This window comes from Phoenix dactylifera, chromosome 2, assembly GCF_051530095.1.
Source record: "Phoenix dactylifera cultivar Ajwa chromosome 2, Ajwa_hap1_PhDact_Kaust_v1.1, whole genome shotgun sequence".
Lineage (NCBI taxonomy): Eukaryota > Viridiplantae > Streptophyta > Magnoliopsida > Arecales > Arecaceae > Phoenix > Phoenix dactylifera.
Window position 1 is genome coordinate 51,604,721 of NC_143191.1, and position 105,026 is coordinate 51,709,746.

The window sequence follows — 105,026 nt, forward strand, 5'->3', positions numbered from 1 at the left end:
TTGGGAAGGGTCGTATCGGATTACCCGAGTTCAACGATCCGGAGCTTACAAGCTGGACTCCCTAGACAGGACTCTTATTCTCCAAAGCTGGAACTCCGAGAACCTCATGATGTATTATCAGTGAAACCTCTCTTCCTTTTTCAGAGATCTCCTCTTCAGATGCTTAACGATTCAACTAATAAAACTCCCCCCGAGGACCTTCTTTGACCACCAGAGTTTTCTCTACTACCCATCTCCTTGTGAATTGCAGGCCCCTGTCACAACAAGAAGTGTTCTCACGACATTACGAAACGCTCCGCCCATTCGATGATCCCCCGACCAAACTTGGGATGCCCCGCTAAGTTGACCGCGAGCCAAGTCTCCCTCGGCCTCGGGAAGCATCGCAGAGTCGACCGCGAGCTCAAGCTCCCTCGACCTCGCGTATGATCCTCCGACCAAGCTCGGGATGCCCCGCTGAGTCGACCATGAAACAAGTCTCCCTCGGCCTCGAGAAGCATCGCAAAGTCGACTGCAAGCTCAGGCTCCCTCAACCTCGTGCATGATCCGCCGACTAAGCTCGGAATGCCCCGCTGAGTCGACCGCAAGCCAAGTCTCCCTCGACCATGGGAAGCATCGCTGAGTCGACCGCAAGCCAAGTCTCCCTCGACCATGGGAAGCATCGCAGAGTCGACCGCGAGCTCAGGCTTCCTCGACCTCGCGAATGATCCTCCAACTAAGCTCAGGATGCCTCGCTGAGTTGACCGCGAGCCAAGTCTCACTCGACCTCGAGAAGCATCGCAGAGTCGACCACAAGCTCAGGCTCCCTCGACCTCGTGCATGATCCCCCGACCAAGCTCGGAATGCCCCGCTGAGTCGACCGCAAGCCAAGTCTTCCTCGACCTCGGAAAGCATCGCAAAGTCGACCGCAAGCTCAAGCTCCCTCGACCTCGCGCATGATCCCTCGACCAAGCTCGGGATGCTCCGTTGAGTCGACCGCGAGCCAAGTCTACCTCGGCCTCGGGAAGCATCGCAGAGTTGACCGCGAGCTTAGGCTTCCTCGACCTTGCGCATGATCCTCTGGTCAAGCTTGGGATGCCCCGCTGAGTCGATCGCGAGCCCAGTCTCCCTCGGCCTCAGGAAGCATCGCAGAGTCGACCGCGAGCTCAGGCTCCCTCGACCTCGCGCATGATCCCCCCGACCAAGCTCCGGATGCCCCGTTGAGTCGACCGCGAGCTAAATCTTCCTCGACTTTGAGAAGCATCGCAGAGTCGACCATGAGCTCAAGCTCTCTCGACCTCGTGCATGATCCTCCGACCAAGCTCGGGATGCTCCGCTGAGTCGACCGTGAGCCAAGTCTCCCTCAGCCTCGGAAAGCATCGCAGAGTCGACCGCAAGCTCAAGCTCCCTCGACCTCGTGCATGATCCCCCGACCAAGCTCAGGATGCGCCGTTGAGTCGACCACGAAACAAGTCTTCCTCGGCCTCGGGAAGCATCGCAGAGTCGACCGCGAGCTCAGGCTCCCTCGACCTTGCGCATGATCCACCGACCAAGCTCGGGATGCCCCATTGAGTCAACCGCGAGCCAAATCTCTCTCGGCCTCAGGAAGCATCGCAGAGTCGACCGCAAGCTCAGGCTTCCTCGACCTCGCCCATGATCCTCCGACCAAGCTCGGGATGCCCCGCTGAGTTGACCGCGAGCCAAGTCTCCCTCGGCCTCGAAAAGCATCGCAAAGTCGATCGCGAGCTCAGGCTCCCTCACCTCGTGCATGATCCTCCGACCAAGCTTGGGATGCCCCGCTGAGTCGACCGCGAGCCAAGTCTCCCTCAGCCTCGGGAAGCATCCCAGAGTCAACCACGAACTCAGGCTTGCTCGACCTCGCGCATGATCTCCTGACCAAGCTCGGGATGCCCCGCTGAGTCGACCGCGAGCCAAGTCTCCCTCGGCCTCGGAAAGCATCGGAAAGTCGACCACGAGCTCAGGATCCCTCGACCTCACGCATGATCCCTCGACCTCGCACATGATCCCTCGACCTAGGGAAGCCCCGTCTGGTCGACCGCAAGTTCAGACTCCCTGGATCCCGAGCACTGCCCAAAACACTTGAAGATGGGGATCACAGCTTGAAGCATAACGCAAGTCTGCGACAAACCACCACTTTGAAAGCCAAGTTCCGAGTCTAAAGACTTTGGAAAATTCTACGAGAAGCTTCGAGCCCAAGGACTTAGAAAAATTCTACAAAAAGCGTCAATATCTGGTTCACGATGTGCTGACGCGCAAAGTCCTGCCCAGATGATCGATAACAAAGGTCATAACATCGAACAACCAAACAAAGGCGAGTTCAGAAGCATCACAAAATTCATAACAGATGAGAAAAAGATGTTTCTCATTGACATAAAGCCCTAAGGCCAGGTACAAAGACATCGACTCGGAGGCCGATATTGACTCTGAGGCCGACATACTCGACCTCTTTTACAAAAGGGGGGGGGGGGTGAAGGCAGCAACACCCTAGGTTGCCTCTGAAGTAATGGCGGCATCGGTGTCAACCTCGGGACCGCCCGCTGGAACAGCATCGGGAGCCTCGCAAGGAACTTCCCCCAAACCCGCCTCAAGAGGGGTCTCATGAACAGTTTCAGCAGTCGTCTCGACCATGGCCTCAACTTCGGCCTCGGTCTCGGCTTCAGCTTCAGCGGCCATCTCGACCACGGCCTCGACTTTGACCTCGGTCTCGGCTTCAGTTTCGGCTTCGTCTGTTAGATGTATGCCCTAGAAGCCAATTTGGCTGACACATTATTAATTCTGGGACATAATTTGTACTTGAATTTATTATTATTGAATAAATGAAGGGCATCTTTTTCATTCATATTGTTTATGTGTCTATGAATCGTCCAAGGAATTAATAAGATGATGGTGCATATTCTCAATAGTTGAGAATTTGAGCCATGTATCATTGGTGATTGATTTCTAAATGCTCCTGATCGATGGATCATCACGAGAACGGTGATCGATCCGATCAGTGCACACATTACTTTCCTTGAGGATGGACGAGACTCGACTCCACGGTGTGGCGACACTGAAGTAATAGTGCAGGTGCTTGTTAAAGAACAAGGGTACTGAGCGTTACCAAGACAAGAAGTCACTTAAATGTCTATCCACTCGTCGGTGACTTGCTTGATGTTGCAGTAGTGTGACTGGTCCTTTGACCTGCGGTGCTTCGGCTACTCATAGTGAGGTTATTGTAGTTTGACTACACATATACATGGTCTCTAAACATACGGATCCATGCAGTGTAGATTGGCTGCAATAGGTTCACTGTAGGAGTAGGATATGATGGAATCTATCGACCTTGGTAGATAAGGAGAGTTCCTATGTGATTTATAAGACTGAGTTCGTAAGACCTCGGCCGGGGTAGTACAAATAGTGGAGAAAGAATTTTCTACTCTCGAACTTAAGTCGAATAAATCTTGACATATGACAGACGATGGGGTTTGACGAGTTGTCCATGACCTCCGTCCTATAGGGATCCACGATAATAGAACTATATCACACAATAACTGCACCTAGAGGTTTATTATTCCATTCTGCTGGGTAGCCACTACATGCTGCTAGGTGTCACTGGTGGATGGTGAGACTCACAGAAAATATCTTGATGGTCGATAAACCCTAATGAGTTGAGTTGGAATCTTTCCAACCCATTGAAAGGAGTTTTCAATGATATTGTGATAGAGATCGCAATATATCTCACTACCAGTCAGAATAGAACCTATGGAGTCACACACATTAGAGGCATTGACCGATCCGATGGTTGAATTATGATTATGAATCACAAGTAATCAATTCGATTGATGATCAGTTGAAGAAGGAACAATGAAAATTAATTAATTGGACTTAAAACATGAATCCTACTTGGAGTAGGATTTCGGAAGTCCTAATTGGATTAGGACTGAAAATCCTACTTGGACTAGGACTGGGAGTCCTACTTGGAGTAGGATTCCTACAATCCTAATTAGATTAGAATTTTAAATTCAATATGGATTCCTACTTAAAATAGGATTCCTAGAAGTTCTAATTAGATTAGGACTTCGGATTCAAATAAGAGTCTTAATTGAATTAGGACTAAAATTGAATAAGTCCTAATTGGATTAGGATTTCTTAAGTCCTACTTAATTATTAATCTAATGAATTAACATGACTCCTAATTGGATTAGGATTGAAGAGTTCAACGGAGTCATAATTCATTTGAGTTCTAATTGGATTAGGACTAGCATTGATTAAACCCAAAATTGGTTCACCCTTGGTCTAAGCCTAATTAGATTAGGACTTAACCACATTAGGGCCTCCAAATCCCCCTTAGAGGAGGATTAGGTTAACCAAGAAGGAGGGGCGCACGCCCCTCCTCCTTTTCCTCCTTGGTGCGGCAGCACAAGGGGGGTCGGCGCCCCTTTTGGAAATTTGTCAAGGAGCTCCTAAAAGTTAGGAGCTCCACATCCTATTTAAAGGGAAGAGAGGGCAGCACCTAGGGCATTCAAGCCCTCTTGTTTTCAGCCGTGAGCCCCTCTCCCTTTCCCTTGGATAAGCCGCAAGCAAGGAGGAAGAACAAGGTGGTGTTGGCGGCCTCATCCTCTTCCCTTCCTTCATCCAACGCAAGGGGAAGAAAAAAGCTGCAAGGTGCTTTGATTCTTCTTCAAGTTTCATCCTTCTTCTTCCTCCTCCCAAGCACAATCAAGGGTTGATCAAAAGGGAGGAGATCAGCCATCAAAACCAATCTCTGCAAGGGAGCTAGCACCCCGGGGAGATTGAAGCGTTTGGATCGATTTTTACTTCGTGTGGATACCCGTAGAGGCCGGACACGTGTGCGGCTTCAAGCGAGCCTTCTTCCAAAATCACGATCATCAGTTTACGGTGATCATCTACCCGCACAAGGTGAAGATCTGATCTTCCAAATAATTTTAAAATTTTTAATCCTAATCTATCTACGAACGGTTTTCGTATAACGTTCATGAGATGAACGTTGATCCCGCGTATGCCAATTCCGCTGCATCTGAAATTTTTTTAATTTTCTGTGGCATGGGCGGGTTCCCAACATCGTCCTCATCCTCGACGACCGCAGGGGAGGAACTCTCGGGCGCGCCATCTTTGGCGACCATGAGAAAACGGGGCCGAAGATCGTTAAAATCGAGCTTGGGACATAGTCTTCTCACATGAGCTCAAAAATCTTCGAAGCTGCGAATAAGTCCATCGACGGCCTTCTCCTCCATGTCCTCTCGATACTCGGTCGACTCGCGGAAGATCTGCACCGCATTTCGAGCTTGCTCCATCGTCTTCTTCTCCCGGGCCTCCAACTGCTCGACCTTCAGTCGGAGGGTTCCCACCTCATATTTTTGCCCAGCGAGCTCGGACTGAGCCTCGTCCAGGCGGGCCTCGGAGGTGCGAAGCGTCGACTTGGTGAGGGTGTGGGAGGCCTCCTCCTCCTCCGGGAGCTCAGTCTTAGACCTGAGCTCAGACTCAGCAGCTTCCGCCCTCGCAGCGAACTCCTTGCACTTGGCCTCGACCTTAGCAAGCTCCTGGGCCCTTTGGCTCATCGCGGCCTGGTTCTGAAAGGTGGCCGAGGCGGTGACCAACATGTCAATTTCATGAAGGTGCTGCAAGGAGGGAAAGAAAAAGGTTAGGTGAGACTGAGCAGAGATCAAAGATCGGGAAGGGTATGGAAGCGCAGAGAAACCTACCCGAATGGTTGAGTAATAGGTCTGGTCAATAAAGTCACAGATGTTACCGGCTACGAGCTTGGCTCAGTCAGCGGGAAGCAGCGCGCACCAGACTACCTCTCGTGCGACTTCACTACTGTGGAGGGCTGAGTCGCCCTCGAAAACCGTCCACTTGAAGAGGTACCGCCTCCTTCTTGGACGCTCAGCGACCTCCGAAGAGCTCGGGAGGTCGGGTCTTGACGAGCTTGGCAGAGGAGCCAAAAAAGAACTCGGGACACCAAGACCACTGGCTGGCTTGAGGCCCGAACGCCGGAGGCGAACGACCGTGCGAGCCCTCTGGGGACCCGAGGACGAGCCAACCTGAGCCGCCGGATCTTCGACGGCCTCAGCGGCAGTAGCGCGCTTGGAGGGGGGGCCTCCTCCGACCTGGGCTCCCCAGCCCTCTTCTTGCCGATCTTGTGGGCGAGGCCGGAGGTCTCGGCCTCGATGCCCCCGACCTCCGTGGAAGTCGAAATCGAGATCGGCCTAGGGCCCCTCCTCAGGACTGGACGAGCTCTGCCAGCTTCTTCCACTCTCTTGTTGTACCGAGCGAGGAGAGCGCTATTGCTGGACACCATCCTCAAGACTTCTGGAATAAAGAAAAGAGTTAAAGCCAAGCAAAGTTCCAAACCAACTGAGGAAATAAAGAGGAAAAGAAATATTAAGGCGATGGAATAGAGGAGGAACAGTACGACCACCCTTACCCATAGGGCGCACCGAGCTCAGGCCAACGTTCACCAGAGCCTCCTCGCTCAGGAGGTCATTCAGAAGAATATTCCCCTCAAGGCTGCGAAGAGCGTCGAGAATCTTCTGCTCGCTCACCGAAAGCTTAGGGGGCTTGTTGATGGCCTTGAGCTGGGGCAGCCCCCATGATGGGTCAAACTCCCACGTGCGCTCGGAGGATAGGAAGAAATAATTCTCCTTCCACCCACGAATGGGGGAAGGAGCACCTCGAAAAAAATGGCCTACCACCCCGAGGGGCAAGGTACAGTAATTCTCCATCCGTGGAGTTGGATTTCAACATGAAACACCAACGAAAAATGTTTACCGAGGTCGGTATCTCGTGCGCGAGGCAAAGTGATAAAAAGCCGATGATGGTCCTCCACGAGTTCGGAGCAAGCTGCGCTGGGACGAGCTGGTACGCCGCGAGGAGCTCGTTCACAAACCCGTACAGAGAGAATCGCAGGCCGGCCCAGAGTGTTTCCACGTACACTCCGATCCGACCTGGAGGAGGTCTCGTAACCCGGTCTTCCGACCTCGCCGGCTCAAGGCGGAACCCACGCTGAGGGAAAAACCGAGCTCGGATCAAGTCCAATTCCTCCTCGGCCAAGTTTGACCCGATTCCGTCTGGGCCATGGCCCATCTCCGGTACGACCTCCTTCCTACGAGAAAGGTCCCTACCGAAAGATGAAGTACCACCCGACATTGCCGTGCTCACCAAGTAGTAAAAGATAAAGAATAAGGAATGAGAAGAAGAAAAAGAAAAGCAACAGTCCTTCGAGCAAACGTGGGTAAGAGACCTACTGTGGTTTTCACCGAAAACATCGATGACCGGAAGCGAGAGATTAAAGCGATCACTGGAAAATGCCCCGAAGCGCCTTTAGGAGAGACTCAACCGCTATCAAGGGGAAGAGCAAGAAAAATTGAATGAAGGGAAGCAACAGCGGCCAAATGAGGTTTCCCAAAGCTAGTCAGGGGTTTATATAGACATCCCCAATGGATCAGATCATCAGGAACCAGCCTTACCCCTCGCCCGAATCACGCCACGTGCCTGCCTCGGAAACCAGCCCGGCGTATCAATCCGAATCGACACCATAAAAGCGGAAGATTGACAACCACCGCTTCAGATACCGGAGCCCAATTATGTGCCACACAAAACCGCCTCAAAAAGAGGGATATTACCGCCAGTGCCTTTTTCAAAAAACAGCCAAGAAAACGTCTTTTCCATTCTCTTGACTACTTCCTTCGCTCAAGCTCGAATACAGCTTGAACTCAAAAGTCGGGGGGTAGATGATGGGGGGAAAAGTAGGCCCACTAATGCACGTGACTGAGGAACCCAAATCCGACGACGCACATGATCTTGGTAGACATGGTCTCGGCAGCCATGGGTTTGGCGAACACGAGCTCGACAAACGTGACCTCGGCAGAACCGACCTCAGAAAGCCTGATTTCAGCATACATGGCCTCGGCAACCATGAGCCCAACAAACGCGAGCCCGGCAAGCGCGCCCTGATCGAGCAGAGCCCGCTTGACCTCGAGGCTAGAGAGGACCTAGTCAAAATCCACAGCCGACTCCACCGAAAATCAAGCTGATCTCCGAATTGAAACGGCAACCACATTCTCCATATCCGGAATCGACCCCCGCAATCTACGCCACGACAGCTATCGAATTCAAATCCTTCCATTCTCCGCCAAGGACCAGCTAATTCAAATTCCCAGGCCAATTGAGGTAACGTATTTTCAGTCCGAAATCTCCGCCATAATGCTTGATAGCGTGTAACTGTCACACCACCTCCTATAAAGAGAAAAAACTCCAAGAAGAGGGGGACTCTTCCTCCTCCACGCTTGGGCTTCTCTGCTAAAAAATTATCTCCAAATCTCTCTCCGACTTAAACATCGGAGGGCCTTTGTCGGAACCCCCGGCCCAGACTTTTTGCGGGTTCCCCGGGAGTAGCCGTCAGCCGCCACCATGCCTTCTACAACCGTCCGCGGCGGAAGCTCCTCCCTTTGGTCCGCGATCACCCCCAGGTCCCATTTCCAGCAAGTTTGTGTTTTCCTTTCCTATATGTACATACGTACGTACATATGTTTGCATGTAAATTATTAATTTTTAAAGGGAAAACTTACAATGATTTGTAGTTTTTGAACTCCTATAAGTGCTGATGGATTATTTGTAAGTCATTCTCAGAATCTTAGGTTTGCGTTTTCCTTCCTCTATGTATGTATGTATGTATGTGTGTATGTATGGATGTATGTGTGTATTCTTCATGCATCTTTGTCCATGTCAACTTTAGTTATAGATAACAATAAGATAAAATAGCTAGGTGACTGCAAGTTCGGATCGCGGCATCACAGACTGTTAGTGGTGGGGGATTTTAGCTGACGTTGTATTGATGTGGACGAATGGGTGGCGGCCCCATCCTGTCCCTCCACAAGAGCTGGCTTTCTTGTAGGGAAATGACCACCCCAACCCAATTGAATAAGAGAAAGGAAAAAAGGCATGGTTGGTTGGAGCATAACCCATATGCTAAGCCTTCCAAGTGAAAAGTCTCCTTGGGGCCAATATTTCAAAGTTCCTCAAAACAATGGTCTTGGAATCAAACTCTCCCTTTGTTTACAGGATGATGATTCGATCGACACGTACGTGATACCCGATGCCGTGGATCATGGCATGGATAGCCGTACAAATAAACATGGCATGTGCTCCGTTCTTGTCGGCCTGCAATAGGATATAGGCCCCCATGAAGAGATCATAATTATAATCATCGACAGCAACCGTGTGTCATGCGAATATCAAATGTTATTATTGTGTAACATAAATATATACAAAAATACAGAAATTTATATATAAAGGATGGGTCTTTAATTCGATAGAAGAAAAGAAAGATTTTTCTCAATTCGCTTAACTCAAATATCTCAAAAAAAAATAGAAGAAGATAGGAGAATGGTGAAATTAAAGCTAGAGAGAAAATTTTCTCGGATCAAGCTAGAAAGAAAAATACCAAGAGAAAAGAATAGGAAGAGAGAGAAACTAGAGTATAAAATCTCGTTGGGCTTCTTTCTGTCCGGATGATTGTAGCCCCATATAAAACAAGGGCTGAATATGAAATAGATTCATATAGAAAGATATACAAGGCCAACTAGATAACAATGCTCAATTGTTTGAACCAGTCAGCACAACTTAACTCAATCCATCTGATTAAGAAATATATATCAAATCAATAGAATAGATTAGGGGTTATCAATTATGGGTCCAATAGTGGATGACAATAGTTGGGTTTAGGATGGACAAGGTCGACTAGGTAGCAGCGTCCGATGATCTAGGTCGGTCCGCTCTGGCCAGTCCAACCAGTCAAATTATGAAACAAGAATCAGACCACGGTATAGATAACACAATAGAGATTTATGATGATAGAGTCCAATGGTACTCAGCAATGGTCAAAATAAGACCAGCGCGATGGATGGCCGCAGCGATAATAGATTAGGACCCCCTACTGGGGTCAACCAGATAGTAACATCCGGGTACTCGGATTGATTGGATCCAGTTAGTCTAACAAGTCAACTCAAGAGTCAGGCTATCGTATAGATAGCTCAATAAAGATTGATGATGATGAAATTCAAACGTGCTCAATAAGTGTCGTAGTGGAGTCTAGCATGCTGTCCGACAACTATGGACCGAGGCCCTTTACCAAAGTCGATCAAGTCATGGAGAGACGCCCTTACCTGGTCCAACAATTCTAGAGAGAGATGATCCAGGTAGAGAGAGAAACAAGAAGAAAAAATCAAGAGAGAGGAGAGAGAAAGAGAGAGAGAAGCGAGGAGAGAGACAGAAGAGAGGGCTCTCTTCTTTTTTCTCCAAAATAGGGGAGAGTCGTCTCTCCCTTTCCTCTTTGGATCAAAGGGGGGGGGGCAGCCATGGTGACCAACCCACGATGATGGCCACAAGCAGCCCTTTGGCGGTTGCCTCGCTGGCGATGGTGGCCGGCTGGCACAATGAAGAAGGAAGAAAAATCAAAAAGAGCATAGAGTGATCAGCTCGACATGGATCATGGTCGATTTTTGAGACCGATAGCTATGCAACCTCGACGATCCCCTAGGAAGTGGCAAATTCCGGCTCGAACTGGTGGCCGATGGTGGTGAACCCAGGAGAAAGAGACGCTGAAACAAGGTACCCCAATTTCAGATGAATCTCGGTGTCTTTTCGGCTAAATTCAAAGAAAAACACGGCTAGATGACCGGAATAAGAAGAGAGGAGGAGTGGCTTGGGTCTTACCTTAGTCCAACAAAGATCGAGCGAGGAATCAAGGAGGTGACTCGGAGATAAATCATTAAGATCGGCGGTAACTCTTGGAGAAACCGGTGATGGCTTTCAACAGAGGAGGAGTAAGACTTACATAGGCAAACTCCTAGAGTTCTACTCGAACTCAGATTGTCCGGTATCTCCGATTTTCATCGAGGATTCGCTTCAATTGGGCCTGGCCTCTTTAGGCTAGCCCACTAGCCCAGTTCGAAAATGGGCTGGGCTATTACACTTAGATATTATGAATTTAGAATAGAAAAACAACCACTCTATATGCGGGATAAGGCTGTATGCATCTGACTCTCTTCAAAGCCCTGTGGTGTTAAAAAACTTGTGCATCATAAGCGTTGTTTAGTACATATATTCACACATATAAGAATGCACATGAGAAGGGTTGCATGCAACTTAAGACTTTGTAGTGGACTTAAACTCATGCAACTTATATTCTATCAATCAAGTGCAACAAAATGATGCTAAAATATATATTCTATATCCTTGGGAGTCAGCCTAAAACTCAGAGGAATAAAAGAAATGCTTTTTTTTTCTGGTAATCGAGGAGCCAAGGAATGGTATTCTCAAGGGTCGTACATGGTTTTTTTCATCGTGTCCTCAGCATGGCCAACAATATCTTTACATCAGTCCACCCATGACCCATCTCATGATGCCAAGTCGCACCATTTGATTTTTTTCTAGATGGGCAATCCCACGTCACAATATCACTAGATACTTCTTCAGTTTTTGCAGCCACGTACTCAAAAATTGAAAGGTGATGTCAAGACTTGGCATCTCGTGCTGATTCTGACATTATAGAGGGGATTCAAACCTTATCATAATGCAAGGAGAATTTTGGTATAGAAAGTTGACAGTGGATCGATTTGCCCTCATTGCCTTCACTATATTCTTGAAGCATTTTTATTTGTACCTAAACGCATTTTATCCAGCCTTAGGTGGACGATGGAAGTCAGAAACCCTAAAAGAATGAGGAGGCGCACAGGTCAGAACTTTAACCCTCAGAGTTCGGCCAAATTATAACTAAATTTGTATTTTTTTTATCTACTGACCTGGTAAGCCGATAATTAAGCGTCACTATAAAATATAATTTGAATGGCCAGAAATCTTTTGGAATATTTTACTAAGTTTATCTGGTAAAAAAATTTTAGGTACTGAATCAGTTCTCATTCTTAAATCCATATGGAAAGCTGAAAAAGAAACTTCGACATTACCCAATTCCCTGGACCTACTTGCTTTGAGCTAAGGTGTGGCAATGAAGTGACACCACAGTTGCTTTCCTAAGAATGACAGAAGGGGAATTTTGGCGCACATCAAAATACCTAGGGTCATCTACTTTTCCCATTCCATTCCTTGCAAAATTTCAAACCAACACTTTTAGGCCTATATAAACTTGTCATCCATGAGCTCCAAGTCCACAGCCATTCCTCAAGCATTTGGCTCTAGTCCTAATCTTCACATTCTCCAGTCTCCATCCCGCATTCCCAAGCTCCCACTAGTCACAACTTGGAAAGCCAGCCACATCTTGTGCTGATTATTTGGCATCTGAGCTCCATATTTACCAAAATTTTTCAAGTTTTGGCGATGGATATGGTGATGAAGTTGGCCTCCCAGAGAGCTGTGGTGATCTTTAGCATGAGCTCTTGCTGTATGTGCCACACCATCAAACGGCTCTTTTTGGAGCTTGGTGTCAACCCTGCTGTCATTGAGCTTGATGAGGACCGCCGAGGGAGAGAAATGGAGACAGCGCTTGTCCAACTTCTAGGTCGCAGGCCGCCGGTGCCGGCCGTGTTCATCGGTGGCAAACTCATCGGGTCCACTGATAGGATCATGTCTCTTCACCTTGGTGGTAAACTAGTTCCATTGCTCCGAGATGCAGGTGCAATATGGCTACACATGTCTTTAAAATAATAAACTAGCTCCAATACCATATGAAAAATGTAGTAATATATTAGGATGAGTTCCAAGTAGTAAGGCAGTTCTTTTTGCTTTTGTTGTGAGGGAGATATCAAAATAAATTGTTGAGTTTTTGACCATGTTAAGTGGTTACCAAGTTATGTTGAAGTTGTGTCCCTCGTTATTTGCCAAAAAAACAAAAGGAAAAAGAAATTGTCTCATTTTCTAGTAAAATATGCCTATAAAGATAATGCATGTCCAATGTTGAATTGCACCTCTTTGTTATTTGGAAGATGAAGAGCAGTTTTGATTTAATAATATGAGACTAAGATCGGACTTGCATGACATGCGAGGCATTACGCTTTCGCATAGAGGAATTTATGCGTCATGACGTGGTAATAGAATGAGACACATAAAATTATGCACCTTCTAAAAGTGGGACCTAGTCCAAGCAGCAGAATGAAGCTTTGAATCTCATTCCATTCTCCCTTGTCCAAATAGTTTAAAAGGAATAATTGTTTGCACAACGATCAAAATGCTTGACCCTATCAAATAGATTAAGTTGGATTGAGGCATGCTTGACCCTAACCTACCTTGATCTTACCTTTGGATCTTGATATTGGACTTGGACCTAATCCAATTGCTGATCCAGTTGAGCCAGATTAGATCCATGAATAATATTTTAGACCTAGCAGGCCGTTCGAGTCAAGTCAGGATTATGTACCACCTAAACCCAATCTGAAATACTGAGGTTTGGGTCGGGAACGATTTAGGTCCATAATTCAAATCTATCAACGTATTCAGACAATCTTTTGTATGAAAGGGGGGAAAAATTTAAGCATGGAACAAAATCACAAGTAGCCGAATATATATGTCACTTTCTTGCATAGTTACCACCACCAAAATGATTATAACATCATCAACTAACAAACATTGTACTGATGAATCCACTGAAGCCATAAAAAGTTCAGACAAATTATGTATGCCTTTTCCTTAAAGAAAAAAAAATGCAAGTTTCCTGTTTGGTCTTCCCTATTTCAGTTAGTTTGTGGCGTCAAATAAGCAAAGGGAATTATCTTCTTGCAAAGGGAATGGGAGAGGAAAAGGCAGTGCCTTCTGAGCGTTTTTTTTTTTTAGTTTCAAGATACCCACATATTATCTAATTTTTTGAAATCTTTATTGGATATCTCTTTCTTGGTCCCAGGGGTTGGTCATCTTGGTGTAGAGAGATATCTTCATTTTGGTTACTATTGGATGCATGTTATTCTTAGGGTCCCACCTTAACTCCTCAAGTGCCCAAAGGTCAGTAACCCCTGGAATAACCTGATGACAAGGGAAGAGCCTCATGGCAGCGGGAAGGGCCCCTTGACATGCACATGCCCAAGAGCTCACTGAGGTGATACTATAAGTATCGCTAATACAGCAATAAGTTTAATGTGAAAATTTGAAACTAAAAAGTATGATAATAGTTGATTCAAAATGATCATCAGACTCAGTATGAATCACTTTAGCTACTAAAAAAAGACTAGAGTCATCACATCAGAAAACCGAATCGCATACTAATCGCACGTTTGAGATGACTTTTTTTAAGCAAGTAAATTCTCAAATTCTATGACATAACGCCATCCTTGAAAAGATGTGGCGCACTGAACGATCCGAACCAACTTTTATTATTTGGGCATCGAAATGGATCGATCAAATCAAAACTTTTTTTCAGAAAATTTTTTAACTAGACATATCTTTCAATCCATAAAGAATTAGATGAAGTGTTTGAAGATAAAGTTGATATAGAAATTGAAATCTACCTCCTATAAGATTTTAGCTTTTTATTGCCTATTTTCATTTGTTATATCTATTTTAAGAAAGATATATTGTTTGAACTAAAAAAGGAATTTGAGCCAATTATACAAGAGTAGACCTCATTAGTATTAATAAAAATGATGTATCTCAGTTTGTTATCATCAACAAAAGAAAAGAAGGCTTGAACCATATTTTCAAAAAAAAAACTATTTTTTAAAATTTTGTTTGAGAGATTCAAATTTAGCATATTAAGGAAATTACTTTTTTCTTTGTGATCGGATCAGTAATAAATAAAAATGGTAACTAAAATTGCATTGTATGATGCATGTAATACTAATTATATAAAGGAATTAATGTAGCACATTGATTCCTTATAATAAAACTTATACAAATATATACTCATAAATATAAAAGTCTTCAACTGTCAACTATTAAAAAAACTTAACCCAAACTGTTCGCCAATTATTCTATTAAAAGACTTAGCTGTCTATAGCTTAACCAAAACCAATAACCTACCTGATTGAACTATCCTGGATGAGGTTATCCTTGAGTTCGATAAGGCCAAGAATAGATGCACTAAGTGTATTTATGGTCTATTTCATAACAAATTAAACTTAAACACAAATTTGTTAAACTCTTACTCATGTTCTCAGGCCTAAATTGCTGCTGCCAATAAAATTTAAGTCCGATGCTAGCTCTTTGAAGAGATTTAATGAGGTTCAAATACACTAAGTACGATAATGCTTAACCATTTAATCCGTTTAACTTAATGCATCTTTTTATAAATTAGATTAGTTTACCTGCTTAATAAAATGATAATCAGGTCTGGATCTAAATTTTTGGTCTGTTTAATAAATAAATTGATTTCGGATTGACAAATTTTTGATCTATTTTATATCCAATCTTATCTATATCCGGTCCGACCCGATCTAATTGCCAACTCTATTATGCATTTTTTTCCCATGTCACAATAGAGAATGTCAAACTTCAATTCTACTCTTAGATAAAATGATGCAAAGCTGGAGAAAATAGAAGGTCAGAGAGCGGCATCGCAGATTAGATTATAAGTGGGGCGGTACTGCGGATGAGGCCGTACAAATATGGACAGGTGGTGGATCTTATTCCTTCTTCCCTGTGAGCTGACGGCCAATTTACTTTTTCCACTTCCTTTTTGGGATTCTCCAAGCGAGGATAAGGGAAAAGGAAATGCTTTGGAAGCCAAAATGGAGCGTAGCCTCCAAGTGAGAATTGCCATTGGGGTCAATTTACAAGGTTCCTCAAATCCAAATCCTCCATTTGGAACCAAATCTCTTTTTATTTGTCTTATTACTTTGTTGAATGAAGATGATTCGAACGTAGCATCATCGTACGGTTTGTTGCTTTGACACATAGTTGTGGCCCATGCATACGCTCCTCCTACCTACAATTAGATAATAGTGCATGAGTTGACCTAAAAGTCGGCGTAGATAAGAATAATAGGGTAACGTTGTAAGGCTTCCATTATAGCATCCATGAACATTTCTCTTGCTATGTGGTAAGAGAGGATTGGTATGATTCGTGAAATTTGTTGCCAAACATGAAGGATAGTTGATTATGCAGTCGATATGTCAGCAAATTATCGATCCATTAATAAATTTTTCATATGAACGCATGATATCATCATAAAGCATTTTTTTTAAGAAAAAATAAGCTCAAGTAATGAAACTATTAAGACCAAGGGAGAAATCCCAGCTAGGTCATTAATATCCAATATCCAATGAAGCTAAGCCGCATGCCCCCTCTTCAATACTAAATGCTTGAGTCTATGTAAAATGCAAACTCGCTCCAGCTCTACTTGCAGAGAATTTTTGCAATTGTGATACAAGTGCATTAATTTTTTATTATTATTATTTGGAATCAATAAGTGCAAAGTGCTTTAAGTACTTCGTTTGAGGAAATAAAGAGATTATAGAAAAGCAAGAAGAAGGTAAGGAAAATAAGAAAGAGAAACAACTATGACTGATCTCTAAGATCATCAGCGTCACACCACCTAATTTTCTTTAGATATTTATTCACCTCTATCCTCTTCTTAACTGGTACCAAAGTCAGCCATGAGTATCCTAGCCTTTTCACTCGTTTGACCATCTCTATCTTGGTTATGTATAGTTGAGCTTCTGAAAATTCTCTGATTTCTTTCGAGCCAAACCTGCCATGCATGAATGTTTATAGAGAAAGACTTCACTGTTGTAAGTTCAAATTTTAATCTCTTTTCTTCGATAACTGAGTTAAAAATTTTCAAAAAAAAAACATTGACAAAATTCATCTACATGCTTCATTAAAATAAAAGATATGCCTCAAAAATGGACGAAGACCCTCATAGGTAAGAATCGAGATCATTAAACAGAAAGTTCTAATACCTACAATCATGGCAATTATTAACAAGAACTACTTTGTCCATTAGTAGTACCTATGGTACTGTGTAGTTCATAATTTTGTACGCCTCAGATTTCTTATGGTGTGCTCATTTTATACCAAGTCACACCTTTGTTTTCTTTCTGATCAAGCTATCCATTCTTATTGTCACTTGAAATTTCTTTCAATCTTCACATTTTCATTCCAAGATCTGAAGATGATAAAAAGTTTCCACACCTGCTGATTCTAATAATAAAGAGGAGATTCTAACCTTATCAAATGAGGAACATTTTTCCATCAGAAGTTAGCAATGGTGCTTGCCTCCTAGATATTCCCAAAACACATGGCCCTATCTGTGTCCATAGGTGAAAAAGAAGCTTAGACACTATCCAACTACTTGCTCAACTTGATAGTGAGCCCCTAACAATATCCACCAAGAACCTTAAGATGGATGGTCGCTCTCAAAGCAATGATAAGAAGGGCATTTTGGAGATGAAACAATGTATCTGGAGAGCCATCCTTTCCACTTCCATCCCTTCAAGAAACTACGGGCAGTAACAACAATCTGTGCCTATATAAACAAGTCAGTCATGAGCTTAGAGTCCACCACAACCCAAGCCTTTCCTCAGCAAGATTAATTCTTCCATCATTTTACCTTGCTCTTCTGCTGAACATCCACTGCTTCCTATCCAAATTCCCGGAGCCTTCGCTTGTCCAATTTCCAAAAGCAGGCGCATCGATAATTGGAGATGGATCGGGTGAGGAGTTTAGCCTCGCAACGAGCTGTGGTGATCTTCAGCAAGAGCTCGTGCTGCATGTCCCACGCTGTCAAGAGGCTCTTTTGTGAGCTTGGCGTCAACCCTGCCGTCTATGAGCTCGACGAGGTACGTGGTGGGAAAGAGATGGAGAGGGCGCTCGTCCAGCTTCTCGGACGCAGTCCACCGGTGCCTGCCGTTTTTATCGGTGGCAATCTTGTTGGATCCACAGACAGTATCATGTCCCTTCACCTTGGTGGTAACTTGGTCTCGTTGCTCCGAGATGCAGGTGCTCTTTGGCTCTAGACATGAGGAGCTACTTCTGATAAATAACGAGAGAGAGAGAGAGAGAGAGAGAGAGAGAGAGAGAAACAAGTATTGGCATGCATGTATTAGAGAGTGAGGTTAAGAGAGTACTGACGTTTCTTCTTCTTGTTGTTCTTCTTCTTCTCTTGATGGAAAAATAGGCCATATCATGCTTTGGTGTCTCCTCTTTTTGTCACTACATATATATATATATATATATATATATATATATATATATATATATATATATATATATATATATATGAAAGCTGATGTTTGTATGCCCATCTATACATGCGGATAACCGCATCGTTGTGCTTGCAGGTGCAGTGTATTTTAGTTTCAAGTTAATGGTTAAGACCTAATTAATTTAGGGAAAAAAAGAGTCGAGACATTTGTAAGATACATGGAGATACGTTTGCATGCATACCAAGCAAATATTAACCTTCTAAACAAAATTTATGATCATTTATTCTTGTCTCCAAAACCATGGTTTCATTTGATGGCACAACTATGGCCAGAAATATAAATTTAGGAGGCTCAAATAAAATAGGACTTCAAGCAGGAATGAAGAAGCACTATAACCACAAAAATAAATTTGGGATCGCTTAAGTGGTAGATCGATCTTGATAAGATCTTGCTGCGAGTAGCTCCGTCAATCAGATATGGACCATCTGACTTCCCAATTGCACTTTTATATGTAGGTCATCCTGGGTATTTCCCTGTTCATATAGAAGAAAAAGGAGATAAATATATGATATATCTTTAGGGCAAGATATTTATCTTATTGTCATTTTATAGTGCCTAGTGATCAGTTTGTTATAGAAAAGATTGCACATTATCTCTATTGGGGTTTGCCTAAGACTTTGATGCAACTTCTACTGGTTGATACTTAAAAATTTGATATCTAGAAACTTGGAAAATATCCACAAATGAATTAAAGAATGATCATCCGGTTGCATGAAGTTAACTAGCTAGTTATTGCAGCATCTCTCACCACAAGGGAATATATAAAAAATATTGCTATTATTTTAAACCCCAGAATCTTAAAATTGCATGGACCAATATATTCATTTATGTTCTATCGATTATTTAATTGTAATGTTCTATTATCTTAGTCTGCAATCAAAAGTATAGTCCCAGTTCTATTGCTGTCAACACCGCTAGAACTCACAAGAAATGCAAGCGATGAACAAAGAACAAGGAAAAAGCAAAGAGGCAGAGAAAATGCGATATGCAGCTGGAAGGAATAAGATGATGAGGGGAAGCGCGGTGAAGAAGATGACCTCTGTTCTGCGGCTGAATCCACAACCAAACAGAGGGGAAAACAGGGAGAAGTTGGGCTCAAACAGAGCTTTGTGTTTTTCTTTCAATTCCTGGAAAACAATGAAGAAGAAGGAGGCGGCGCTCCTTCACGACCTTTTATACATAACCACCCCCTAAATCCCTAATCACAATCCTAATCAAACAGACTCCTAATACAACTTAACTCAAACCCTAAACAAGCTTAATTGGAAATTAACTTGATTAAACAAGGACTCAGTTAGACTCAACCTTAACCAGAAATTAAAAAAACAAATCACCTAATCAAAGCTCCATGTTGGGTTTCATAATGGTCCTGCATCAGTCCCCTCCACTTGAACACAACTCGTCCTCGAGTTCGTATCAGGATATAACTGCTCTTCAGGATTATGGTATTCATAGATATCAGCGACATTAAAAGTCTTTGAAATTCCCATATCATCTGGTAGGTCCACAACGTAAGCATTGTTATTGATCTTTTTCAAAATTCTGTATGGGCCATACTTTCTTGGCTTCCATTTGCTGTAAGTTCCCACGGGAAATCTTTCTTTGCGCAGGAAAACCATCACCATGTTGCCTTCTTGAAATTCTTTGTGCCTTCGATGCTTATCTGTCGTTGATTTGTATCTAGCATTTGTGTCCTCGAGGCGCTTCTTCACCTCCAACTGTATAGCTTGAACCTCCTCTGCCAAATGTTCTGCAGCCACGCTCTTTCCCAAAATTTTCGGTAGGCGCGCCAGATCCAATGCGTGCTTTGGTGCCTTTGAATAGACAATGGAGAAAGGCGACCTTCCGGTTCCACTATGGACAGCATTGTTGTAGGCAAACTCTGCTTGGGCCAAGGCATAATCCCAATGTTTCAGGGTGCTCCCACAAATACAACGAATCAAATTACCCAATGTCCTGTTAACCACTTCCGTCTGTCCATCAGTCTGAGGATGCGCAGTGCTGCTGAAATTTAATGAAGTGTCAAACATCCTCCATAGAGTAAGCCAGAAGTGACTCAAAAATTTGGAATCCCGATCTGACGTTATAGATTGTGGTACCCCATGCAAACGAACAATCTCCCGAAAGAACAACCTTGCAATGTGGGATGCATCTGATGTCTTCTTGCAAGGGATGAAATGCGCCATCTTGGAGAACCTGTCCACCACCACGAAGACTGAATCTACACCCCTTTGTGTTCGGGGAAGTCCCAACACAAAATCCATCGACAGATCCTCCCAAATAGCATTTGGCACAGGTAGAGGCATATATAATCCAGTGTTTTGCGACTGTCCCTTCGCTGTTTGGCAAGTATAGCACCTTTGAATAAATTTTCCAACATCTCTTCTCAGCTGCGGCCAATGATACCTTTCCGTGAGACTGGCAATGGTCTTGTCCCGACCCATATGCCCACTAAGACCGCCACCATGAAGGTCTCTAATCAGCTTCTCTCGCAATGAGGATCTGGGAATACATAAGGAATTGCCGCAAAATAGATAGCCATCCTGAATGTTGAAGTCTCCAGTTGCTTGATGATTTGTACACTTTGCCCATACATCTTTGAAATCCTCATCTTCTGCATACAACTCTTTCAAATTTTCAAACCCCACGATCTCTGCCTGCATGGTAGTCAATAAAGCATGGCGACGACTCAAAGCATCTGCCACCCGATTCTGTTGCCCGGACCGATGCTTCAACACAAAGAAAAATTTCTGCAAGAAGCTTACCCATCGAACATGCATTCGGTTCAAATTGTTCTGATTATTGATGTACTTCAAGGCTTGATGGTCGCTGTACAGGACAAATTCTTTTTGAATAAGATAATGCTCCCAATGCTTCAACGCCCGGATGATGGCATAGAACTCTAGCTCGTAGGTTGTCCATTTTTGCCGTGCTTCACTAAGTTTTTCACTGAAGTACTCCACAGGCCGTCCTTCTTGGGTCAAAACAGCCCCTATACCAACCACAGAAGCATCACACTCCACTTCAAATAGCTTCTCAAAACTCGGTAATGCTAATACTGGTGCAGAAGTGAGCTTTTCTTTTATCAGTCCAAAACTTGCTTGTTGCTGCTCTTTCCATTGAAATTGGCCCTTCTTCATGCATTCGGTGATGGGAGCGACGATGGTACTGAAGTTTCGAATAAAACGCCGATAGAATGTCGCTAACCCATGAAAGCTGCGAACTTGGCTAACATTTGTAGGAATCGGCCACTCCCGTATTGCCTTTACCTTCTCTTCATCAACCTGTATGCCATCAGCCCCAACAACAAATCCCAGGAACACCAAGCGTTTTGTAACAAAATGACACTTCTTAAAATTAACAAACAACTGATTCTTCCGTAAAGCAAGCAAAACTGCTCTCAAGTGCTCCTTATGCTCAATTTCATTGCGACTATAGATCAAAATATCATCAAAGTAGACGACGACGAACTTTCCAATAAATGATTTTAGTACCTGATTCATTGTTCTCATGAAGGTGCTCGGTGCATTGGATAGGCCAAAAGGCATGACTATCCACTCATATAACCCATCCTTCGTCTTGAACGCCGTCTTCCACTCATCACCAGGGCGAATCCGGATTTGATGGTAGCCGCTTCGTAAGTCAATTTTGGAGAAGACCTTGGCTCCTTCTAACATGTCGAGCATATCATTCAAACGGGGTATGGGAAACCGGTATTTTACTGTTATCCTGTTGATCGCACGGCTGTCCACACACATACGCCAACTCCCATCCTTCTTCGGCGTCAAAAGTGCAGGCACCGCGCACGGACTCATGCTCTCCCGGATCAGCCCCTTCTTGATCAAATCTTCAACTTGTTGCTGCAGAATTTTGCTCTCCTTGGGACTCATGCGGTAATGAGGCAGATTGGGAAGACTTGCACCAGGCACCAAATCAATATGGTGCTGAATATCTCGCATGGGAGGCAGTCCATTTGGTAACTCTGCAGGAGTGATATCTTTGAACTCTGTCAACAATTCTTTGAACTCCTCGGGCACCTGCTGCAGGATAGGCATCTCTGTCCCCTTAACAATCAACACCATAACCTCTTCAGCCCCCTTGAGCTCCGCCATGAACTGCGCACCAGAAACTGCAAGGAAAGACTTCCCCTCCACTTGAGAAGTTTTGGGGGTAGGCTTCTCTTTCATGGGCACCAACAGAATTTTCCTACCCTGCCATCTGAACAAGTATGTGTTGTCTCGGCCCCTGAATGTAACATCTGTGTCATGCTGCCATGGACGCCCGAGTAGAACATGACATGCATCCATATCCACCACATCGCATACCACTTCATCCTTGTAGTACCTCCCGATGGACAAGGGCACCCTGCATACATTTTCTACCCTCGTTTCAGCTCCTTTCTTAATCCATCCAATCTTATAAGGAGACGGGTGCTTTTCTGTCTTCAATCCCATTGCACGAACCAACGCGGAGGAGACAATGTTTTCGCTACTGCCGCTGTCAATAATCACGTTGCACACAGTTTTGTTGATAGTGCAGCAAGTCTTGAAGATGCTGTGGCGTTGCGATTCTTCTTCACTCTTCGGGGCAAATAAAATTCGCTGAACTACAAAGGAGGCCGGAACTCCCTGATCCGGCGCCGTCACCTCGACGTCTTCATCGTCGGTCTGCCCCTCTTCATGATCCTCCTCCTCATGCGGCATTTCTTCTTCATCCTCAGCTTCAACTACATGGACTGGCCGTCGCCTCGGACACTCGTTAGACCGATGCCCCACCTCCTGACATCTGTAACATTTTATAGGCATGGGTCTCTCGTAGGGGTTGCCACTACCTTTTGGGGCCGCCTGCTGCCTGCTGAAGTTTCCGGCTCCTCTTGACGCGGACGTCGGTGGAGGTTGACTTGTGGTGGCCGCCCCTTCAACAGACTTCTGCTTTGCTATGGTGGGGCGCGAGGACGATGCACGATTCATGGGCTGAGATTGGTGTGCCTTCCGTGCCGCCTGGGCCTCAAGTTTTAAGGCTAAACTTGTAGCTTCCGTCAGACTCCACACCGGATATAAATCTACCTGATCTCGGATGGCCGGCTTCAACCCACCAATGTACCTTGCCACTTGCTGATTTTCTGTTTCTGACAAGTTGTTGCGGGCGTTGAGGCGGTTGAATTCATCAGTGTATTCGGTCACCGTCCGAGGGCCCTGTCGGCAGTTCTGGTACTGATGGTAGAGTGCCTGCTCGTAGTCAGGCGGGAGAAAACGGCCACGCAAATGTTGTTTCATCTTGCGCCAGGTGGTGATCTGCATCTTTCCTTGCCGTAGACGGTTATGTTGCAGTTGATCCCACCATGCAGATGCTCCTCCCTTCAGTTTATACGCGACCAGCTTCACCTTCTTCTGATCTGGGATTTCCATATAATCGAAAAAATTTTCTATCTCGGCCAACCAATCCAAAAATCCCTCAATGTGAAGATTACCGTTAAATGCAGGGAGATCCACCTTCAATCTGAAATCAGGGGAGCCCCTATCACGAACGCCCCAAGGGGGCCTGTTCCTCACGGGTTCCGCATTCCTACCTCCTGCAGGGAACCTGTTCACCCGTGGACGCGGCTCCTGTGCTTCGTAGAATACTCCATCGTCATCAGGTGGCCAGCCGTCAAAGGCCATATCCCCAGGGGGTCTTCGGTCGAGTCCACGGAGCCCGTGGCCCGCACGGTCTTGATTCCTCCATGGACGCCGCCCACCAAGCTCTTCCTCCGGCGGCCCCTCATCCGGACAGCGGTGGTAGAAGGGCCTTCGGTCCCGTTCGCCCCCGATGAAGCCGTACTCGCCTGGGTGCAGATGCGGTCCACCGACCGTCCCATAGACCGCGGCTCCCTCCTCTTCATCGGAAGACTCCGGAGGAACTCGCTGGCGCCGCTGATGGGGTGGATCTCGCACCGGTGCCGGTGGACCGTGAGGGAGATCCTCGCGAGTCTGCACACGCTCCCGGTTAGGATCCACAGCGCTTTCGATCCGCATGGCTTGGAGGTTTTGCTGGATTTCACGCACGGCTCCCTCCAACCCGCGGATCGCTGCCCAAAGGGCTCGTTCCCCGTGATCGCCGTCGACGGGGCGGACACCTACGCCGTTGTCATCCGCCATCGAAGCAGGAGGCGCCTGCTCTGATACCAACTGATGAGGGGAAGCGCGGTGAAGAAGATGACCTCTGTTCTGCGGCTGAATCCACAACCAAACAGAGGGGAAAACAGGGAGAAGTTGGGCTCAAACAGAGCTTTGTGTTTTTCTTTCAATTCCTGGAAAACAATGAAGAAGAAGGAGGCGGCGCTCCTTCACGACCTTTTATACATAACCACCCCCTAAATCCCTAATCACAATCCTAATCAAACAGACTCCTAATACAACTTAACTCAAACCCTAAACAAGCTTAATTGGAAATTAACTTGATTAAACAAGGACTCAGTTAGACTCAACCTTAACCAGAAATTAAAAAAACAAATCACCTAATCAAAGCTCCATGTTGGGTTTCATAATGGTCCTGCATCATAAGAAAATACTTCATTCAATTCACTATTGCTCTTACATCCATGTGTATATATATACAGTTGAGAAAAGAAAATATTCTAACTCACTCTGTGCTGTATGTACAAAAGAATCACATGGGGTAATGCGTGTGTGCCTCCTATTGCAATTATGCAAAAAAAACTAACTTCTAAAAGTAGTATACACCAGCCATGTGTTCTTACAAGTGTGTGACCATTTTAATTCTTCTAAAATTCGCCCTCAAGATGAATATATATTGATCATATTCATCTTGCGCAACAAATTATGAAACTATGATTTTCTAAGGGCCTTCGTGAGAATGTCTGCTATCTGCTGACCTGACGAAATGTGAATTGGCTTGATGACTCCTGCTTATAGCTTTTTCCTCATAACATGACAGTCAATCTCTATGCGTTTAGTACATTCATGGAATACTAAATTCTATGCATTGTGTAAAGCTGATTGATTGTCGCAGAAGAGCAAAGCTGGTTGAGAATGACCAATTTTCAAGTCAACAAGCAAGTATGTTAACCACAAAATCTCACAGGTTGCTGAAGCAAGAGATACTTTGCTTCAGCTACAGATCTGGAAACCATAAACTATTTCTTTAACTTACAAGATACCAAACTTTGACCCAACAATATACAGTACCCTGTTATTGACTTTCTGGTGTCCTTACAGCCTCCCCAATTTGAATCACAAAAACCTTTGATGTGCAATTCTGAATTGACAGAAAAATACAACCCTTTGTCCTGGATTTTGCTTGATACACCTTAGCACTCTGTAAGCAGCACTCATGTGCGCTTTTGTTGGCTTATCCTTGAACTAACTAAGATTTGCAACATAATAAGAAATGTCAGGCCATGTTGTAGTTAAATATAGAAGTTTTCTAATCAATCTTCTATAGCTTATAGGGTTAGTGAGCATATCTTCATCAGTATTCTGCAACTTTAGGCTTGTCTCCATGGAAAAATCAACTGGTTTACACCCCAAATAACTAGCTTCTTTTAAGATTTTGAGAGCATACTTCCTTTGTGACAAAGGAAATGCCGCTTTTACACCGTGGTACTTCAATTCTCAGGAAATACTTCAATTCTTCCAAATCTTTGATTTTGAACTGCTCATTTTAAGAACTCTTTCAGTCGAGTAATCTCATTCATATCATCACCGGCCAATATGATATCATCAACATAAACTAAAAGTACTAAGAAGATAGAATCAGACTTGTATATAAATAGAGCGATCTGACTTGGATTGCTCAAAGCTATAGTTAAGTAAAGCTTGTGATAGTTTTGAGTACCACTGTCTTGAAGCTTGCTTCATGCCATATAATGACTTATTTAGTCTATACACCTTACTAGAAAATTCTTCCTTACTGCCAGCATATCCAGGAGGTAACTCCATGTAAACCTCTTCAAGCAAATCACCATGAAGGAACATATTGTTGACATTAAGTTGCTGCAAAAAATATCCACGAACAGAAGCAACTGCTAAGAGTAATCTAACTGTGGTCATTTTAACCACAGGAGAAAAAGTCTCCAAGTAATCAATCCCAGCTTATTAAGTGTAGCCTTTTGCTACTAACCAAGCTTTGCGTCTCTCTATAGTCCCATATGACTTGTACTTAATCTTATACGCATACTTACACCCTACTGGTTGCTTACCAGGAAGCAAGTCAGTGGTAGTCCAAGTTCTATTTTCCTCGAGAGCAGTGAGTTCAGCTTCCATAGCTTGACACCATTCAGGACACTCAACAGCTTGAGAGTAGGTTTGAGGTACAAAATGAGAAGAAATGAAAAGAGTAAAGGCTTGATGTGTAGATGACAACTTTGCGTAAGACAAAATAGATGAAAGAGAACAAGATGACACTTGAGTACTTGAAGATGGATCAGGTCTTGCTGTCATGGAAGATGATGGACTGCCAGATGGATGAGTTGACCAGTTGTAGTGATAATCTCTAAGATAAGAGAGAGGATGTCTCACTCTGGTAAGTCGAGGACTGCTAGGTGCAGGGTCTATAGGAACATGAGAAAAAGTCTAGACTTGGGAGTCAGAAAGGAAGTGACATTTGGAGGACTATCTTGGCAAGAACTCTGAGTTTGAGAGCCAGGAGTGGAGGTGACATGGTGAGGAATATCATCAGTGATTGGCACAGGTAAAATTACAGGGGATGTGCCTAATACGGAGGAAGTGGAGGTTACATGCTACTTTTGAAAGGGAAAAAGTTTTTCATGAAAAACAACATCACGAGATACGAAAACTGAGTAGGCACTCAAGTCATAAAGTTTGTATCCGTTCATGCCAAAAGGGTAACCAATAAAGATGCATGCAGTGGCTCAAGCATCCAACTTCGATCTGTTTCTAGAGAGAGTTGAAGCATAACACAATGAACCAAAAATTCGCAAGTAAGTGTAGCAAGGTGGTTTACAGAAAAATAGCTCATATGGTGACTTGTTGGACAGAACAGGAGTTGGAATGCGATTGATTAAATAAGTAGCAGTCAAAATGCAATCCCCCAAACTTTCAATGGATGATGAGCTGGGAATCGAAGGGCTCTTGCAACTTGTAACAAGTGCTAGTGTTTTCTTTCAATCACACTGTTTTGTTGAGGGGTTTCAACACATGATTTTTTATGTAAAACACCTTTGGCTTTGTGATGCAGCACCAGTGCGGGGAAAGAGGAGAAGAAGGAAGAACAAGAGAAAGAGAAGGAAGAAGAGGTTGTAGAGACGCAGGAAGAATAGAGGAGGAGAGGAGAAAAAGAGAAGAAAGAACGTAGGGGGAAAGAAATTCCAAATCACTTCATTAAACCCTAATCATGAAAATAGTTCCCTATATATAGGGCCCAAATACACAATTTGCATAAACCCCCTTACACAGAAATAAATCCTAATAAACCCACAAATAACACAAATAAACCACAAATAAGCCCTAAAATGCAAATAAGCCCAGAAATAAAATAAACCACAAATAAACCCTAGAATGCAAATAAGCCCAGAAATAAAATAATAAAATAAATATGCAAATAAATAGGTCTGACTCAATCCGAGGGCTCAGGATCATCTGGATGAAGGGCTCTAATGTCCCCATCAACTCCTCCCGAGTGAGAAAAACTCGACCCCGTCGAGTACAGGTCTGGCCGGCTGTCGTACTGCTCCAGAAGATCGGGGTCAAGGCGCTGCAACTGTGCTTTGGAAATCCATGTCACATCAGACTTTGGTCGACCTTTCCACCGAACAAGGTAACGTTGGTAATCACCGTTCCTGGTTGAAATAACCTGCTCATCCAATATATGTTCTATTTGTTCTCAGCGTGCATGACCTTTGGGAAGTGGTGGCTCAACAGCAGGTAATAGGTCAGGGTGTCCAACATGGGCAGGTACATCAATAAAGGGGTCAGAAGGCATGAATATTATCTTTTTGTATGGGACCAAATTTTCAATATTAAATGTCGCACTAATCCTATAGTCATCAAGAAGATCCACAACATATGCATTCGAACTGATTTTCTTTAAGATTTTGAACGGTTCTGCACTACAAGTTTGCAATTTCTTAAACATATCTGAAGAAAATCGTTCAAGCCTAATTCTTATCATGATGTAATCTTTTTTACTTAACTCTTTATAACGTCTATGTAAATCAGCAAGGAATTTATATTTTAAGTTATTAAAGTGACTACAATTGCCGATTTCTTGATGCAATGAATGTGGATGTGATGCAATTGATTGTGCAGACTCAAAGACTCTATACTGATGATACATGAAAAACAGATCTATGGATTGCTTTGGTTTGTAATCATGCACCAATTCGAATGGACTCATACCTATGGACTTGTTAACCGAACTATTACATGCAAACTCAACTGTGTAACATTAAATTCCAGGTCCTAGCATATGCATTCGGTCTGAGCCTATGATGTGGAAGGTTGGACAGAGATGCTCCGGAAACTAGATCGATTGCGCGTTGGATATCACGCATTGGAGAAAGTGCATCCGAAAGATCATCAGGGAGTGCATCATGAAACTCCTCTAGAAGAGAAACTACTACTGGGGAATGTTCAAGGTTGGACTCCGCATGGGTATCTTTAGCTACAAGTGCCAATTCAGGTGACTTGCTCTCAATATCTGTCACTACCTCTTCCACAGTAGTGATGTGGAGTGGCTTGGTTGTACTTAGATCAATAGTCTTCCTTTGGAAATCATTTTGGACAAGGTCTAATTCTGTAGGTTCGTCTTCAAAGTCTTCTTCATAGTCTTCTATATTTGGTTCATAGACTTCTTCGACATATTCGGCCTCTTGGTTCCTAACTTCTGGTTCAGTAATCGGGTAGGTCTTAGTGGAACATTGGGGCGCTATATGGCCGAATTGTTGACACCTAGAGTATTGGGTTTGGTGCCTAGGAGAGTGGGGAAGGACTACAGGTGGTGCGACCAAACCAATTTTAGGTTGGGCTGTAACAGGGGTTGGCGATTTAGGGATTCTAGAATTTTGCACGAGCTCACGGATCTCTTGTTTGAATTCCTTGTATCCAGCCCGCATGGCAACGATCTGTTCTAAGAGAGACCTCAAAATGTCGGAATTCATGGCAGCTACAGGGGTTTTAGGTTGATTGAGATAATACTCCATATCACTATAGGTTGGCATGCAATGATGACACTGGGTGATGATGTGAAATGCAGTGTCACTAATGAGACCCTAATAAATATGATGCAAGATCAAATTTGATGCAGGACAACCTACTAATGCAATCTATTATGATTACAGAGATCAGCAAGTTTTCACAAGAATAACTTAAAGTTTAAATGTTGCTGATTTTTTACTTCGGTTATTCAGAATTAAGGATTAAGATTATTCAATTTAAGAAATTAGATTGCAATCAAGTAGTACAGTTATTCTGATCCTAAAGTAATCTGATCGAATAATGTTGAGAAACGTTCTGTTACTAGGGTGTGCTAATTTAATGTTAAGATTTAAAGGGTAATAGGACGGGTTCGGAAGTGAAAGGTTTAATGTTCTGAATTTTGACAATAATATAAATTTTCAAGAATATGGCTATCATGCAAGAGAACTAGAACATAATTAAATGAACAAGCCAGAAAAAGTAGAAACCTATCACCTGTCGTGAAGTAGTCGACCAAAATCGTGTGCTGGTGGACTGGGGCGACGATCAAGGGCACGAATGCAGCTGGTAGGCTCTTCAATTGGCGGACCGAATTTGACTTCAGCAATTTGCAGACTTGAATAATTCTAACTAGTAGGCCTATACTCAGCGGCTCTGAAAAGGAGTGGCGTGCCTGGCGATAGTGGCCCGATTGCGAAAAAAAGGGTGGTTTTCAGGCTGGGTCTGATGGGGAGGAATGGGCCGAATACTTTTTTGTGATGGCCTGATGAAGGGAGGGTGGGGTGGATTATGCTTACGGTGGTGGCGCGGACCTGACACTTGTTCGCCCGAAGGTTGAGGAAGGGGCGGGCGAGTGTGTGGGTGTGGGGCCTGATGAAACCCCCGTGGAGTCGGCCCGTGGGAGTTTGAAGGGAAGAGGGGTTTTGATTGGAGAAGAAGGGAGGGGAAAGGGGAACGGGGCGGGGGCGGCGGAAGTGGGGGAGGAGAGGGACAAAGGGAGCCGGACGCGGGTTGGGGCGAGAGCGGAAGCGGCGAGAAGCGGCGAGGCAGCGGAGCAGAGGTAGGGGGATGGATCTCGGCGCCGAGAAAGAAGCACAGAGGTGGGGCGGCTCGGTGGTTCGATGGCGGCGTGCTCGGAGGGCACGAAGAAGCGCTGCGGGCGGTCTGCTTGGGGAAGGCGGCGTTCGGAGGGAAAGCTCGGCGGAGGGCCCGGTGGAGGCGGCGCTAAAGCGGTGGAGCGGCACTGCGGTCGGCCACGGAGAAGGAGGCGCACGGCTTGGCGGCGCTGCGGCGACAGAGGGGCAGCGGGGATGACTGGCTGGTGCGGCGACGCTGCTCGTCGGGTGGGTGGCGATTGGGCAGCTGCGGCATGGTGATGATGCGACTCGGCAACGACGGCGGCGCGGTTCACAGCGTGGGCGGAGGTTGAAGATGAACAGTTACAGAGGTAATTTTTTTTTCCTTTTTTTTCTTTTTTTTCTTTTTTTTTTAGACACGTGAGATCACGTGTGTTGTTAAAACCTTGGATCCGGTCGGATTCAGGTTGTCGGGCGTGAACCGCTCCGATAACCCGTTAGTTCCTCACGTACAAGGCACGTGTATTTTTTTTTTTTGGAATGGATCCGGGCTAGCAGAGAAACGGGTAACGGGTTTGGATCTTACCCGTTAGGTTCGTTTTCTTAAACCTCCCGATGGTTTCGGGAGAAGGCTCTGATCTTCACGGCGATGGCGGTGGCCGGGGCTCTGGGACCTATGGCGGCGGGCGGGGCCGGTCACGGGCTCCGACTGGCGGCGCTTCAAGTGACGCGTCGGCAGTCACGGCTGCGGCTCCGTGACCTGCAGCGGGGGATGGCTGGCGTTCCCGGGTTTGCCACGGGTCGGCTGTGGGCGGCGCGGGCGAGCTGGTGGCGCTGCTGGCGTTGTGCGCGGGGTGAAGGCGGCCGTGGGAGCGACGGGTGGTGGGATATGGCTCCTCCGACGATGGGCTCGGGCCTTCACTGGGCAGCGGCAGCGGCGAGAATGTCCGACGGTGGCTCGGCGCTGCTGGCGGCGACTGGCGGCGGCGGTGGGCACGGGTGTGACGACGGGTGGGGTGGACCTGGCGAAGGGATTTTCCCCCTGTTCCTTGTGTGAGAACTGAGAGAGGGAAGAAAGGATTTTTTTTTTTTTGGGGGGGGGGGGGGGAGGCCTGATGAAGGAGGCGTGTGGTAGCGGGCAGCGGGAAATCAAAAGGATAAAGACGGAGGTGGAGGTGGTGGGGTGAGGTTGTGCAGCGGGCGTGGGTGACGATTCAAGTGGCAGCAACGGAGAAAGATGCTGTGTAGGGATCCGAGGCTTTGGCACAGGGGCAAAGCCGAGGCTCTGATACCAAGTTGATGCAGCACCAGTGCGGGAAAAGAGGAGAGAAGGAAGAACAAGAGAAAGAGAAGGAAGAAGAGGTTGTAGAGACGCAGGAAGAATAGAGGAGGAGAGGAGAAAAAGAGAAGAAAGAACGTAGGGGGAAAGAAATTCCAAATCACTTCATTAAACCCTAATCATGAAAATAGTTCCTTATATATAGGGCCCAAATATACAATTTGCATAAACCCCCTTACACAGAAATAAATCCTAATAAACCCACAAATAACATAAATAAACCACAAATAAGCCCTAAAATGCAAATAAGCCCGGACATAAAATAAACCACAAATAAACCCTAGAATGCAAATAAGCCCAGAAATAAAATAATAAAATAAATATGCAAATAAACGGGTCTGACTCAATCCGGGGGCTCAGGATCATCTGGATGAAGGGCTCTGATGTCCCCATCACTTTGTAAAGATCAAGCATGTAAAATTTAGGTCCATTATCACTGCAAATTTTCTTAATTTGTACACCAAGCTGTGTAGCAGCAAGATTAAAAAAGGAATGTAGCAGCTGTTGGGTTTCTCCTTTTGTTTTCATAGGATATACCCAAGTAGCTCAAGAATAATCATCTACCATACCCAAGTAGCAACTGTATAAGGTCCCCAAATGTCACGGTGTATAAGATCAAATAGAATGAGTAACAGTAGTACTTGATTGAAAAGAAAGGTGTTTCCATTTTGCCAAAGGGCAGACAGTATAATGCTGATAATGAGAGAAATTTACTCCTGAAGAAGATCTCCCTATGCTATCAAGGTGATTATTAGATAACAGCCTAACCTATAATACCAAAGATCGAAATCATTACAAAAAAGACAATATGTGATTCAACACCATGTGCTTTACAGTGAGATGGAATAGCAACTGAAAGATTGTGATTTTGTGTGAAAGACTGTTTTTGAGGTTTGAAATGCAGTTTGTAAGGTAAAATCAAGTAGAAGAGGCCATCACGTTCCCTAGCCAGTCCAATCATCATCCATGTAGGCATGGCCTGAATAAAACAAAGTCCAATAAGAATGATTAGACAATAATTCTTGTCTCAGTGAGTTTACTGGCAGAGATTAAATTGAAAGTGAAAGAGGGAACACCAAGAACATTAGTGAGGATTAGGCGTTTTGGGATATGGATGGTGCCTCTATGTGTGACAAAAACAGATTCACCATTTGGGAGTTGCACAATAGAGTTCACTTGATAAGAAATGGAAGTTAATAGGGTGACACTACAGACCATGTGATCGATCTGTAGCACCCGAATCAATTATCCAAGGTGATTGTGAAGGATGATGAGCTGTATGTAATAAGAGAGAAAGATACTGTGGTTCATGGAAGACACTAAAAACTGAATGAATTGAAAAATAGGGCAGAGGGATACCTAACATTGGTGGGGGACCTAAGAAACTACTTGCTTGGTGTAAAGTTTGGTTATCTGATGGTGGTTGTAAGATATCTGAATTGAAAATCAAGGAGAGAAGCTTCCGACACTACTTAGGAGTGAATGGGAGTTGTGGAATGTCACCAGCTGCATCCCCTTGATCAATCACAGCTCCTTGTGCTTGATTGGCAGAAGTGGTATTCCTTTTACTAGAATGTGTAGATTTATTTTGATTGATCCTCTAGCCTGGTGGATATCCATGCTTTTCAAAGTATTTGTCCTCTATATGTCCTTCCTTCCCACACCAATTGCAAATGGGACGTTTCTTGTTATTGGTGCTAGATTGAGGCTTCCTTTGATCTTGTTGCTGGGGCTTAGCTTGACTTGCAAGAGCAGCAAACTCTACAGAAATGTTATGACCAAAGCTAGCTCGATTGGATTTCTGCTTCTCAGCTTGAAACACAGTGGAGAAGACTTTATTAATGGAAGGCAAAGGTTCCATCAACAATATGTGGTCCTTGACAGAAACAAAACTGTTATTTAAATCATTAAGAAACTTCACAACATAATCCTTATGTTAAAAAGAGGAAATGGTGGTGAGAGCACCACAGCTACAAGTAGGAGTATATTGGCAAGAAGGAAGAGCTCTAAACTGCATTAATTCATTCCAAAAAGCTTTCAATTGAGTGAAATAGATCGAGACAGAATTGGAGCTTTGTGAAAGAGCACCAATCTGTGACTGCAGCTCATAAATCCTAGCCTTATTGTCTTGAAAATATCATTCTTCTAGATCTAACAATAGCTCTTTAACATATTCAATATATTGAACACTAGAAATAATACCTGGTAAAATTGAATTCATCAACCAGGAATGCAGCAAACTGTTACACGCTAACCAAGAGGAATAGGTTGCATCAGTGGGGTTAGGTTCAGGGAGTGTACCATCTATGAAGCCCAACTTATGCTGGGCTCGTAAACCATGAATGACTACACGACGCCAGAAATTGTAGTTCTCGGTGGTAAAAAGTTAAGCCACCAAGACTTGACCAGGATGATCATCATAAGGGAGATAGAAGGGGCTCAAAGGATTCTCAGTAGGTGTGAAATGAGGAGAATCAGGGAAACAAGAAGCATGAGAGAGAGCTATTGAGAAAAAGATACAAATAGAGGATGGGTAAGAAGAAGAAGTAAGCGGAAGCAAGAAGAAAAGCTCAGAGCTCTGATACCATATCAAAAATATAGTCCCAGCTCTATTGCTGTCAACACCACTTGAACTCACAAGAAATGCAAGCGATGAACAAAGAACAAGGAAAGAGCAAGCAGAGCAAATGCGATACGTAGCTCGAAGGAATGAGAAAAATTTCATTCAATTCACTATTGCTCTTACAATCTGTATATATATATATATATATATATATATAGATATATATATATATATATATATATATAATTAAAAAAATATTCTAATTAACTCTGTGATGTATATACAAAGAATCACATGGAGTAATGTATGTGTGCCTTTTATTACAACTGTGCAAAAAAAAAAACAAAAAAAAAACTAACTTCTAAAAGTAGTATACACCAGTCACATGTCTTTGCAAGTGTATGACTATTTTAATTTTTCTAAAATTTGCTAATGTATTTTTAACAGGTCTAAAACAAAATGTTATTTTCATCCTAAGCAGCACTAGTTGCTAATTAAATTAAATTTTAATTACCAGCGCATAGTTAAATGTAACATGACCATTGTAACAGCCGTTACCTTAAATCATGATTCAAACTTACACAAAAGCTGTCCCCAGCTCTGATGGGAAAATTTGTCCTTTTCTCCATCCGAAGCTAGGCTCCATATTTTACACCGAAAGCAGTGAAAGCGGCGCGTTGGATGCCAGGAGGATCGCCGCGCCTCACCGGCTCCGAGAAACCAACTCCCTCAGTCACAAACACATCCATGTATGTCCCACCCAGGGACCGTGTCATACGTTACATGATCACCCGGAAGAACGTTCGATCTTCTTTCGCGATATAGACCGTCGGATCGCAAGGCGCACGGACCTCAAAGCAATCCGGACTCCTTCATTCGTCCGTCTGAACGGATCTCCAAGCGACCGTTGCGCGATCCGACGGTGAATTCGCTCGAAGGAAGGGGAATCAGTCTTTCGCGCCAAAGATACAACCCCCGTCCGTTTAGCGCTGTTTCTTTGTTCATGCGTTTGACTCCCTGACCATGACATGGTCACAAGCATGGAGATAGCTGCCATCCTGGTACCAGTCACTGAACTGACGTTACGTGCATTAATTATGTGTCGGATAAGGCATCAGGATGCCGGAAAAGGCGTTTCCCAAATGGAAACGATATTTTTCTTTTATTTTCTTAAAAAAAAGATAAGAGTAATTACACTGCAAGAAAATTGGCTTGTGATGGCAACTATGATTAAACGACAGTTTTGATTTTTATGAGTGGTAAAGGCCCTTTTAGTTACATGATTGATGTGCATGACAATGTTTTTTTTTTTTTTTTGCAGTTAAATTTTGGAAAACATTTTCCCAATAACAAAATATGAGGGCCTTTAGGTTACCACTAGTAGCATTATATATTAAGTAGTGAAAATATTAAATGATCACCATCATGACAAAATATAATGGTTAGATAAGGGTGCTTGGATAAATTCTCATTGTATACATAGAGCCCTTTGAGACCATCATGCCAATCTTTATCCTATTATTTCATCTTGATAATTATATGCATACAAACATACATTATGTATATATATATTTTCTGTGCTGTTATCTTCTTTGGCTAACATTTACTCTTTCAAAATGTGAATTATATATTTATACTTTCTATTTAAGCACAGATATTAGTTAAAAAAATATCAGTTCTCTGTTTATTCTACTTTATGCTCATGCAAGAGCAGTGTAAGCAGCCGATGTACCAATATATATATATATATAAGAAAAAATGGTTTTGACAGGTAACACCATATATTGCTGCTATTGCTTGTTATGTATTACGATTCAATATTGTAGATACAATATTTGTTATTTTTTTATGATTGCAAATCTAAAATTGGATTATGAAATGGTGGCAACATGGAATAACTCTTTTCCAGATATTCTTGCCCTCTCAAACCTTAATAAAAATGGGATGTCTCTAAAAGATCTAACATCAAATTAAACTAGCAGTTTTTAGATATACTATAGCTAGAGTTAAACATATGTTTTGCCTTGAAATGAATGATCGTTACAAGGCTAATTTAAATATTTAAAAAATATAATTTTGAAAGTATGAAATATGAAGTTGAACTCAAAGTGTTGACATTTCTTTCTTTTATTATGCCAATCTTATATCTATTCTACCATATAACATGAGCTCTCGTAATAAGTTCATACATGGGCATATTTAATTTTTATCTTGTCTTTTCCCATCCCACATTTCTTTACATTTCTCCCATTTGATTAAACCCGAATATTTAGTTGTTAATCACAAAGTTGAAGATTTAACTTATTCATTCATCATTGTCTTTTATTTAAATAATCTAACTTTTAATCACTTAAAAAAATAAAAATCACAAGCATGGCACATGCCATTACTTTATTATATATATATATCTTTATATCAATAGATCTTCCAAATTTATATAGAAACTAGGATAATAGATAAAGCTTCGACACTATATTAAGTAACTAATAGACTCTAAAAGTTTACATTAACAAATAAAAAAGTCAACAATATATACCTGATTATATCAAGCCAAGCAATCAATTGAATCCAAAAATTTAAATAAATAAATAAAAAGCCATCAATATATATCAAACTTAAGACACCAATCGTATGTAATTCTAATTATGCATGCAAGAGAATAACCGAGTTAAGATATATAAGAATCACAGTAATATATAAATAAAAAAATAATTAGGTCAATAATTGATCCGGTGGAATTCGAGCTTGTGATCTCAAGCAAATTAAATCTCTGACACCATCTTGAATAATTAATTAATTTCTAAAATTTAAGCTAACAGGAAAGGTTGAATAACATATACCAGACTTCTTCACCGAAAAAAAAAAAAAAAAAAAAAAAACCCAAATGCCAGACTTAACCTGGAGAAGAGGTGAAAGCGGGAATGAAGGTACTACTACTGTTGTTAAATTAACACGCCATTTTTGAGCGTACTATCTAGTTTTAATTTTATATATTACCGTTTCCCACCACCAAAACGTGGTACGGCAATTGGATCCGGGGAGGGAGAGAACGAGAGAGAGAGAGAGAGAGATGGCCTCTTCTACTTCCGGAAACCAGATTGGAAGAGAGAGAGAGATGGGCTCCCTCCAATTCCGGAAACCAGACTGGAAGTAGAAGGTAACTGGAGTTGGTTCGAACCCTCTGGGCTTGTTCTCCCACCGACAACCTCCTCTCCTTTATTCTTCTCTTCCCTCATCCCTTCTTCCTTCCGTTTCCTCTTCTCCAGCTGCTCTCCTCCTCTTTCTAGGGTTTCTCTCGCACTACGATCCCGCCTTCTTGCTATGCTTGCTGCCCTAACCCCTCCAGCGCAGTCCTTCTTCGATTTTGGTGCCCATCATGCCCAAGATGTTTGGCTTTTCTCGCCGCCGAATGAAGCTGGGAAGGTAACCGCCAGCCCATTTGCCCGTTTCCTTTGTGCTCGTTGACCCTTTCCCCTTTCTTTATTAGATTTCTTGATTAAAACTGAATCTTGGGAAGATGAGTTGAAAAAAAAGATGGTTTTTTAAAAGGACTTCTGTTTGCAAATTTATGGTGTTTGCTGTAATAGGTTGAAGCTCCATTTACCTATGTCTTTGATTTATGACCTTTGTTGAGAAAATTTTAATCTGGGAAAGCTTGAGGAGGGAGAAAAAAAGATGGATTCTTTAAAGCATTTCTTCTGAAAAGATAACAAATTTATGGTTTGGGATGGTGTAGGTTGAAGGTTCATCTAGGGGATCCTTCGCAGGGGACCAGAAGTCCCATTCGGCACACTAAGCGAGCCAGCCAGTCGAATGTAAGGATCCTCTGACGACCCATGTAAGGCTCTAGTTGTTGGTTTTGGTTGCGCTGAGGTATTGAAGTTGGTGCAGGGAGAGAATGTGGTGTCAGCTTCAGTGAATGGTCGGTCCGATGACATCAATTGCCGGTGCCCGTTGGGTGCATTTGATCTCAGTAAGTGCGGTTTGGGGAGTTCTGAGAATTGGACGGTGTTGCCGATCGAAGGGCACAAACCTGCTCCGCGTTTCAATGTAATGGGTAGTCTTGGTTTTACTGCCTTAAACTTGCACTTTATGATGTTTATACCTTTCTATTCAAGATGAATTTTTCTATTTTACTTTTTAAAATAAACGGACTAAAATGTTTCCCCCAATAGCATGCAGCAGCTGTTGTTGGGAGCAAAATGGTGGTTGTGGGAGGTGATTCTGGCCACGGATTAATGGATGACACACTGGTAATGAAATATATGTACTTGCTTTACAGAATTCAACCATGAGCGCCTGATCATTCATTTTGCGAACTTTGATAATCCACTATGTTCAATATTTTGTATTATCTTTTGAATTTGCATTTATGGTTCATGGTGATTGCCTCACTCAGTTACCAGTCTTGAGGGTATTGGTCTGGAGTTATGTTCTATTCCAGTTACATTCTCAGATAGACTGGTGTTTTGCTATTCAATATAAGAGTGTTCACTTCGTGCATTGAATTTGTATATTTTCAGGTATTAAGTTTGGATAACCTTACCTGGGCTACTGCTGCTCCAAAGGTTTACTTATCACCCAGTGGCCATTCATTAAAAATTCCTGCATGCAAAGGTCACTCTCTGGTATACTTCTGATAGCTCGTTGCCACTTGCCTCTGCGTTGTATTTGTTCCAAATTGATTTTGATACTTGGTGGCTTTGCTTTTGCATTAATTTCTCTTTATTGCTAGCGGTATTAATTATATGTGCTAGTATTTTGCATTTGCTGTTGTGGCTTGCATATTCTAGGCAAGGAGGAATGGCATATGATAAGTATATATTTTAGGTTACCTTCTGTCCTTGTTATTCACTGTATTGCTGCAATGTATCCAAAACCTGCATTTCAAATACATGACAGAGTTGAAAAATATTCCTAAGCCCTCAGGCTTCTTTTGATAGTTATGGAACCTATTGTAAGCTGTTCAATTATTATAATTCATTTTTTTGCTTGTGGACATTTCTGCTGCCTTAACTTTTCCTTGGGTTACCTTTGCTAAACCTTCTCACCAATCTTATTCAAATCTACCTATCTACTCTCTGAAGAACATTGCAAAATTTGCTTGAATTAGACAAAGGGTTCCATCTTTGATAGCTATGCAACCTAAAGCCGTTCAATTATTGTAATTCATTTCTTGTCTGAGGTCATATCTGCTGCCTTAACTTTTCTTTGGGTTACCTTTGCTAAACCTTTTCACAAAACTTATCCAAATCTACCTGTCTACTCTCTGAAGGGCATTGCAAAATTTGCTTGAAATTGACGAAGGGTTCCATTTTTGTTCCTCAAACTATTTTAGGGCTAGTGCTGGAATGATGATGGACATGAAGGTAGAAAACCAGTGCTATTCAAATAATTTATTCTTTGATGAGATATGGGAGGTGAAATTAGTTTGGGTCATTTCGACCTTCTTTAGCCTCCTTTTAAAGTCATCATGCATGCGTCCACTTCTCCTTGCATGTAATGTGTACCTGTATAAATCCTTCCTGGATTCAGTTTCTTTAATAGTGTACCTTACATCATATCTTGAGCTTCTAATTTGCCCTTAAACATCAACTTCTAGAGAAATAAAGGGTCTACTCTATTTTATTATTGCTCTAGGATTTGTGATCTATAAAACTTGTGAAGCGGCTGGTTGGTCAAAGCTGCCATCTTAGTTGATGTTCCATCCAATCTGTTTGCATCGACTTGTGATTGTAAGCTACAATATAAGTATATGTTGACTTGATATGGCTAATGATCAATTCAGAGTTTCTACATCATGATGTTAAATTATTAAAGTGCCTTTGGTCAGAAACTCCTGATGTCTATTCAACCTGACTTTGTGCTTTTGATAGTTCAACTATTTATTGGGATCCCTCACCTTGTTTTGGGATCATAATAGCCAAATTGGATTTTTTATTTTATTTTATTTCTTTTGCATCCTTGCTGTGCTTTATGCTTCTTCTAGTTCTTGTTGGAACTGCATTTCACTGCATCCTAAATTTTTTGAGAGTTTTGTTCCCCAAATTTGACTTCATACTTGTGGTTGTTATTTTTTCTTGTAAGCATATTTCCTTATCTCTATTCCCTCAAATCTAGAGTTTTAAAAATTAGCTGATTCCGTATTCCTCCCTCCTTGCAATGGTTCATGTGCCATTGGTAGATTGTATTGTCCCATTAACAATCTCCAGTAACTTGCATGATCTTCCTCGACTAGAGATCTACTAATAATGTCACAGTTTTTCAGTGCAGTATTTCAGTCTCATTTTTGTGATAATTTTCATGTCCATATTCCAGGTCCTGTTGCATGTTTTTATTTGAATGTACTATGTCAAGTTGTGATGGTTAGGGAAAGGAAAGATGGTGCATCTTTGATATTTTTATTGAATTTTTTAGACTTGATATAATAAAAAGTGCTTTATCTGAAACTGAATGAGGGCTGTAAGGGCTAGCGCATCAGCATCAAACAGGGAATGAAAAGCTAGAGCAGGTGTAGCACTATGTGAAGAGAGTTGTGGCTACTAGGTCTATCTCTTGTCTTGTAATTCTGTTCTTTACACTTCATGAGATAGTTGCTCACATTTCTCTCTTTAAATTTGCTGCCTTTTTCTTTTATTATTTCTTCTCAAGCTTGTTGGCATTAATCTGTTTCATTTGTCATCTTTCTATCTTTCTGCACCAAACTACAGTTATGCGAGTGCCCCATGAACATTTTTTCAATCTCGAATCTCCGTCTGGTTCCCCGGTGGGGTATTCATCCATTGATCGACCAACAGATTATAGAGAAGCAAAAGTCTCTTGAATCTCCATTGGCAGCAAGCAGTTCCCTTTCTTTTCTCGAGGCAGGAGGGAATGAAAGGCTCCCTCTATCAGCCCTTATTGCCATTGACCAACCTCTTGGAAGCTTTGCCATGAAGCCGGCCCTTGCCCCCCTTCTACTGACACTGAACAAACTGCACCGACTGGATTTCCTTTGAATTTGAAAGTAAGAGATCCAGTTCCCGCTGTTGGTGGTTTAGTTGTAGTAAGGGCGGTAGGATTAAGATTAGGAGATTGATTGAGTGAAGTAGGGTTCGGTGAAATATTAAATAGAAGTAGGACATCCTTTATAAAGGAAAGTACGACATCCAATCTAAAGTCAAGGGAAAAGAGAAGTAGAACTACTCCCACCAAATCGATGACCCAACGGGGTGGTGTCCCAACGCGATCGACCGATTATCGGTTATCTTGTTGAGAAACCCCAGGAAACTACAAAGGATTTTATTTATAATTTATTTGAGGTCTCTTGCTTCTTGTGGTATCTGAGAACCACCATTTCCCCACTGCAGCCTGTGGCTAGATCTGCTTGTATGCACTCTCTAGCTCTGGGCAGTTAGATTGGGATACCAAGTATTTTGTCTTTATTGAAGAAATCACCTCATCTCCTGGAACAGTAAGATGAAAGATGATATTTTGTTTCAGATTAGTTCACCTCTTAGGTGATGTTTAATGCTTGTGTGGAAATCGTCTTGCTGTCATGTATTTTTATCTCTATCTTGGTCATTACTTTTGATGCTCCCAGTCTCAACAATAGTAATCGCAATAGTTATTTACATAGCCAACAAACTGGTATCACAAGCAAACAAGGTTTTCCACATTCAGATGAAGTTGCCATGTCTACAGCATTCAATCATGTTTTTTGCCCAATATTTTAAGCAACTTCCATGCTCTTCAACCGAAAATTATACCACTGTAATTTTCAATGCTCATTAGTCAGTCAGCTTTATATATCAGAAACAGGCCTCCTTGACTGCAGGGGTGGGTTCGATATTGACCATAAATTAGGATCCCTTTTTCTATAGTTATATTTTGTACGTGCATGCTCCAACGTTCATGTGTTATTACATGGGATGGCCTTTGGCCTATTAATAGTGTATGATTTGAACCACGAGCCTCCTTGGTGGATTCGTTGCCTCCTTATAATCGTCCAGCACTTCTTATTCATTCTATGTTTGAAAAGTTCATTTGCCTAAGCATGATTGTTACTGAATTTTTAAGGTACATATTATCTTGCTATGCCACAAATATGGATGAGTGCTAAACTTCTATCCTGAACATGGAAAATAACTTGCCTGCATTTGTTGTCGTAGGTGTCTTGGGGAAAAATGGTTCTTCTTGTTGGGGGGAAAACTGATCCTGTGAGTGACAAAATATCAGGTTGTATGTCATGCTTATACAATCACGGTTCCACTAGTTAATCCCATAAATTTTCATTTTTTTCTGATGACGATTGGTTAATTAATATCGTGTATTCAATACCCAACAGTATGGTCTTTTGATATAGAAACAGAATGCTGGTTGCAGATAGAAGCCAAGGGAGACATTCCGGTAATTCATTATACTTTCAGCTTTCTGCATTTGGATTGAGTTTAACTGCCTTATATTTTCTTGAAGTCTGTATGCTTTATTATCTTTGTACAATTCCTTCCATGTTACAGTCATCAACTGAAAGCAAAATCTTAAAATTATGTTCCTTTGTACTTGTTTTTGTCATCTTGTCTACTTATCCATTCTAGATTGTAGTTGGCAGTAAAGAATGCTGCGTTTCTTCTTTCTTTCTTTCTTTCTTTTTCTCCATGGTGGTAGAATTTCAAAACCTTTCCATCGTATTTCAGGCTGCTCGCAGTGGGCATACTGTAATCAGAGCAGGTCTTGTCTTGATCCTGTTTGGGGGTGAGGATGCAAAGAGGAGAAAATTAAATGATCTTCATATGTTTGATCTGAAGTCTTTAACATGGCTTCCCTTACATTATACGTGAGTAGGCTTTCTGTTCAGCACTCTTTTATATTTGATCAATAAATCTTGATACAACGAGCATGATTATAGAAGCCACAAAGAAATGCAGTATTTAAAAAAATCACATAGAAAATAACCGGGACCTTTTCCCATTTTGTATTAAAAGATTTATTTGCTTACTTGATACCTGCATTGCTTTTGGAGTTGCATTTCCTTTTTAATATAAATCCAGAAGTTATAGACATGCTTTAGTTTTGAATGCCTTTCAATTGCACCTTGGAAGTAAACCATGCTATGAACAGAGGAACTCGACCTTCTCCAAGATCAAATCATGTGGCTGCTCTTTATGACGACCGAATCCTTTTTGTTTTTGGAGGGCAATCGAAGTCCAGGATTCTGAATGATCTTCATTCACTAGACTTTGAAACGGTAAGTGACATGGAGGCCTCTTCAACGTTGTCAAGTTGACGTTTGTCAAAAGTGTTGCATATGGTGAAGGATTTGACAACTTGTTTGCATACATATATCTTCTTTCAGATGGTATGGTCAAGAATAAAGATCCGCGGTCATCATCCATCACCTAGAGCAGGTTGTTGTGGAGCTCTTTGTGGAACTAAATGGTATATCACGGGGGGAGGAAGCAAGAAAAAACGTATGCTTATACTGTTGCTTAGATTCTGTTCTGATAGATTATTCTGTTTTAAATGCTCTTGATTTTCATGATTAAGAGACTATTTATTTTGCAGCTTCCATCTTAAGGTTTTTATGCTCGAGTTATGCGTAGTTCTGAGACTCTCGATTTTGTTAAAAATCTTATCCACACTAGGATATAAAGTTTATATTTATGATTTAGAGGTAAAGACGGCGAATTTCCAATTTTTCTCATTTCTTTCTTTTCCTATAAAAGTTTGAGTAGGTTTTTATTGAATATGCTTTTGTTGAAACCATATGGCTGACCCATGTTTTAAGAAAGCTGCTCTAAAATATGTGTTTAGTGCAAATTTTTATTTATTAATGTTAATTGTACATAATATAATATCCTGCCTTGGAGCAATTTGCTATAGTTGATAAACAAAGTTTATTATTGAGTTACCCGCTTGGTAGTCCATGTGAAACTCACAAAGGCATGGCAGTAGGTGATATGGCTTTTATTCGTAGAGCTTTTGATGGTAGAGCTTTTGTTAGTAAAGTTTTTAGTAAAAGAATGTTACTCTTTGGTAACTATGTTTTTAAAATACTTTGAAGTTTTAACATGTATCTGATAACCAAATTGAGGAAGTACTTTTAGTATCAAAAAATGATAATAAATGATATTGCATAATGCTTTCAATTATCTAATTGTTTATATTATTAAATACGCTTAATTTATAATATAACAATATTTTATAATATTATTAAATAATATTATATTTTTATATTATGATTATTATAATATAATGATATGATATAATAATAATATAATTTAATAATATAATTTAATAATATAATTTAATAATATAATATAATAATATAATATAAATATTATATTAGTATATCATATTGCATAGTTATTATTATCAAAAATTATTATTATAAAGTATTGTTAATTTATAAATAATTTTTATATTTTAATCTAAATAATATAATAAATAATGTAATTATTTTTTTATGGGTGATTGCCAAATAAAGTAGAATATCCTAATGGCAAACTAGGTAGTTCTTGATTCTAATAGCAATATAAATCTTTGACTTTGTTCATCCAGATACAAAATGGCAATAAAATTGTTTATATATCCACAATCATAATAGCAACATAAATGTTTACTAGCATTTCTTAATATCCATGTTACAAGCATAAAAGACACCAATTTAAATGATTACAGCAATAAAAATATTTTAAATTGATTTTTTTAAAAAAAATCCATGTCTCTCGGGTAAGCTTTTGCCCAAAAAACTGCTTTCCAATGCGTCTCAAGTAGAAGTTTTGCCTAAAAGCTCCAAATTAGAGCCCTAATATGGACCTTTTTCAACTTTTGGATGAGCTGGAAAGCTAGTTCAATATTTTTATGGAACATCTTAAAATCGCTCAAAAGAGCTTTGACCTTCCAAAAAGCATTTTGTGGCCCTCCAAGATCAATGCCAAACGGAGCCATAATAATATATAACCTTCTCCCTTCAAATGAACTATCTGTCCTTTCCTCCAACTCAGCCAATACTGTTCAAGAATCTTGTAGATAATTAAATAATAAAGAGGAATGCTTCTAGATGTTGATCAAGATTGCAATACGATGAAACTTGAGGAAGTATCGGGAATGTATAAACTATCTAAATAGAGCACAAAGCCTGATAGGTAATGTAACTATGTACCACATGATAGATAGTGAAGTTGTTTACTCATAATAAGTAAAACACCACACAAAGAAGTGTATATGGAGAGTCTATGCACATATGTTATAAAATGCATACTATGCGCAGAGTCATGTCTCAGATGAATGTCTATAAACATCTCAAGTATGTTTGTGTTATTATGTAATAGAAAGTAGGCTGACATTTTCCGCTTTAAAAAGTGGTTTATAACTTTAGGCCTTTACTTTGCAACACTTAAATATTTCTGCTCCTACAATAGATGAATACTTATTTGGTTCTTGTCCTAGTGTGATAAGAAGTCCATTCTCCAAATAGTTAACTATCATATACTATATTTTGTGTCACATCTTTTTATTTTGAATTTATAGCTGATCTACCAACATGTAAGGATGATTTCCCTTGAATCTTTATTATAATTTGAATTTTGTAGTAGGCTTCGTCACCTTACTAAAATTTTATCGTCTTTTTTTTTTGCTGGCAAGGGGCATCTAGTGAGAAAATGTTTTCATAAAATTCCTTGTCGACTTTTCTATTAATGAAAGAAATCATATTGCCATTGAAGTAGTTTCTTGTCCTCTATGACTCGCCATCCCCCTTCTACCTGGGTAAGTGGTGCTCTTCACCCCTTTCACCATCATTTCCCTTTTCTGGATGTCACCTTGTTATGTCCATGTAAATTGTTAACTTGATGCTGAGGGTGCCAACTACCATATTGGCAAATTCTCTTGTGGTTGCTGCAAGAGACCTGGGTTCGATGCTGCCTTCACCCTGATTCAACTGGGTTTCCACCTTCCCTTTTGTCAGTACTTTTTTCAAGCATTAAATTTTGTTCATCCTTTGAATTCAGCAGTGAAAGCCTCCATATCCTCTCCTCAATCTAATTTCCATATTCTATCCCCAAGTTTTGGTAGTCATATGAGGAAGATCCTTTTTTTGTAATTTTTGCGGGTTGCTTGTTAGAACTATTTATGGAGCATTAATATCATTAATAATTCATGGAACATTCACATGCTTTCTAACATATAGTTCTCTTCTCAGGGCATGCAGAAACTCTAGTCTTTGATGTTCTAAAATTTGAGTGGTCTGTTTCAGTTATTTCACCTGGTGCTTCTGTTACTACCAACAAAGTGAGTTTGCTAATAATTTTTTCCATTGCCTTTATTTCGACTTTTTACAGTCATGTGTCTATTGCCATTCATCAGTTTTATGATGATAGTTCTGTAGTTTTCCTTACCTATGATGTCATTCTAAATATTTAATCAGAAATTCTGAAAATTTCTAGAAGAATATCTTAACTTCCTGTGTCATTATGGTTTCTATTGATACTTTTCTTCATGGCATCAATATTCTGTATGCGAAAGTTACCGTAATGGGTTTCAAGTTGCTAGTACTGTTGATTCTGTGCAGATTTTTTCTTAATTTATTGAACATGAAAACAAGCCCGTAGGTTTTGTTTATCTTAATAGTGGAAATCTGAAATGGAAAGCTGATGCAAGTAATTTATTTTATTAATTTAATTTTTTAATATGAATCTGGTATAATTGGTTGATCCCAGTTGCTTGACTTGGAAGGGCCTTTGGGTTAATCGGTAGAGTAGAAGCAAGCGAGGGGAGAGGGGAGTCTAGGGGAAGAAAGAACGAAGAGGAAAGGAGAGGAGAGTAATTAAGGCTTATGTAGTGTTATAATTGGCCAGGCCAACTCAGGATCATTTCTAGCCCTAGTTTTGTAGGATAATATCTTTATCGCAGTTCAGATTTGTTCTATAATGGCAGCAGCCAGCAGGTATGAAGAAGTGAAAACTAGAAGAAAGGTGAAAGGGCTGGAAAAAAGACAAGAAGACAAAAGGAGTAAAGGTAGAGAAACATGGTTTACTTATTTCACTAATGATTATTGAAGTTTCTTCACCTTACCCAGCCAGACTTTCTTATGTCTAATGAGGTCAATTACAGGTTGTATAGTTGGACTGCAGCGAGGATATTTCCCAGAAAAAGAAATGTAAATCATGTAACTGTTTGACTAAGCAACTAGATCATCTAAAACCGTCATGCAAAGAGAACTAGTTGGCTGTGATTTCTTTTTTCCCCCTCAAGAAAGGTTAGAAATCCTGTTTCTTTTTTTCTACAATGGCAAAGAGGTGGTTTATTTCTGAGCACTATTAGGCCAGATCAGACATTCGTAGTAGCCCATGATCTGGGCGCTGGTCCCTTACTAGCTAACTGCCTTAGTGCACCTCCAAAAATCTAGCCATGACTTAATGATTCTTACTCTTGTGATGGAACCTTTCTGTGCACCTTTTGTCTTAGCCATATGAAAGAAGCTCAGTGCAAGAAGTTCTATTATCCAGGCATGGTGGATTTCTGCAGCCCTTTTGGTAGGTGGCATTGTATTGAATACTCAGGATGTTCGTTGCGTAAAGAGATTCATATGGGTACCTTCCTGATATAGTGAAGGTTACATGCATTATCAGTGTGTGCCTGCCATGGGTAAATGAAACGATTCCTTCTAGTCTTTTAACAATTCATACTTTCTCCTTATCCATTGCATGACCTTGCATGCATGTGAATTGCATGAGCATGCATGTTTCATTGTTTCACAATGAAGTCGTGAAAACCTCATTGAGAAAAAGCATGAAACATAAAATGGTTGCTTAGATAGATACAATTGGATATGTTGTCATTAACACCTCAAGCTAGGGTAGAAAGAAGACAAATTTACTAATTTACTATCATTTAGGCACTATTGAGCAGAAGATAGTTATGAAAACTCAAATATATACTTTTTTTTACTTCTTCATATCTCTTACTGATTATATAGCAGACAAGTTTGATGGAGACAGCATTTTAGCACAAGTTGTGGTCGAGTGGAGACATAATTTTCTCATTAAATACTTAATTTTTTAAGTGCATTAATTTTAACATGTCATATGATACTTCGGCTGCATTTCAAATGTCATGTGTGTAGTATATAACTAATTATTGCTTCATGGGAAAGAATACCAAATAATCTGCTGCAATTATATTTTTATACATTTCAGACATAAGTTAAACCTTTGGTGCTTGCTTTTTTTGAAAGAATTGCTAAAGAATCTGCTGTTGAACAGGGGTTCAGTGTAGTTCCTGTGCATTACAAAGACAAGATTTTTCTTGTTGCTTTTGGAGGATATAAGAAAGAGCCATCAAATCAGGTTAAGAGATAAGCACATAACTATGATATGGTCATTTATATTCTTCCTGTGCGCAACAATACTTATATCCATTCTGGGTTGTACAGGTTGAAATATTGGTCTTGTTCAAGAATGAACATTCAATGAGCTGGCGATCTGCCCCAGATACAGATCCATTGTCATATGAAGATTGCCCTGCAAGTACCAAAGATCTTGGTGCCCATCTTAACAATGCTGCCCCCCCTTGTTCTGTTGATCCTGTTGGCAGGCACAGTCTAGCATCTGCAGTGGAGCAGCATGCATCTGGCAGGAAATCTCTCTCAGATTCATCCATTGATCCACATTCTGTTGGTAATGTATTACTCCGTAAGCAATTCCACCATGAAGAAGATTACAATTTAGCTCTTAAGATGCAGAAATCTCCCAGAGATGACAAATACAAGGAGCGTTGTGACTACTTGTTGAGTAATCCTTCCTCACAAGTAAGTAATTTGAGTACTTCAATATACAATTCTGTAGCAGATATTATGATTCATGAATGTTTTGTTTTCGGCATCCTGTGTAACATTCAGCTTGCACATGGGCCATAGTTATGCTCATTGCACTGAGAACAGCGCAGTGGATTCTTTATCGAACTTTGTTAAAATCTTCCATCTTAATAGAATTTAGTTGTACCAGAAGATCCTTACGCCAGTAGTCAAAGGCATGCTTGGCATAACCATGTAGATAGATACAATAGTAATTGTGTGAAGGCTGATCGCAAGTATAACTCTTTAATGGGCTTGGAATGGTACTTCAAGATGATCTGTTTATGTGCAATACATGATTTCTAGCACAGTGACCATAAGAAAGATAATAGACAGAAGGCATATATTTTGTTTATCTTGTTCATAGATCTCTTGTTTCTAGCTCAAAATGCTTAATATTGTGCTTGGACAATGAATTGTCTCTTTTTTAAGATATTACATGGGTGATTCTCATATTTAACCGTTGAGTTTTGATTTTTTTTTTTTTTTTGGTGAATTGACTTTTGATGTTTCACTCATTACATCTTGTATAGATTGGCAATCAACTTCTACATATTTAGTTCAATCAATAAAAGCAAGGTTTTTTCCTCTCTCTTTTTTGATGCATCGCATCTTGGTTGTCACAGAGCTTTTTCAATGCTTTTCCAGCTTTTATGAGCCAATTTAATGTATTGCCTCTCAGCGTATGCTCTTATGAAACTCTTTCTTTTCACCATGTGATAAGCGCTGTCACCTAAAATGAACGATAATCTAATATAAATCTTTGATATTGGAGATTCAGGTTAGCCACCCTCAAATTAAATTATAATGTTAAGCTCATTAGCATGCTTGAAAACAAGGCCTTTACTAGGAGCGCTTCTAAATTCATCTGTTATCAGTCTGAAACCAAGTGTCGTTATGGATTGCTGACTGAAGCTAACCTACATGGTTTATTTAGTGTATATATCAGTAATGTTTTTCCTGCTCATTTGTTTACTCATTTAATTTGTTGGTAGTATTGTATTAACACTAAGTCTTTTTGCATGTTTTGAGAATATTAAAAGCATTCTTTTGAAAATGATTGGGAGATTTTTGGGTTGTTGAGAGATTTTTGAGGGCAAATGAGAAGAGGCTTTGTGGAGTAGATTGGGCCTCGTGAGGAGTAGATTTGTGATGATTGAACTTGGGTTTCTGAAGTTTAAACTAAATTTTTCCGTGGGGTGTCAAGTTCCAAATCCGAAAGTTAAAACATATTTTAAATTCCTCACCTATAATCTCTTCGTAGATAAATCATTTCTCTATGCAAATCTTATGGAAGTGGAACCACTGTTATGTTTTGAAGTTTAATAGAAGATCTTCTAATGCTCAATGAAAAATATGGATTTTAATGTCTATTAGTTATTTAGATTCTTGTTTGTAAATTGACATCAAGTAGTTGAATAAATAATTATATGCTAAAATGATGTGAAATAGACATCCAAATTTTCATTTTATTTTATAAGCTACAACACGATATACGCACCCAAAATTCCTAAGCACCGCAATTTGCTCCTTTTCTAACTTGTTTTGCTTTATTCATCTTCATTTTCTATATGTTCTAATTGTCTAATCTTTTTTAATCTTACTATCATAATCTGTTGTACTGCCCTGTACCACCCAATATGGGATATATTATACCATACTGGGTAGGAACTAGTACGAAACTCACGTTCGGATAGGTACAGGCTCTGTACCATCCCATACTACTTTGTACCGAAGTGTACCGCTCGATATTGAGGCGTACCAAAAAGTATATCGAGGCAAATCGAGGTGTATACCAACTCGTACCGAGGCATATTGAGATAAAAAATGGGAAAAATAGTTAGAGAGATGTTTCGGTGTGGGGTGCACGATACCATACCGATTGTACTGTACCAAACTAGAAAAGCACCGATATGATGCCCAGTACCATCCCATACTACTTTGTACCGAAGTGTACCGCTCGATATTGAGGCGTACCAAAAAATATATCGAGGCAAATCGAGGTGTATACCAACTCGTACCGAGGCATATTGAGATAAAAAATGGGAAAAATAGTTAGAGAGATGTTTCGGTGTGGGGTGCACGATACCATACCGATTGTACTGTACCAAACTAGAAAAGCACCGATATGATGCCCAGTACCGAGATTGTGGACCATGTTTACTCCATATTGACATTTTACGTTGTGTAAAAAATTTGAAAGTCAAGAAGTAACTACCGAGATGGTGAAACTACAAAACCAGAAGTTAGTTGAACCTGGCCATAATTGAAACTGAAATTGCATTTTTGAACCTTGGTTACGGTTCAACAAATAGCTGCCTAACAAGTACTTTTGGGACCTGTTGGACTTATTGAAATTGTAATATTTGGCTGTGTAATTGTTAAATATAAAAACATCCTGACAAGTATCATTTCTCTTCCTAGAACTGTTAGTACTTCCTCTCTCAATAAAGCTGGATCAAATTATCAATTAGTTTAGCTTCTGACATCCCGTTCTCATTGAATAAATTGGTCTCATACTTGTTGGGAGAAAGCCATTCACTTTTAAGGAAAGTGTCATAAATTTTCCAGAATAATATAGCTGATTAATTTCCATTTGGAAACGTCTGAATGATAGTCATTGCATCAGTGCCACTGCCTCTTTGATTTCTCCCTGTCCTTGTAGTATATGAAAAGTACAAAATGATATTGAATGCTCCTTTATGGAAAGCCTCTGGAATTTATTGAGCTATGCATTCTTATTCAAGTAAGCATGTTCAGTTACTAATGTTTCAAAATTTGTTGAACTACGCATTCTTATTCAGGTCGGTATGTTCAGTTAGTGTTGTTTTATATCTTCACCCGCTTCTAGGAAGTCTACTTTTTGGAATGTCATCTGTGTAGAAGATCTCCTTTTCTTAAATAAAAATTCTTGTTGATCCTTTGTTGCAAATATTATACTTGTGGTTGGATGTGATTATGGTTTACTTTGTGATACTGTGAGAACATATCCATTACAGTTCTTGCCATGTCTCACTTCACAAAAAATTCCCGTCCTTGATAGAGTTTTTGATTTGTTCTTTTGTCTCATAAATGCAAAAAATTTGAAGTTCATGCATCCTCTTACTGCTATAAAATTGTTTTCAGGCAATGGAGCAGAGAAGTAAGAAACAAGAAACTGCAATCCAGATGGATATTGCTGGAATTCTAGCTAGCACAGAAGAAAACCTATTCGACTCTGAAAGCTCGAACCTGTATCAGAAGCAGGGGAATAACAATCTTATGTCTGATAGCAATCATATTGCACCTCCAGAAACTGAAAATAGATCGATGCTAACAAATCCTTCCAATATATATCAACTGTATGAAACCAAAATAGTAACCTTGACTAGAAAAAACGTCTTGCTAGAAGAGCAGTTGAATGTTGCAATGGCAAGCCAGGAAGCTACGGAGAAGAACTTATCTTCTGCTATTAAGAGTAGGCAGGACATGGAGAAAAAAATTGCTGATGCAATGAAAGAGGTTGAGCTGCTGAAAGAGAAGCTGGCAAGTGTGGAGTTAGCTCAAGAAGAGGCAAATAGTCTCTCAAATATGGTCCACTCTGATAATGTACGGCTTGAACATGATGTGGCATTCTTAAAAGCGGTTTTGGATGATACCCAAAAGGTAAGGTGCACTTTTATTTGACTTAGCATCAGTCACTTACGCCTTCCCTATTATGCTTGATTGAGGAGCCTCTCTGTGACCCAGGAGCTGCATTCGACCCGGGGGGTTCTAGCTGGAGAAAGGGCAAGAGCATTCCAGCTCCAGGTAGAGCTGTTATTTTTCATCTAAAGTTGCCTAGTATGGAGGGAACTTAATCGATAATATTCATATTAATTTGTAGGTGGAAGTCTTTCATCTGAAGCAAAGATTGCAGTCTATGGAGAACAGGGCACCAACACCAAGAAAACCTTTCCACATGTAGAGAACAGAATCTTTTCCCCGCAGAATGTCAGACTTTCTTTTTCATTGGACTTTTCAACTGGCACTTGTATCTTGGTTCACCGTAGACTATGTTCTTTGCCTGTACAGAGTAAATTTGTAAGCTACTTAGCATATCAAGGTGTAATTGTATCATGTAAATTTTTAAACTAGCAACTCGTTACCTTGTCAATATTCTGGGGGACTGCAATGTTAATCCTCGACTAATTAGGATGATTCTGGCCCATTTCATTGTGGCAGAAGTTTGTAAGGAACTCTGATGCGTTCTTTTGCTTATATGAGTGTGCTGTCTTTTGCTTATATGAGTGTGCTGTCGAGCTTTTTCTTCATAATGTGTCAGCAAGCTACCATGAAAATTTATTGCACTGCTGTCGATCCCCAGTCAATCTTTAGCTCTCAAATATAGATGAACTGCCTAATCACAAGAAAGGTAGAGGTTGTATCACCCAACTGGTTTTCTTTTCTAAGATACATGAACTCCCTGGCTCATGATATCTGTTCGATCCGCCCTCTTCTTTGCACAACCCGACTGGTCAAAGCGAATCATGCTGGAATGGTCTTGGTAAATGCTGAGGGAAGCTGTAGTAGTAGATGAGCGGTGGTATAGCATGCTTTCAGAGTGGCAAATGAAGCTGCAGATTGAATACCTTTGAAGATGACTAGTCATTCTTGGGGCACTTCATAGGTTGGGAGAGAGGAGCTAACTATATAGAACTTTGATTTTATTAAATATATCAATATTTGATTTTATTGAATATATCAATATTAGAATTGTATGAATCATTTGTTTCAGCAAATAATAATAATAATAATAAATTAATAGGAAGAATATTTGGCCACACTATACTATTGCTCTTTGGAGACTATACTATTGCTCTTTGGAGTCGGACCGAGTTCTGAGCGGTTCTGCAGACCAAAGCTTTTCATATTAAATTGCAAAAAAAACTCCGGCTGCCCAACTTGGTCCAGTTAGATTGATGAACAACTAATAATTTTGATCTCACAATCCTAACACTCGATCCAGCTGCGTCATTCTTTAGAATTCTTGAAGCCAACGTTGAGGTGCCAATGTGTACAAAGTCCTGATGCTGGTAATGGAGCCACACTGATAGACATCGGATTTTATTTCCGAGGTGAAGAAATTATTGTTAGCACCACAGAAACATCATTTCCTTTTGAGTAGGTAAGCGCACAAGCTGCTTGTGCCAATTCTTATTTGATTAAAAATATGGTGTCAATTCCTCTAGTTAGAGGTTCATCAAACGAGATAAGCTGGCAGCAATCTACGGGCGGAAGGAAAATAGCTAAGAAAGAAATCAGTAAAAGTTCTGCATTATCTCAATAAAGCTTGTGCGCATCAGGGTTAAACATGACTTAAAACGCCTATAAGCTAATGCCATGTTGACACGACACTGACAGATTACTCGATAATTAAAATCATCACACCAAGAACACATCGCCTGCACATTGAAGAGGATTCAAAGTTGAAACTTTCAGGATGACCCCTCAACTGTCATCCTGTTGACCTACTTCAAAACCCAAGCCTCCAATTGACATCCATATTGTATATGCGATAAATGCTGAGGTTATTGTTCTCCTAACCATTTTGATAACAATTTGATCATGTGTCTATATATCATTGGCCAAAACTCTGCTTTCAACTACATACATAATTATGGAAAAAACAAAGACGAAAACTTACAGTAGCTTCCTCAGCAAATCTTTTCACGTCTACAAAGGACAATCCTGAAAATTAATGGTGCATCTATCTGATCACTTACGGTTGTGAAAATCAAAATAATTGGCCTCATCATAAGTGCTCAGTGTTTCTAATAATAACTTAAAACATTGCGCCAACGGTCACTTTTTTTCTGTTAGTAGTAAAAACTACTGATATTGCTGCAAGTGACCATCCCACAAAAGCCTTGAAAGACAACTGGAAGCAGAGATAGCATAACAATGAATTTCTTTTCTTATATTGCTGTGTCCTTCCCAGATGCAGTAGGGTTTGCATGTTTTGTTAGGTGAGGCAGCTCGAGCTACTGACATAGCCTGCACAAAGTACCCACGAGTTTTTAATCTTTGCATACTATGGCAGCTCAGCTTATTGATCACCTTCAGCCTCCTCAGTATCATTTTCTTCTCTCTTCGAGTGCACCTGGATCCATTCCCTGCACAAGCAGAAACGCATTTGTACAATATCTTGATATTATCTGAGCATCAAATTCTATTGATTTCCAAAAGTTTGATACTTATATATGCGCTTCCAAAGAGAAAAAAATTGCACACATCCTTGTCGTTCAATAACATCCTTCAAACAAAGACTAACCTTACCATTTTATCTTGCCATCTTACATACATACGTACATAAACACATGTACATATTAGCCAAACTAACATTCAAATGATGGAAATGAAGCCAAAACGGGAAGAGTATATATACATGCAAATTTTAGAGTTTTGGATGGGCACATATGCATTTATCTACCTTTAAAAGGGTAAATACATTTATCTATCTCGTGCATGTGAAACTGGTCAGAGATCTAACATTAAAAGGACACCTTGAGAGAGTTGCTCTTCCTATTTGATTGTTTGGAAATGGTCCAGTGAAGCAGTACCCCAAAGCAGCCTCATAATGCGAACGAGCATCTGAGAGCATATTTGATGGTGCAAATACTTAGAGCCAACTTGACGTGGAGAGGGTCATCTGCTCAATCTTTAAGATATCTCTCAAGTAGTGATATGGCATCTTTATTTCATCCCTCAACAACATGTAACTCAGCCAATGCTAGAGCAGCTCCAAAATGTAATTCTTGCAAAGGTTCCTCTTACCTATAATTGGATAGGATCTTGGTCAGAATTTATACTCGCCTCCTCTTATAGGTCTTTAGTTTTGAGATGATACTTGGACTCAGTATGACCTTTGGGTGGGTTGGATTAGGTCGAGACTTAACCCTAACCAACTTAATCACCATATCTCCCAATGCTAATCCAGTCCAACCCTATCTTAAGCTAAATTTCGATTGTGTCGAATTAATTGAGTAATCTTAGATTTTAAAGGTAATTTTTGATCGAAAGAATGTCCTGAATAATATTGATACAGTTAGTGTTGGAATGATAGATATCTTATTTAAAAGCACTTACACAGGTCTATAACTCAATAAGATTAAAGATATACCAAATGAGATGCACATACGTAAAGGTTGCGACATGGCTCAATAATGTCACTAATGACTAAAGGCTCAATACGTATCTGGTTCAGAGTTCTGAAGACATGAAGGATATTTTGGAACATACCGTCCAACAGGAAAAAACTTGAAAGCAAAGTATCAACATAATACAGTCAGCAAAAGAATAAGAAGATCAGAAGTGCACAAACAATGAAAAATTACAAGGACATTAAGGACTCTCATCCTCAAGCACAATTTAATGAAACCATCAGAGCTGAATTTGCGATGATTAGACACCTGATATATGCACATTTAAGAAGCCCAAGTTACTCAATTAGAATAACACTAAAGAAGCCAGAGTGATGGTGTTCGGGCAATAACCAACATGAAAGAAGGAAACTATCTGAAAGTGTTTTCATAGAATATATCAATAGGGTAGTTAAGGAAGGTCAATCATATAGCTAGCAATTGGAAAAGCATACTATTCAACTATAGCAACTATCAAGACAAGCAATTCTCCACTTCACACTACTCTTCGCTCTTCAACATTCCCTTTCCTGATCTTTCAAAAATAATCCTTTCCAGATTCAAGATTCTTTGGCACCTATACATGGCAAATGGTATTGACGAATATTACACCAGCCAGAATTTAAGCATACAATACAATGACTTGGATTCAAATCCTTGGAGAGTCGTAGGGGGACCTCAGATTGACAATATGAGACTGGCAAAGGTCTGAAGATATCCCTCAATGCCTCATAGAAACCAGAGGCCTCTCGATGCTTCATTGAAAAAAAAATCATGGATGTGAACTGCAGCCGCAATGGTATAAAGAACATTCAGTTTTGTAATATATAATAGTAAGTAGTTGCTGAAATAGCCAGGTCTAGAGTTAGAACAAGGATGGCAGAACATCGAGCAATTTGACACAAGTTCACAAAAAGTAATGAGCCTGCAGATGGCTAAACATCAACGGTTTCGGAAATAACGAAACCAAAGCTTCCAAGATCCAGAAGTCAGTGACTATGCAAAACTCAAAGGCTATCATGTAACATCTTGAGTCGACAATGACTAGCACCCAAGGTTTGCTGTACCGTTCGGTACCGAGCGTACCGTACCCGTATCGATGGGTACCGGTATCGGTACACCAATGTCGGTACGCTTGGCGTACCGCATACCGTACCGTACCGACACTCGGTACATCTATACTAGTGCGGCACCGGTATGGGGTTCGGTACCGGTACGCGAACCTTGCTAACACCTGTATCTATGAAGGTAAACTTGAAATGTATGTCAGCAATTCATTCCACAAAGGACTCAAAAGTTCCTACTATTAATATGCTCTGGCTTCAGATCACCATTTTACAGAGAATTTTTGAATATATCTACAAATAATGAATATTTATCTTTTTAATCTAATCTAGAATGATGCAATGACTGCAAAACCATCTTGAATTCTGGAAACTATTGACAGGAAAATAGCTATAAACTGCCTTTCATTCATTTATTATAGAGTTAAATTTTCCCTTACAAATTTTGCAATATAATTTCCACCTCCGCTCCTCCATCCGACCTTTTTAAGCATCAAGTGTAAAAGATTATGTAGGCTTGCATATTAACCATCTTGTTGTGACAAGATACAATATAATTCAATATGACAATCCAAAAAGCTGAATGCAAATCACTAGCCTCAAGGTCAAGGTCAAAAGACAATGTTTTCATAACTGGTTGAACTATGAAGCTCATCGTAAGACAACCAATTACTGCAAGCTAATAATTAGCCAGCAACTTTGGTGAAGTCCTGGTCTTATGAATTATGAAGCTCATTGTTTTCTTTGAATAATGAATTATAATTATTTACTTTAGCTATATCTGGCTCAAACAAGTGATGCAGAGACTTATCAGATATCAATGAAAAAGGGTAAATCTACAAGGACACAAATCTAGATCAAACAAGCATTTAGTGGATTAAGAACTCCGAGATCCAAATCCTGATATCACTACACTTGGGGATCGTCGCCCAATTTGATATACGTACAGCATATATGTGTATATAAAGCAAGATGCACACATCTAAATACATGACTTCTGCATCAGCCATTCATACAAAAGAAAAGGGCTGTGACAAGATCAAGAGTCAAGTCCCAGCTATTAGGACTGTTTCTAAGTCCTGATACAAGAGAACGAGACTGCACATGATAAAGAAGCACAGCGAAGGATCTAAAAGAAGTATGAAACTGCTTGAGAATGAATTTTTTTATTCAATCAAACTGAGGATACATGCAAATTAAAAATTCAGAAGAAAATGGTGATCTTATGCCCTGTGGTGTTCCAAATGATATGTGAAAAATTAGACCATCATCACACCAATCTTTAGTCTACACAACCAATAGCACAAGAGAAGAGCATAAATAATGTGGAATCCAGGATCTGGTGGTGAGTTCATGAAATCTGATCTTAATTTTTACCATAAGCTAATAAACTGGATCAGCCACTAAGTTTATATCATTCATGATCAGTATTGGATATCATGATGATCTATATCACAAGCAATAATCAATGAAACCATGAACCAAGCCAGCTGGAGATATAACTAACAGCAGACCTAGGGGCAGTATAAGCCTCAATGAAATCAGGGTAAGATGTCAACTACCATGAATTGCCCACACTAGGCAAGCAGTTAGGTCTATCATGTACGGTAGGCATGTCAAAGTAATTTGCATTTTGCAGCTAGCCAACAATGTAAAAGGACTTATAGTAAATTACTTGTTATGACATGTTAGCCAAGTCTCATACTAGCAGCCTGAGTCAGGCTTGTGAAAATAAGGCCTTAAATTGTAAAAAGCATAGATTCCCGTGGTAATATCTAATTGAGATTTTAAATAAGTATAGTTGTATAGGATCTTTACTCAAGTTTAAGTATACATAAATTCACCATCCAAGATAACTAGGAAAAATGGCACTAATAGAGCCTGAAGATGGTATTCATAAGGCTTCAAAAAATTAATTTTTGAGTGCCATTCAATAAAGTGGAAAGACAAAGAACTCATTGTGTTTCTCAAGCATATCGAATATCTTGACTTTAATTTGATTGTACACTAAATTGAGATCCAACTTTCAAAATTAACTTACCCTATATAAATCATTAAATGAACCAACTAAACACCTACTTGAGTGCTAAATTCATCCTTTGATCCATCACATTTCTGGACGAGGATTTTTGATGATAATTTCTTGTTCTAGCAATGTTGTTTCCATCATTGCATCTAAGAAGGTTGCTCCTAGATCACCCTGTTTATACGAATAAATGGGCAAGGGAGTTTGTTTGAGGTGCTTCAACATATAGCAGCAAGTCAGACTAGTTATGAGTATGATTTAGACAATAAAAACAATAACAATAAAATATAAAAAAATAAAGACCTTTCAACAAAATTTAAAATCTGTGAATCATGATCATCTCCACATAATATAAAGCAAAAAAGAGGAAAAATGGACCCTAAGATTAATATCATTTGTTGAATTAAGTGTCTATAGATAAGCTGAGACGGAGGAACCCTAGACCCTTCAAGGCATGGAATTCTTCTTCAAAAATAAACTACAAAAACAACCTACAAGAGTTGACAAAATAAATTCACAACAACACATCTCAGAGAAGCAGACAGAAGTCAGTCTTCAATCGCCTTGCAATTAAAAAAAAAGGGAGAAAGTTAGAACATTTACATGCTGAGTCACATCTGGCCATGTGCAACCACCATACCGGTGGGCTTTTCTTCCAATATTTTGTCATAAATCTTCATACAAAGTTCACATCTACATGCTTTAACATATTTGAGTGAGAAAAGTGATGATCCACAACCAGGCAGTCCACTCATATGCTTCAGCTAAGGAATACAGAGATACAAACATAGCATATCCAGAAACCTCAACTGGTAGCTCCTAAAGTTTTTCTCCTTCTCCCTGTATAATCCATGCTCATGGTTTCTAATCCTCTTATTCAATTGTTCCATTTTGCATAGATTCATGCCACAAACTTGTCACCATAACTGTAGCAAAATGAGATATATTTGTTTGCGCTTGCTTCATAACAGCCAGAGCCTAGAGCAGACCATTTCTTAGCATGGAGTCAGCTAGTGTTCTTAGTATAAACATGGCAAGCCAATCGTGAGAATCATAGTCATAAACAAAACATGTAGACAAGTAGACATGATATGTACTTCTCCTTTAAGGACATCCAGAAGCAACTCCAAAAGAGTTCTAGTACCAATACCATTGTGTGATACGTTAGTTTCTCGAAGTAGGGTTTAGTAATCTTTCATAACTGTGTTAATGATTTTGCAAAAAAAGAAACCATAAAGACTTGTTGGGAATGAAGTACTTTGAGTTTCCACAAACTTTTAATAAATTATTGTCCCATGACTCCTCTGCAATCCGTGTCCTATTCAAATGCTTCCTCAACATGTGAAAGAAAGATCCATAAACTTTTTTGGAGTCTCAGAAACAACCCTGATATGAGTATTTGATATCCTCAAAAACCATCACTCTGAATCTCCACCATCAAAGCAAGATCACACCATTAAGAGTGTCTAGCGGCCAAACAATGAATCCTGGCCCCTTGCATTGTGAGGAGAACCCTTCAGCTGCGAGATAGTGCTTAACCCATGTCAAACCAATCGGAAAGATCATTTAGGGAAAGTCACTACTTAAATGAGTTGTACTTCATATCCAAGTGCAAGTTTCCATTCAAATGAAACATTGTTGTGAAATCTAAGAAAGCCAATCATTTCAAAGTGATAATTCCTCGTAAAGATAACACCCAAGCAATTCTTATTAACAATTCACGCTAAAAGCATTTCTTTTCCCCCAAAGGTGACTGAAAAAATATGCACTTCTTTCCCCCAAAGGTGAGGTTCTTATAAAGATTTTTTCAGTTCAGATAATGGGAACTAGCAATATGCTGCTAGAGTATAGCAGCAAATGAAAGGTGAAATTTATCTCTCTAACCTTGACTATTGCGAGCCATGGATATCATATTAAGCTCTAAAGTTTCAAAAGCATATTGCAAAACTTTCAAAGCAAAAAATAACAATTCCAGCTAATAACTTCAGTACACATCATTAAAAGGTAACCATCAATTTCCAGAACACTGAAAATCTATTAATATGGAACCACATTTCTCAGGCTAAACCAAATGACTAATAAAGGATTTACAAGTAGAGAATCCAAGATCACAAAATGATGATAGTTTTTATCCTAAACAAGAAGCAGAAGAAGAATAGTAGAATAAAAAAGAAGTCCTGAGCGAGTCCTCACCAATAATCAGAATATTACAAGCAGGGAGAAGAGCATGTAGACGAGCCAGCAAGCATAGGCTATGAGGCCGCGATGCTCGTCCCCGCACAAGGCCAGCTCGACGAGAAGCCTCGTGCAGACCCTGGTAGACCAGAGAACGAATACGGCCCCCATGGCAAAGATTACAAGGCCGCCATGGGGCACGAAGAGGGAGACCGCGGAGAAAATGACCATGGGAAGCATGCAGTAGCCGACAAGGCTGACACAGCGGTAGAGATCGAGGTTGCCGTTGCGGCCGGCAAGCATGTTGAAGACGACGTAAAGGAAGAGGGCGGCGACGGTGACCCAGCCGAGGATGATGCCGAAGTGGAACTTGCCGGCGAGAAGCTGGAAGAGGCCGAAGGCCATGAGGAAGAGGAAGGGGCCGGAAAGGTCGGCGTCCTCGTGGAGGTCAGGGTTAACACGGAAGGGGTTGAGGATGGAGGCGGTCTTGCGCCAGATCTGGCGGGTGTTGATGCCGAGCTCCTCGAGGAGAGGGGGCTCGTCGTCGAAGGAGGCGGCGCCGGCGGAGAGGGGACCGCCGCCGGTGGAGGCGAAGACGGGGGCGGAAAAGGATGAGCTGGAGGGGGCGGAGCCGATGTCGAAGGACAAGAAGGGGAGGCTGGGGTTGGAGGGGCCGGTGGCGAAGGAGGCAGCGGCCGGGCGGGAGGGCTGGAAGGGCGGCGCTGCCGGGGCGCGGCGCTGGTGGGGGGCGTTGGGGTTGCCGGCAGAGGAGGGGAAGACCACCGGGGGGACGCTGAACTCCTTCGCCATCGGCAGCAGCGGCGGCGGCGGCGGCTTCTTCCCAAGATCCGGATTGATTGGGAGAGTCGAGAAGAGGAATTCGAGATCGGAGAAGATTTTAGGGTTGGAGTTCGACGGAATTCCAAGAAATTAGAGTTTGGAGGAGTCGAGGCCTGCGATCGAGATCGAGAAAAGTGATGGAGTCATGGAGGGTGCTTCTGGCCGTAGAAGTCTCGCCTTAGGCCTTAAGGCAACTGCTCAGGTATCGCCAACCGAAATTTCGGGCATTCACCGATAAATCCAAAATATCAGCTGAGGCTGGCGAAAGATGGGGGGAAGGGATGAAGGGAGACTGATATAATGCGACTTTATTCTTTTGCGTTACGATGCCGAGTAATCCGACCGAGAAAAACCGAAATATCGGTTGTCTGCGTATTTGCTACCTACCAATATACGGCCGAAACACTGTTCCTCAAAGCCTTGGGCATTACCTGTCACCTCTGCGAGCATATACCAGGTTGAACCTTTCGAAGTCAGCAGCTTGCTTCAATCCAAAGGCACAGACGCAGCTAAAGGCCTCTGTCAAGAATTACTTTAGAGTTTAGAGAGCAGGATGGGGCCTGGGACTACCTTGGGATCCCTCTTTTCAAGAAGAGGCTACGAAGAGCGGACTGTGGTGCCATCAAGCAAAATAACACTGGTGAGGTCTATGCTTAGTTCTATCCCGATCTTTTTTATGTCTCATACTGCCCTCCCAAAGTCCTCTTTAACGAAGCTTGAACAACTATTCAGAAACTTCTTGTGGAGGATGGGGGGTGGAGCAGACAGAGTGCATTTGGTTGCCTAAGGAGCTATCTGCCAACCCCTATGTGATGGTGGCTTGAGAGTGCAATCCTTGATGATTAGACAAGAGGCCCTGCCAGGTTCTTGTTGGAGCATGACTGCTTGTGGAGCTCTATTGTGAGGGCCAAATATGGCCCATGGACATCACCTTTGGTATCCGGGCCAATCAAAATAGTTCATTAATATGGAGAAAGATCTGTTTCTAGGCCCCTACAGTTATTGCGAATATTAGATGGTCCATTGGTGATGGACGATCAGTGAATGTGATCGCAGATGCTTGGATTCGGACTTACCTCTTTTGCAATGGCCCACCATGGTCAATGCTAAGGTGAGCCCAAACATGTGAATCTGTGAGTTGTTCGTTCTTGGGCAGAAGAGATGAGACATTGACCTCATCACTCGTCTTTTTGGAGTGCGATCAACAACGCAGATTATGGCCCTATTTGATAGAGCTATTAGCAGTAGAACTTTCAAAAGTCGAACTTTTTGAAGTAGAGCTTTTATAAAAAGATATTTATTATTTGGTAACTACATTTCTAAAATGCTGTGGAGCTTTAATGTGTTTGGCAAACAAACTGAGAAAGTACTTATAGCTAACAAAATGATCATAAAAAATATTGCATAATATTATATAATAGAACATAATAAAATATAATATATATTAATACATAAATATATGATATAGTATAATATTACTGTAATGTAATATAATATTATTTTAATATAGTTAATATAATATCGTATACTGTAGCATAATAATATAGCATAATTCGATATTATATAACATAACATATCAATGTATTATGATATAATGTCATATAATATTATATTTATAGTATAATACAATATTTTAATATAAAATATTATAATTATTATCATTATATATTAAAATTTTATTAATATAATATTTTTAGGAACTAATTTTTGGAGAAAAATATAGAGGCATGCAATCATACTTGCAAAAGTAAGATTTTACGATTCTTTTTTTTTCAATGCTTTCTCATTCAAAACGATGGACAAATAAATGGAGGAAAGAAATAATATCTTGATCACGTAGCAAAGAAGAAAGCCAAGGCCGATTAGGGTTTCTTATTTGTTGAAGCTCCTATAGATTTTTTTCTTCATGCATTATGATATAAAGAGACACTTTCTGCAATTATATAATTTTATCATGGGTATTTTAATCTTAAAAAAATTATAAATCTAAAACAACTTTTTAATGTGTGCTAAAAGTACTTTTCCAAAGAAACTTTATTTTAAAGATTCTCCCAAGTAGACATTTTCAACTTTCTGATAAAACTAAAACAACTTCTCGATTTTTTACTAAACACTACTATTTCATCTAAAAGTTCTTTTGGAGGGTCAAAAAATATTTTTTGGCCCACCAAAAGCTCTGTTAAATAGAGCCTATATCCTTACCTATCTCTAGGTTCGCTACCACGAACAGGAGGGTGTGGCACTTCACTTGCAGTCCGAGAGTAAGGGCTAAGGACTTGTATAATATCTACAAGGCTGAGCATGACCGGATATTGGATGGTGCTTGGATTTGAAAGCTGGGGGTTCACCTAAGAGTGGCATTGTTCATTTGGAAAGTGGCATGGGGTCGGCTGCCATCCAAGGGAGTTCTGAGCGGTCGAGGGATGAGAAAATCCTCGAACTGCGACATTTGCCTGGTAGTGGAGTCTGTGGATCATATCTTATTTCGGTGCCCGCAAGCACGCTAGGTTTGGGGCCTCATCCAAAACCCCTTGACTTTCCTCCAAGCTGGGGTCCTAGTTGAGTTCTTCCTTTCCTGTCTGAGGAGGTGTAAGAATAGACCTCACATCGAAAGCTAGGGCATCAGGATTGCATATTTAGCCTACTACATCTGATTTGCCAGGAATGGCCAAATATTTGAGGATAGTACTCAGCCACAGAGAGTCACTTTGGAGAGGTCCTTCACTTAGGCTGCTAAAGTTATTCACTCATCCGCCATTGGAGAGACCTTGATAGTTCGGAACACCTGGGACCCCACCTCAGCTCACACAGCGTCCGGGATGCAATTCATCTTCTAGAAGCCTCCACCTCCGAGCTTCCTCAAGGTAAACTTCGATGGTAGTATGAGTGCTGGTGGTATCAAAGGAGGCACGGGCTTTGTGATCAAAGGTCTAGATTCTTGCCTCATCATTGCTGGTGGGAGTCAAATTTATGATGTCACTATGCCTAGTGCTGAGCTGAGGACAACCTGGGTAGGGACCATTTATGTGAGGTTTCATCTGTGGGTGGATTCCATTATAAATGATTTAACCTTAAACATCATCTCAATAACAAGCTTATTCATGTTGCTTGGTTCAAATTACAAATGATTTAACCTTAAACATGTGCTGTCAAGCTCAGCTTAAGCTAAAATACTGATTCTATAACAAGCCAAACCCAAGCTAACTACCCGGTTCTGCCGAGCATATTTGCATCCCTATTTTGTGCTCCTCTAATTATGCACTTTCCTAAACTGTGTTTTAGAAGAAATTGCAGCTGCCATGTAGGCACCTCAATTATTTTTATTCATTCTTTTTAAAATAAAAATATTATTAATATTAATACATAATAACTGAAAAAAGTTACCAATCCGAAAGAATAATATTATAATCCATTAAAAGTGATATATCAAATGATGCCTTTATTTTGATTTCAATGCCTGCTATTTCCCATTATAAGTTATTATTATAGCCATTACTCTATTCCACAACAATCTAGTCACAGGATTGATTGAGCAATCCTAGCCACTATTTCAAGTAACAGGCAACAGCAGCAACATTAAAATCCGTGAAAACATCGCTATCGACATCTTGGTCCCATGTTAGTTCTATAATTAAATAATTGAAAAAAAAGGGGGAAAACAAGCAAGGGAAGGCCTCAAGCAGAGTTAAAAGGCCATCACCACTGCAGTATAATACAGCTTCATTACTTGGTAATCCACGAACAGTCCATGAACAACTTGTTTTAAGCTATTATTGCAAAAATAGAGGAAAAAAGAGAGAGAGAGAGAGAGAGAGAAATACATCTACCTCAATAAAATTTACTTATTGGAGAATAAGTCAGAGAATCACCTGGCCAATAAATAATAATCGAATATTCAAGATTTTTTCTCAATAATTCTTGAGATGATAGTATTGCTGTAAATTCAAAATTTAAACCATGAAATTTATTTGTGCTAAGCATGGATAAATAACATAATTTGCCTCTGCAATGCAAGTTAAGGTTCAAAGAGAACATCCTCATGATCTTTCAACATTTTAAATACATAGCTAACATAACTGTTGCTTATCAGACCCAAAAACAAGAAAGTGAGATGGTGCAATCAAAAGTTCTTCCCCATGATACACTTCACAAGGTCTAAGATGCGAAAATAATCATAAAAAAGAGATGAATGTTTACCCTCCAGCCCATCACGACTATAGCGGTTGCTACCTGAAAGATTATTACATGGACTTCCACCAATAACTAGATCAAACCCACCAAATGTGTTAATCATCTGCTCAAGCTTGTCACCGTTAAGTTCTTGTACATCAGAAAGGTCTATTAGTTCCCCTGTTTGATTTGTTTGCTCCCACCAACTCTTAAGTATGTTTCTGTTTACATCTGAAATCTCAACGGAAACAACAGTCTTCATATGTATTCCCAGCTGATGGAGAGCCACCTCAGCACCCCCAATACCCGAAAAAAGTGATAATACAGTTATTCCATTAGGGAACATGTCCTTCAATACGGAGAGATGGTAAGCAACTGTATCCACCTGGAATGAATTCCCAAGGGACTTGTACCTATTCATCCTGCTAATACCTCCCCCTCTAGTGTGATCCCTTGGGAAGCCCAACAACATTTCAATCTCGTCTGGCTCCAATGGTGCAACCTTGTGCCGCCCCACCCAAACAAGATTCCATCTCCTACATTCCTCAAGAACGTACTTTTGTATTCGTTCAGGAGGTGGGTCGCCACACTTCTCAAGCTCAGTCCGTATCCTCTCCGTCAGTTTTGCACTTGCAACACAGGTCTGCAAACAATTGAACTGTCTCCTGTAGTCCCAAGAAGGCCACCACTTCTTTGTCACTGGGAAGGCTTCTTGTATGGTTTTTGGAGGAGTAGGATGAAGAAGAAATCGGTTGTGGATGGGCAGGTTGTGAACATACCCTCTCTTTCTGGCAGCAGCACAAAAGTATTTTGAGTCCACGAACTCCGGCTCAATGTCGTACAAGAACCGTGAGATTGTTTCCCAAGCACCTTTTGGTGCTAGGGCCACATTTTCGTAATAGAAGTACGGTGGGCCTGTAGCTGCCTCAGGTATCTTTCTGTTTGCAAGGGTCATCCTCTGATTTGGGAGACCAAATCCAACCATCGGTTTAGGAAGACAGATCATAGATTCACTGTCAGAAAGCAAACGTTTCCTCTTGTAATTTGTCTCCTCAGGAGACCTCCTTTTCCTACCTCTCTGGGAATCATAAACGTAAGTCTGCATGGACCAAACCATAACAGAGAGTCTGCAGTAAGAAAATATAAACAGTGCAGTTCTAATATAAATTTTACAGATCTCGAGATTACCCCCTCTTCAGTCGAATCTGAAATACGAGATTCTCTTAGATGACAATCGGATTCTTCTGCCATCTGTGCAGCATGTATGGAATCTGCTAGTTCCAAAAGAGATGCATTTGGACCTGGTGACATGGCAAATATAAGGGAATGAACAGAGATATTAAAGAGATTAATGGAAGCATACTTGGATAAAGAGTGCTAAAACCTGTATATATTTCAAGAAATGAAATTACAAGACTCATAATGCTTATATCCAGCTAAGGATATCAGTCAATCCATTACATAGATACAGTTTATTTAACAATGGCTTTGAGAGAAATTCTGGGTGACCATCACCTAGAAAAACAAGAACGACATAGAATTGAAATGATTCATCTAAATCATGTTGAATAAACCCTAACCCCTGTTTGCAACAGCTACCAAGATACTTCCTAAGGTGCCTAACCTCTCCATTGTGATGGCATATCAGCAAATTTTTCTAAATGCCATCATTGTTATTATAAAATATTGCATTAACATCCATGAGAAACACTTTACTTTATTCATGAGTTAGAGTGCAATATGGAAGTTCATCAAAAGACTGGCTAGCAATGAACTAAAACAAAAAATTATACAAACTTAGGTTAAGTGATAAAGTAACTTAAAAAACTCATTTATAAATCTGGGGTTGCTTAAAAGATTGGTAAACAATCTGCCATAAAAGGCTCTAGGGCCACTAGTTTGCTCTGTTTTGGACTCTAAATGGATTTCGAAAGATTGAAATAGGATCTGCCATTCTCTTTATTGCAGAGAGAAGCTTGAAAGCTGGTGTAGGTATCATTCTCAAGAGCATGGTCTGCCGTACCGGTCTGTACAGGCCAGTACGGGCCGGTACGTACCGGTCCGGTCTGGGACCGGTACCGGATCAGCGTGGAATCCGGTACCGATAGTTTATTGTTGAAGAACCGGTACGGACCGGTTCGTACCGGTCCGGGTCGCCACCAGTACGCCGATCGATACTGGTACGGCGGACCTTGCTCAAGAGTATGGTTAGGGGAGCATCCACCGCAAGTGAAGACTTAATATTCTTTCCTTTTTGCCCTTTTACTTCTGGGAGACACTAAACAACTCATATTTCTTTCTTGGTTGCTAGAATAGTGATCACCCCTCTCTTGCTCTCTCATGGACATGCTCCCCTTGCTTCTTGAAAATGTAACTTTCAACGAAGAGGCCTTAGATCTGATCTGATTCCCTAATGAGATCTATACAATGTTGACCCATTAGCCCTTCAAACCTCATTGCTTAACCCCAAGATATGTTCACAACCCTAACCAGCCTTATTCCTACTAGCCTTGCGAACCAAGAATTCTATAATCAAATAGATCTGCAATTTTTAGCCCTTTAACTAATTCTCCTGTTATAAACTCTCCCTTATATTTAACATATACTTTGCCCTATGTTGAAGACCTAATCTTACGAAATCATACCAAAATGGTACCCAAGTCTGTCCAATTAATTTTCCTGTTCATCCATTGTTAATGCCCACAGGGAGCGGATCAGCTTATGCCATAATCCTAAGCACAGTAAGGGCCTCTTTATAAACTTCCTGCTAGATCTGACAGGATCAGTGGGGGAGAGAGCACCGTGGAAGGGAGGGAGTGGGAGAAAGGGAAGGAGATAGTGGAGGGTTAGTGGGGCCTGATCGCTTCCTGATGAAACAAGACCTTTCAACTTCTTTTTTTATTTAATCCTGCAGCAATCAGACACAGCCCCCCACCAAAAAAAAAAAAGAAATACTATGCTGTCTCTCTCCACTGATCCCACCAGATCCAGCAGGATTTTACCAAGAAGGCCCTAAATTGGATGACATTAACCAATATTGGAAGAAATAGAGTTATTGATTGAGCCTTAAATTGTGGTAGAGATTATGTTGGACAGAAACTCTACTACAGACAATTTTGGTGAGCCTTAAGATTCTACAAGTAAAAATTCAGAACACTTTGTGCGGTAGCTGGTTTGGCCATTCTCTTCTCCAACATTGAGAAAGACAAAAAAACCACATGACACGCCTAAAACTTGACTGCAAGGCTCACATGTCAGTCAAAGGCCTAGCCATTGTTCACTCATGAAACTGATCTAGTTCTTAGATCACATGAAGAACATGTAAGCCACATTATTGGTGCAAACATAAGGATAAAAAGACACCATATGTGTAAAGCCCTGTCAACATACGAGTATGTGTTGGGCCAAAAATCTCCTACAAATCTCCATTCAATGTTCCATATCACCAGTGAGTTATCAAATCAGAGTTCAAAACACTCAGTAATGCTTTAAACAAGATAATAATGCGAGGCACAATTTCAGTGAAATACATAAACAAAAAGAGCTCAGTCAGCTAAACTAAGAAGCAGAACAATAGATCGAGTAACACAAATGGTGGGAAGGAGGGAAATACAAGAGAACAATCTGGTTATCTATTAATCATGAGCTTGTATGGTAGTAGAAGATCTAAAATGGAAAAAAAAATTAAAACTAAAGAGAAAATGAGAAGAATGAACATTCAACATGAGATTGACAAAGAGGTAGAAGGTGGCAGAATGTAGAAAATACACCAAAATGGTAAATTGTATTCGTGACAAGGTATCTGTTATTCAAGTAAGCATTTTAGGCAGCAGAATGTAGAAAATACACCAAAATAGTAAATTGTATTCGTGACAAGGTATCTGTTATTCAATGTAAGCATTTTCATCATGTCCCTTAATTAGCTACCTTCTTTAGACTGATCCCCTTATGTTTCAAAAATACAGGAACTCAATAGAGATTATGACAATAAATGGTAGGAAACCCAATGATATGATTAACAAAGTCCATATGAACTATATTTCTTCAGACAACTAGGACTAAGCAGGGATCTAATACTATTTATGGCTGTCAGCATTAATCTAAAGAACAACAATTTCTGCAATCATATGAGCACATAATAACATTGCACATATATATTTGAAGATCCAGTAAACCACCAATAATAAAAAGCAGCTAAGTTTAGCAAATTAGTTGGATCATGATGCTAATACATTACATCTGTTGCAATCAGGCTTATTAATGAAAAAGAACAACTATTTGATGCTTCGATTATCTTTAATGATGAACATAGACTACAGGGAGTTTGGATGGCTTTCACACCATGATGCTAGGGAAAAGCAAGCACAGTGCTCTGGAATATCAACCTTAACATAGGCTGTGGGCATATGGCATGCATTGATGCATGCTCAAAAGGAAGGAGTCAAGTTTTTCCTTGGGGTAGGTAAATGCAGAAGAATTTAGGTAGCAATTGGCTGCTGACCTTATGGGATTAAATAAAAAAGACTCGAAACTCCAAAATTTCAGAGGTCTTATTAAGAATTGTACATAGGATACATGTAGCAGGGAAATTCCAAATTTTCCTTACCATTTGGATGAATGCCACTGGCATAATCCCAAGGCCTTAGTAGGGTTTGGAATCTCTAGGAAGGTAGAGGACCTCTTATTGGACATCATCCAAGATAAAAAAAGTCCAACAGGTCCAAGTACCATTACTAACATCCAGGTCTGGATGTAGGGAATTTCTTCTATACAAGTTCTCTTATGCTATGTCTTGGAAGCTTATCTTAGCCCACACCACAACAAAGTGATCTTACACCTAGGTGAAAGGGTTTGAAGGATGAATAAGTTCCCAAAGACGATTATGTAAGCATGCCCATGGGCATTGCATTGGAGAAGTTGCAAAGCTCATTCAGTTGAATTCCACGTGGGGCAACAACCCAGCGCCCCCACACTAAAGTTGTAAGAAATAATGAGGCAAGTATACAACAAAACTGTTTGAAATACATGTATATAGAGGCAATCAACAGTGTAATTCTATGTATAATTTAGCTATTAGAACATCTAGCCTATGACAAGAAACATGAGCATAAATGAGTAGAACATGTGAGAACTTTGAGATAATCTTGTGACAAAGTTAGGGGTCAAATATGAAAAATATGAGAATAGATAGGAATGATAGTTCAGCAAGACAATAATGTAAGGAATATTGTATAAGATGGTTTGATTATGCTTGGTTTTGGCACTAGATAGTTTCATTGAGCAGACCTTAATTTCAAGTTAAATGATTGGAAACATAGTAGAGTGAACCAAGAATAGCAATAATCAACAGTAGTGAGAAGAGTTTTGAAGTACCCATCCTTTAGTGGAAACCTATGCCATAATAAAGGCCTGTTACCTATTGTTAAGTTAACAAGTAACAACACTAAAAAAATTTCACTTACCAGACATTTGGAATGTTTGCTTCCTTCCTTATATTGTTTCTTCCATTTTTCATGTTCAAGAAATATTCTTGTACAATAAAGTGTCAAATATAAGTGCAAGCAAATTTCATTGTTATCTATTAACTAAACTTCAGATAGTAGGAATTATAAATTTCCTATTTCACAGAAAAAAAATATTATATCCTTGTCGTTGATAGTTAACACCAGCCATACTTATTTGACACAATTAGAACTCCCTCTCAAGAAAAAAAGGAAAAATGACAAGGAAGTATTGATCAACAACTGCAACTGAAACAAGATAAACAATATCTTTCAAGGCTTGAAGCCTTTAAATATGTCAAGAGTTTCAGAAACTAGAAGAAACAGTATTTACTGCATATAATATGTATATAAGCTATTTGCAGCACATGCATGTGATATCTTGCTGCATATCCACATAGAAAGTTGATTTCAACTAAGTCAGAAGATTCATGTAATATGAAAAATAGATGTATGGGATGCACCAAACAGCAAATCACTCCAAGCACCTACTAGGTCTCCACATGCAGTCAAGCTAAAGAAAATCAATATAAATTCATTCAGGTCAGAGTAATCATGGTTACTGTTTTACAATCTCCCAAAAAAATGTTCTGTTATAGGTATTGACTAGATGCTATAACAGTACCACATCTATCTATGGCTGAAGATGCCTTGTCTGTGGGGAAACCCATCTCCACTAAAATTAATAATTTCCTATCTTTCTCGGACAAATCTTCTGCGAATTCCTGAACAGACAGCAAAATTCACGAGTTATGCATTCATCCTATGGCATAGAGTATTTTTAACCAAGAATTTTATACTTCTGGAAAAAATGTCAACATCATACAAGAATCATATAAAATTTCAAATCTAGAATCTGAAACAAAGTATTTGATAAGCTTAAAAACTTGCTTTTTAAGGCAAAACTTTTAGTTGGTAAAACAAGTTATCACCAGGCATCACTATAGTATTAATCATTCAAATCAAATAAAAAAGCAAGGGAAAAATGAGGTCAGAAAGAGAGGTCAAAGACCAAAGATAATCCAAGAATCAGAGGGGAAAAGATGACCTTACAATCATTCAAGATGCAACATGATAAGCCTCTAAATGCATTCAAGATTGTGAACCAAAAGGGCTGCACCTTAAAGCATCGACCACAAGCAGGAAGGGAAGGGGTTCATAAAAGAGGTACATAAAAAATAAGTTTCTAATATAGGATCGGTCTGGAAAATGTTCTTGCAGGTAAACAAACATACATCTAACATATTATACAAAAATGAATGCATGCCGTTAAAAAACCCATAATACTACCAATAGGCATGTATTGGAAGCCACATAAAAGTTATATTCACTAGCATTAAGTACAGAAAACTGTTGGTAGTCACTGATAATATTGAAGAACATGAAATCATTAAAATGAAAAGCAAAAACAGAATATCATAAGACAATGTTGTTCTGCTCCGGGAGACGAAAAAAGAATGAGCAAAGAAGTTCTAAAACCTAACATGCCAAAAGCCACAAAAGAAACTTTGAAAATAAATAAGTAAAAAAAATCAAAATTCCTTGATCCATGAAAAATTAGCAAGAAAGATATTGGGTCAAGAAGCTTTGATACCAAAAAACTAAATTCATGATCCCTCATTCCTTTGAAATCAACTTGATCTAGTAATTTCAAACATTTAATGGCTTTATAGTAGGAAAACAGAGGTTTAACCTAGAGGTGAATGCGATAGAGAGGGAGCTTTCAAAGTCAGAATGCTCTCAACAATATTCTTATAGCTAGAGCAATCATCTTATAAAAGAAAGTCTTTCTAGTGCTGCCATATCATCCTCAAGTTGGATCTGAACTCATGATTGTCCAAAGCTTGAGATCAGTCTCATTGTCTTTCAAAGTCATCTCTATACCTGGTCAATAACCTCATGCAACTTGCAAGCCAGTTTAGCTGTTAATTAGTTCAATTTCGCTGGACACATGCCTATGCTATGAAATAGAAGTCACACTGTCGAAGCATGCAACTCTCTCTTTTATCTCGTCTCCCCCTCCCCAACACACACACACATTCACAAACCTCCTCTCCCTCTCCATATACTGGTTCAAATTTCCATCCCATCCAGTACAATACAAGACTATATGCTAAAGATTGCATGGTATCTTCTCTATAGGTACAAAGCCTACATCATGATCATCCATGGCACCTTATCAAACTATAACTCAGCGGTAACCTATATGCATAGGATTTTATGGCACTATATGGATATGACGAATAGGTGCAAAATTTGATGCCATTCAATCCTAAACATATTCCAACCCCCTCCCCATACTAAGAGTTGGATCAACTAATCGGAAAGAAACACAAAATCTAAAACCAGGACCATTCAGAAATCTTAAAAGGTAGTTTTTAGCATTTTCCTAAAAGAAAAAAAAAGTAAGAGTTCATCACTCAAGCTATTTGACGACCATAGCTAAATGGATATTCTCATTTGTCCATGGATTATGAGAAATTAAAAGCCTTTCTGCAAATTTCTCTTCTCAAATAAATTATACCCATTGAAATGGGCTGAGGTTTTGAATGAACTATCATTCTCATTACATGTCACTATTTATTCTTGGTAAATATTCGTCAGAAAAAAACAGAATTATGGTTATTAAAAAGATTAATCATTGAGTATCCATTAATTAGATGTTAGCTTTAACGAATTCATAAGGAGGAGGGAAATTACAAGTGTATGCACATGCTACCAAGTAAAAGGCTCGTTTGAGATTAGATTAGAAAAGTGATTATATATGAATGATTTTTTCAACATAGGTAACTTTTTATAAGATGCATTTAATGATGACATTCATTATGCGGGGGTACCATTGGGGCCAATAGCCCACTGCAACAAAATCCAATCCTAATTGCTATAGTGTCAAGTTCAAGCCCAACAATTAGACCAAAACCATGTAGAGTGTTGTCAAAAGTGCCACCCTAGGCCCTTAGAGAGCCTCTAGGTGCTCTTACATTAAAGGATACATACACTCCATTCTTTTGTTTTGTACTTTCTTGCTTTATTTTATTTTCATTACTATAACTAAAATAAACTTATTTTAGTTAACATAATTTAAAATCTGTTTTCAGTTTGCTCATTCCCTCCCCGATCTCTCACAACCCAACAACCTCCCTCATCTATAGGGCAACTAAGGAGTCCTCTACCAGTTGTCATCTAGTCACTATCCTCCATGGGCCAGAGGCTCTCAGTTCAGCAGCCCTCCAAGAGGTTGTCGACCATTGTTGTTAGTCCAAAGAACACTAGAAGTTTCTTCTTTTAATACTTACTCTTTTCTTTTCCTTTTCCACCTCTCCTCTCATGTTACTCTCTTTCCCTTCTCATTCTCTTCTTCTTCCTCTTTTCTATTCATTTCCATCCATATTTTGTCATTTTTTCTCTATTTTCTTTCTACTTGCATTTTTTCTTGGAATGCGAATATGAGATTTCAACTAAGTTATGCACTTTAGATTTTTTTTTTTTTTTGGTAAACTCGTCTAATTTTTATTTTTCAGATTTATCTTTTAATACCGTGACTTTGTTATCACTTTTTACTACAGCATTTGACTGGCTGATTAACATGGATCATGTCATTGTTTTGATCCTCTTATGCTACAATGGTGAATCTGATATTTACATGCATGGTTTGAAAAAAAAAATGAGGTCGATAGTGTTACTATCGGCAGCTTATGTGCTTTTTGGCCCTTCTAAAAGATGGACTGCCTAGGCGATCTGCCTGGGCAGTGCCTTATGCAGTTACAGCGCCAATGACTAGGAATTGCCTAGCTGCATTAACAACCTTGATCATGTAGGATCCAGATTTAGATGTAGGCCAACTCATACTCAAAAACCAGAAAACTCAGCTTATACCATATATTTCCATATCCATATAGCACATACACGTCCTATTACTACAATCATACAATATCCTGAAATTTTCCACCATGTAAAAATTTTATGCTCTCAAAATACACCTCTACTTAGTATACCCCTCCACATGAATAAATTCACACTTCTAGATTCTGTCCCTGCTTTAGTTACCCGTACAATGAATTTATCAATTCTACATCAGTTTTCACCAACCTATGCATTCTCTTTGTCGCATCTCTATCCCTTCTTCTTGCTGTTATTTCCATCTCTACTCTTTGTCCTGCTCGACCATCAACTCATGCACAGCACCTGCCCTCCATCTCTTGTTCAACAATTGAAAGTATGCTCCACACATAAGAGATTTTGTTTCCCCATCTTAAGCTATTGTATCTTAGTTTGCATGGAACATGTGTAAGAATCATGAACTCTCCCTTGTTAGTGCAAAACTTCTACAAGATAAAATTATCTTTCAGCATTCAATATTAAGCTTATAACCTCTACCATCAATGTTTAGTCCAAACTATTAGAAGGATTTCTATAAGATCCCACAATCCCAACATTTTCTTCTCCTTAAATATCTACAGCTTTTCTTCTCCTCACACCTGAACCTGCCATCTCAAATGAAATCGCAAGCATCGCTACCTTTTCAGGGCAACTCCAATCCCAAGGTTTTGTCCTTCCATGCAACAGAGGATGCACCTCCTTCGTGATCTTTAACGCCACCTGTCACAAACTGTTTCAGCTACCTCATTTCCATAAACAATAGCTTCCATGCACTATCCATGTCCACACAAACTTCACTGCGCACCATAATCTACCAGGAGGCCAATGATCTACTAGGAGGCCTTGGGGATGATTACCAACCTAACATCTAATTGTCTAATTTAAAAGATATGCAGCAATTTTGAGACAGTGAAAACGGCTCAATGAAATGCCAAATAAAATGTTATTTGATGCATTATAAGAAAACACAAAGTGTGCAAGTTACCAGTTACAACAATTGCATATAGTTCAGTGGTTACAAAATGATCTCATAGTAGAAGTGCTTGTCTGCATTCAAAAATAAAAGGAATAGGGAAAATGCTGTCATTTAGAACAATGGCAAGTGATGTAGCTTAGGTCCAAATTAGGTTTAGTTTAGTTTAGTTTCAGTTTAATTTGCTAGTTTTACTGAGTCATGTGTTTTTCTAAATTGAAAGGCCCAAAGGCAATGGACTACCTAGTGGCGAAGGCGGGATTTGAACGCATGTCTCTTATACAACCACCAAGAGACTTTACCAGCACTTTCAATCTTAGGGTGTGGTTTGGAGCAAGGTTCTCAAAAGCAAAAGGTGCCTTAAGGCGACAAGATCCCCACCACCTGAGGCACTAGGTTCCAAATGACACTAGCCTAAAGAAAGCAAGGTGTTAGATTATGAAAGATTCAATAATTGCATTAGACATAGATAGTATTTTTGTCTCAAAACAATACAAAAAACATAAGTTTAATCAGTTTTCAACATCCTAAGGACCTAAACAATGATCATCTTAAACATTAGCATCTTTTCAAAAATCCCATATTTTTGTTTCCCATATTTCCAAAATCACACCAAGATACAAGTTCCTATAGCATCTTTTCATACAAAGTCAGCAAAACTAAATCATTGGGCATCCTAAAATAGCTTCAAAGTTCAAACATGATACCACATAATCCAGGAGGATCACCGGACTCAATGTGGACCACTTTGGCTACTACGAGTATTCAAAAGGATTACCAAACTCGATGCGGATCACTTTAGCCACTTTGAGTATAAAGGGGATCACCAAACTCGATGTGGACCACTTTGGCCACTACGGATATCTAGGAGGATCACCAAATTCTATGTGAATCACTTTAGCCACAACGAGTATTAGGAGGATCGCTAGACTCGATATGAAAAACTTTGGCTACTACGAGCAAGGCTGGACAGGATTCAGGAGCGAGATCTGCCACATCAGAAAACCGAGTCGCATATCAAATTTTCGAAGGCCAGAACTTGGTCATATGATGTCTGATTGAGATTATCTTTTTTTAAAATTAGGTAGCTTTTCGAGATCTACATCTAAGATGTTGAATCGGGCCGAAATTCCAACATTTAGGCTCTAAAACGGGCTGATCAAGCTGAAAGTTTTTTTTTCGAGTTAGATTTTAACCGGATATAGCTCTCCATCAGAAAAGAATCAAGCAAAGTGACAGAAAGCAAAACTAATGTAGAAGTCGAGATCTACCTCTTCAACAATTTTAATTTTTTCTAGAATATTCTAAATTTAAGTTTTTTCTAGAATATTTCTATTAGTTATATTTATTTTAAGATGTCTGATTCTATTCGAACTAGAAGAGGAGTCCAACCTAAATTATGATAGGGGGGACCTCACTAGTATTATAAATAGGGTTATGTACCTTAGTTTTGGTGTGTGGAGAATCAATGGAAGAAAAGAGGACTTAAGCCCTACTTTCGAGATTTCTTTTATCTTCTTTTAATTTTTTTGAGAGATTCGAGTGGATCGGATTGAAAAAAATCTTCCTTTTCTCCGATCGAATCAGCAAAACACCACTTCCCATAATAAAGTTCATGTTTTTAGACAATATATAACACACGAAAGAGTAAACCACTGAACATCCTAGAGCATCCCTTTATTTATGAGGACACCGATATGTCGAAATCAACATCAAAATAAATCTAATAAAGCTCTAAAAGGATGAGCAAAGGATAGGAAGAATGATGCAATCTCTATTGAAGAAAGGTATTTATAGTCTAAAAGAGGATGCAATGGATAGAAGAGTCAGCCTAGAAAGCTTTCCAATCGTCAATCTGAGCAAAGAAGGGGTGAAATCACATGATCATCAATCCATGACGGAACAGTTGGACCAGATCCATCCAATTGGTGCTTTGGAGGAGTAAAACAAAATCCAAGAGCTGCTTGAATTGGTTCAGATTTAATTTGGTACTCTGTCTTTGGTGTTTAATTGAGTTCACGGGTGGTTTAGGAAATTTCTATTAAAAGGATTGGTTACTGTTCATCCATCCAATTGATGCCTTGGAGGAGCAAAACGAAGTCCAAGAGTTGCTTGAATTGGCTCAGATTAATTTTTTCTGTCTTTGGTGTTTAATTGAGTTCAGGGGTGGTTTAGGAAATTTCAATTAAATGGATTGGTTACTGTTCCAATTACTGTAGCATGAACACTTAATGCTGTGATGAACAAGTTATTAGGAGTCATAAGCAGTGTCAGTTAGCTGGTCAATTAGTGGGTGTTTGTAAGAGTCCTAAAAGGGCTCAAAATTTGGTTGGAAAGCAAATCACGTCAGGGTTCAAATAAAACTCTATGATTGGCCACCTAGGGTAATGTACGTTGTTTTTTTGTGGATAAAAAAAAAAAGAAAAGGCTAGTGAAGATGGCTCTCTCTCTCTCTCTCTGCGTATGTGTCTCACACTTCTTCCTCCCTATCTTTATTATCCTCTCTTTTTTCTCTACTAGTTTTGTGCTTTATACCTCCTATTCTACATAGTGTTTGCTGCTTGCAATACCTGATTATCAGCAGATATCAGTTGCTATAAATAGTTCTATCAATATTTATTTGCAATGCTAGTCTACTGCTTTTATCTGTTAAGTTCTTTCTTACATAAATCATCAGGTCTGACATTCCTTCTCTATTTTGCTTGTGAAAATTCAAATCATTGCTGTCTATATAGTTTATTTGCATTATTTGATAAAATTTATAGGTTCATATTGGATTCTTCAATTAAGACCTAAGAAACCCTAGATTTTGATTCCACTCATCCTTCCCCATATAAGGAACCTTAAAAAAGATTTTTCTTGAACAGTAACTGCCTCGAATTTGAAGCTCTGTTGTTGGCTGTCCTGTTTTCAATTCTGGAAATCAAGCAAGAAAAGTTTTTATAATTCCAAGCCAACCCTTTTTGGGGGGTCATCATATACATTGTAGAGAATCCCTAAATTGTCCTACATCAAATGATAGTGCTGGATACCGGGGAGGTGCTTGCACAAATTCCTGGTGCTCCATCCCAGATGCTCGCCAGGCATCGCCTCAGTAAACCTGCCTATCCTAGTAGTCATTGAGGCGGGCTCAAGGGTTCCCCCGCTTTGCTTGAGTGCCTATATCTCCTTAAATGATAGTTCTACTCAAATCCCCTCAGAAAAAAGACTTAAAACTTGATAGAAAAATTATGTGAAAATAAGGTGCAACTTTCTATCTAGGATAGATTAGAAATGTTCCAAGAAAATCAGGGTTGAAATTTGGATAGATTTTTATTGCTTGCTATGTGGGATCCCATAGAACTCCAAATTTAATACATTTAGAAAGTAAATAGTTTCTATTTGAGTAAGTTTTATGTTGACCTAGAGTCCTCTTTTGAGTAAAACTACTTAAGTTAGAGTCCTAGATTTATCATAGGATACTGGAGAGTCCTTCTATGAAGAAGAAACATTATTTTAGGGATGTTTAACGGTCCATAACTATGGGTCAATACACAATGATGAATCATGTATGTATATGGATATAGTTATAATACATAAAGGTGTAAAGAAAGTAATATACACCCACCAAATTTAGTGTTGATGGTCGAAAAACAAAAGTATAAACCATTGGATGTGATTAAGAAGGCCTAAAATGCCTGTTTACAAAAAATCATATATTTTGTAGATACCTAACCTACACATCAAAATATTCTAGAAGCGACACTCTATGTCACCCTATTAGAGCTATATATTTAGGGCAACTTAATGCATAATTTAGGAGTCTCCAAAACATATGACTTTTTGCATATAGATATTTACACCTTTCATTTTATTTTTATTTTTGCACACATTCAACAAGTTATATCTTTATTTCTGACCACTAACATTGAATTTGGTGGGGGCGTAAACTCTTTTCTTCACATCCCATGTGTATTATAACCATGCCTTATATAATTATGTGCCTGCAAATTATTTGTGACCCTGGCACTAACCGGCTTGATCAACCACCTTGCATAACATGGATTGAACTACCTCAAGTTGTCAATAACTAGAAAACTCATTGTGAAGTTATTCTAATGTTAATGATTACCCACAAGGAAAAATAACACAGAGTAAACAAGGACAGCATAGATTCTCAATCATATTCTTATATATCAAAATTGATCATTTTATACCTGTATATGCATTTTCCAAATAAATCCATTCTACAGCCACCAAACTTCTAAAAGAGGCCAGCTAAGTTAATTACCTCATCCTCAAAGTCATCCATGTCACAAAGATCTTCATCTGTATTCTCTCTGTCACTTGATAAAGAGCAATCATTTGGGGAGTTTTCATGGTCTGAAGGAGCTTTTTCAATAGCCTGCAAAGTACAAAATAAAGTAAACTACGAGAAATGCAACCCTAACTCCTGCATATGAACCAAACACTTGTTATATGTGCAATTTTAAGTTTCCTGAGGCCAATAAAGCATTGAGTATATATTGGTTACTCCAGATAAGCAATGCAAATGCTTACCTTATAGGTAAGAAGTGTCTCTAGTATAGCTTCTGTATCACCTTCCCCTGCAAGCCACAAAACAATTGTTGATATATGCTATCAGACAGTTGCTAATTTTTTTTACAATCGGATGATTGTAACATAGAGCACCTACCATTTTCCTGAATTGCTTTAACCACCATGTCTTCTTTAAATCCCATCACTATAAATTCACGGACCAAACTAGGACGAGAAGGACCCTCCTCACAAGCCTTGGATAAATACAGAATGCAATCAGTCAGTACACCCAGTTGCATTTCCATCATCCATCATTCAAAGAGTAAAATGCATCCAATACAACTTTGCATCAAAAGTAAATGTGTCCAAACTGAAAGACGGTTCACAATCCAAGCCTACTAGATATCAGCTAACATAGTGCATTTTCCCATCAAAAGTAAAGGTATCTAGCATTTGCTTATATTATTAGTATACTGGCCGAGATTTTCCCAATACTCTTTTCACTATCTTATATGGGTTTTCCAATCACTAAATGGCAAAAATCAATGCATAAAACTAAATTTTCATTTCAATTTTTATATCGACGAACATTATGTTAGTCCTCTTAAAAATCTCTCAGCCTGCCAACAATAAACCTATATCTCGGTTCAGCCTTGTATCACTCACCTACCAAGACAGCTAAGACGCAGGGGTGTAAAAAACCTCAACTTTTTTTTCTTATCTCCAGGAAAAATAGTTTTAATTACCTTATTAGATTGGCCTGCAATGGCTTCATGGGAAGAAACCGGCGGCTGGCTTGGGCCAGAAGGCGGCACAGAGCTGTGCCTTGTGCCCTCATCCACGACTTCATCATCACTACCCCATTCAAGATCCTGATCACTATCACTGGTCCAAGTTTCCTAAACAAATAAAGAGAAGGGAAAGTCCAAAACAAAAAAAAAAAAAAAATTGAAAGAAAGAGAAAAAAGGGGGATCAAAGCATGGAACTGAAAGAGATGACATAATGATCACAGCAGTAGCAGAGAAAACTCACCATTGGAAGAGAAAACCTCTCAAGAAACCCTTCAAATTAGCCCAGGAGACACCAAATTGAGAACCCAAACAGCCTTCCGAACGGCTTGCAGAGGCAAGAACGCTCAGAGGCGACAATGCTGGTGAAGAAAACCCTTCTGTGGCGCGTTCTTGGTGGAGCCTGCGATCAAGGGCTCCATCAAACGATGGAGAAAGAAAAAAGAAGACAACGGCGAAATGACCTGCAAGATTTTAGGGTTTTACGGCGGGAACCTCAATAGGGGCGGAGAGATGGAGCTCCGTGAACGATCGCGAAGAAAGAAATGGTTTACAGTAATCCTCTGGATCGCTCCGGCATCCTCACCTCGGAGATCTCTAGGCGAATTGCTTGCTTTCTGGGCAAGAAAGAAGAAACCGAGAAAGGAAATAGGGAGCGCCGAGGAACGAGAGAAATATGAGAAGAGATGGAGGGAGAGGCGGGCAAGAAGGGCGTCGCCTTGTCGCTTGTGCTACTTGTCGAGTGCAGGCCCTCACCGGTCCTTGAAGGAGAAATTCTAGTCCATCAATCACCGTTTATTAAGAATGGCTCTGATTTGACTTCTCTCAACGGAAAAATTATTCAGGTGGCTATAGATAATCACACGCACTTATTATTAAAACAAAACGCCAAAATAAGCATTTGATGAATAAGGTTATAAAAACGAACGGCTGTGCATGCAAGACCCCATCCTGCGTGCAATGTAACATCTAATTTCTACTACGATACATGTCCTGCCCTATTGGATTATCGATTGATTTGTCAGACTTGATACAAATTAAATATTTGTTCTCTTTTCTTTTTTGGATCTCGAAACATCACATCTTTTCTAGTGTGGCCTCGAAATGCTGAGATTTTGCCGTATCCCCATCATCTCAAAGCATTGCGTAAAAAAATTCTTTTATTGTCTTGAATTTTTAATATATTTAAATTCTATTATTTATTATGTTTTATCAAATATCCATTAGTAAGAATATATTTGCTAGATGAAAAGATTACAACCATTAGTACTTTTTCTCGCATAAACTCAACCAGTCATGCTTACTTCATGATGTTCACATACACCGTGTGTGTGTGTGTGTACGCGTGTGTGTGTTTGGGGGCTCCTCCCTCGCTTCTAAGTCAGATTCTAGTCTCTGATTCTGTTGGCATGTCCTACAATAGAGTAGGATGAGGTGCCATTATACCAAAAAATAAAAAAAAACTCAGTTGGAGATGGTTAGTCGATCGATGTGGTCAATGATCTCTGAGTGTCGGATATTCCTATTCGAATATAGCCTACCATAGTTGATGTGAAAAGCTCGGGTCTTAGAGTGTGTGACCTATTCAGGCCAGACGAGATAATATGAGATATGATACATGTCCGGCTTTTTTTTTGGGATCAATTAGCGAAGCGAATCCTAGCCATTCGGTGCCTCGGAGGGGAGGACCCGACAATAGGACCTAGAGCTCAACCTGTAGATCTAGAGTGAGAGCTAATAACCTTAGGAAGTTATACAGAGTTGAGGCACCTCGGTCGCAGGATAGTGGCTGGTTTTGGAGGCTCAATGTTCACCCCGAATCGCTTTATTCCTTTGGAAGGTGGTGCGAGGTTGCATTCCAACGAGAAGAGAGCAGATGGGGTGGAAGCATCCACCCCACTAGTCACAAGTGTAGGGGAGAACAGGAGACTATTGAGCATGTGCTATTCAATTGCTTGAGAGCGGCTTGTGTGATGGGGTGGCAGGTGGCAACTAGGATTTTTTACGGTCTCCGATCTCGAATTTATCTTTCCTTGATTACCAGAGGGATCCACCAATAGACTGATCATAGGGTATGGGGGTGTCATTGCTGCCTATATTGCATATCACACATGGCTGGACATGAATGCCAAAACCTTTGAGAGACAATGGTAGAGCTTGCAGACTGTGGCTGCTAGGAGAGGAGTTTACGTAGACTCAGGCTTGCAGAGTATCTAGGACAGCTAGGGACATCTAGAGCCCCTACTTAGCTTTTGGAGCGACTTAGACGATTCTCGTCTTCTGGGAGCCCCCATCCTCGAGCTTTCTCAAGGTGAACTTCGACGAGAGTGTGCTTGAGGAGGAAGATCGAGGAGGTGCTAGATTTGTGATTAGAGTCGCCAATTCCAAACTAATCATTGCAGGAGGACCCAACTCTATGATATTTCTATTTCTAGAGCTGAGCTCAGAGCTGCTCGGAAAAAGATCACTTATACGCAGGTTAGATTGGGGGTGGAGTGCATCCACCTAGAAGGAGACTCAGCTACTGTGATCAGGTGGATCCACGACTATATGAGAGCAGGGGACAAGCACCTACTGCTACAGGACATCAGATATCTCGTGAAGGACTGTGTGGTTGTCCAAGTTACTCATACTTATCGTGAGGCGAATAGTACGGCTGATTGAATCGCCATTTTTGTTGTACAGCACTCTAGCGGCTAGCTTTATGAGAACTACAAGCCTGCTCTGGTTATTCTAGCATCACCTATACCTAGATGGGATCCACCAATTAACCGTTGTATCAAGAGAGTGGAGCCTAGCAGCAATGTATGTTCTAATTTGCTAGTCTTCATTTCATTTAAAGACAAGGGTACATGCTTTCTTTAGTCATCCACCATTTTTGTGCTTTTTGTAGGATCAACATAGGTTTTATTGTATTAGTAGGAATGACGGTTGCCCTTCTCCTAAATTAAAAAAAAGAAGTGGTGTCTATATGCGTGCCTGCCTTTATGATTTTAAACTCTTGCCCTCCCTAGTTAATGCAGGAAAGCATGGTGAGAAACGTCAAAGACTGCTATAATTTTTCTCTCGCTCTCTCCCTCTCATACGCGCTCGAAGGCTACACTCTTGTTTAATTAGCTTCTAGCTCTCCTTACGTCTTCTTGGTTCCTGCCTTTTCCTATTCCATCTTCCCCTTGTGATCATTAATTACAAGGGCTCTAATATTTTTGCTGGTAGTTTCATACATTCGCCATCCTATCCAACTTTAATTACTCTTTCACAAATTTATTCCAGCATTAGTGACTTACTGAATTAAAAAAAGTAGGATCTGTGACTAGGGCCGTTGCAACCAAAAAAATAAAAGGAAAAAAAAATCAAATCCCAGTCCTTTTCGGGATGGGACATGGGTGTGTCATGTTAATCTGAGGGTTAACAAGAGTCCCAATCCTACAGCAGGATTTAGATGTTAAGCATAAAAATCATCTGTGGCCTATTTGAAGTTGGATTTAATACTTATTTTAGAGCCGATATAATATCGAGTTCTTTCAAAACTAAAGGTTCAAATCTATTCAAGTTTAATCATAAGCACCATGCAGCCTGTGATCGATATACTACAGTGTTCTATGTTCCACATGGATCGTTGACCGAACTCACTCTTATATCATTTGTCACAATTCAAGATCTTGTCCAAAAAAGCTAGCAAAAAATATTTTTCGAATTTTATAAATATTCAAAATCTTTTCAGCAAATAACTAATATGGGGCTAAATACAAGCCTGTACTTTTTTAGATGGATGGATAGACCATCTGATGTGCTTCTCTCTTCGACATTATTCCTCATCTCTCTTTCAATGGAGAGGATGTTAAACTGTTAATAGAGCATTGGACTAGTTAGTTAGCACCGAACAGCTTAGGTATCTGGCCGAACAAAGAAAAACCACCAATCTTGCTGAGATGCTAGACTCGGTGGATGGCTTTAGTTGCTTGGTAACATTTAGAATTGAAAACACTGGATGGCATTCTTCGCTAAAATTCTATTATAAGTTTCTCATCAACTCCAGCACCCGTGATCTTATTGCTAACCATCTATGGGAAGTTCCAATACCCATGGAAGTTATCTTCTTTGCGTGGCTTGCTCTTCAGAACTAGATCCTAACAGGGGACAATCTTCTTAAGTGGGAGTGATGGTTCTGTGGAGATTTATTAGTTTTCGCAGATTGTGAATACCAACATATCATGCCGACACTAGATAGAGGCATCGATAATTTTGGCTCCGATGCCAAAATTTGCCGACGCTTCTAAGCAGCGTCGGCAGGCATGAAAATATGAGTCCGATAACAACACCTTTAATAGAGACTGTTTACGAGCGCCTCTTTGGTCTGCAATTCTCTCTCTCCTTTTTCTCTCTTCTCCTACTCTCTAACCAACCACTAAGAAACGATACATAAGCATCTGTCCAATTAGATGCTGACTTGCACTTAACCAGAAAATGTAGGTTAAGTCTTGTTGGTTGAACCAAAAAGCATGTTAGGTAAACTACTTTATTAATATAAGGATAGTAAATCCACATCGACATCCATCTTCTGCCTGGAATTATGAGCTTGTTATGTCTAGATAATAGTATAAAAAAATGGGACAAACTTGTCCTACAAAAAGAAAACTTTTTTTTTTTTTTTGAGTAACTAGCTAATTCCCATAAATCGATTCATGAATATGTGCCCTAAAAGATAAATTTAGAAACTTTTATGAAGGGTGGTCTTTAATATCCCATTTCTAGTATATCATGCCGTGATTCACCGCTTATTCGACAGGTAATGCCGTATGCTCCTGGTAAAATCGAACCACGCTAATTCAATCCAATGAGCCTACCCTCCCCCAAGCTACTTTGAGAGCCGAGAAAGAAAAATTCCAGCCACATTTGTTTCAGAAAACAGAAGATCGGAGTCATGATTCATATATATGGTTTGAGGCTGCAAAGGATGCTATAATCGATCTTGAAAAAATTCCTTTGAGATAGATGGTGGGTTTTAAAAGATATAAAAAGAATATAGTTTAGATTGTCTTTTGGAGTCCATATCTAGAGGGTATTATTCGGGGGTGATGCTACATACAGTTAATCTTCACCTAAATTGCATGTAGATTTAATTATAATACCTTTTGATAGAAATAGTGGACTGGCTGGACTTAGAAGAGCCTATGGTATCATCTGTGGTAAATTATAAGATGGCATGTCACCAAGTAAATATAACTTCATATTTTCATCCATTGTAACTAATGTATTTATTGCCTTATGAGGGAGCATATGTTCACCATGTGCTCATAAGGTTATGCTCATGAAATAGCAGCAAGCATTTTTGTATTGCCACGATGATTCATAAAATGAACAACGTAATTTTGGTGCATTGGCATGCAATGAGAAAATGAATAACGTGTGCACTATCACACTGTATGCAATCCGAGATGTGTGCAGAGCCGGTCCAACTCTTAGGCAACTGAGACGATCGCTTAAGGCCCTGGCCTAAAGAACACCTACCGCAGGAAAGATCTTAAAAACAAAATAGAAAAGAAAAAAGGCCCATCTGTAAGTTCGTCTTAGGCCGGCTCACTGTAGAAAAAGCTGCAAAGACAAAACGGCCTTAGGCCTCCAAATATAATGGGCCGCTTCTAGATGTGTAATGTATTCCAACCAACTATTAACAAAACGACGCATAAACATCTGTGGAAGGAGAGTTGCTGGCCGCATTTGAATAGAAAGGATAGGTCAAGTTCAATCAAAAAGTATATTAGGTGGAGTACTTTAGTAATAAAAGAATAGAAAAACCAATTAGGCATCCATCTCGCAGCTGCAAAGATCAAGAATTTTAATATACTTTCACAAGCTTGTGATCTGTAGTTAATGAACTATATAATAGTAGGAATGCTTGTGCCTTATAGAAGAAAAAATTCTTTGTTATTTGAAGTAGCAAGCTTCCATAAATTGTTCATCAGAAAACTTGTTCATGAATATGTGCTTTAAAAGGATTAGAAACTTCTATGGATGGTAGTCCTGAAGTCTTCCATATTAACTAATCTTTTGATAAGAGTAGATGATATTTATATGCATACATTGAGGCAGCAAGGGATGCACACACCTTGGAGGAATGTGGATTTTAGTAGGTGAAAAAGAGTGGTCCGAGGTCAGGAAGATGCTGATGGAAAAAAGTTGCAGATCCATGACATCCGCGGTCTATTAGAAAAGTGTGATTCCTACCAGATTACGTATGTTTACAGAGAGACAAATGGTGTCACTAACTGGGTTGCTAGAGAATTTATCTAAACGGACTACATGTCTGTGTTGAAGCCTTTATGTAGCTTCTTGTTTTTCTGATTTTGTTGGCTCCATTCACACCCGTAGGATGTAAGCAGCCGTTGTACCAAAAAAAATTACAGATCATAGTTTAAATTCTCTTTCTATTTTTTTTTGGTGAATCGGCTACTCACACTACTCTAGCATAAGCACAGCCAGCTCCATCAAAATCTAGCAACCTACACAAAGCAAAGGATACTAAAGACTGCTGAGTCCAGAGAAACTCTTCCGAATGGTACGCAGCGAAAAAGGCGATCCAGTCAGCAGTCTGGTTCGTCTTCCGAAGGACATGTCTGATCTGGAAAGTCCGGTACTCTCGTAGCATCCGACGAATGTCGTCTAGAAGCGGATGCTCCACCTCCTTCTGCCCTTCCTTCCTAAGGCACATAATCAAGAGGCTGAGTCTCTCTCCCGAATGATATTCTCTTTCCATTTAAATCCAACCTCTTTGCTAAACTTGATATAATCTAAAAGGGAAATGTTTTGGGCACTCATCATGCATGAGCAAAAGAAATCATCAAGCCTATAATTGCTGATTTGACCACTTCATGCAATTGTTGATTTGGCACGTACAACGTGAACCGTTTCGCAAGCATAACTTGATCCAGTCCCCGTTGCGGGCACGTAACGAGAGCCCTGTAGAGCTCCTGCCACTGCGTACTGGGAGTCTGGGACATGGCGAAGATCCTTCGCCTTGCCGCCCACCGAGCCCGAAATCCCCCAACCACCCCTTTCCAGCGACCCCTCTCCTCCGATCCCACGAACCCCAAACAAGAGAAAGACATCGAAGGAGCCCAAGTCGGTGGCGGCGGCGGCGGCGGAGGAGGAGGAGGAGGACCGGAGAATCTCGTGAAGAAGCTCGGAGCTCTCATCCGCCGCGGCAGCTTCGAGTCCGCCCTACCCCTCGCCAAAACCTTAATCCTCTCCCACAGAGAGGAATTCCCTTCCCCCTTCCACCTCTTCCGAGCGCTCTCCAGCTCCCCCTCCGCTGCCACCCTCCTCGTCGCCGCCTGCGCCGACCTCAACCTCCCCGACGCAGGCCTCGACCTCCTTTCCGCCGTCCCTGAGGGCCGGCGCCGGTTCCCTTCCCTCTATTACGGCAAGCTTCTGCTCGAAACCCTGGTCTCCGCTCGGAGGTACTCCGATGCCCGGCATCTCTTTTCCTTGATCGTTACCTGCGGAATTTCCCCTGATACCCCGGCCTACAACAAAGCCATCCAATCTGCAGTGAAATCAGGCGATGTCGATGGAGCTCTGGAGCTATTGGACCGGATGGAGCGAATTGATCGAAGAAAGCCCGACGCTTTCACGTACAATGTTCTAATTTCTGGTTTGTGGAGGGAGCGGCGAGCTGGGGATGCCCATAAGCTGTTTGATGAAATGGTGCAGAGGGAAATCACACCGACTATTGTCACATATAACATGATGATTGATGGATTTTGTAAAGCTGGGGACTTGGATTCTGCTCTTGAGACCCGGGACAGGATACGGACTTCTGGTTTGAAGCCGAACCTCATCACGTACAATTCACTGCTTTCTGGGCTCTTTCATGCTCACCGCATGGACAAGACTAAACAGTTGTTGGAAGAGATGGAGGCTGATGGGCTTGTGCCTGATGGGTTCACGTACAGTATTCTATTTGATGGCCATTCAAGATGTGGGAGTGTGGAGTCATCGCTTACTTTGTTTGATGAATCGATGAAAAAGGGTGTCCAGATTAAAGCCTACACATGCAGTATTTTGCTGAATGGGCTTTGCAAGGACGGGAAGGTTTCGAAAGCCGAAGAGGTCTTAGCGAGGTTGACAGAAAAGGGTTTAGTTCCAACAAGTGTGATTTATAATACGATAGTTGATGGCTACTGCCGAGTTGGGGATATGGAATCGGCTTTCTCTGCCATGAGGCGGATGGAGTCACTTGGGCTGAAGTCTGACTTTATCACTTACAATTCACTGATAAATGGACAGTGCAAATTAGGGAGGATGGCTGAGGCAGAGGAGATGGTGAAGGAGATGGTGGAGAAGGGGGTGTTCCCAAGTGTGGAGACCTACAATTCTCTCATCGATGCCTATGGAAGAGCTGGCAAATTTGAAAGGTGTTCTGGAATTATTAATGAGATGCAAGAGATGGGGATCAAACCGAATGCTGTGTCCTATGGTTCTCTGGTTAATGGCTTGTGTAAGAAGCGCAAGCTCGCTGAAGCAGAAGCCCTCTTCCAAGACATGGTAGCCAGAGATATTCAACCCAATGTGCAAATCTACAATATGCTCATTGATGGAAATGGTAAACTGGGCAATCTCAAGCGTGCCAGTGAATTGTTTGAGGACATGAAGAGGAGAGGGATTTCTCTGAGCATCGTAACTTATAATTCTTTAATAAAATGTCTCTGTGGTGAAGGATTCCTATCTGAAGCTGAAGACTTGGCATTTCAATTAAGAGATGAAGGTCTGAATCCTGACGTGATTACATATGGTACTCTAATCTCAGCATATTGCAATGTTAGCAATACGAAGAAGGCAATGGAAATCTATCAAGAGATGGAGAAGTTAGGCATCAAACCAACCTTAGCTACATATCATTCACTAATAAGTCGTTTGGGCAAGGATGGAAGAATGTATGAACTTGATACTTTATATCAGAAGATGTTGCACAACAATCTGGCTCCTGATAGGGGTGTATACAGTTTACTAATTAATTTGTACATAAAACATGGAGATGAAAGAAAAGCACTTGCTTTGCAGCAAGAGATGGAAGAGAGGGGGCTATCCCTTTATGAGGTGACATGCACTAGTTCAGTGATCGACATGTGTACAGAAGGTCAGATATAAGGAGAAATCGTTGTCTTCCCGGTATTTGGGTTGAGGACTAGCCCCAGGCAGTGCTTGTAATATGGTAATCCAAGCTGATGAAGCACCTTTTTTCTTCTTGAGAATCTTATTGCAATGTCAAGAATAGAATGATATCGTGCTAGACAGACATGGACAGAAAATAGCTGATTCCACATATCCAGGAAAAAAGTATGCTTTATGCAGGGATATGGTGAAGAGTCTCTTTTGGCCCCTTATTTATCGCAGATGTTTGGTCAACAAAAGATTTGAGGTCTGAATGCAATAAGTGGAGCCACCTAATGATGAAATGAAAGGGAGAATATGACTGAAGAAATCTGAATTCTGGTGTATGAGCTGCCCAGTTTATGGAGGAGAGATATGCTTCGTGTACTCAGTGAATCTCCTGAGGAACAGGTATGACTCTGCAATTTAGATTTTCTAAAAATTGAAATGCTTTTTATTTTATTTACATGTGACAGGTCTCTTCTATATCCATGTTATATGTTTTTCGAACTCAATGGTTTGAGATGTTATGCAGGAGTAGTTTCCTTGTTTCATTCTTATTTTCTGTAAGTTAATTTATGCACCTGAATGACACTTTTCTTCTTCTACTATAACTAATTATTTGCTATTCTATTCGATCAGAATGAATATACAACTCCATCAAGGTTTACTTTTAACCATTAAGGAAACATGTAATTTGCTCCTACTTCTTTCATTATCATTTATAGGTAATTGAAGTGATAATTCTGTATATCTGTGTTGCTTTTAAAAGGTTCTTCAAGCATTATTGAATTGTTTCTTGTCATGCATTGTTATATATTAGCTGGTCTTGGAAGTACCGCACATATTTTGAACATTTCCTAGATAATTTATAGTTAAGTTTTTTGAGCATATACCTGTATAAGATGAAGGCAGGGGGAACAAAATGCTTTACCTGCCAACATGTTATTATAGGAAAGCAAAGTTAAAAAAACCTTATTCTAAGTAACAGATAATGTGCAGTTTCCTTTCTATATACAGAATTTAGTAATTGAAAAATGCTTGCTATAAATATATATGTTACTGCTAATTGAATACAACAATGAAATAAATCTATGGACCAAAGCTTTGCTTATAAATGTGTATTATGTTGGTATAAGCATGAAATGTTTCAACTTATGTTCCTACCAACTTGAAGCCTATCTAATTAGTGATTCTTAGATGTGAGGTAGACTAGTTGAATACTTCACATTAGGTGAAACTTCAAACCATTCGCAATATATATTAGGAATCAGGCCATCAAAAGAGTTATTAGATTTGATAGTAAAGCATTTTTTTCGAGGAATATAAAAATCATCAGGCCATCAAAAGAATCAAAAGAATCATTTTATTGCAAGTTTTAGGGAATCTATGGACTTCCTTTTGTCCACTATGTTTATATACAGATGATTTATAGTCCGCACCTATTTGGTTTATGGTAATAGACATTTAGATTTAGTCTTATCATTATATTTTTTTTATTTGTTACATTGAGAAATATATGAGCCCTAATTAATTGAAGGAAAACAATATGTATTCTCCTCATTTGCTTATCTGTTTTTGTGTTATATTTTCTATTATTTTTCCCTTAGTTTCTTGTTATTTTGTGGTTGATCTTGCCAAAATTGGCGCCACCAAAACTGTCAAAATGCTGAAACTGAAACTGATTTGGCTCCACCAGATGGTAAACTGAATCCAAGGGGTTTTTGTTTGTAAAAGCAATCAAATAAGCATTTAAATAAAACTCATAAAATTTATAATTTGTGCAGATCTATTTTAGTAGAACCTGACAGCCAAACAACCCCCCAATTTTTGAAACTTGACATTAAGAACAGTCAAAATTTAAAGCTGTAGTTCACCATTTATACGTATACTGTAGGTTACTACTTGAACTTCTATTTAGAAAGTGTCTCAAGTAGACAAAGGCCGTGTACCAACAAGAGAAAAAAGGTCGATAGTTCATAAATTGTTGTGGTTTTCCTTTTTTACTGGTTTTCTCGTAGCTTTATTTTTATTGTTTTCTTTTGACATGCCAGTTAACCTTCCCAATGTAATAATATATGATCAGTTAGATTGGTTTACTTTTAGTTCTTTCAGAGCTTTGTTGAATGAAGTTGAGATGCTTTCTTTTATGATGGCCATTAACCTTTAAGAAATATAATAAAATATGATTATTTGGATTGCTTTAGTTGAGTACTTTTTTCTGAGCATGGTTGAAAGAAGTTGCACGCAATCACATGATGCTGTTGTTTTGGGTAAGAACCATAGCAGTGATATGCAAGCCTTTTCACATTCACATGGTATATTCATTATGAGGAATTTTTAAGTACCAGATGCATTTGCAAATATATATGTGTGTGTGTGTGTGTGTGCGTGTGCGTGTATTAGAAAATTGTAGGTTGACACCGGTGCTCATGCAGAAAAAACAAGGACATACAATTACCAGGTAAACAGATAATCTTTGCCATTTTCAGAATTAAAACCAACCATTAGGCAAATTTATTCAATTTTCACTATTAGATGCATCAGATTGATAGGCATATGTGTTTCATCTCAGGATAGTTAAAATTCAAATTTCGCTAATAGAACACTTTTTTAAAAATAAGAATCATATAATGCAGGTATCTTTGTCTTTTTCCTCCAATCTTTTCTAGGAATCCGACAACATTGTATTGATTTATAGGATGATAAAGTAACCAACCACCAGTTGAAGATAAACTTTGAACTTACATCCTCTCTCTGGAGATTTTGAGACAGCTGTTCAGGTTTGTTGTCTTGAGGAATGACTGTTTAAGTTATGATTCTTCTTAAATTAGCTTCTGGGCGTTTTGTTTGAAAAGATTGAAATAGAAAAATCAATTTTATTGATTCTTTTAATAGTCCCACACTTTTTTTAAGGTACTAGCCATGCCCATAATGAGGTGCCACCGAGGCAAATAGTTGGGCTCTCTCTGATTGTTGTCATGCAGTTACACAGGAATATTCTTAAACATCCATGATTGAGATGTAAACTTGAGTCTCCAAGTTCTATGACAAACTAGGTCATGTTTATCCAAGGGTTGTTTAAGTTTGCCATCTAAGAATTAGTGACAGCTACTGTTGCAATGCACTGTTTCTCTGCAAGGACGGACAAGTTTAAGGAGAGTGAAACTTCAGACAAATCCTGAGTTAGTTAAATCATACAGGAAATTTCATGGTACGAAATTTTTGTTACTCGTGTTCTTTTTTGGTGCAGCCATGAAGCAGAAGGAACTGTTGGAGGAGGTGCTCAGTCGGTGCACCCAGCGTTTGACTGAATGATTGATATGCTATTCTGTTTTCCAGCAAAGTTCTGAGTCCTGGTATAATCAAATCCTAGGCTCTTCTCTAGCCTGCACTAATCTATATCTCTGAAAATGATTGCAGGAACCAATGGTGACTGGAATCTACTTATGAGCATTCTCTTCAACCAAAATTTCTTATGGCGACATCTAACAGGTTGGCAATATATATATATATATATATATATATATATATATATATATATATATATATATATATATATATATATATATATATATTGTAGCATGGCTTGTAACATTTAATGCTGTAAATATAAATCAAACTTTTCAATTACTTTAAAGAAGGGCATGAAGCGGTCGTTTTAAACCGTAAACTTCATAGCTTTAGTAGAAATTCACTTTATTGATGTTATTGTTGGACAGGTCTGCATTATTTTTCAATTTATTTATACAAGTTCAAAGGAAAACAAACTTTTGATGCCATTTTTCTCTCTGTCAATGCAAACTTTCTATCTCTAAAATCTTATGTAAGAGTACTATTTGTAAACTAAGGATATTTTATTGGTAATTATCTTGTTCTGCAAACAGAATACATGTTACTCGCGTAATAGCTCTGGATGCCACCATCCTCTGCTAAATTGCTGCAATCTGCGCATGTATTTTCTTCAATCTCATGCATAGCAGCGAATAATTCAGAATGGACATGTCAACCGTACCTATCTAACCCCAAAATTGGTGCGGATCATGGAGGCAGCAGCATGATGGTGCTTGTCTAGGTGCATCAATCTGACTCTTTGTGAAGCTCTTATGTGAAAATATTGGAAGATTTAGATAGCAAGCAATATTGGACTGCCTTTGTTTTGGCCTTCTATCTTATAATTTATCAAAGACGAAAACATTTCTGCTTTGTTGATCCGAGGAGCGAGAGAAATACCAAAACGTTGCATAAGCTTAAATAGAGTAGTAATCTTAGAAACAATCAGGAGGTACCTCCTTCGCGGCATACCATTCAGGAGAATTTCTGTGAAAGAGTTTCGATTCTATTCCTTCCTCTCTGTCTTCTTTTTTATGACTCTTATGAGTGTACTCATGCGTGTAGAGCGTGAGGTACCGCTGTATCAAAAAAAAAAAAAAGAAACAATCAGGAGCTAAAATCAGATGAATTAATTTCATGCTCTCGGACTTTGACCTTTTAGGTCTGTTCTAACACGCTTCTTTCCTTTTAAGAATTTGATATTGAGCAATAGAGGGTAGGTTCCAGTTGAAAGCTATTTATATAAAAAGTTTTCTTACTCCAAGAAACCAGAATCATCCCTAGGAGAATGTTGGGATTTCTAGCTGTTGATATTGATGCATGCGTTTGAAATATAAGCTGATTGGGTCACTCTAGGATTCAGTATATGCCAAATTTCATCATTAGAGCCAAGCTGTCTATCTTCATGGGATATCAAGAAATTGTTTGTTCTGCCAAAAAAAAAAAGATCCGTCTTATTAAATTATTTTAGATAGATTTTATTGAGATTTATTTCTGGTTATTGGCAAACTAAATTATCTATGGGTCTATTTGACAGGGTGCAACTCAACCTACACTATAGGTCCCATTGTAGGGGTTGGCCAGCGCCCATATTTGGACGCCCATGGCTGGACAGCAACCTGCACGGAAGAGCCTAAATTGTTGCAGCTCGTCCTGCGCCCAGGTCCGTGGGATTAGCTGCATGACTTGAGCCAAGTCATCCACTTTTTTTTTGTAGGTAAACTAGTATCATTGCTCTTTACTGAAAGGGTTACACTGCAAGTGTCATTTTTGAAGCGTAGGGTTAACTCTTGATCCGCCTGTTTAATACCATTTGTAATAATTTAGGATCTTACCTAAAATGGCTAGTCGAAAGGTATTATTTCGATTTGTTGATCTTATATAAATATCTAAGATCTACTTGGCGAATAATCGATGTGGAACTAAACATACCTTTGCATGGGTCCTCACATTATATGGGTCCTCACATTATTTGAATGCACATATGCTTAATTTGTATGGGAGTAGCTTCAAGGAGTTTGGACCCAATGGTGTCCTTTTACTCAACAATGCATGGGAGGGATTTCTCACCTTCGACTGGTATAAGTGCTTCCTTAAAAAAAAAAAAAAATTTACGCTTTTTTTTTTGGTAAATCGGCGGCTCACACCTGACGAGTGTGAAGACGGCCAACAAAATCTAAAAACAAAATGCTACGCAAAGGCATAGCCACAACCCCATAGTCTATTCAGAAAAAGCCTTCTGAGTGATGAGCTGCGAAGAAAGCAACCTAATCTGTAGCATCGTTCGTCTCCCGATATACGTGCATGACCTGCTAGAAGTCAGCCTCCCCTAATGCCCTATGAATATCGTCGAGCAACGGTCGATCCTCAACTGAGCACCCCCCCTCACCGTGGTCGAGTCTCCCTTGAGGAGGATGCAACCCGCACCCATTACCCGCCTCGCATAGGAGACACCCTCCCAAGCCACCCGAAGCTCAGTGGTCACCACTGACGAGTCAAAAATCCTTCGCCTACCTGCCGCCACAAGTCTGGCGTTGTGATCCTTGATGACAAATCCCACATCTCTACAACTTCCGTCCACTGCTACACAGCCATCGAAGTTCACTTTGATAAAGCCAGGAGGTAGGGGTACCTAGGATACCAATATCGTCCTGAACTTTGTCCGAGGTCCAAGATAAAAGTTCACGCTTCACCTCTCGACTTTGTCCGAGGTCCTCTAGTTTAAAATTTGTTAACTTGGCCTTTATGTTACACGGTTTACCTAATGTGATTCTTTGTCCCATCAGAATTTATTTGTTTATTTTTTCATTTACTGATGAAAGGAGGCAGAGCCACCTATTTACTGAAAAAAAAAAAGAAGACCACGTACAGGAAGCAAATACAATACAAAGGGGGCAAGAAAAGATGGCAGCAAAATGAAAAACTCAAATCCAGGGTCAATAGCCTCCAAAGTCAAACGATCTCCTCCGAAGATTCCTCAACTTTGGAAAGTTTAGAAGCTCCCTCTCGTATTACGACCATCCAGTCTACCTGACCCAAAGAAGAGCACCTTCGTATCTGTACAAAGAGCTTGGATGGAAAAGAGTAGAAGAAACTTACCGGTTTAGAATATGTTTGGATGATTAGGCTCAAAATTCTATAAAATTTATGAATTGAGCTAAAAGATAACAACAAAGAAGAGGAGATCCGCAATATAGGAGAGAGGAGAGGGGAAACGAAGGTTAGCAGAAAGGAGGGATGAGAAGTAGAGTGGGGAGGGCTCGAACCACATTAGATGGAGAGAAGGGATGAAGAGAAAGGATGAGGATGATAACGAGATTGGAGAGAAGGAGGAGATGTTAGAAAAGATGATGGAAAAGGAGGAATGAGAATGGCAGCAGCATTTAGAAAAGAGGAGAAGAAGGCATTATTTGATAAATAAATTATTGCAATGTTGTAAAATTGTTTTTTATGATAACATCTTAACAGCATTGAATTATTATTGTAGCTCAAGCAGGGGCGGCCCAATACATTTGGGGGCCTAAGGCGAATCCAATGAATGAGACCTTTTTTTTAATAATAAATTTTTTTAATAAATATAAAATATTAAAAAAATGATATGAAAATGGATAGCTATCAAGTACACTATTTCAACAAAGGTACATGAATCTAATAAAGATAGGCCAGAAATCTTTTTAATTTAATATTATTTTTGAATGGAAATGCAGAAAAGTAATTATCCTAAAAGAAGGGCCATAAAACTGATTAAATAACTGAGATAATGCTTGGCAATTTTGTTTATCATGTCAAGCAAGAGCGGAATAGGAAAAGGTCATCCCATGGCACTTCATGGTCAAGGTAAAGAAAAGAATTTCTCCAGGAGCTTCTCTATAAGAGAAAGTAAGGGCATTATGGGAAATTGACTCACAGCACAGCAGCCATTCAACCCCCTCCCTCCTTCTCTCTCTACCACCCAAGTGGGGAGAAGAAACCAAGAGGAGAAAATTAAAAGAATCTCCACCCTCCAAGAAGTCCATTTCCAATCCCCCTTTCTTCCTGATGGCCCAGCTGGATCAGGAGTAATGTGAGGGAAGGAAAACCAAGACCAAAACCAAACAAGAGAAGGGATGAAAGGTAAGAGTGGCTTCAGGCGTGTATCAAGCCAACCAAATCCCTCCTCTCTCTCTCTCTCTCTCCATCCAAAACAAAACTACAGTCCCCAACTTCCTAAATTTCCCCTCTGCAGGCCAAGAAACTCTCCACCTCCCTTCCATCAAGGGGGAAGACTCGTAGCCAGCTCATCCCATTTTATATGGGGCCTTTGCTTCCTTTTGGTCACGGTCCCTCCCTCTCTCTCTCTCTCTCTCTCTCTCTCTCTCTCTTCACCTTCCGGGGGCCTTCCGTTGGCCCGGGGCCTTAGGCAACCGCCTCAGTCGCCTAAGGCTCGGGCCGGCCCTGAGCTCAAGACCATATCGAACCATTTTAAAACTTTTTTAAATTAGAGGGTGCTAATTGAAACTAATCTAAACTGAGAAGGCATCTTCGTAGTATTTTTTTAATATTTTTAAATAAGAGGGTCTGACTGTATTTTGATTATTTTTTTTTAATAAAAAAATGTAGACCTCTCTAAAACCCCTGCTCCCGCGTAAAGCAAGGATATGGCGAAGCGCGTTCGCCTCGCCGTCGACGGGATCCGAACTCCCCCATCCTCCCCTTTCCGAAGACCTCTGTCCTCCGTTTCCACGAACATCGAAGAAGGAAAAGACACCGAACGAGCAGAAGACGTCGACGGCAGCGGTGGCGGAGGACCGGAGAATCTCGTGAAGAAGCTCCGAGCGCTCATCCGCCGCGGCCGCTTCGAGTCCGCCCTACCCCTCGCTAAAACCCTAATCCTCTCCCACAAAGATGTATTCCCTTCCCCCTTCCACCTCTTCCGAGCCCTCTCCCCCTCCCCTTCCGTCGCAAGCGTCCTTGTCGCTGCCTGCGCCGACCTCAAACTCCCCGACGCCGCCATCGACCTCCTCTCCGCCATCCCCGAGGGCCGGCGACGGTTTCCCTCCGTCTACTACGGCAAGCTACTGCTCGAAGCCCTAGTCTCCGCTCGGAGGTACTCGGATGCCCGGCATCTCTTCTCCTTGATCGTTTCCTGCGGAATTTCCCCTGATACCCCGGCCTACAACAAAGCCATCCAGTCTGCTGTAAAATCCGGCGATGTCGATGGAGCTCTGGAGCTATTGGACCGGATGGAGCGAGTTGATCGAAGAAAGCCCGACGCTTTCACGTACAATGTTCTCATCTCTGGTTTGTGGAGGGAGCGGCGAACTGGAGATGCACAGAAGCTGTTTGATGAAATGGTGGAGAGGGAAATCTCGCCAACTATTGTCACATATAACATGATGATTGATGGGTATTGTAAAGCTGGGGACTTGGATTCTGCTTTTGAGATCCGGGACAGGATACGGGCTTCTGGTTTGAAGCCAAACCTCATCACGTACAATTCCCTGCTTGCTGGGCTCTGTGGTGCTCGCCGCATGGACGAAACCAGACAGTTGTTGGAAGAGATGGAGGCCGATGGGCTTGTGCCTGATGGGTTCAGTTACAGTGTTCTATTTGATGGGCATTCAAGATGTGGGAATGTGGAGTCATCGCTTGCTTTGCTCGATGAATCGATGAAAAAGGGTGTGCAGATTGAAGCCTACACGTGCAGTATTTTGTTGAATGGGCTTTGCAAGGACGGGAAGGTTTCCAAGGCCGAAGAGATCTTGGAGAGGTTGACAGAAAAGGGTTTAATTCCAGCAAGTGTGATGTATACTACGATAGTTGATGGCTACTGCCGGGTTGGGGACTTGGAGGGGGCCTTCTCTGCACTGAGACGGATGGAGTCACTTGGGTTGAAGTCCGATTTCATCACTTACAGTTCGCTGATAAATGGATTGTGCAAATTAGGGAGGATGGCCGAGGCAGAGGAGGTGGTGAACGAGATGGTGGAGAAGGGAGTGTTCCCAACTGTAGAGATATACAATTCTCTCATCGATGCCTATGGGCGAGCTGGCCAATTTGAAAGGTGCTCTGGAATTATTAAGGAGATGCAAGAGAAGATGGGGATCAAACCAAATGTTGTGTCTTATGGTTCTCTGTTGAATGGCTTGTGTAAGAAGCACAAAATTGCTGAAGCAGAAGCCCTCTTCCAAGACTTGGTAGCCGGAGATATTCAACCCAGTGTGCAAATCTACAATATGCTCATCGATGCAAATGGTAGAGTGGGCAACTTCCAACGTGCCAGCGAATTGATTGGGGACATGAAGAGGAGAGGGATTTCTCTGAGTATTGTAACTTATAATTCTCTAATAAAAGGCCTCTGTTGCGAAGGATTCCTATCTGAAGCTGAAGACTTGGCGTCGCAATTAAGAAATGAAGGTCTGAGCCCTGATGTGATAACATATGGTACTCTAATCTCCGCATTTTGCAAAGTTAGCAGTACGGAGAAGGCAATGGAACTCTATGAAAAGATGGAGAAGTTAGGCCTCAAACCCACCTTAGCTACATATCATGCATTAATAAGTCGTTTGGGCAAGGATGGAAGAATGTATGAACTTGATACTTTATATCAGAAGATGTTGCAAAACAATCTGGCTCCTGATAGGGGTGTGTACAGTGTACTGATTGATTCCTACAAAAAATTTGGATATAAAAGAAAGGCACTTGCTTTGCAGCAAGAGATGGAAGAGAGGGGGATGTCACTTTGTGAAGTGACTTGCACAAGTTCAGTGATCGACACAGGATCAGATATAAGAAGAAATTGTTGTGTTCCTGGCACTGAGATTAAGGATTAGCTCCAAGCAGTCTTCTAATGCCTTTTTTATTGTAATCCAAGCTGATGAGTCACCATTCTTTTTGAGAATCTTCTTGCAATTTCAGGAATAGAATGATATAATGCTTGACAGATGGAGAAAAAATAGCTGATTCCACATATCCAGGAAAAAGTATGCTCTGTGCAGAGAAATGGTGAAGAGTTTCTTTTTGGCCTCTTATTTATCGCAGATGTTTGGTCACCAACAGTTTTGAACGCTGAATGCAATAAGTGGAGCTACCTATTGATAAAATGTGAGGGAGACTATGACTGAAGAGAGCTGAAATCTGGTGTATGAGCTGCCCAGGTTATGTAGGAGAGATATGCTTCGAGTACTTGGGAATCTCCCGAGGAACTAGGAATTGATTTGCTTTTTATTTTATTTTACATGTGATAGGCCTCTTCTAAATACATGTCATATTTCTTTCTAGTACTGTTGTTTGAGATGTTATGCAGGAGTAGCTGCCCTCTCTCTCTCTCTCTCTCTCTCTCTCTTCTTTTTTTCTTTTTTTCTTTTTTTTTTTTCGCGCGCGCGCTAAGACGGGTGAATCATATCTGACGAGTAAGGATGCACCCAATAAAGTCAAAAACAGAATGCCTCGGAGTGCCAAGGACAACTTTCCATTACCAACCCATAGGGTGCTACCGGAATGGTGGGCTACATAAGAAACCATCCAATCCGCAGCTCCATTAGCTTCACGGAACACATACTTAGCTTAAAAGTCCCCGCCATCCCTCACCATAACCCAGATGTCTTGCAGCAACGAGTGGGCGTAACCGCTGCCCCTAGGGCCCTTTCAGATCCAACTGATGACAGTGGCCGAATCCTCCTTCAGGATAATGGAACTAGTCCGTAAAACACACTGGGTGTGACGAAGGCCCGCCCAAGCGGCCCGCAGCTTTGCATCCGAAACGATATGTCGAAAAGTTGACTGCTCCCAACAACCACAACTCTGGCAGATGAGTTCCGAATGACAAAATCCGCGCCACCCCACGTACCTCCATCCAAGACAGACCCGTTGCATTCTTATTTCTGAAGTTAATTTTTGCACAAGAATAACACATTCTTCTTTTGCTATAACTAATTATTTGCTATTCTACTCAAGTCAGAGTGAGCATATAACTCCATCAACTTTTACTTTTAACCACCAAGGAAACATGTAACTTGCTCCTACTTCTTTCATTTTCATTTACAGGTAATTGAGCTGATAATTTTGTATTTTATCGGTGTTGCTTCTAAAAAGTTCTTCCAGTATAATTGAATTATTTCTTGTCATGCATTATGATATATTAGCTGGCCCTGGGAGTACTGCAAATTTTTTGAACATTTCCTGGGTCATTTATGGTTATGCCTTTTTAGCATGCACCGGTATAAGTTGAAGGTGGGGCGAACAAAATGCTTTACTTGCAAATGTGTTATTAGTACATAGGAAAAAGAAAAAAAATAAATTAAAAAACAAAAAACTTACTTTAAGTAACAGAGTATGTGCAGTTTCTTTTCTATATATATCTAATTTAGTAATTAAAAAAATGCTTGCTATATATATTTTTTTGTTGCTGCTGGTTGAATGCAACAATTAGGGCTCGTTTGGTTCACAGGAAGTATTTTTTTTTTTAGGAATATGATTTCTGGGAAGCAGATTTTTAGAAAGAGGATGCCTGGAAAAATACTTTTGGCATGTTTGGTTGACCATGGGAAAGTGACAGATTTTCAGATTGCTTATGTTTGGTTGACATCTACTTTTCTGAAAAAGTTATGTATAATTTCTATTATACCCTTAATAAAAATTGGATCTTTAATACCTATTTAATGCTGAAGGACCTTTTTGAGAAAAAATAATGGCCCCCTCTAGATCCACCAACCCGTTTACCAACCATGTCAGGTTGGCTTGGGTTTGCAGAAACTTTTTAGAGAACACCAAGCTAGCTGGATGTGTTGTTTAAGTGATCCATTCATTTTTTGTATAGCAACGAGAAGGTGAAATATGTTATATAATATATGAATTTTATTGAAATTGATTCTCATAAAGTAACCTAACCTGTACTGATGTGTCGCGTTTATGTGATTTGGTTAAGCCGCATTATATAATTTAGTTTGATTTTATTTTACAAAATGGATTTGTTACTTATTGAGCCATAAAGCTCGTAATCTTCATATATATATTTTTTAGGTCCGTCATCAAATTTTAGGACGAGAATTGGCATTCTCGTCAAGTATATAGAGGCACGGCCGATTTGTAGTTGGTAGATATAGATCTTTAGATCAGTTGGTGTATGTGGGTTGCATGACGATTATGTATAAATATTTTAAATACTAAAGTTTTGAGATGTAAGTATAATAGTTGGCTATTTCGGATAAACACCACTAATGTGCACGCAATCTGTTATTTTTCAAATTATGCCGGGTTAATTGACATGTGCCATTATTTACGGACACGATCACCGCCACCCGCTTCTGCTACGTCCCAGTCTGCCACCGGACCTAGCAGGCCATCATATATACGTTCCGCGATGCCCTCCTAAAGTTTTTATCTTTTTAATTTCTTTAGAAAAGAAAATCGTGGAAGCGAGCAGCTTCCCTCCATTAAAGAAGATAATTATGTGCAAGTTTTGAGAAGAACAAAAAAGCAAGAGATTAGGAAAGAAGGTAATTAAATACAACGCAAATAGTCTACTTTAGAGAGGAGGTTGATGCACCAAAGATCCAAAGGTACTCCGTAATTTAGCATAGACCCTCATCAAGTCATATGATTGATCTAGATTGACTCATGCCATTGACAATCAAACCCAAACCCCGATTAAACCCAGAATGGACTCTCTCTCTCTCTCTATTCTCTCCAGAGATGATTGACCAATAAAATACTTCTCTTCATAATTCTCGATCAATCCTAATGAAAAGTCCTAATCCATTGTCATCAGTCCGCATGCCAACTCTTGCCAAATATAATTAGATTTCATCATCTCAATCTTTGTTGAACCATTTATGCCCTACTTCGAGCACAATTCTATAAATTTTACTTTGAACGGACCGGCAAGGATGTCTGATGCATCTAAAAGTTAAATTTTTTTTATCATTGCCGGTGGCAAACCATGGATTCTAGTATAAAAGAACATAGAATGAATGTTTTTTATTTGAACGTGAACAAAGAACGTAAAGACAGCTTCAGAGAATATTTTTCCAGATACGGATGCATGCTTACGCTAGATGACCTCATAAAGTAACCTTACCTGTACTGATGTGTTGCGTTTATGTGATTTGGTTAAGCCGCATTATATAATTTAGTTTGATTTTATTTTACAAAATAAATTTGTTACTTATTGAGCCATAAAGCTCATAACTTTCATATACATTTTTTTAGATCCGTCATTAAATTTTAGGACGAGAATCGGCATTCTCACGGCCGACTTGTAGTTAGCAGATATAGATCTTTAGATCAGTTGGTGTATGTCAATGGGTTGCATGTCGATTATGTATAAATATTTTAAATACTAATGTTTTGATATGT

At 40.3% G+C, this 105,026-nt stretch overlaps 6 protein-coding genes and 1 long non-coding RNA gene across 11 annotated transcripts; 5 read left to right on the plus strand and 2 right to left on the minus strand.

Annotated features, from left to right (window-relative positions):
* The first annotated feature begins 12,143 nt into the window (after positions 1 to 12,143).
* LOC103714017 (glutaredoxin-C1-like) lies at positions 12,144 to 13,480 on the plus strand. The gene has a single exon (XM_088717246.2). It carries the CDS (start codon positions 12,331 to 12,333, stop codon positions 12,655 to 12,657), a length of 327 nt encoding a protein of 108 aa, XP_088573372.1. The 5' UTR covers positions 12,144 to 12,330; the 3' UTR covers positions 12,658 to 13,480.
* Positions 13,481 to 17,115: 3,635 nt separating this feature from the next.
* LOC120113296 (glutaredoxin-C1-like) lies at positions 17,116 to 18,054 on the plus strand. Its single transcript, XM_039134385.3, has one exon. The coding sequence runs from the start codon at positions 17,583 to 17,585 to the stop codon at positions 17,892 to 17,894; it is 312 nt and encodes a 103-aa protein (XP_038990313.1). The 5' UTR covers positions 17,116 to 17,582; the 3' UTR covers positions 17,895 to 18,054.
* A 19,195-nt stretch (positions 18,055 to 37,249) lies between these two features.
* LOC103724020 (uncharacterized) lies at positions 37,250 to 53,373 on the plus strand. Of its 3 annotated transcripts, none has more exons than XM_088716868.2 (17): positions 37,250 to 37,434; positions 37,565 to 37,700; positions 38,014 to 38,092; positions 38,169 to 38,327; positions 38,453 to 38,530; positions 38,801 to 38,905; positions 42,428 to 42,494; positions 42,604 to 42,665; positions 42,953 to 43,092; positions 43,377 to 43,503; positions 43,612 to 43,726; positions 46,459 to 46,547; positions 48,521 to 48,604; positions 48,691 to 49,065; positions 52,237 to 52,755; positions 52,840 to 52,899; positions 52,976 to 53,373. In XM_088716868.2, the coding sequence occupies exons 2-17, from the start codon at positions 37,654 to 37,656 to the stop codon at positions 53,054 to 53,056; spliced, it is 2,187 nt and encodes a 728-aa protein (XP_088572994.2). In that variant the 5' UTR covers positions 37,250 to 37,434; positions 37,565 to 37,653; the 3' UTR covers positions 53,057 to 53,373. The 3 variants fall into 3 exon arrangements, with proteins under 3 accessions (XP_088572994.2, XP_088572993.2, XP_088572995.1); XM_088716867.2 differs by having other exon boundaries at positions 37,254 to 37,434; positions 37,544 to 37,700; XM_088716869.2 differs by lacking the exons at positions 37,250 to 37,434; positions 37,565 to 37,700; positions 38,014 to 38,092 and having other exon boundaries at positions 38,198 to 38,327; positions 38,460 to 38,530.
* Positions 53,374 to 54,677: 1,304 nt separating this feature from the next.
* On the minus strand, positions 54,678 to 62,645 carry LOC103714221 (uncharacterized). 3 transcript variants are annotated; one of them, XM_088716871.2, is made up of 2 exons: positions 61,554 to 62,645; positions 54,678 to 55,244 (listed from the first exon to the last, which is right to left on the minus strand). In XM_088716871.2, the coding sequence occupies exon 1, from the start codon at positions 62,343 to 62,345 to the stop codon at positions 61,560 to 61,562; it is 786 nt and encodes a 261-aa protein (XP_088572997.1). In that variant the 5' UTR covers positions 62,346 to 62,645; the 3' UTR covers positions 54,678 to 55,244; positions 61,554 to 61,559. The 3 variants fall into 3 exon arrangements, with proteins under 3 accessions (XP_088572997.1, XP_026663134.3, XP_088572998.1); XM_026807333.3 differs by lacking the exon at positions 54,678 to 55,244 and adding an exon at positions 56,922 to 57,055 and having other exon boundaries at positions 61,554 to 62,495; XM_088716872.2 differs by lacking the exon at positions 54,678 to 55,244 and adding an exon at positions 59,890 to 60,880 and having other exon boundaries at positions 61,554 to 62,611.
* Positions 62,646 to 66,313: 3,668 nt separating this feature from the next.
* LOC103724025 (DNA (cytosine-5)-methyltransferase DRM2-like) lies at positions 66,314 to 82,949 on the minus strand. Its single transcript, XM_039124997.3, has 9 exons — positions 82,701 to 82,949; positions 82,450 to 82,608; positions 82,163 to 82,315; positions 81,574 to 81,670; positions 81,438 to 81,484; positions 81,169 to 81,282; positions 72,672 to 72,771; positions 67,734 to 67,846; positions 66,314 to 67,644 (listed from the first exon to the last, which is right to left on the minus strand). Exons 2-9 carry the CDS (start codon positions 82,450 to 82,452, stop codon positions 66,496 to 66,498), a joined length of 1,776 nt encoding a protein of 591 aa, XP_038980925.3. The 5' UTR covers positions 82,453 to 82,608; positions 82,701 to 82,949; the 3' UTR covers positions 66,314 to 66,495.
* A 6,166-nt stretch (positions 82,950 to 89,115) lies between these two features.
* Positions 89,116 to 101,646, plus strand: LOC103699462 (uncharacterized). The gene is made up of 2 exons (XM_089928405.1): positions 89,116 to 91,354; positions 99,322 to 101,646. Exons 1-2 carry the CDS (start codon positions 89,205 to 89,207, stop codon positions 101,501 to 101,503), a joined length of 4,332 nt encoding a protein of 1,443 aa, XP_089784531.1. The 5' UTR covers positions 89,116 to 89,204; the 3' UTR covers positions 101,504 to 101,646.
* LOC103724022 (uncharacterized) lies at positions 91,630 to 96,362 on the plus strand. The gene is made up of 3 exons (XR_016399547.1): positions 91,630 to 91,769; positions 94,782 to 94,853; positions 96,229 to 96,362. It is a non-coding gene; the product is annotated as an uncharacterized LOC103724022 (long non-coding RNA).
* Positions 101,647 to 105,026: the final 3,380 nt, after the last annotated feature.

Bases quoted from the DNA above. Each gene is read 5' to 3' on its own strand.
- LOC103714017 (XM_088717246.2), top strand. From the start codon at position 12,331: ATGGATATGGTGATGAAGTTGGCCTCCCAGAGAGCTGTGGTGATCTTT.
- LOC120113296 (XM_039134385.3), top strand. From the start codon at position 17,583: ATGGATCGGGTGAGGAGTTTAGCCTCGCAACGAGCTGTGGTGATCTTC.
- LOC103724020 (XM_088716868.2), top strand. From the start codon at position 37,654: ATGCCCAAGATGTTTGGCTTTTCTCGCCGCCGAATGAAGCTGGGAAG. The intron at 43,727-46,458 runs GTATGCTTATAC...TTCTCTTCTCAG, and splicing joins GGGAGGAAGCAAGAAAAAAC to GGCATGCAGAAACTCTAGTC. The intron at 46,548-48,520 runs GTGAGTTTGCTA...GCTGTTGAACAG, and splicing joins CTTCTGTTACTACCAACAAA to GGGTTCAGTGTAGTTCCTGT.
- LOC103714221 (XM_088716871.2), bottom strand. From the start codon at position 62,345: ATGGCGAAGGAGTTCAGCGTCCCCCCGGTGGTCTTCCCCTCCTCTGCC.
- LOC103724025 (XM_039124997.3), bottom strand. The intron at 81,671-82,162 runs GTAATTAAAACT...TATTTATCCAAG, and splicing joins TTGCAGGCCAATCTAATAAG to GCTTGTGAGGAGGGTCCTTC. The intron at 81,485-81,573 runs GTAGGTGCTCTA...TGTGGCTTGCAG, and splicing joins TAAAGCAATTCAGGAAAATG to GGGAAGGTGATACAGAAGCT.
- LOC103699462 (XM_089928405.1), top strand. From the start codon at position 89,205: ATGGCGAAGATCCTTCGCCTTGCCGCCCACCGAGCCCGAAATCCCCCA. The intron at 91,355-99,321 runs AGGAGAAATCGT...TCCCGCGTAAAG, and splicing joins TGTACAGAAGGTCAGATATA to CAAGGATATGGCGAAGCGCG.